Genomic DNA, 133,350 nt, shown 5'->3' with positions numbered 1-133,350 from the left:
TTTAAGGAATAGCAATATATTGACTAAAATTTCACTGATGCTAGGAATGAAGTTATGTGCTTTCTGCATTTGATTTCAGGTGTTCTGGTGATGAATTCTTGATGATACAGGACATCGATCTCTCACCCTGGGGGTTATGGAAGAATCACGTGGCTTTGGCTTCTCTGATGATTATTTTTCTCACAATTGCATACCTAAAATTTTTATTTCTTAAAACACCAATTTTAATTTCTGCTTCAATTTTCTATGAATTAGATCCACATTTAAAAAGGACCTTGATTTAAGTATCTAATGAGAATATCTTGTTATTTTCTGTTCATTTCCATTACACTATAAATCAGCAACAATTATTTATTTTTCTTTTTTTTATTGGTTGTTCAAAACATTACAAAGCTCTTGACATAAGCAACAATTATTTTTAATATAAAAATACAGGGCAACAAATTGAATTAAACATCAAATAACCCAAGCCAAAATCCAATAATATTACATATTGCATTTTAATTTATCTCATCAGACAGCAATCATTAGGAAAAAATGCTGGATAATTTATTGAACTAAGGGGGGGAAAAGGAGGATTTAACTCTAGAAGTTCTTGACAAGTTGCTAATATCTCTGGTATCAGTTTCCTCATGTTCAAAATGAGTAGGCCAGTAGCCCTCCAGTTGTAATAGTCTATATATCTTTGATCTGCCATTCTTCAATAAATAACAAATGTGTTAATGTTGTTTTGGAAGTAAAAAATTTCAAATACTTTCTCTGCTGATATTTCTTGAATAAAAAAGATCCATGCTGATAGAAAATTATAGCATGTCCTACCATAGCAATATCTGTAAAGTCTCCTGCAAGAACTTCCCAAGGCTAGATTTGGCCATTCCTTGATCCTTTTAGCTTTGAAAGCCTTAAATTTATTGGTCATTACCTGCTATATCTGTCCTTGCATAAGATATTTCACTACTTGGATGCTTCATTTATTTCCATATATTCTCTGCAGTGTTCATTTATCTGTAACAGGGAAGTATTTACCAGTACAACTGTTCAGTGAATTCTCATATTTTAGGATACGTGTGCACCCACTAACCTAGGTCAAGAAGTGGAACATTACCAGTGCACTGGAACTCTGCATTTCCCTCCCCATCACTATTCTTTCTCTCTCCATTGTTGTTTTGAATGGTCACTTGGGTATTCATCTCTGTTTTTGTTACCAAAACATCACTACATCTCAGGTTTTCACTCTTTGGTGCACAGGTACATGCTTAAGACCCACTTAAACTTTTTAAAATTTATTTATTTATTCTAATTTGTTATATATGACAGCAGAATGCATTTCAATTTATAGTACACATATAGAACACAATTTTTCATGTCTCTGGTTGTACACAAAGTAGAGTCACATCATTCGTGTCTTTATACATATACTGAGGGTAATGATGTCCATCTCATTCCAGGATATTTCCTACCTCCCAACCCCCTTTCTTCTCCTCCTTTCCCTTTGCCCTATCTAAAGTTTCTCTATCCCTCCCATGCTTCCCCGTCCCCCATCTCAATTATGGATCAGCATCCTCATATCAGAAAAAAACATTCGGCATTTGGGTTTTGGGAATTGGCTTACTTCACTTAGCATAATATTCTCCAACTCCATCTATTTACCTGAAAATGCCATGATTTTATTCTCTTTTAATGCTGAGTAATATTCCATTGTGTATATATACCACAGTTTCTTTATCCATTCATCTACTGAAGGGCATCTATGTTGGTTCCACAATTTAGCTACTGTGAATCGTGCTGCTATAAACATTGATGTGACTGTGTCCCTGTAGCATACTCTTTATAAGTTCTTTGGGTATAGACCAAGAAGAGGGATAGCTTAGGTCAAATGGTAGTTCCATTCCCAGTTTTCCAAAAAATCTCCATACTGCTTTCCATATTGGCTTAACCACTTTGCAGTTCCACCAGAAATGTATAAGTGTTCCTTTTTCCCCACATTCTCACCAACACTTATTGTTGTTTGTGTTCTTAATAGCTGCCATTCTGACTGGAGTGAGATGAAATCTTAGAGTGGTTTTGATTTGCATTTCTCTAATTGTTAGAGATATTGAACATTTTTTCATATGTTTGTTGATTGATTATATATCTTCTTCTGAGAAGTGTTTGTTCAGGTCCTTGGTCCATTTATTAATTGGTTTATTGGTGTTAAGATTTCTTAGTTCTTTACATATCCTAGAGATTGATGCTCTATCTGATGTGTGTGTGATAAAAATTCACTCCCATTCTGTATGCTTTTTATTCACCTCACTGATTGTTTCTTTTGCTGAGAAGAAGGTTTTCAGTTTGAATCCATCTCATTTATTGATTTTTGATTTTGTTTCTAGCACTATAGGAGTCTTATTAGGAAAGTTGGGGCCTAATCTGAAATGATAAAAATTTGGGTCTACTTTTTTTTCATTAGGTGCAGTGTCTCTGGTTTAATTCCCATGTCCTTGATCCACTTTGAGTTTTGTGCATGGTGATAGATAGGGACTTAATTTCATTTTGTTGCATCTGGATTTCCAGTTTTCCCAGCACCATTTGTTGAAGAGGCTATCCTTTCTCCAACTCATTGTTTTGGTATCTTTGTCTAATATGAGATAACTGTATTTGTGTGGGTTTGTCTCTGGGTCCTCTATTCTGTACCATTAGTCTACAAGTCTATTTTGGTGTCAATACCATGCTTCTTTCTTTATTATTGCTCTGTAGTATAGTTTAAGGTCTAATATCATGAGGTGAAGCCACCTGGTTCACTCTTCTTGCTAAGGATTTATTTAGCTATTATGGGTCTCTTATTTTTACAGATGAATTTCATGACTGGTTTTTCTATTTTTATGAGAAATGCCATTGGGGTTTTGAATTTCATTAAATCTTTATAATGCTTTTGGTAGTATAGTTATTTGGACAATATTAATTCTGCCTATCCAATAACAAGGGGGATCTTTTCATCTTCTAGGGTCTTATTTAATTTTTTCTTTAGCATTCTGTAAATTTCATTGTAGAGGTCTTTCACCTTTTTCATTAAGTTGATTCCCAAGTGTGTGTGTGTGTGTGTGTTGTATGTGTGCATATATATATATATATATATATATATATATATATATATATATTGAGGCCCTTATAAATGGGGTTGTTCTCCTAGTTTCTCTTTCAGAGAATTTGTCACTTATATATAGAAATGCCTCTTCAACATTTAATAGACTTTTAATTTTAAATAATTTTTAATAGAAAAGTTGCAAAGACAGTGTGGCAACTTTCCATGTGCCCTTTGCCCAGATTCCTTTTATGCTAATATTTAATGTACCAAGCTCCATCAGTCCACCTCAGATTCTACCACATTTTTACTAGTTCTTTTATTGTTCTGGGATCTGATTCAAGACTTCACATCACACCTAGATCCTCTTTTTATAAAAATATTTCCAGGAATTAAGGGGTAAGGGAGACCACCAGATACAGACCCCAGTGATGTGGTTATCTTGGAACTTCATTTAGCCACCAGTATATTTTGCAGTATATTGCCATATTGCTGCAATGTCAGCCTAAGGACATAGCTTTAGATTTTTATCTTTAAACTTTAAGTAACATTTATTTATTTTTACAACAATTCATTATGCATCATATCATAATATCTTCTTTATCTGTTATTATATAAATATAAATTTCAAAGAATATTTCTTATTTTTGGAAGAGTTACTGTCTTTTCTGTAACTATCCCTTACATTTCCCTACATGTACATTTCATTACATAAACAGAAATAAATGTCCAAACTTTTTGTACAACGTATACCTGAAAGACTTAAAAATAGCAAAAATTATCAATATATTCTTTTGAGGTTACACATAATTAAAATAAACCCTAGTTTATTTATCCTTTGGCATTATAATCACCTTTTGCATATTTTTGTGATAAAGAACACTTAATAAAACTTATCATCTTATCCACTTTTAAATTGTGGAATATTTAAAGTATGTTGGTTTTCCATAAGTTGGAAAAAAGTTTATAGAAATTTACTTAAAACATGTATGTACTCTCATGTAATTTGCTTTTATTTCCTTGGATGTCAGAACTATAATGGAGGAGACTGATTAATTGCATTTAAAATAAAGGGATGCACAGGAATAAATAAAGTGTCAGTTAATATTTATATTCCAGCTACTCTTCTTGGGGTGCCAACAAGACTGTAATAATAATGCTACTATATAAAAGTCCTTGATATGTTGTGGAGAATTGAAGAAAGGGAAGAAAAAGTAGATAATTTGGAGAGATGTTAAAGAGGAAATGTGTATACCACTATCCTTGCCTTTGAAGCCATCTTTATGTACCTTAGATATAAAGTTTATTAAGATCCATTGCATTTATATATCCTTAAAAGTAACAATACTGATTTATTAGCTGACTTTTGCCTATTCCAGTGCATGTTTAAAGGGCTTTAGAAGAGAACTAAGCAGAGAGTGATGGAGGCTGTCAATGGATCCTACAAGAGCTGGCCTGTTGGCCAGAAAGCAGCTTAGTATAGCTGAAGTAATGACCAAGAATGAGGAGGTTCTAGAAAGAATGATGGAAGAGAGAAGTAAAAAATTTGTGCATGTAGCCTGTGAGAAGCAGCAGCAATGGAGACCTGCTAGTTCCACTGACCTTCCCATATTGTGTTTTCTTGAGAGTACAACAGGCCTCTTCCTCAAGCTGCGCAGAATACAGTGAAGGTGATTATGAGTGGATCTGTATGGGTAGGATGAAGTGGGTGCTGTTGGTGCTGTACACCTCCTCTGTGCATGTCCACTTTGGATTGCAGCTGTGGTGGGCAGTTCCATGTGAGCTGAGCTCTTTCCAACAGCATCCCTCCTCCAGCCTGCACCACACCTCTCTCCACATAGGCCTGCTCTTAGACCTGTTTCCAAGTTGCAAGAAGCTCAGCTTGTGTGCAAGTGTCGTGGGAAAGACCAAGGTTAATATCCCATGAGAACCTGTTACAAACAGAGTTAGGGTCAAGGAGAAATGCTCTGCATTATGCTTTTCAGACAGGAAATTATGAGATGTGCTCCTTCATGCTGGAAGAGGTATCCAGCCTTTTGCCTACAGAGGCAACTTCATCAGCCTATATGTGTATTGGCCTTTCTCCCTTTTGCTGCACTTTCCTAATATCAACTCCCAAGTAAATTTACCTTTACCAAATCCTTGTCTTGGCTGTTTTTTTTCACATGAATGCAAACTAAAATATACTCCCATTAAGACCAGAAACAAATATGTCTACTGTGAGTGCTCCTCCCCCACATAGTACAGTCCTTATTTACAGATCAGATATTGTATAGATAACCTGAGGAATCAAGAGTGATTCAGAGCTAGTAAAGATGTTTGAATATGTGACTAGTGTCTGTGTAATATGAGAATATTAGTAAATTTCCTTTAGAATCGTAACATCCAACTAAAAATATAATGGAAGACAGTTCAATGTTCACCATAGCAATACAATCATAAAATAGAATTGAAATCATGTCTACAAAATCATTCATACTTAATGAGTGCATAATATCTTTAAGAAATGTTAAGAAACATTTTAAGGACATAAATTGATATCTAAATAAATGAAGACCATGTTTCTGATATTGTGGAGATATCAGTTTTCTCCAAACAATAAATTCATCACAACTAACAATTATATTTTATAAACTTTTATCCACAGAACCTCATTCACCATGTTCTAACATTTATATGGAAAAACAAAAGTTCACAAAAATAGATTAAACAGCAAATAAAAACAAAGAGGCATCACCTTATTCTGAATGAAGGTATACTATTCAAGCCACTGGAATATAAACTATGTGGGAAGAATCATAGAGGAAGGTAAAAACAAAGTTTGCATGCACACATTTATTCGAATCTGAATATATCAGTATATGTAAAAACAAAGTAAACATTGATGAAGTCATCAGATAGAAGAGAAAGGAAGCATCCATACTTAACCCATACAATAAACTTCTATAAATCAACAAATGGACCTTCACCCAATTGAAAAATAGGCTATGAACAAAAACATACTTTTTTCCATTATAATCAAAACACAATATTTTAAAGCTTTGAATAGGCACCTTATAAAGGGGATACTCAAGTGTTTTACAACTATATGAAGACATACCCAACCTTATCATGAATCAAAGAAAGGCAAAGCAAAATGAGGTCTCACTTTAAACTCATTCCAATAGGAAGCTGATAGGTACCAGTGCTAGTGAAGGGACAGGTAAAACTGGTGTCCTCATACCTATACTGGAACTATAAACTGGACAGTCATTCTGGAAGACAACCTAGCATTTCTGGGCAAATGTATTTATATAAGTGATTCTCAGCACTCCAACTTCTATTTCATACCTACAGAGAAATTAATGAAAAGTGATGAATGGGATTATGTATGTAAAAAATTTTAAATGGAGGTATTAGAGACAATCATTCACTATATGCCTGGATAAATAAAACATGGCAGCTGCATGCTACATGATCATCAGAACAACTTACTAGAGCCACATAGTACAAAATATACCACAATTACACAGTGTCAAGCAAGATAAAGTCCAAGTATATCATAAACACTTGTGCTTCAACATATAAAAGATGTATATATACATATATATATATATATATATATATATATATGTGTGTGTGTGTGTGTGTGTGTGTGTGTGTATTCAAAATTATCACAGTGGGCCCCTGTTGGACTGAGGATCATCCATAAGAAACAGATTCAGGATCCTGGCCAGTGGAAGGAGATTCAAGGCACAGTTGGGAGAATAGACATGCTTTATTCAGCAACATCAGCAGCCCCTAGCCATTCCCTGATTTTCACCTCCATGAGCCATTCTATAAGTCCTTTTTATATATGGGCCAGACAGAGAAAGCATATTGCCAACAGGTTACATAAGTGAACACATGCTCACAAGCAGTTATTTATGAACTTGAGTACATATGCTGAATCAGGATATGCAACGTACTAAAAACAGAGCCTTCCAAAAGCCTAGATATGAAAGCATAACTATAGCCATCTTGCGTCTGCCCTATAATCCACCCCTTTAGGATTCCTTGCTGTTCAATCTACACTGTTGAGGTCTTCCAAATGATGTCTTAGCAAGGAGGACAGAGTCCTGCTCCATAGGCCACAACAACAGTACAAGCTGAAGACCAGCCCCACCATCTAGGATTACTAAAAACCATTGTTCATTTCATCCCATATTGAGGTGTCAATAAAAGTCTTTCTCAGCCACATCCAGTTGTCCAGGGACTTAGTTTGGTGTCCAAGGTAGGTCAACAGCAAAGCTCAGAGGTTCCTTGGGGCATAACCAGCAGGCAGGGGTTGGGTATGTGCCTAGTTCACAGTGATGTTAGCAAGAACATACTTATGTCAATGGACAAAGCAGTCACAAACACTAGTACCAGTAACTCACATCCATCCAAGAGAATGCCTGTCAGCTTTGAGTCCCCAGGAAGCACAAGGGCTACCAGTGGTGGCTTCAACACCACAGGGCAACAACACCACACTCATACAGCTTGGTTCTGAACTTCAGCAGGCTTTGTGTGTTCAAGTACTGGGGAACTCATAATTAGTCAAAAGGGAAATCATAAAAGTTCCCTTTAAAATCTGTGTTCCATCAGCAGGAAACGGGCAAGGTACATGTCCCCAAGGGGAGAGAGGATTCAATAGTCACTCATGGTGTCTTAAGGAGATCATCCTCTAAAATTTTTCCCCATGGGGTCAAAAGAGCTACCCAGTGAAATTGTAGAGACTTTATTGTCCAGAGCCATGTTACTCCACAGTTTGCCCCCAATTCAATCCATTGAGAACACACACACAAAAATCCCTTGTTTCTCAAACCCAGGCTTAACTACAATATCCTCTGTTGTCACCTGGACCTGTACTGGGGGTGTTGTGCTGTGCAACAAAACCTCCACAGGATCTGGTCCCCCTCATTGAGGATGTTCATTCAGAGATCACACAACTGCCCACAGACAAATTGTTCAACCCTTCATAGAAGGTGGGCTGACTAGAGTTTTAAGTCCTTGCTTAATCAAGCCATTTATCTTTCTCTCATGTCCACAACCAATGGATGGTATGGGTTGTGCAGCTTCCATTAAATCTGTAACTGAGCTGCCCATTGCTGCACATCCTGACCTATGAAGTGGGTACCTTGGTTTCTCCCTAACGTGATGGATCTACCAAAAACACCCTCAATTCTGTCAGGGCATGATTTGTAGTATGCTGATTTAATTTACCACTGGGCCATGCAAACAACAAGCCTGTAGCAATATCAGCTGCTATCAAGGCAAATATGGCCCCCTTTGACCTCAGGAAAGAGTCAAAATAGTCATCCTGCCATTGTGTCAAGAGGATGCATCCATAAATTACCTGGTCATCTACAGCTCCAAGGCATTGAGGGCATGACTATTCCTGAGCACAAACCGCACATACTTGGAAGGCATCCATCAGGGCATTCCACATTAAAGGTAGATCCAATTGTTTGACTATATTCCACATGGTTTACACACCTTTGTGCTGTAGGTGGTGGCTCAATCAAGCTGCCGAGCTGCTGGGAGGTGCTTGCTCTAACAACAGCAACCTAGCCAAAATATTTGCTTCATTATTCTCTGAGCTATGCAGGGGTTCATGGCCAACTACATGCCCTATGGTCACCTATTCCTGGTAGCCTAGCTCCCAGAGATTTTGCCACAAAACGTGCCCCTGATACATAGCACAACTGTCATACATATCACTATGAGGGATACCTCGTTTCCTATCATCATCCAGATAGTATGTAGCTCAGCTCACTGGCTATTTTTTCCTGAACCAATATCAAACCAGGCAGTCTTGGGTTTTGTTTCCACAGCTATTGCTGACCACACAAGTGGTTGTCCACAGCTGGAGTCATCAGTGTAACAAGCACTAGACAGTATATGTGCCTTACCTTACCTCTAAGGTATGGGCTTGTTTCTGGTTCATCTTCATAGGGAATAGGTCTTAGCACCTCCTGAAGTCTCTGGGCTCCTACCAGCTCATAGCACACCTGGACTCTTTGTTGGCCCCTGTTGGATCCTAGCATACTGGGTCTTTGTTCGTGCCTTCTGGTTCCTAGAATACCTGGGCTCTCTCGAAACACCTCCATGGCATTGACTGTTTTGCAACCTCTGATGTAAGGAAGGTTTCTGACCTCTCCATTTTAGGGCATTACACATAATGATATTCATCCTTAAGTCCTACCGGCATAAAAACTAAGTGACCAGGGGTTCTCCTGGATTCTGTATAAATTGTTTTTCCAAGTCCACTAACTTCACTTGATGGGCAGAATGTGCTGAACTTGGCTACCTGGCTGTAATCATTGGCTGCTGTTGTTTCATTTTCTGCGTTACTGTTGATGGAGGTTCTGGTATTGACCCCGCTCTTCCTCCTCTTCTGATTCCACCAGCACTATGGAAAAGGCTGAGGACTTAAAGTCTGCCTTTAAGTTATAGAGATCCCTTTTTAGCAAACACACTCCAGTTTCCAAGGCCTCTTCTTTATCTTGTATAACTCCCTTGTTTTGGCAGTTTCTTGCAAAGTTGAACCAGGTTTTGCTCTCAGAGCTATAAGAAACAGTCATCCCATGGCCCCAGTTGCCGTGCATGTGATTCCTTAGGCTGTTTTTCCATCCCATCTGCACTGCTGCTGCCACCTTCCTCTTTGGCTGCAGGCTGGCTCCTGGACTCTGCCACTCAGTTCACAGTCTGTCCCACCAGGTGCATGTTCATCACAGGGCAATCAGAACAATTCATTCCACTTGCCTTTCATGCGACATCATCTCATAGGTGGGCACTAATTGCTTTTAAAGCCTTCTCCATGCTCAAAAGGAACCCCTCAATTATATCCCAACTTTCCACAGGAGTCCATGTCAATAGGATCATAGTGGCCAAGTGCCACAGGTTAGTTTGTAGCCACAGATTCCCTCCTCCACCATCTGCCAGAGTTGAAATATCTTTCACCTGCTTAAAAATCCCGCTGACTATACCAATTGTCTGGTTGAGGCTCACCCCTGGAAACAGATTCAGGATCTCAACAGGTGGAAGAAGAGGACACGTGCAGTTGGGATAGTGTTCATGTTTTATTTGGAAGTAGCAGCAGCTCCTACCCAGCCCCCAGCTTTCAGTTTCAGGCCCCTGAGTCATTCCATAGGACTTTTTTTATAGGTAGGCCAGACGAAGAAGATGTATTTCCAACAGATTACATCAATGAGTTTATACTCACAAGCAAGTGATTATGACCTTGAGTAATAGCTGTATCACAATGTTCATGACCTTGGCTACATACTAAAAACATAGCCCTCCAGAATCCCTGGTGAGGAAGCCTAAATATAACCATCTCCAGCCTGCCCAACAGCCCCTATGGGGAAAGGGCAAAAACAGGCATAATCCATTGATGGAGAAGGAAACATAAGACTGGTGGATAAGAAAAAAAATGCCTAAAACATTTATTGGGGTTCATAAGACAATCATATGATACAATACACTTCAAAAATATAAATTTCCAGGGCTAGTGTTGTGGTAGAGCACTTGCCTACCATGTGATAGATATTGGGTTCACTCTTCAGGACCACAGAAAAAATAAATAAATAAAATAAAGTAAAAACAAAAAACAGCAGATACTTTTTAAAATATATAAATAAATTGCTACATGTACAGAAGGTATTATATTAAGAAATTTTCATTGTAAAAAAGTCATTGACTAAGAAATGTATTGGCTTATATAAAGACTTTGGACACATTTTGCTTAGTCATATTCAAAGGAGAGAGATGAAGATAAAAATAGGGCAATTGTCATGGCCATGATAAAAACATTTGTATTTTGAACTCAAAGGATGACTTGGAGGATTGTTTTTCAAACCTTTTAAATATTATGCTTTGGTCTAATGAGAAACAAATGTGCTTTGTTCACTTGAACAGTCTGGAAGGCCAGTAGCAGTGGTACATACATACAAGAAGATCTCAAGGCAATTTGGTGAGATTCTGTCTCAAAATAAAAAATAAAAAGGGATGGGGACGTAGCTCAGTGAACATAATGGAATAAAACAAAGCATTAGAAAATTTCCTTTTATGCATTTCTAATTTTTTTATTTCAAATCTTGGACTCAGAGATAAAGTGACAAATCTAACAATATATATTTGCAACTGCACATTGAACTTCATGAATGCTCAGATTTGTTCGATAAATTAAGGAACTGATGAGGATAAATAACAAGATCTGTGTTAACAGCATTAACTCTATGGCCATTCAACATACCTTTTTAGAGTTCAAGTTCATGGGCATATGGGTATGAGGGAACACTGGCTGCCTCCAATGTCTAATGTATACTACATTTTCAAAGCCACTTTGTTTTCCAAGCTACATGATAGTTTTAAACTATTATTGATAAATAAAACATAGTTCATCTTTTAAACACAACTTTTACCACAATCCTTTTATTTTCTTGGGGGACTGGATATACCCAATATTTCCTCCATGTGACAGGTTCATAGTGAAGAGTGCTAAATATTTATTTTTCCCACCACACTTCTCCATTGCACCCTTTCAATGAGATGCCTTTGCCTTTTTATGCAGCCTTCATGTTGTCTAAAAGAGCCCATTTTAGTTAAATATTTGGTTTACTTTTTCCTCAATAGTAATAAATATTTCCAGTCAGTAGAAGAATTGGCAGTTAATAAGAGAAAAAGAATATAGATGGCTCATATAAAAAATCACAACTTTAAGAAATTGTAAAATCAATTCCATTTTGATTTATTCAATTGGCAAAAATTAGTACTTTTTTTAACGGAGAATTTTTTTTTCTTTTAGAGATCAGTGATGGGTGTGATTTCAAGTAAAAATGTTAGGCACATTTTACTCTCTTGAAACAAACTTACATCTGCTGAAAAATCTCTACCTCAAAGTTTTAAATGTTTCTTTCTTTCAAACTCTGGAAGAAGTCCTTCCTAGGACTTCTGTCTTTTGCAAAGCAACATCTGAGGTTCAAAATTTTTTTACATTTCATGCATAAATTTTTTTTCAATTCAACTAAAAATAAATGCTATATTTAAAACAACATTTCCTGTGTTAGGAGGTGGGAAGATTGGCTCATATTATTTTGGCATTTGTATTATTCGGCACAAACATTTTAAAGAATTGTCTGGAAATTTACATCAAGACTATGTTTTCATAATGATTGATCTAATTATTTTTTTCAGATATTTTTCATAAAGCATTCTAAAAGAAATATCTGGAAATTTGAAAAAAACTTGTTAGTCATAATATCATATATAATCATTAAAATGGAAAAATACAAATATTCATCAATAGCAGAGATGTGGTTAATGTTTTGCTTATTTTGTATAAATTATAAATTCATAACTTATTATTTTATATAGAGACACATGTAAAATTAATGTATATTAACATACTATGTTACCATTAACAAAATTAGAATTTCAGAGCATGTTTATGTCCTAATATGAGGTGTAAAGGCAGTAAAGTGTACAAATAGTCCTTTGTTCTTCACTATTTTTTATTATTGCATTATAGATTTTCATAAGGTAGGATTTGTTGTTACATATTCATACATGTATGCAATATAATAATATAATTTGACCAATATCATTCCCTAGTATTTCCCCTTTACACACTTTCTCTTTCACCCTGGTTCCTATCCTCTACAGATCTCCTTTTGATTTTCATGAGATTCTTCCAATCTTCCTTTTTCCTCTCTAGCTTCCACATATGAGAAAACATAAGACCTTTAAGCTCCTGAGTTAGGCTTATTTCACTTGACAAAATGGTCTCAACTTACACCCATTTTCCCACAAAGGACAATTCATTTTTCTTTATCTTTGAATAAAACTCCATTGTGTATATATACACCACATTTTCTTTATCTATTCATCTGTGGGTGAACACTTGGACTGGTTCCATAGTTTATATATTGTGAATTATGCTGCTACAAACATGGGTATACATGTATCATTATAATGTGATAATTTTAATTCTTTAGGATAAACATTGAAGATGGTAGATCTAGATCATAAGGCAGTTACATGCTTAGATTTCTAAGGAATCTCCATATTGATTTATTTAGTGGTTTTACTAATTTACAAACCTACCAATAGTGCAAAAGTGTTCCTTTTTCTCCACATCCTCTTCAGTACTTACCATGGTTTGTATCCTTGATGACTGCTATTCTCAATGTAATTTTGATTTTCATTTCCCTAATTGCTCATAATGTTGAATATTTTTTTCCATATATTTGTTGACCATTTGTATCTCTGCTTTTGAGAATTTTCTGTTTAGTTCATTTCTCCATTTAGTAATTGGGTTATTTGTTTTTCTGGTGGTGTTTTTTTAGTTCTTTATATATTCTAGATGTTAATCCTCTATCAGAAGAGTAGCTAGAAAAGAGTTTCTTCCTTTATCTAGCTTCTTCTCTTCTCTCTTCACATTGTGAAATGTTTCCTTCCTGTGCAGAGGTTTTTGTTGTTGTTGTTGTTTTTTAACTTGATCCCATTCTATTTATTAACTATTGACTTTATTTCCTAAGCTATACGAGTCCTATTGAGAAAGTCATTGCCTGTGCATATATTTTGGAGTGTTGACCCTACTTTTTTTTCTAGGAGTTGCATAGTTTTTTTTTTTTTTTTTTTTAAATCTAATTCTTAGGTTTTTGATCCATTTGGAGTTAATTTTGTTCAGGGTAAGAGATAAGGGTCTACTGTCATTCCTCTACATATGCATAATCAGTTTTCTTAGCCCCATTTATTTAAAAGGCTGTCTTTTCCAATGTATGTTTTTGGCAACTCTATCAAGGTTCAGATGACTGTATCTGAGTGGGTTTGTCTTTGTGAGTTGTTCTTCTATTCTGTTCCATATGTCTGCTTTTACGCTAGTACCATGAAATTGTTGTTACTATAGCTCTATAGTATAATTTGAAGTCAGGCATGTGATGCCTTCAGCATGACATTTTTTGGTTTAGAATTGCTTTGGCATAATCGAGAGCTTACTTAAATATCTCTTTATACTAAGAAAGGTTTGATTTCACAAAATTGGAAAAATAAGTGGTAACTCAAAAGTAGATATAAGTTAAAGAAACTTTTAAATTCTCTTCTGGGGCCAGGAACAGTGGCACACATCTGTAATCCCAACAGCTCTGGAAGCCAAGACAGGAGGTTTGCAAGTTCAAATCTATCCTCAGCAACAGTGAGGCACTAAGCAACTCAGTGAGACCCTGTCTCGAAAGAAAATACAAAAAAGGGCTGGGGATGCAGCTCAGTGGCACTCGCCCCTGAATTCAAGTTGCAATTAACATACATTAGAATAGGGCAGGAAATTTAGTGTTCTCCAAACTACCACAAGTATTACCATAACCAGACAATTCCAGAAACTACTGAAAAATTATACTTTGTGAATATAGATGTCCAATATCTCTTCCACCATACAGTAAAAGATAAAGAAGCAAAAGAATCTCACAGGCTTCCAGGAAGCAACCAAAAGTTGTGATGTATCAGATGAGCTTTACCAACTATAATTGCCAAGAGTGAATCACACCACTGGCTACCAGCAATTCAACCAGTAACCTGCACTGCAATAAGAACAATTAAAACAACAACAATACATACATGTAGCCAAAAAGAATACCAACCTTATCTTTCCCTACATTATAAGGCAATAAAACTACCCCCACAGCTTATTCCAAGTTAGCAGTAAATAGTATTTTTAAGAGCCAACACATTCATACTGGTAGAATCTTGTACTAAAAAAAGAACCAGACTTCTCAAGGTCTTCATTCCAAAGGATTCCTTCCTTTTCAGACTACCCTTCAATATTCTGGTATACTGAACAATTCTTAAAAATGAGAACCTAATCAACAAAAACTCATACTAAAATTTCTTTTAGATGCATATCATTTTACTAGGGAGAAGGAAGAATAAAGAGATACAAATCACACACTGCAAGCACACATCATCCAGTTGAGAATCAGGATATATATTTTGTAATACATAAAGATTGAGACCAAGGGCCTCATTCATTCAATTAGTAGGCAACTCCTAACTACCACTGAAGTTTGCCTCTGATATGCTTTTTCTCTACTGCCCAGAGCCTTCTGGTTCACAAGTTCTCAGCAAACATATATTGGCTGAAACAGAGATTTGCATGTTTTACACTGACACTGTTGACACTGATTTTTAGTACTTTCCTGAACCTGAAGTATTTTTCTTGCCAAATTCCCATTTCATAGGTGTCAAACTGAGAAAGTTAAATGATTCACTTAATGTTCAACCTTCATATCAACCCAGAAATAGAATTTCTAGCTCCATAATTTCAGATATTTAAAGCCCCTGGTCAGCAATCCCAACTTCAAAGAGTAAGAAATGAAGGCTCAAAAAGCCAACTAAATGATTAAGTTGATTACTTTCAATTAACATAAAATGAGAAAATACTTTGGATTAATACAGAGAACTTGAGAGGGTATTTGCCATTGACTTTGCTGTTATTCTTAAAAAGAAAACGATAAATTATTTTAAAATTTTGATTCCTATGTATGATGTAGTTATAAATAATATTGAATATAGCTATTTTACCCATCAATTAAAGATATATTTCCTGTATTTTCCTATTGCACTTACGATCCAATACTGAATTTTGATACTGGAACTCTCAGGATCTCTTCAGTTTTCATTGCTTCAGTAAAAAAGGACTACATTGTCTTGGTTGTTGAGCGCCACCTGCTGGACTTCCAGGGAAACCACACTTTCTAGTTTTGAAGGATAATTATTATTATTTTTTTTTTTTTTAAGAGAGAGAGAATTTTTTTATTATTTATTTTTTAGTTTTCGGCAGACACAACATCTTTGTTTGTATGTTGTGCTGAGGATCGAACCTGGGCGGCACGCATGCCAGAGAGAGCGCTACCGCTTGAGCCACATCTCCAGCCCAAGGATAATTATTTTTAACAAACTTCATCAAACATGAACCCAGTTCTTTTCCTGGGCAGGCCCTGGGCTATCCCAGATGTCCTTGAGTGACTTGGCCATGAATAAACAACACGATGAATCTATGTAATTGACAATTAAATGACACCTGGATTTGGAATCAAATTGTATGAACCAGATTTTCAATTTTGCATGGTACTAAATATGTACCTCTGGGATTCATGATTGTGGATATTCGTGTTTTGACTAGCTATTGACTCTCTTGAGCTTGAATTCTGTTTTCTAGAAAATTATGTAATAATATCTAGGACTTTTGAAAAGCCCAACTAAAGAAATGTGAATACATTTGCACACGGCAAAATGCGATGGAAACATGAAGGTTCCATCACTTCTCCTTTCAGTCCTTGATAGAAAATACCATGTGAAAGGTAAGGTGGCATCCACGCCCCCTAAATGAAAGGAATTGTGAAGGACACAGCTATCAGAAGAAACAGACAACCGGAAATGAGTGCTGGAAAGAAGAGAGTATTAGCATACAAAAGGTCAAGAACGTGGTATATCCATGTGTACATATTCTGCTATTTGGCTAATGTCTTAACCCTGAGTTTCCAATTTTCCATAAACTAAACCATAACAAAACATATTAAAACACAAGCAACCAAATCATCAGTAAGCTACCAAAAGCAGCCTATAAAACATAGTCTATCATTTCAAAAGAGTTAATAAGAATTTTTTAAAGAATCTTTTATTCTTAATATCATTGAGAAAATATGCAGACAAATATTAAAACAAATATAAGATATTGTAGAATCATATGTTGTAAAACATATACTCACTAGAATAAGATAAAAGACAAAAATATGTAAACTAAGGAAAGACAAAAAGGAAAATAAGAAGAGTGCGTGAAAATAGAGAGAAAAAATAAGATGATAGAAATTTGACAAAATCACAAAATATAAATGGATTAATCTCTTATTGATGGCCAAATTCCAATAAATGGTACAAAATGAAAAAAAATCAACTGCAGAAATTTATGACCACATTCAAAATAATGTTAAAAAATAAGTCATTGCCAAGATGTATTTTTAAAAGGGTATTAAGTAGTACTATACTCATTTGATAAATGAGGGTATAGGTGAATATTAGGCCTGATGAAAGATTATTGAATATTGAAATGGCACCGTACTCAATGATGTTAACTATCATGAATCATATGGATTCAGTAATAGAGCTTCAACACAGAAAATAATACCTACTACTAATATAAGGAGAATTAGCAAAATCACATTGCAATTGGAAACTTAACCCTACCTCTCTCAATTTTTGATAAAGAAAGTAGACAAAAATTACCTACGCATGAAGATTTGAATTGAATATGGGACTTAATATATGTATATCAAATTTTATTTGGGTTGAGCATTCCTAACCCAAAACTCTGATATCTGAAATTGCTTGAAAATCTGGAAATGTTTAAGTAGTCAAAATGGCACCACAACTGGAAAATTTCATACCATGAAACTTTTGTTTCACACAAAAAATTGCTAAAAATATTACATAAAATTATCTTCAGATTTTGTGTATAAGGTGCAAATATCCTAGGTGATCCCTAAGAAATTTCACTATATGTACATGTTTTGGTTTGGCTGTGAGGTGTAAACCCCAAAAGCTCATGTGTAAATCAATGCAAGAACATTCAGAGGTGAAAAGATTGTTTTGAGTCTTAACCCAATCAGTGAATTAATCCCGTGACAAGGATTAATGAGTATTAACTGGAGTTGGGGAGGGTATGACTGGGAGAGGTGTGTCATTTGGGCATGGCTTTGAGGTATATATTCGGTGAGCTAAGTTTAGCTCTCTCTGCTGCCTGATCATCATGTGAGCTGTTTCTGTTTTCCACACTCTTACATCATGATGCCCTGCCTCACCTCAAGCCCCAAGTAATGGAGCCATCTTGCCAGCTGCCCGCCCTGACGAGATGAGCTGGGTTCAAAAGAGCTGGCTGCAGCATTAAGCTAAGAAAACGGCAAAGAAATTACACAATACATGGACATGAGTTTCTCAGGTCCAGGGTGGGACTGCTCTGCGACCTCAAAGGTCCTCTTCCAGGCAAGACAGTGAGTGCCTAAGGCAGGGGACAATGTTTCAAAGGGTGTGTGGGGGGTGCCCAAGCCCATTGGGTAACACTCAAGTCCAGAGCTGAAGCACTTCCTTGCTGAGTGAAGGTAAAGGCCACTTGCTTCCACAGCACATGGAGTGTGATGCCAGTCCAATACATCCTTTCCTCAGGCCTTGGGGTGTGGTGGGGGGATGCTTTGCTCTTAGGCATGGTGCCCCACCCCCCAACAGAGCCAGCTGTCTATGGACTGAGGCCTCTGAAACTGTGAGTCCTCAAGTCAACTTTTCTGTCACAGAGTGGCCAGCACCTCACCAGGGAATTCTTGCCTGCTCAGAGGAATAAGCCTCCTGAGAAATTAAACTCTAGCATAATTAGCAAAAAACAAAAGACAGAAACAAAAGTCAGAAAGACGGTTTCAAAAAGGTAGATCCCCTGATAGGTCCAGTCCACACAGGAGCTGGAGCTAGACAATTAGAAAATGGCTCCAGTGGTTTATTTAAGGAGGTACATCAAAGGCAGGGGTAAGGTTTTAAGGGTGGATTCTTATTTCCTGATGCCTTGCAGTCAATGGGTTGATTGGCATCTTGGCAGCTCACAGCATCTCTGGTGCTGTGTGGGACATGGCAAAGCAGAACAGAAATCTACAATGTGTCTGGGCAGTCAACCAGAGGAAATTCCACTGGAACTTCCACTGGAAGTTCCCAGACACTATTCACTAGTTCTCCTATTCACTAGGCTATGATCCACAACAGAGTCCACACACAGCCCATGGATGGCTTGCGACACTTTTCCTCCTCTAAAGTTGGTTTTGTCAGGTCTTTTAGTCACAGCAGTGAAAAAGCTGATTAGAACCATGTGTGTTTGCGTGCGCACACGCATGTGTATCTATGTCTAGATAAATTTATGTATGTAGATGTAAATATATAGATATATGCCAATGCCTGAAAAAAATCCCAAAGCCATACATTCCTGGTTTCAAGTATTTTGGATAAGGGATACTCAACCTTCACTATGAAATTATTACCCAAAGTATTGCCCTGAAGAGGCAAGAATATAGAATCTACTGCTCATTGTGCTCCACAATTACTTGAAGTTAAATAGGCAGGGAAATAGGTTTTATTTAAAGCCAGTTTTGAAGAAAAATAAATCATTTTGTTTTGAATTTTTTTTTAATTTTTTACTTGTTTTAATTAGTAATATATGACAGTAGGATGCACTTATATAATTTGATGTATCATACATAGATAGGATATAATTTCTCATTTTCTGATTATACATATTGTAGAATCACATTGGTCATGAAGTCACATACATGCATAAAGTAATAATGTCTGTTTCATTCTACTGTCTTTCTTATCCCCACATCCCCAGCCTTCCCCTCCTTTCACTTCCCTCTACCTAATCTAAGGTAATGCTGTTTTTTTTTTTTTTTTTGCACTACAATTCTTAATGCATATATATACCACAATTTTTGTATCTTTGTTTGTATATAAAGTATGTTGACACCCAATTCAAGTCTTCATACATGTACTTCGTATAATGATGTCCATCACATTCCACTAGGTTGACTGTAAATAAACCAGGGACATGTGTGGGTATGGTGAAATCATTTGCCTAGGTTGCTTTCCAGGGATTTAATGCCCATTTTTGTTGAAGCCAATGACTTCACTTGGACCCATGCAGGTGTTGGATGGGTGATATTTTGACATCAGTGGGCCATCCTCATATCTGCCAACACCAGTAGTTTCTGAACACGCATCCTGAGACGAGCCATGACATTGAATTGCACATGCATAGACCACTGCTTACTTTACCTCTAGTCACCTTTCCTCCTGCCTTAAATCATTGTGCTTCTTTATCTCAGAAAAAATCATAAATCTTAGTCTCAGGAGGGTCTCTGGTTTCCCCATGCTTAGTCAACACACATACATTCTTTCTCATTTACAAAATTTGTCATTCCAGTGACTAGCATACTTCTTGGTGTGAAAAATGGGCCTGGTTTATTAACAACTTGGTGAGACAACTATGAAGAAAGTCCAGAAGAACCTTTGCCATTGCTTATCAGGCTCTTGCTGCTATGAAGACCTGTGGACAACTTAAAACAAGTGTCAAGGTCACTTGTCCCAGGGACCATCCCTGGAACTTTACCCTGCTTCAATACTGTGGACCTTCAGTGCTGCATAGTAGAAATGTTCCCTGAGTGTGAAGATGTCCTGTCTTGTGAGTTATTTTGGTACAAGTGATCAGATTCCTACTTCTCTTTTCCTCTAGTTTGACTTTCTTCTGAAAAATAAGGACAATATTTGACATCTCAAAGGAGCTCTGATTTGACCTTCGTTGGGGGGAATGTGGTTTTTAGTCAGAGAGGGATTAAAGATTCTCTTTCTACAAATGTTCTCTTTGCTTTCTCTGTGGTTTGATCTAGTTCTAGATGGGAATGGTCCATATTTGATTACAAAAGCCTGGTCTAGTCTGGTTTGGCTTGCCTTACATGGGTCCTCAGATCTGGTTCTACCTATAGCATAGTAATGAAAGTACATCATTTTGACCAATTTTGTCAAAATTCTGAAACAATGAGAAATATTAATTACATCTCCACATGCAGCCCATTTGTAGGCAGTCTCCAAAATTGGGTTATTTGCAACTATGAATCCATGAGAAGAAAAAATGGTTTTTTAAAATACTGCCTGATCTTCAGGAGAGTAATGGCCTCAGAATGGGCTCTGGAGACAGCATTGGAAGAATTTTACTTAAACCTATCAAGGTAAAGTGTCTCCTTAATTTTGAAGAATAGCTATAACTGGGGTTCCTAGGATCACTCTGCTCTTTTGGCAGGGGTTTCTCCTACACTTTTAAACATAATTGACTCATAGTAACATCTTGTGTTCTTTTCTGGTGAATTCTCTCTGGTTTCTGAATGCCTAATTTAATATTTTATCAACATGCCTAATTTAAAAATTTCTTGAGAGTATCTTTAAAATAAATCTTAAACTGCAACTATAGGATGAACATGTGAAAACTTTTAGCTCTTTATTCTTCTGAATATATTAAGAATAAATATTATTCATGGTTACTTGCTGGTTTATTACACAATCCTATGTAGAATGCAAACATTTAAGAGTCAACTCCCAAATCCTTTGATACTGAGAGGGAAAAAGAAAAAGGAGGAGGAAGAGGAAAAGAAGGTGGCAAGAGGAGGAGGAATAGAAAAAAAAATGTCAGAAATCTTTTTAAGGAATCAGGTTGTAATAAGATCTGCCTTACTTAAAAAAAAAAAAAAAGATCCACAACCCTCATAAATCTGCAAAGGGATATTTTAAAATTTAGATATGGATAGGTTACCTTAACTTCTTCCATTTTGTCATAAATATAATTTGGATTGAACTGTACTTTATCAAACTGGTCAATTCATATTGCTAGGTTGCTCCTGTGTGTCCTGCATATAAAGTACCACAATTAAACTTATCGGAGTATCTTTGACAAAGAAATAACTTGAAATACTTGTCTGGTATCTCAGTAGTGTAGATATAACTGTCAAAAATAGATTAGGTATATAAAAATGAGATAAGTGTTTATGAATGTACTCCTCATGTAACTTAAAGTCTTAAAGTTCTGTTATATTGAATATTGATAAAAACATCTGAGTCATTTCTAAATATATTTAGGAAATAGGAGAAGGCTGTTGCTTATTTCTCAAAACAACTGGATATAACCACTAAGAATGATAATATGCCTGAGTGTAGAAGCACTCATTGTGATTTGCCACAAGTAGCAGAGAAGTTAACCTCCAGCTAGTCTATCATTGTATATACTCCCCAATGTGTACTTTCCTTGCAAGAACAACAGGGGGATGTTGACTTACCTAGCCAGACGAGGTAAGTATCAAACTATATTACTAAGCAATCTGAATGTCACCCTGAATTCAGGATAGACTTAAACACAGCTACTCCATTTCCCACTAATGCTAAAGTACCCATTTATGATTATATCTATATTATTGAACAAGTTTATTCTTTCCATCCTGAGCTAATAAAGCTACCCGTGGAGAATTCAGAACTGGAGATGTCCACATACAGGAGCAATTTTGTGAACCAAGCTGTGTTAGCTTGTTGTCACTGTGATCAAATTACCTGATAAGGACACTTAGAGGAGAAAAAGTTCATGTTGTACTCACAATTTCAGATGCTTAGTTCATAGTTGACAAACTACCTTGCTTAGGGTCCAATATGAGGCAGGACATCATGGCAGAAGGGCAGAGTTGAGGAAAGTTACTCAGCTCTTGGAAGGCAGGAGCAGAGAGAAAGATAAGGAAGAAGGAGAAAGAAGGAAAAAGAAAAGGAGGAGAAGAAGGAGGAAGAGAAAGAAGAGAGGAAGTGAAGGCAGAGGAGAAGTAGAAGAAGAGAGAGCTAGGGCAAGATACAATCCCCAAGGGCATATATCCTATGACCTACTTTTTCCAGCTATAACTCACCTGCTTACTGTTACCTCCCAATAATACATTCAAATTATTAATTCTTCAAGTGGATTAGTCTCTAACTAGGTTATATGTACTGTAATCTAATATTTTCACCTCTGAACATCCCTGCATTAACCCATGAGCTTTTCCAGGGACACTAAAGATCCAAGTCAGAAAAAAAGGACAGCACAGAGCTGGGTATAGGGGGATAACCCAGAAAAAACAAAGGAAGCAGAAATCCTTTCACTCAGTACCTCTACCCATAAGGCAGGAGCTTGTGCCTCTCACAGTGGTCCTTCTGTTTCGTTAAGGAATAATTGGCATATCCAAAAAACAAACAAACAAACAAACAAAAAACAGCAAAAGAAAAAAGAAAAATCTCCAACTAAAGTATTTTATAAATTAGGTGAAAAATTCTTTGATTTTCTTATTTTGGCCCTGTTTTGGGTGAAGGTATGACTCTAAGAATTGTGTCTCTTTGTATATTAATTTTATCAATTCATTTTGCCTTAGAAAAGTGATTTTTTTCATTATAAAAGTTGTACATTTGCATTAAATCAAATATTTGAAAAAAATACACTAAAATACAGAAGGAAGAAAAAATGTATTCATCTCAATACCCACAACAAATATTTCATCATTTTCATCCAAATGTTTTCTACATAGAAGTTTTTGATATATATTTTGGTTTTATTTATTTACTTCTTAATGTGTGTGTAGGGGATAAATCCAGGCTGCAATCTCTCTATCATTGAGCCTTCACCCCCAGAACTCTGATTTATTTTATTTATATAATTCCAAAAGGCTATATTCAAACTATTGTCCTATTTTTGTTATTTGTGCTTTATTTCAATTTCACATTTGCTTTCTCCATTTTTATGAATAGATGCCTTCTTTGAACTGCTTTCAGAGACAGCTGATACCACAACAATCATTAAGAGCCAACTATAAAAAAATTATCCTAATTTTGGTTTAAAATGAAACACGTATAAAATGTATTTCTGAAAACATACATTGGAGAAAAGGTAGCCTCTTCAACAAATGGTGCTGGGAAAACTGGAAATCCATATTCAACAAAATGAAATTAAACCCCTATCTTTCACCATGTGCAAAACTCAGCTCAAAATGAATCAAGGACTTAGGAATACAACTAGAGACCCTGCATCTAATAGAAGAAAAAGTAGGCCCAAATCTCCATCATGTGGGATTAGGCCCCAACTTCCTTAATAAGACTCCTGTGGCTCAAGAATTAAAACCAAGAATCAATAAATGAGATGGACTCAAACTAAAAAGTTTCTTTTCAGCAAAAGAAATAATCTGTGAGGTGAATAGAGAGCCTACATCTTGGGAGCAAATTTTTAACCCTCAAACATCAGATAGAGCACTAATCTCTAGGGTATATAAAGAACTCAAAAAGCTAAACACCAAAATAACAACCCAATCAATAAATGGGACAAGGACATGAACAGACACTTCTCAGAAAAGGATATTCAGTCAATTAACAGATATATGAAAAAATGTTCATCATCTCTACAATTAGAGAAATGCAAATCAAACCTACTCTAAGCTACCATCTCACTCCAGTCAGAATGGCAGCTATTATGAAGACAAACAACACAAATAAGTGTTGGCAAGGATGTGGGAGAAAAGGCACACTCATACATTGCTGGTGGGACTGCAAATTGGTACAGCCAATATGGAAAGCAGTATGGAGATTCCTTGGAAATCTGGGATTGGAACCACCATTTGACTCAGCTATCCCTCTCCTGGGACCCAAAAGACTTAGAAACATCATACTACAGGGACACAGCCACATCAATGTTTATAGCAGCACAATTACCAATAACTAAACTGTGGAGCCAATTTAGATGCCCCTCAGTGGATGAATGGATTTAAAAAAATGTGGCACATATACACAATGGAATTATACTCAGCAATAAAAGAGAATAAAATCATGGCATTTGCAGGTAAATCGATGGCATTGGAGAAGATAATGCTAAGTTAGCCAATCCCACCCCCCCACCCCCACAAAAGAAAACAAATGCTGAACATTCTCTGATATAAGGAGGCTGACTCATAGTGGGGTAGGGAAGGGGAGCATGGGAGGAATAGATGAATTTTAGATAGGGAAGAGGGGTGGGAGGGAAAAGGAGGGGGCAGGGGATTAGCAAGAATGGTAGAATGTGATAGACATCATTGTCCAAAGTACATCTATGAAGACATGAATTGGTGTGAAAATACTTTATATACAGAGATATGAAAAATTGTTCTATATGTGTAATAAGAATTGTGATGCATTCCGCTGTCATGTGTTTAAAAAATAAAACCAATAAAAAATGTATTTCTATATGGGTCTTCAAGAGTTTTTAAACTGCCTGAATTAATCCAAAAGAATAACTTCGTGAAAATGTGTGAGTGTCTCATGGATATATACTTAATATTTTCAATATTCTTAAAAACTATGTACTGTGAATTCTATTATCTTCCCTTTGTAGCTGAATTTTCCTGAATGGGACAAAAATTAACAATAATTCTTTGGGTCAACACATGATATCATGGGTTTTATTGTAAACTACAAATAGAAGAGTTTCTCCATGCAGATGCTATTTTCTGAGGGTGGAAGCTGGTGATGAATTATGGGATGGTAGTACTCACTCACAGAGCCTGGTAACCAGCCCTTCTCCTGGGGTTTCCCCAGACTCAAAATACTGCAAAGAGTACTTACTACAGCAGTATGAAGACATTTAAACTGTCCACAGGAATATGGTCATTCAGACTCCTCCATCCCTTTAGATTCATTTCTGGATTTATTTGGCCCTGGGACACAACCATTTAATTTGTCCCAAACTCATTGACCAGAAATCGCCTGTTGTCCTTGGGATGGGTGAAGTGTGAGAGGAAAAGTCTAGGTGTCAGTCTCAAGTGCTCAGGAGCAAGGACAGCAGCAGCAGTGACAAACCCATCCAAGCCACATGTGGTATCATTAGCTTGGGAAGTACCCACTGATGCCAAAGCAAATTGCTTCTGTTCATTTGGAAAAGGCACCAGAGGCGGGGGATTTTGGTTTGTCCCTGTGTGGTCAGGAACAGTCTTCTCTGTGACACAGACATTGAGGGAGGGTGGAGGTCTCCTGCCTTGTATACCCAGGGCGCTTATCAAAGTCTGTCAGCCTTCGACACGCCTTTTGCCTTAGGCCCCCGCCCTAACCTTGGAAGCCCAACCTCTGGGGAGAGAAGGCCACTGGCTTAGGGACCAGGAGCCTGAGCATCGCACAGCAAAGACCCGAGCTCCTAATCGTCCAGCTCGCCTCCTGCAGCCCTGAGCTGCAGCCATCTGAACCTTCCTAGGGAGCTGCCCTTGGTAAGTGTCTGGTCTCAGGGCGCGGTGGTGTCGTCCCAGTTCACAGATAGGCTCTGCCAAAGCGCTGGAGGTGTGCTGGGTCCCCCCCCCCCCCCAGGGCACAGGAGGGAAGGGGAGGCACTCAGTCCTCCACTAGGGAGGGAGTGGCAGGAAGGAGCAGGAAGGGAAAAGAGCCAGGGGAGATGAGGTAAGTGCTTCAGGATTTCCAAAGCAGCACAAATGCTTGGTGTCACTGTGGAGTGGAAGCTGCTGTTTCTGGACACGTGTGAAAGATTAGGATGATTCCTTTCACCTCCATATCCATGCTTTACATACATGGGTTTTAATGCTCTGCCTCTGAGCACACACCTCCTAAGACTGGTGCCCTTGGTCACTTGAACTACTATTAAGTGAGCAAATTTGTGTGACAGGAAAGATGGGTGGGTAATGGATGCACATTTGGTTAGAAAAGAGCACACTTCTCAAATGACATGACTAAGTTTGTACCTTTGGCAGTTTGATTTGAGAGTTTAAAAAATAACACTGTCCAATCAGAATGTTTTTTTCAGAAAATAATGTGGCTGGGCAACTGATTCTGGGTCTGGTGCAGAGTCATCCACAGGTCAGTTAAGATAAACTCTTTCCTGTCCCCAAATGTGTGCAGATAAGGAGAGTTAGTATTGATAGGTGAAATGGGAGTTACTACTGGTTGAGGCAATATTTGTTAGCATTAATATTTTAAGGGAAATGGCCAAACTATTCTTTTGCTTTTTCCCAGGATATAAAATTTGCTCACAAGTTTGGGTAGTTTTACTACAGAATTATTGAGCTCTCTTTCATAATTGTTCTGTGAATATTTTTATTTAAATAATTAACTTTAAAAATTAATCAGCTATTTACAACACATTAAAAATAATCCTGAAAACATTCAAATAATGCAAAAATACAAACCAAAAAAGAATCCATCAGTTTAAAAAAATGTGTGCATAGCAAGGCAACATACGTTTATATATATATATATATATATATATATATATATATATATATATATATATATAATTTTCCAATATTGAAATTTAAATGCTCACTCCTTTTTCAGGAAAAAAATACATATACAGAGTAAGAAATGTTTATTGGGCATATTTGTTCCAGGCCATAGATGGAGACCATGATAGAAGGGGAATGATCCATCATTTCTTTTAATGCTTTGCCTGGCATTAACTTTTTAAAAAAATTTTAATATTTTTTCTATATTTTTGGTGCACTATTGTTCATAATGGCAGGATTAATTGTTACATATTCATACATGCATACAATATTACAATAAAAGTTAGCCAATATAATCCTCTAGAATTTCCTCTTTCCTTCCCTTCCAGCATCCCCTTGGTCTCTTTTCTCTATTCTACTGATCTCCCATCCATTTCATGACACCAACCCACATCCACCTTTCTTTTTCATTTTCTTCCCTAACTTCCACAGATGGGGAGAAACATGATCCTTAACTGTCTGAGTTTGGCTTATTTTTCTTAATCTAATGGTTTCAAGTTCCAATCATTTTCCTCCAAGTGGCATAATTTCATTTTTCTTTTTTGCTGGATAAAAATTCATTTTGTGTATATACTACATTTTCTTTATCCATTTATCTGTTGGAAATCTAGGCTGGTTCCATAGAGTGGCTATTGTGAACTGGGCTGCTATAAGCATGAGCATGCATGTGTTACTGTAGTAGATGACTTTCATTCTTTAGGATAAATACCAAGGACTGGTACAGCTTAGACACATTGGGGTTCCATTTCTAGCCTTTTGAGGAACCTCTGTGCTTATTTCCATAATGGTTGTAGTAATTTACAATCCCACTAATGGTGTAAAAGTATTACTTTTTGTCTACATTCTCTCAAACATTTATTAATCCTTGTATCATTGATAACTACCAATCTAACTGGAGTCAAGTGAAATTTCAGGGTAGTTTGAATTTGCATTTCCCTAATTACTAATGATGTTGAAAAGTTTTTTCATATATTTATTGCCCACTTGTATCTCTTCTTTTGAGAAGTGTCTGTTTAGTTTATTTGGCCATTTACTGGTTGAGTTACTTGGATTGGTTGGTTGTTTTGTTTTGGTTATATTTTTTTAAGTTCTTTATGTATAATGGATATTATTCTTCTGTCAGAAGCATAGCTAGCAAAGATATTCTCCCATTTTCTAAGTTCTATCTTCCCATACTTATTTCCTTTGCTGTGCAGAATCTTTTTAACTGATGCCATCCCATTTATTAACTGTTGGCATTATTTCCTGAGCTTTAAGAGTCCTATTGAGAAAGTCATTGTCTGTGTTTATATTGCTGTAGTGTTAACTCTACATTTTCTTCTACGATTTGCATTGGTTCAGGTCTAATTCCTAGATTTTTGATCCATGTTGAGTTGATTTTCATGCACGGTGAGAGATAAGGGTCTAGTTTCCTTCTTCTATATATGGGTAACATGTTTTCCTAGTATTATTTGTTAAAATGGCTGTCTTTTCTCCCATGTATGTTTTTGGCATCTTCATCAAAAATATCAGGTTACTATCTCTGAGTGGCTTTGTCTGTGTGTCTTCTGTCTGTACCATTGGTCTATGTGTCTGTTTTTATGGCAATTATATTTGAGGGAAATGTCTTGTGTGTGTGTGTGTGTGTGTGTGTGTGTGTGTGTGTGTCATGGGGATTGCAGAGGAGACTGAGGAATGGCAATGCTCATTGGTAGCCTCAGTGCTGTCCATATGCATGCAGTAGCACACGTTCTAAGTACACTTTCTGAGATAGTTTGTTGTAGTTATAACTGTCCTTACTCTGTGAGAGGGCACACTTGGACTCTAAGACCCTGTGGTCCATATGCTACTTTGATGGCTGGATCTTATTTGGAGATAAACCTAGATTTTATTGAGAAATAAGTGGACCTCCCCTTCCTTCCTTTCTTTCTTCCTTTTTTGGTTTCTTTTTTCCTTCCTTTTTGTTTTACTGTTACTTTACTTTTTAAGTAGGACTAGACTCTATAACAGTAAAAGCTATAGTATAGTAAACATGTAACCAGTAACATAATCATTTTCCATTGCTAATGAGTGTTATGTATACTACATAATTTACATGATATACTTTTATGACCAGCAGAACTGCAGATTTTTTTTATACCAGCATCACCCCCAAACATGTATGTAGTGCATTTGCCATGTCACTAGGCAACAGGGATTTTCTAGCTATGTTATAATCTTACAGGATCATCACAGATGCAGTCCATTGTTGATCAAATGTCTTTATGTTGCACATAACTGTGGTTTTTATATTCAATTGCACACAGTTGATTGATCCTGTTGGTGAGTTGATCTAGGTTGTTGCTGATTTTATGCCACTAGATCTGTCCATTTCTAACAGAGGAGTATCAAAGCCTCCCACTATGGTTACAGATTCATCTTTTTCTCCCTGCATTTGTATTACATTTTTGCCTCACATAATTTGATAATCTGTTTTTAGGTGTATGCATGTCAAGGGTTGTAGCATCTTCTTGAAGAACTAACCATTTGTCTTTATATAATATTATTTTTGTCCCTGATAACTTTACTTTGAAATCTTATCTGTGAATAAGAAACATAGCTATTCTTCCTTTGATATAATTTGTGCAGGCATGACATATTATTCTCTAGACATTTACTTTTAACCTCTGACTATAATTTTTTTTCTGGGTAATGGACCCAGGGTCACTTTGCCACTGTACTACACTTTCAGTCATATATATATTTAATTTTAAGATAAGGTCTCAAAGTTCTAGAAACTGCCTTTGGAATTGTGATTTTCCCACCTCAGCCTCCCATGTCACTGTGATTATAGGCATACACCACTACACCTGGCCATGTGCATCTTTATATTTAAAGTAAGTTTCATGTAAGCAGTCTATTATTTGCCTTGTTTTACCTGTCTGATCTTGTACATAGTTTATCTTAACATATTAATCAGACTTTTTAAATTCCCCATGTTAATTCTAACATCCTTGCCATTTTTGAAAACTACCCTGTCACTTCAAAATGTATTTTTGTCTAGAGTTCTTCTATTCCTCCCATGAACTCTAGATAGGCAGAAGCATGGGAAGGGAAGGGAGGGGGCAGGGGGTTAGCAAGGATGGTGGAATGTGATGGACATCATTATCCAAAGTAATATAATTTGGCCAATATATTTTGTCTAGCATTTCCCCTTTCCCTCCCCTCTTCACTCCCACTGTTCCCTTTCCTCTACTCTAACTGATCTCCTTTCTATTTTCATAAGACTATTCCACCCCTACCTTTCGTTTTCATTTTCCTGTCTACCTTCTGTAGATGAGAGAAAACATGTGACCCTTGACCTTCTGAGTTTGGCTTATTTTGCTTAACTTAATGGTTTCAAATTTCATCCATTTTCCTGCAAATGGCATGATTTCTCCATTGGATTTCTTTTAAATTTGCATGAGTTTTTCTCTAGTTTCCATGGGACATAAAGTCAACTGTTATTATGTATTGTACTTATTCTGTTTCCTAAAGTGATCATAGGGTGTGTGAGGCAGGGTACTGAGATATTTTTGGAACAAGTTAAGATTATAAAGGACCCTCACAAATCCTCTGTTTGGACCACAGCGCCCTTGCTGTGAGAATGAGGATCTTCTCCTCTTGAAGTTCTGTGCCTTCCCCACATGCACCCCCATTTTCTTGTGGGCCAGGAGAGAGTGCTACAGGTGGTGTGTTCTTGGTGTGTTGTGTCTGATAAACCTGGGGCTGTTTCTGTTCTTGGAGTTTCTAAGTGGTGTTGCACAGGGGCAGCACATACAGAGATAAAGAAGTCCTCCAAGTTCTCTCATAGGCAACAGAGGAGGGATTGAGAACAGTGTCCCCATGCTGGCTCTTTGGTTGTTAGAGTAGTCTTTTATATGATCTCCTTCCTCCATCCTTACCCTGATAAAAGTAAGAGTGGTCCTTTTAAATATAGTTAAATCATGGCATTCCTTCACTCAGAATTTTGTGATACCCTCAATCTCATTCCCAGTCCAAGCCAAATTCCTCATGGTGGTCAGTAATGATCTCTGCCTGAGCTCTCCTTCCTTTGACCTTATCACCTGTCTTCTTGCCCTCCTTCACTCTTCAGGCCCTTTGGCCTTTTTGCTGGTTCCTCACACTAGTGCTTAGAATAGCACTGTTCCTCCAGAAAACCACCCTCAGTGACTGCTCAATAGCATCACTGGAGAGTGCTTACCTGACGCCCTGTTCTATATCAGTCTCTTGTGTAGTTGGGATTTAGAGGTTTGCACCACCATATCTAGCTTGAATTCTTTATTTTAATCTTTTTTTTAAAGATGTGGTTATTAGGTGATAATCTATGTTTTCCTTAACATATTACTACTGTAATTAAAACTACGTTTTAATATCAATGTTTAATAACTCCAGTCTGGATTACCTGTGCGTCTTCTTTTATGTTCTTATTTTTGGAACTTTAGCTCCTATATCTGACATACTTGAAAATTTGAATGAGGATATCTTTTGTTTTTCTTTGTCTTGTTAATCTGGGGGCCCTTAACCAGTGAGCCACATCCACATGCCATTTTATTTTATTTTTTAATTTTGAGACCATCTTCTTGCTGTTCTACTTAGAGCCTCACTAAATTCCTAATCTGGCTTTGAACTTGAAATTCTCCTTCCTCAGCCTCTTAAGTTGCTAAAATCAAAAATATGTGCCACTCCATCTGGGTGATGATATCTTTTTAAGAGTGATGACCCAGATTGAGCAGAGAGTGGTCTTTCTTTGGTTTTCCTGTATTCTCAGGACATAATGTTTCTGAGATCTCGAAAGCTTGGATTTCTAGGAATCCTCACCTTCACTGGCTCACAATTCCAAATTTTGTCTCCCTGAATGAAAGACTGTTGTAATATTTGCTCAGATATACTAGGGGCTTCCTGGACAATGCCTCTAGCAGCTTATTTCTGCTTGGCTCCTGAGTGTTGCCCTGTGTGTAAAAGTTTGCATTTGCAAACCCTGGAGAGGAAAAGGCACAGGGTGCTGGGATTGCCCAGTGCTGTTCCTTGCTTGCTGGGATTTTCTGCATGGATTACTACATACCTGGCATACACCAAGGGTTTCTTTCCCTCGTGGTAGATATATGAGAAGCAGAACTCTTACCCCATAGGCACAGCCCTGGGTGTGAGGCCATGTGTTGCAATCCCCGTGCTTTCTCCATGGTCCACTCCTCAATTGGTCTCTGCAAGGACAGTTAGCAGAAATTGCATTGGTAGCTGCCTGTAATCTGCTTAGCTACTGCCTGAGTATATATACATGGTAACTGCGCAATAAAATCAGATCGGTTTCCTGCTTGGTCTCCGGAGGTCTTGATTAGGAACTCCACAGCCACACTCTCCTCTACCCTGTTCTGTGGACCTACTCGCTGGATGAGAGAGAGCCCACACAATTTTGGTTCCTCCAGTTCCATTGACTTTCTTGCTCTCATCAGAGAACTCTTCACACACTCCTTCTCATGTTCTCTCTGCTTCTATGGTTGTTCTTGGGAGGATGATTATTTTGGAGCAGCTAGTCCACCATAGGCAGAGAGAAAGTTCTTCATGAATGTCTTTGGCTTTTAAAAATGAAAGCTAGGATTATTGCAGTTAGCACTTCAAACCAATTTAACAAGCTTAGTTCAGCCACAGGTCTAATTCTGATTAAATACTTTAAGAGAACTTTTGTAACTTCTGTAACGAAATATTTTTAACTTCACTCATTAACTTAATGTTCACTTTTGCTCTAAAGCTTTGAACTGCTTAACTATTGGTTTGATTTAGTTCATAATTTTCATATGTTTGTGCATGAAGGAAATAATAATGTCATTGCAAAAGAATGTTGGCATTTACCTACTTTGCTGATTGAAGGTGCACAACAACCAAAGTTGTACAACTATAAATTCAGAGAAATCTCTCCTGCCCCAGAATGCTAGGATAAGTTCCTTTTGGTAGTAAAAATATTATAAACACTAACATTAAACAAATACAAGCACTGAATCATGCTCCTCTAGGCTCTTCCTGAATTAAGGTTGTATCATATTTTGATTTTCAAGCCAGACAAAACTAATAATTATCTGCATTTTTCTTCCTTCCTGGGTTTTGAATAATTTTCATATTTTGAATAATTTCATAAGGACACCTTAATTTTGGAATGTGTCATCTAATCGGAGTGCAGGTATTCTAGTTTGGATCTGCCTCCCATTATAGGTTCTAAGTTTCTTTTTATCACAGTGGTGTGGGGTCTTCTTTAGAAAGAAACCTACTCACTACAGCACAGTTTAAAGGAGCCTCATTTAAATGTGTTCATATGTTGTTATCTAGTGTTTAAAACATGGACTATCAACTTACAAATGCTTTTCTCTCTACAGAAAGACAGAACTATCCAGATGTCTTCCAGTAATGACCTGTGTTCAATTTCCATGTCCCAAAGAAACTCTGATGAACTCCCTGAGACAACTTCCAGTGATAAGAAAGGGCCTGTGTTGAGTTTTCACAATGTCTCTTATCATGTAAAAGAGAAGAAAGGCTTTCCATTTGATCAGAAAACAACTGAGGAAAAGGGACTATGGAATATCAAGTATGTGCATGGACTTTTTAAAAGACCACTATATTGACCAACAATGAATACAGGTCTTGGCTACTGTGTTCAAGACTGTGTACAGACATATTAAGATATGTTTTCACTTCTTTTGGCTAAACTAGGACTGAAATAATTGAATCATCTTTAAGTGTATGTTTAGTTTGAAAGGAACTGAACTGACACACCATTTCTAAAAATGATTGTAAAACGTATATCAATATTTATTTAGGAAACTGAACAATTAATAGGTCTTTAGTTTTTCATGGGTAAGCCTTATGTTTGGGTGGAAGAATGCCTGTATCATTGGTTTTTAATTGTGGGTATATAATTATAACTCTGAACTTTCCAAACTATGAAATATAATGTGCTTTCTGAAACAGATGCATTTTAGGTACCTGTGCATTTTATATCCTTTATAGTCTAGAAGTAAGAAGGTTAAAATGTTAGTATATTGTGAAAGTACTTTTCAAACAGACCTGGGTTAAATGAATGGTTGCTTTAAAATTGTCTCTTTATAATAGTTATAATTGTTCTATAATAATTTGCTTATCACTTATTCTAATAAAGACAGGTAGAACATATTTAAATATGTCTGTAAGTTAATTGAAGTTATACAGTTAAAGTACAAAGTAATAAGAATTTATAATCTTAAATCAACTATGTTTCATTTGTTCTAATTAGTTTTACGTGACAGTAGAATTTTGCATTTTGACACATCATATGAAAATAGAGTATATCCTATCATTCTTCTGGTTGTATATGATGTGGAATCATACCAGTCATGGAATCATAAATGCACATAGGGCAGGGTAATAATGTCCAATTCATTTTACTAACCTTCCGACCCCTGTATCTTCTCCCTTCCTTTCACTCCCCTCTGCCTAGTCCACTCTATTTTTCCCTAGCCCCCACTGCCTTATTGTAAATTAGCATTTACATACCTAAGAAAACATTCAGCCTTTGGCTTTTCTGGGATTGGCTTATTTTGTTTAACATGATATTCTCTAGCTCCATCCATTTACCAGCAAATGCCACAATTTCATTCTTCTTTAAGGCTGAGCAATATACCATTGTGTATATATACCACATTTTTTTTATCCATTCATCTGTTGAAGGGCACCTAGGTTGGTTCCATAGTTTAGCTATTGTGAATTGGGCTGCTATAAATGTTGATGTGGTTGTGTCACTGTAGTATGATGATTTTAAGTCATTTGGGAATAAATAATTATATTTTTAAAGTACATGGCAATTATGATTTTTATTCTTTTCATCTCCCAACAAATTCAGAACTCAAAGTGCAATGTTGAAATGGGATCTAGAGTAGGAGGGCAATGAGTATTTCTATGTAACCTATCACTACCACAAGTACCTCTGTGAGTTCATAGATACTGACCGTTATGGGTGTCAATGTTTTTCTGATATTTGTGAGTCTCTGATTCCCATATATGATGTTAGGATGTGAATTTGGCTTTGCATAGATACCATCACTATAAGTTCTGTTTGTGTCATAAGGAAAAAATTCTTCCTAACCAAAGCAAAAACTTTTTCCTGGCTCCCCAAGGCTGGAGAGTGGTTATAAAAGAGTACTTTGACTCAATGTGGCTGCAGATCTATATGGAATTAGACATTCATTCTGTTTTCTAGATATTTTTTATGTGACTTTATACTTCTTTGTCAATGCCAGCAACTCCCTTCAGATCAAGGAAGATAAGATAGCATAGAAAATGTTGAGGCATGGGTGGAAAGGAAATGGTGAGGATCTGAGGGCTGATTGGGCTGAGGCCTTGACTGCTATTAGGATGGGATCTCTGTCCATGCAGCAACACCTGCTATCTTGCCTACTTCTTGTCTCTCTAGGTTTAGGAAATCCTGACTAGGAGAATAAGGAGAGAAATGGTGGATAACAGGCTTTGATCTTTTACTACATTAGATAGACTTGACTTATGAAAAGCTAACAAGCCTTTATGAAATACAGTAATTAAAATATGTTTGTCCCTACAGATGTTGTGATGAAAGAAGTGAATGTACCATGCTTTGAATATGTGCAGGTTGACTAGATATAAAATACACTCTGTGTGAGGGTTCATTTACCTTCCTCAATGGATATGGAATTAGCTACCGCTCCACATTGGAACTATGGCATTTGGGAATCTATACTACTTCCATTTTCTGCAACACTGGGTTTAGTGTCAAAGAAAACCAAACAGTGGTACCTGTGAAATACTTTGCCTTTACATATTTACATTTGGTTTTGGTTGAATCATTCAGGATGGCTTGATCTTTCCTTCAGTACATATCTTAAAAACCTGGGAAGTTTTCCAGGAACTGAATGAAGACTTAGGGAATAAGAAGGCTTTTCCTACTCATTTTAGAAGCAGTTTCTAGGTAGATATTAATAAAGAAGATCATTAGGAACTGTATACACATGCACTTTGAGACTGTACCCAAGCATTTTTAATTTGGGAGTTTGCTAATGATTGAACTCAAGACTTTATGCATGCTAAACACCCATGCTAGCACTGATCTTTACCCCCAGATGTACCCAGTCATTTGTGTGTCCTTACACTGGGGGAGGAAGGTTACCAAAAGAGTAAGAATTTTCTGTGTCACATCTTGTTCCTGGTTTATCACACTCTCATTATATTAGTTCAGTCATTGAGTGAGTTGTTCCTAGTTAAAAAGCAAAGTGAAAGGTACATTTCACCTCAGCCCCCAGCTGCCCTAGTATCATTGTGAGACAAATTAGGTGGCACCGGCCATGAATGCCAAAGTCCTAGTGGTGTGAGTGCTGTGGGGCACTGTAGAACACATTTTGAGGTACCTAACAGTTCTAAAGAGAGACTGGCATAGACACCAGTGTTCTGAATGGGCTAAGTCAAACTGCTCTTTGATCACTCCTGTGCACCTGCAATGTCCCTGTCCTTAGTTCTCCTTCCTCCATTTAATTTTCTTAGTAGTTTCACCTCTTATATTTAGGACAAAATTCAGCCTATTTGACTTCATCTTGGGTCTTAGCACAGTCAACACTGCCATCATCACCCCCTTCTTCTCTATCTGAATACTCACTACCCTCACATACACACTTAATTAGATTGAAGCACAATTGTATCTGTTTTGTGCCTGCACATCCCCAAAGGACATCCATGCTAGAGGGATGTCTCCTAATTCTACACAGATCATTTTCCAGTCCATTTATCAGATCCTGAACAAAGCAGTAAATCATCTATCCTAGGGCATGTTTTGCTGTTTGAATTGGTAAGGTGTTTTTCTCAAATGTGAAGAACAGGTGATAGTTTCTTATACTCTAGAGTGCTTTATTCCAGTCTTTTATTTCTATTTAAGATGTATTGATTTTTTTGTTCTGATTAGATTTTAAAAGTGAGAACACTACTCCTAATAGTCTACAAATCATTGATTTATTAATTGTGTGTTACTTGACTGGGAAGCATGCCAGGGGATTTGAAGAGGCTGATCATCAAACATTATTCAGAAGCTGCTGAAGAAGAGTAAGAGGAATGGAGATTATTTACAAGAAATTCACAGACTGTTGATACAGAATGTGTCATTTCCACTTAGGGATTAGTGGCTTCATGAATAAATGAAAGGGATTTTCAAGGATCTGAGGCTTTTCTCTCATAGGTCTTGACTAGTGATTCATATCCTATGTATACTAGACTATTTTTAACCAATGATTTTTTTTCCCTTGAAATTTGGTTCTTGTTATATGTCTGTGATTTCATTAGCCTTCAATAATATATTCAGTGTAGCCCCTAAACCTATAGAACTCTTTAAAAAATGAAATAATAAATCAGTATGTTTTTGTGTTTACAGTGGGATCATGAAACCTGGCCTTAATGCCATCGTGGGACCCCAAGGTGGAGGCAAATCATTGTGAGTATAACAGAAAGCACAAATAAGTCTTTTGGTGCTGTTTCTGTGTGCTTTTACATGTCACATGCATTTTCTTTTCATGTCTTGTCTGGGCCTTTGTCCTGTGGATAATGTGCATTTGGACTATCTTATGGTTTTAATCCTAGGACCAGGAATTCTTATTAAATTCAGCATTACAAACACAGCATGATAAAGTAATTAGCACAAAGCAGTTGACCTTGTTATGAGATAATGAGAAAGGAAAATAAGGGAATAATATTAAAAGTGTAGATAAGGAGCTGAAGGTCTCAGTGGGACAGACCTCAGAGGTAAAGGCTCCTATTGCTTGGGTTGGATCCATAAAGGTGAGGGTCACTTGGAAGATCTGTATTGGATAAGCCAATGATATCTTGCTTTAATGTTTTTTGGCTTTCTTATACCACAAGATAAAGGAAAGTAAGAATTTGTGTGTCTGCATGCATGTACACACATATGTTAAACCACAGAATATTTTGGCTAGTTCACTTTCTAACCTGAACAGAATTTGGATTCAGAATAGGTGAGAGATGTGACCTTTGTAGTAAGGAAAAAATCTCACAACATGTGTGTCCTTTTATAGGTTATTAGATATCTTAGCTGCAAGGAAAGAACCAAGAGTATTATATGAAAATGTTTGGGTACATGAAGTACCTCACCCTGACAATTTCCAGTGTAATTCAGGATATGGGTACAGGTAAGTATGGGTGGGTTTTCCTTTTAGGTTCCCCTGTTTCTATATGGGCAAGAGCCGTGGCTTGTAGTATACCATGCTTCCAGTTGAACATGCTCAAGGAACCAATCTTATTTACCCCGAATTTACATCATCTCCCTTAAGACTGACAAAGAGGTTAAAAGGAGAGGAAGAAAGGATGTGGAATATGGACCTGTAGGCAATGGTAACAATTCTAACTTTGAATCATTTCCAAAGGGTCTACTGTTGCCCTTTTGCCCTTCCTTCACTTCTCTTTTTCTCCTAAAAGATGCCCCTGTCAAATCCTCATATACAGCATTCTGGCAGTGCTTAGAAGTCACCGTAATCACCTGTGCTCCATCTGGGTGTGAAGATAGGGAAGGAAAATTATTCCCTGGGCTCTGAAGCTCTGTGGAGTCACTGAAATGTTTAGAGTTGAAAGTTCACCATTACCTAGAAGTTTTCCATGAGTTTGTTATTTTTGTGAATAAACTTAAACATTCACTGGAGTGATGGTCTTAGAAAAGACTCAGTATGACTCATTGAAAGCACATTTCCCTTCAGGATGATGTCGTGATGAGCACCCTGACAGTGAGAGAAAACATGTGGTTCTCGGCTTCTCTTCGACTTCCAACAACTATGTCAAAGGAGGGAAAAAATGAGCGAATCAAAAAGGTCATTGAAAAGTTAGGTCTCTGTGAAGTGGCAGATTCCAAGGTAATGTGAAACTTCCTGACAGAGTCATAACCAGGAAAGAGGACTTCCCTGTGTGGGCAATATGACCTTAATCAGAAGTTTCCTAAGATGTGTGTGGTCAAAACTGGCTGCTTTCTGTAGTGATAAAAAGAAGTGTCCAGATTCCTACTTTAAAGGGGTAAATTAAGTGAAGAAATAATCTTAACCGTGATCTAATCCTGGGGTGGAGTTGGTCTATGTGGAGAGAGCCCCGAACAGCCCACCCTCATTGCTCAAGACACAGATCATTGGATGTCTTTGCACTTTTCTTGTTGTTTATTTCTTTCCTTTTTTACTTTTCTTCCCCTTTCTTCTTCTGGGGGACATTGTTGCATTGTTTTCTGAAATCACTTCTGTGTTTCATAAATGACAAGAATTCAAGGATTTTTTTAAATGGGTTCTTTTTAGTTGCACATAACACTATGATTCATTTTGACATAATTAGAAAAGCATGGAATATAGTTTGTTCTGGTTCAGTCCCCAATGCTTTTGCTTCCCCTTCTAACCTCCCTGCCCTGTATCCTTCCCTCTACTCTACTGAAACTTCAGCTATTTACTTATAGTTTTTTTTTTAATTAATGTCTTTTGGATTTACATGATGGGAAGATTCCCTGTTGTTTATTCATATAGGCACATAGGAAAGTTTGGTCAGACTCATCCCACTGTCCCTCCTTATCTCACCCCTCCTTCTCCTCTTCATCCTCTTTTTTCTATCTCACTGAACTTTCTTCTAGTTTTCTTATTTTGGATTAGCTTCCACATATCAGAGAAAACATTTGAACCTAAGCTTTGTGGAACAGGTTACTTTCATTTAGCGTGATAGACTTCTGTTCCATCCATTTACTGGCAAATGGCATAATGTCATTCTTTATGGTTTAGTAAAACTCCATTTCATATTTTTACCACTTTATTTTTTCTGCCCATTTATCTCTTGATGGGCACCTAGTTTGATTCCATAACTTGGCTATTGTGAATTGTGCTGCTTTAAACACTGATGTGACTTTATCACTATAGTATATGATTTTAAATGTTTTGGATATATCAAGGAGTGGGCTAACTGGGTGAAAGGATGCTTTCATTTCTAGTATTTAAAGGGATCTCCACACTGCTTTCCAGAGTGGTTGCACTAATTTTTAGTCCCACCAACAATGTATGAATGTACCTTTTTTCACATCCTAATCAACATTTATGGTTACTTGTATTCTTGATAATTGCCACTCTAACTAGATCAAGAAGAAATCTCAATGTAGTTTTAATTTTCATTTCCTTGATTAGTAGATATTAAACACTTTTCATGTATTTATTGAGAGTTTGTATTTCTCCTTTGCCCACTTACTGATTTGTTCATTTATTTATTTGGGGTTAATTTTTTTTAAAAAAAATTCTTTGTATATTCTGGATATCAATGCCCTGAGAAGCAGATGGAAAACATTTTCTCCCATTCTGTAAGTTTTCTCTTAATGCTCTTAATTCTTTCCTCTGACATTCATAAACTTTAACTTGATGCCATCCACTTATTGAATTTATTTTATTTCTTGCACTTTAGGAGTCTTATTTAAATAGTCAGTTCCTTTGCTGATTTGTTGGAGTGTTGGGCCTACATTTCCTTTTAGCAGGTGCAAGGTTTCTTGTCTAATTCCTAGGTCTCCAATTCAATTTGAGTTGACATTTTTGCAGGGTAAGAGGTTGGAGTTAAATTCTCTTCCATATAGATTTCCAGTTTTCTCAGGACCATTGGTTAAAAAGGCTATCTTTTCTCCAGCATATGTTTTTGGCACCTTTGTCTAGTATAAGATAATTGTATTATGTGGGTTTGTCTCTGTGTCTTCTGTTCTATTCTGTGGTCTTCATACCTGTTTGGTGCTAGCTGTTTTTGTTACAGTAGCTCTGTACTATAATTTGAAATCTGGTATTGTGATGTCTCCTGCTCTGCTTTTCTCGCCTAGGATTGCTTTGGCTATTCTGGGTCTTTTATTTTTCCAAATAAATATTATAAGTGCTTTTTATAGTTCTGTGAAGATTGTCATTGGAATTCTGATGGGATTTGCATTGAATATGTACATGCTTCTGGTAGAATGCCATTTTGATAATATTAATTCTACCTATATAAGAATATGAGAGATTTTTCCATCTTCTAAGGTCTTCCTCAATTATTTTCTTTATTCCAGTCCTATTTTGTATTTTATTTAAAGACAGGGTTTTACTGAGTTGCTTACTGTCTCACTTTTGCTGAGACTGGCTTTGAATTCACAATCCTCCTGCCTCAGCCTCCTGAACCACCGGGATTACAGGCATGCACCACTGAACCCAGCTATTTTCTTAAGAGTTCGATGTTTTTTATTGTAGAGATCCTTCACCACTTTTGTTAGATTTATTCCCAAGTATTTTTTGAGACTATTGTGAATAGAATAGTCTTTCTAATTTATTTTTTAGTTGATTCATCATTAGGGTATAGGAATATGATTGATTTATGAGTGTTGATATTGTATCCTGTTACATTACTGAATTCACTTATGAGTTCTCAAAGTCTCCTGCTGGAGTTATTTGAATCTTCTAAATATAGTAGTATCATATCATCAGCATACAGAGATAATTTGAATTCTTCTTTTCACATTTGCATTTCTACAGATTCCTTCTCTTGCCTGAGTGCTCCGGCTAGAATTTCAAGAACTATTTTGAAAAGGACTTGTGAAAGTGGGCATACTTGCCTTGTTTCTGTTTTTAGAGGAAGTGATTTCAGTTTTACTCCATTCAGTATAATGTTGGCATTGGGTTTGTCATATATAGCATTTTAATGTTCAGTTAAATTTTTTCTGTCTGTAGTTTTTCAAAATGAATGGGTGTTGTACTTTGTCAAATGGTTTATCTGCAACTATTGATATTATCATGTGATTCTTGTCCTTAAGTCTATATATATGGCAAATTACACTTATCAATTTCTGTATGTTGAGCCAAACTTGCATCTCTGGGATAATACCCACTTGATCTTGATGCACTACCTTTTTAATATGTTTTTGTCAACATCGTCAAGATTTTCTAGCTTATTGGGATATACATTTTCAAAAAAGATTCTGTGGTGATATTTACTTTTCATCCTGAATTTGTTTTTTAGCCTTCTTTCTTTTTGTTAGTGTTTATCAATCTTGTTTATCCTTTCAAAAAACCAATTCTTTCTTATGTTGATCTCTTCAATCTTTTTTTCTTTTATTATTCTCAATTTCATTGATTTCTCCTCTGGTTTTAATTATTTCCTATCTTCTACTGATTTTGGTGTTGGTGTATTTGTTTTTGTTTTTCTATGGCCTTGAGATGTAATGTTAGATTATTTATTTGTCATCTTTCTATGATGACAAATAAAATAGAAAGAGCTCAATGCTATGAACTTAGAGATTTTGATGTGTTGTATTACTATTCTCATTTACTTCTAATTTTTTGTATTTCTCCTCTGATTTATTCTACTATGCATTCATCATTCAAATGTGTAGTATTTAATCTCCTGGTGTTAAAGTGGTTTTTTTAATATTATAATTGATTTCTAACTTTATTCCTTTATGATCTGATAGGATGCAAGGTATTTTTCTCTATTTTGCAAAGATTTGCTTTATGACCTAAAACATGGTCTATTTTAGAAAAATTTCCACGTGCTGCTGAGAAGAAGAAAGTGAAACAAGTCATTGATTGATGAAATATTTCATGGATGACTATTAGTTCCACTTATTAATTTTATTGTTTAATTCTGTAAAATCCTTGTTTAGTTTATGTTTGAAGGATCTATACAGTGGTAATAAAGGTTTGTTAAAATCACCCAGTATTGGTGTTTTGTTGATTTATAATATTGATTTAATTTTTTAAATTAAAAATTTTGTTTGTTGGATGTATGTAGATGCTCTTTTGTTTGAGGAACTAAGATTTACAATCATTATATTTTTGATATGCTCCCTTAGGCAGCATGAAGTGACCTTCTTTTTTTCTGATTTATTATGTCTTAATGTCCACATTATCTGATATGAGAAGAGCTGCCCGTGATTGTTCATGAGTAAAATTTGAATGGTATGTCTTTTTCATCCTTTCACCTTCAGTCTGTGGATGTTTTTGCCTGTAAGGTGAGTCTCTTGGAGACAGCATAATTTTGGGTCCTGTTTTTTAATCCAATCTGCCAACCTGTGTCTTTTGATTAAAGATTTCAGACCATTTACTTTCAAATTTGTTATTTAGAGATGATTTTTATTCTCTGACATTTTGTTTTATTTCTAATGTTTAAAGTGGACTTGATTCTCCTTTGACTATTCTAGTAGTGCACTTCATTCCTATGCTGCTTATCATTTTTATTCTTCATTTCCTTTTCATAAAATTTTCCCATGAGTGTATCTTCTAGGTCAGGCTTTCTAGTTATAAATTCTATTGGTTCTGTTTATCATGGAAGATTTTTATTTCAACTTCAATTCTGAAGCTTATTTTGCTGGCTATGGAATTATTGGTTGGCATCAATTTTATTTCAGAGGTTGGTATATATTATTCCAAGTCCTCCTGACTTTCAGGGTCTGGGTTGAGAAATGAGTTGAAATTTGGATTGGTTTAGCTCTAAATGTGACCAATCATTTTTCTCTTGCAGCTTTTATAATTCTCTCCTTATTTTGTATGTTAGGCATTTTCATTATAATGTGTCTTAGAGTGGATCTATTGTGATTTTTCTATAATTGGAATTCTTATGCCTCTTTTATTTGAATTTCTATCTCATTCTTAAGGTTTGGAAATTTTTCTAGTATTATTTTATTCAAAAGACTGTGCATCCCTTTAGCTCAAATTTCAGAGCCTTAATGTATCCCAATGAATCTTAAATTTGGTCATTTAGTGTTATCACATTTTTAAAAATATTTTATTTATGGTCTCTTAACCTCTTTTCTTTATTGTCAGCTTTATTTTCAAGATTATGTACTTTGTCTTTGAGGTCTGAAAAATCTCTCTTTGAAGTAGTTTAATCTATTGGTGATGCTTTCATTTAAGTTTTTAATTTGGTTTCTTGAGTCTTCCATTTCTAACATTTCCATTTGATGTCTTTTCAGAATTTTTTTTATCTTTATTGAAATAATCTTTACTTCCTGTATTTTCTTTCAATTTCACTTCTTACATCTTCCTTTAGGTCATAGAACATTTTAACCATGAACTTTCTAAATTCTTTCTCTGACATTTCCTCTACTATAATGTTGATGAAGTCAGTTGAAGCATTGTGGGAAATTTGGGATAGTTCATTCTCTTGCCTTTTCATACTGTTTGTATGTCTACCCTTGTATGGGTATAGTTCTCACTTCTTCTTTTAAGGAAGGGACTACCTTTTAAGGGAGGGACTGCTACTTTCAGAGTAGTGCTGATATTGGGATAATATTGGGATATTTATTTTTTTATTATAATTGTTTCTGTGCCAAGCCTCATGCTGTTCAACCTTATGAGAAACTAAAACTTCTTGCTATTTGTTTTTTATGGTTCCTCAAATCTAGTGTAAACTTGGAATAAACTTCTGTAACAGGCCAAAAAAATGGATATTTAATTTAGTAAAATTACTATACTTAAATGAGGGCTAAATGGGGAAAAGGAGAAAGATTGGGCAAACGGAGAGGGAAAAGAGATACTGAAAATAAGAAAGAGAGAGTAAAGTTATAAAAGGGTAATTCAGACCCAGATATAGAGGAGAAATAGATAGATGTTATATATTTGAAATAGTAGAAGATAAGGCAGGAAGATGAATTAGGGATAAGAGGAACATTTATCAGCTAGAGCTAGAAAAGCAAAGATAGGAACATTGCTTCCAATTAATGCTTTAAACCATTGGATGAAATACTTTCAAATGGGTTGAGGGTACAATGTTAGTTATTGGGTAACAACTAGCATTCAAGTTAAAGAGTTATATATATTATCAAAGTTGATATTAGAATTGATTATAGTAAACCATGCCAAGGCAAAGAAAAATCTTGTTGAATTTTGATTTAGATTTCAGTGGGGTTTGGACATTTAGGAAATTACCATCATTCTTTGGCTGTGGATCTGTCCATATTACAGGGGCATAGGAGCCAATTCGCAAGTTGTTGTGAACCTCCACCAGGCAGTTCTGGTTTGTCAGCTCAGGGGCTTGAAACTGCCTGCTTGGAGGGTGCAGTGTTGTATGTTGATTGTTTTTATTGTGCGTAGGAGTTCAGATGCAGAATCTGGAGTGTCCCTATGAGTGCTGTGGGTCACTGTGTACCTCTTACCCTCTATCAGATTCTTTTAGTGGTAGTGAGGATCCTGGTGACTGACTGAGTGCAGCAACTCTATGAGCACAGGAACTCTGTGTTCTTTGATGCAGCTGTCTGGGTATGGGGAATGGTCATGGTGATTTAAGGGATAACTTTAAGGGGTGGAAGGACTGTGGACTCCAGTTCAGTTTTCTTTTCAGATTTGGTTTTAAGCTATTTGTTCTAAGAACCCTGCTGTTCCTGTCACACTTTAAATTTTGTCTGCCTTTCTTCTTGTTTTTAAGTGGGTGAGCTTAAGAGTTTTTCTGCTCCCTCCTTTCTCTCTTTGTTGCCCTGTCCCACTTTACCTACCTGGTTCAGTTTTAGGGTTAGGGGACTCTGTGCTCTTTTTCTACTCTGGTAACCTATCATCAAGTCTCTCCAGGTCTTAAACTTTGTAATGTTGCATCTTAAAGCATTTGTTTTGTCACCCAAATCTTAATTCTGCTTTCCTTCACTACCTCCTTCTGTGTGAGCTGACTGGGACTCGCTAATTCTTGTGCTGTGATTCACTTTGTTGTAATTGGGCTTCCAAATGATATTTGTTTACCTCGGGAGTTACTTCTAATTTGTGGAGTGATAAAGTTATTTTGTAAAGCCTTTCTTCTTTCTTTCACAGTTTTCTTTTCTCATTCTCTCCAGTCTTTTTTGTTGTTGTTTTTATTTCCAGACTCTTACATCATTCTCTTTGATTTCTCATTTGTTTACCTCTTCTCACATAATTGCAAAAGGAAATAAGTACATTTACTTACCTTATCAACACATTATCAATCAACAAAATGTCTCTAAAAAATGTCTCTGTATAATCAGCTGTTTTAAGTCCATATTTTTTGTCACAATCATGGTATACAATATACAATTGCTTTAGACTCGTGATTGATGAAGATTTAATACAAATCATTTTTTTTAAGTTCCCAATTTTTAAGATTTTCTTAATCTTAAAAATTCTTTTTGTTTTGTTTTGTTTTACAGGTCAGTAGATCAACATGGATATAAAGGGAGGATGAAAAAATAGGACAGACATTTGACATTCAGTATCTTGTTGACTTTTTTCCTTTGTAAATTATTCATTGTATTCCCCCACTTCAATACTGATTAGCTTGTCAAAGGTTGAATTCCATAAGATTCCACAACATTGGTCGTAATTTGTTACTTAAAGTAGAGAAAAAATTTAAGAAAAATCTCCTGTAGGGAAAGGTTTCCTAAAACTCCAAGCAATTACATTTTTAGTATACTTTTCTTTTGAAGGTTTTTATCTATTTAGGGAGATATATAAAATTAACTAGAGTGATAGTAGTGGTAATATCATGTATTTGTGTAGCACTTTTAATATTAAGCATCAACTCTATATTTATATTCAAGTGTTTTTATTAGTTTATAATAATTATACAGAATAATAGATTCCATTGTGGTATATTTGTACAAGCATAAGACATTTTGATAAAGGTACCCAAATGTCTTTTATGGTTCATTTGTTAATAATACCCAATCAAGGGCCATGAGTAGCATTTGGATATCATCTGTTTGGAGACTCCAAATTCCAGATGTGTTTTCTACTTCCTACCTCCCCAAAACCTTCTTTCTCCCCTGCATATATATTTAGTCATGGCAAAGACTGGGCCAGTTGCCCTGTGGAATATTCACTTTTCTGGATTTTTCTGAAAAGATGAATCAGGAATTCCAAGGTAAGTTAAGGTATAGAAAACAACATTTTGGAGAAAAAATTATGAAATTGGAAAGATGCTAAAATGGTATGGTAAAAAGTGTACATTCCTGGCTCCAACTTGACTCTCTTTATCAATCCCCTTGGGATTGTTTTGTGAGGCAGTGTGTCAGTGGGAGGCGATTAGAAAACACTGAAAGATCGATATAGATAGTTTCCTCTCCTATCTTAGTAGGGATTTTTTTTTTTTTTATGTCAGAGTCATATTTTTTTTAGTGTTGTAACTTACTCTCTTAAAACTAAATACTTGACTTGGTGAGGAACATACAGAACTATTAGAGCCTGAGCTTTAATAATACATGATATTACCACTAATATCACTCTAGTTAATTTTATATTGTATCAGGTGCAGTCACTTGATAACTTTGCTCTGGGCCTCACCTTATGCATATGATAAGAGAAACCTCTCCTTCTCCCAGGTGTCATTTACTTAAAATACAGAATAATCAACATAATGAGATAACATGTCTCTATGAAGAATGGTACAGGTTAATTCATCAAATGACAGTGACTACATTCATTCATGTGGATGATGATAATAATTTGTGTTTTAGGTGAAATCTAAAGGAGAAAAAAAATGGTTAGTATAGGAATGGAGCTCATCCTTGATCCTTTCATCTTGTTCCTGGATGAGCCCACAACTGGTTTAGACTGGAACACAGCATATAAGATCATTAAACTCCTAAAAAGGTAAATGCTATGGCAACGTTGTTTTTTAATTTATTTACTATCTGTTCACCTGGTATTCTTAGTGCAGAGGATTCAGAATCTTAAAAAGTGCTCCTCTTGGTTAGTGGAATACAGTCAATAAACAAGAAGTGGTTCAAGAAAGATGAAACGAGAGCATAGGGAAGGAAGATCATGTAAAGTTGGGAAGCTTTTAAAATAGCAGAAAGGTCAGGTAAGACCACAAGCATGTGACACATGAGCTGAGAGAGAGAGAGAGAGAGATACTGTAAATTCAGAAGAGAGTTCTGGTTGTAAGAAGCAGTGGCCCTGAGGCAGGTCATATCCGGTATGTGGACATCAAAGAAGCCTGAGGGACAGACCCATGGACTAAAGGTAGTAGAGGTTGGCTGGGGGCATAACAAAAAAATTTAATTTTCTTATGGCTCTGGGAGTAGAAATTTGAGATCAGTGCATCCTCAGGGTTGTTTCTTCCTTAGCCTCTCTCCTTGGCTTGTAGATGGCCATCAACTTCATTGTGTGTCTTTGTCCTAATTTGCTCCTAATTGGAAAGGCAGATGAGGGACTTTCAAAGACCACATTTAACTTTAATAACATCTTCAAAGATGCTGTGTACAATATGGCCACATTTTGTGGCACTAGGGGATATGGCTTCAACACCTGAGTTTGGGGAGGATCCAGTTCAGACCATCACAGGTGGATTAGGATGAGGTGGAGTTGGACTCTTGGCAGATTGCATAGATCTCATAGGCCATATCAGATGTGTGCTTTTCCTGTCACTAGGGGACATGGGGATGGTTTGAGAGTTTTAGAGCAGAGCAATGGCTGTGGAGAATACTGTGCAGTTGGGCAAGGGTGAGGGAGGACCCCATGAAGGAGTTGCTGAGGGAGGATGGAACTTTGACTATGATAATCATGGTGAGAATTGGGCAGTTTCTGGGTCTGTTTTCAAGGGACTCAACAGGATCAGCTCAGGATTAGACTTGGGATGGGAGGATGGAGACAAACTGCTGAGATTTGGGGCTTGAAGATGTGGAAGAATGAAATGAAAGAAATGACTTTCCTTTTACAAGAAAGAAAAATATGAGGGATCACTTATAAGAAAATTTTCAATAGCTGAGACTTAGACATCATCTTTAAAAAGATAGAAAAATATTTCATACTGACAGAAAAGGTGCAAATATAATACAGATGAAATCCTACTCTTCTCACCTGGATTCCTCACTGTCATACTTCACTGCGTCTATAGCCCCTCCTGCTCTCTCTGGTGCTCCCTAGATAGTTTTTTTTTCTGCCATCATGCCCTTCCACTCCAAATACTACCTACTCCAGACTCCAATGAGGGAGGCCACACCACTGCCTGCACTCCCCAGTCAATAAGCATGGCTTGCCAGGATTCAATCCAGGGTTATTCAGATTTCACCGTTTCTCCATACCGTCTATTTACACTCAACACTCATTGAATGACATGGCTCCCAGGCAATTCCATTTCCATCTTCCAGACATTTCCCAACTCATTATGGCCTTTAAAGTTCCAGTTTCTAAGTGAAGGGTTCATCATGAGTTTGTTTTGCTCCTCACTTTAGTTATCTTTTTCACCCAACACAACACCAAGACAAGCACACACATAAGCACTGCTTATTGTGTGACACAGAACTGCTTCTGGTACTTTCAGAATAGACCTGTTCACTTTACTCTTTGTTCACCTTGTTTTTTAACCGTGAGTATCTCTTTTCTTAACTGACTCCTGTTAGTGCTTTCAATATTCTACTTATATTATTTTAAGACTTGGTTGTAACCCTCTGTCTGTTTACAAGGAACCATTAGCTACTTCTAATCATCATTGAAATTACAGGTTCCTATCTTGTGTTTCTCATTGAATCAGAACATTCTTGGATACATTGCTAGATGCACAAGGTGCTTATCAAATTTTTAAATTAAAATGATTCTTCTCTTAAAATAATTTAAATAACTGTTTTGAATAGTGACTGTGGCCTTTGTTTCTTCTACTCATAAGTAATAACTTCTATAAAAGATAGTTTAGCAGTGTTCCTAGCTTAGCATTAGTTCAGAGCTCAGATCCCAAACTTGTCCCTTAGTAACTGTGAGTCCCTTTTCAGTTGCTTGACCTTTAAGCCTTATCTGTAAAATGGAGGGAAATGATAATATTAGAACTGCCTTATAACAACATTTTGTAAATGGAAATGAGTTTAACTTCTAAAGCATTTAGTGAAGATATTCTGAGTGCTTAGTAATAATATATCATGAGAATAGAAGTGAAAACCAATTCCTAATGAGCCAGAATAGTTAAATGATCAATGAGAATTAGTCATATGATATTCTTTTAATCATTGGTCTATAACTACTCCCTAAAATGAGTGTACTTAGAGATTATCTGTGATGCTTATTAATAATACAGATTCCCTATACATAAATCCAGATATTGTAATTCACTGGGAAGACTATATAGGAACCTGCATTTTCACTAAAATTCTAGCCAATTCTAGACTGTTGATACATCACATTTTAAGAATCTTTATCTTCTTTAAAAAAGCATTAAATTTAGGTTCCCCGGTTTCCAAGTATGAGACATGGAATATGACAAACCCTAAAATAGTATGGCTTGGACAGAGGATGTAAAAAGAAAATTAGCACATTAACGACATTGATCCTTTCCCAGTTCATTCTTCCCAATGACAGAACAATCCCTAGAAAGGAAGCCAAAGCATTAATCCTTCCCCACATAAACCCTTTCCCAGTGGTAGTACAGTGGGACCCTGAAGGGAGAGACAAGCACTGTAGGCTGACCCCAGACCCTCCATTCTTCCCCAAGTAAAAATATTTCCCAGTAAAAACAAATTTTCAAATTCTCACAAACATATTTCCTGAGTGCCCATACTGAACACTGACCCTAGATCTCTCCCATTTCACCCAGTATGTCATACCCCAAATTCCTAAGTGCCCCAAACTAATCAGATCATTAATTAAGTCACCTCTCAGTATAGCTTATATAAGCCCAGAAGCCTCCTTTGTCCAGGGGCTCAAATTCCACTAGAAGAGTGGGTCCATTCCTGTGAATGTAATCCCCTTCTGGAATAAAAGGCTGAAATGATCCATGAAGTTTGCACCCAGCCCTGTCCTTTTGTGCTAACACCAAGTATATAATATGAATTGAAATGAGAAGTTTGTGGGACGAGATCAAGTTGAACTGAGAGAAAATGCTCTACTGACAGGAATAAAGTATTTTACCAAGAAGTGCAAGGTTTTGAAGTTTCATAATTCATTATTTTCCCTTTTTCACTTAGCCTTTCAGAGCAGGGACGAACAATCATCTTCTCTATTTATCAGCCTCAGTATTCCATCGTCCAGCTATTTGACAGCCTCACCATATTGGCCTCAGGAAAACTAACGTACCATGGTCCTGCCAAGATGGCTCTGGAGTACTTCAAATCAGCAGGTGTAGTTGACCTTTTCATGCATGATCCTTCATTCATAGACTCCTGGGGAGAGCAGAGCGGGTAGCAACAGTGCTGTTTGATCTTTGCATAGACCTAACTGGATTTTCACCACCCTAAAACATTTTTGATCAGTTTGGTGCCAGAGTGTTCCCTCATTTTGCAGCACTTGCTTATTGTTCAGGGCTCTCTCTTTCTCTTCTCCTATGTGAGTATGCATAGTGTGTGTGTCGGGGGGCGGGGGAATACACGTGTATTTCTCATGGGCAAGTTTTTGGGTATTATTATAGATGTTTCTCCGTGACCCTAAATCAAATATTATCTTCCTCAATTTGTTTTTATTAAATCTTTGTTGTTTAAAAATAATCAAACATATGTGAATCTGGGGAATCCATGGAAGATGAACTGAAAAGTCAGAGCTTAGGCCAAGTTTAGATGATTGTGCCACAGGAAGTTGAGGTGAGAGCTCAGATGTACTGTGCTGGTCACATTCTGTTATAGTGCTTCTTATGAGAATTTCTTGTCTATCTGGGATTATGGCAGCTTGAGAGGTGTTTTTTTTGGATCTCTGGATTTAGTAGGTAGCCAAGCAGTCCTTGCTGATATGCATATTGATGTTTCAGCATTCTTTACATGAACTGAAAGTTAACAAGAAGCTTAATATTTTTTCTTGGATCTATATTTAGATTTTTGAAGAAGTACTAATAAGCACCAAAACATATTGAAAGCTACTTGGGGTTCAAAGATTTATGAGAAGTAAGGATTAATATAAGATGGTCTATAGATTTCAAAAATGTTTTGGAATATTTCTTTTTAACTTGGGGACAGAGTGTATGAAATATTGTAGGACTAAATGTATAAGAGGAAAGGATAAAATAGTGAGACGAAAAGAGAGCAAGGAGAAAGAAGTTATTGAGTCAGTCTTCCCTAGCCCTACCTCCATCAGACTTACTGAGTCTGCTCTATTTTCCAAGACCTATGTGGAGTTCTTGCTGGTATCTTTTCTAGGTTACAGCTGTGAGCACTATGTCAATCCTGCTGAAGTCTTCTTTGATGTCATTAATGGTATAATAAAGCAAAAGTCAGAAGGTATGTGAATCTCTAACATTTCCATATTTTTGCCAAATTATGTTGGTTAAGGTTTAGCAATGCAGTAGCTCATTAAAACACAGCCTAGTGAATTTACATATTAATCTGGTGACCAAATAAATTTAGTTGTCAGTGAATACTGTGAGTATTTTTATCTAATTTACAAGTGATTATGTTGGTTTTTTTGTACTCAAGTTTCAGAATTTAGGAGTTATACAAATAAGAGTTCACAGAAAACCTGGTAAAACTGGTAGTAATCGGTTACTAATGAGGTAGTAATCTGAGGCCTGTTATCCACTTTTATTCCAGCCAACAACACTGAAATGCCTTCAATGAATGAAAAGTCAGTCATAGAAGCATTAGCTGATTTTTATGAAAAATCCCCCATCTGTGGAGAAACAAAATTTGAACTAGAACGACTCTCAAAGGATCAGAACAAGAGGCGCTTATTCAGGGAGGAGATCACCTATGTTACCTCTTTTGGTCATCAGCTCATAGGCATCACCTGGCGTTCATTCCAAAACTTGGTGGGTCGTCCCCAGTCCTGGATAGCACAGGTAACTGACAGATTCTTCTAATTATGCTGTGAAATAATCATGTGAGAGCTATTTGTTCTGATATGGACTGCTCCAGGATTATTTTATCTTCTACCCATCCTCCCATTTATTTGTCATTCCTATTCTATTTGAGATATAGAAAGAGTCAATTGAACCAGTGTAATAGTTTGGAAATGATGCAAGTCTTCCCCCAAAGACTCATGTGCTGAAGGCATAGTCCCCATAGAGCAATATTCAGAGGTGAGGCTCTTGGAAAGTGGTTGGATCATCTGACCTCATCAAAGGATGGAGGGATTCATAGTTTGGTGGCAGTACTGGGAGGTTGGGAAAGTAGGAGGTGAGGCCTAATTGGAATAAGTGGTCTCTGGGGTGGTGGGAGGTTGCCCTGGAAGGGATTATCTTGTCTGTGGTTCCTCCTTTGCTCTCTCTGCTTCCTGGCTGCCGTGAGGTAAGCAGCATTTCTTCATCATGCCCTCCTGCCATGATGTTCTGCCTCACCTCAGGCCCAAAACAATTTAGCTAATAGACCATGGACTGAAACCTCTGAAACTGTGAACCAAAATAAATCTTATCTCCTGTCAGTGTCCTTTTTTCTGTGATCAAAATAGCAGAAAACAACTTGAGTCTCATGGTTTCAGAAAGTCTCAGTTCACAGAGGACTGACTCCATTGTTCTGGGCCCAAGGGGAGGTAGCACTTATACAAATAAGTGTAAATGCTTAGAAGCAGAGAGTGAGAGTGAGAAGGGGCCTCAGGAAGAACAATACTTTCTGGGCATGGTCCCCAGTGACCCACCTCCTCCTACCACACCCCATGTGTCTGCAGTTACTACTCAGACATTCCATAGTAATGGATGGACGGGTCAGATTACAGCTGTCACAATTCAACCATTCCACCTCTGAATATTGCTGCATTATCAAATAAGTTTTCAGGGGACACCTCATATGAAAGTTATAATATCTCCTTTAAGTTGATTTTCTTAGGTATTTTTTCACAATGATAAAAAGCTGAATAACACATCAGGTAAGACACAATTACATTTCTACTTTTGCAATGCTTTTTAAAGTGTTTTCCTGGACTATATAACTCAAAATTTTGATGATGTAGACAAATTTTAATAGAAAATCTTCAGCAAAATTGTATTTTTAAAAAGTGTCAAGTAAAGAAAATATCAACTAAATACAGTATTTTCTAGTAGCTGTCCACTATCATTTATTAATTCATTCGAAAAGTTCAACTCAAGAGTTATGTGTTCCATTTTGATACTCTACTATACTGGTGAATGAAATGAGTAAAAATTAAAACCTCTACTGGCATAGATTTTATTTTCTTATGAGGGCAGAGACATAATATCTGAAAACAGAAAATTCATAGCGTGCCATATGGTAGAAGGGACTATGAAGAGGTTTTAAAGAGAAAGAAAATACAAAAGGGGAAGGGAGAGGGAAGAAGATAGATGGACTATGGTTGGTTTGCTCTTGATATCAGATGTTGAAGGGACCTAGTCTTATTGACTATTCCTGATGGTAGTTTGTTCTGTGCACTTTCTGAGGGAAGAGACTGTAGGCAGAATGCTATTCCTTATAATTGACCCTCCTCGTTAAGAGATTCTAATCCTGGTAAAGCCATAGATGTCTCAAAGAATGTGCAGTTTATGCACAGGAAATAACCAGACTAAGCAAGGCTATTCACGTCTGCTTAACTCCTTTATATAAGACATGATGGTGTTCTTTTTTTCCTTTTACTGGCTCTGTAGTAGTTGTTGACGATCACTTCTAAGGTTTTTTTTTTTTCCCCCCCCACCGCAGTGCTAGGACTGAATTTAGAGCCTCAAAAATACTAAACAATTGCTGTATCCCTGAGCTACAAAGCCAGCCCATTTTTTGATTTATCCATGGCCCTATGTCACACAAAAAAACTAGTTCTCTCTCAGGTAGTTTATAAGAAAATCAATTTAGTTTGTTTTGGTGAGGTATTATTTTTATTATCAATCATTGAGTTTCTGTGGAATATTTAGATGTGGCTTGGTTTTGGCTCCAAATAACTGACTTCCCTGCACAAGCACCATACTTTTCACTTTTAAGTATTATTGATTTGCAAGTGTGCCTGAGAGCCAGCATCTCCTTCTCAATCATGCTTTCCATCCTACAAACATTTTTGATCCTTGTGCTTTGGCATTTCTTTCTGAACACAGGCATTTTAGTGTGTTATCAACCAAAAGTTACATTTTATTCTTCATAATAGATGTTATTTCATTTGGAAAATTGTCAGGTGAGTTACATCATGGAACCTTAGTTGCCCATTGTTCAGTAGTGAGATGATGTAGTGATTTGATTCTTTAGAGTAATTTATGCATTAGGTTTTTCTTTTTTGCCTCTATAACTGGTATGTCTTGTCCAATACATATATGGTAGTTATGGGCAGGCATTATTAGAACACACCTATCTATAAAATACCAGGATTGTGCATGTTTGGGGTCTAGGCTTCTTTAAGGTGCAGAAAACAGGCCCAAAGCCTCCAGGTTGCACATTCAGCCTACTTGCCTCATCAGCAAACTCAGTTCCACAGAAGGAATTCCAACAGTGTCCAGAAAAGATGCAGTCTTTAAAATAAGGGTAGAACCTTGTAGCTCCCTGAGTTTAGCAGGACAACTATTGTTCCAGTTTGTAAATGCTGGAATATTAGCTCAGGAGCAGGCAAATACTCTTTGATAAAGGCCCAGATGGTAAATATTTTGGACTTTGAGAGCTATAGATGGCCTTTGTTTGGAGTAGTCAACCCTGCCACTTCAGCATCAAAGTAGCCACAGCTAATACATATGCTATTCATGGACACTGAATTTTGAATTCTTTAGATGTTCCATATTGCAGGAAATATTATTCTTGATTTGTTTCTCCCAATTAATGGGAAAAAAATATCTAACCATTTTTAGCTTATATGCTTAAGAAAAATAGGAGGCTAGCTGTAGTTTATTGACCCTTGCATAGGGTTCTTATTCTCACATTATTTTTATTTCTCTAAGTTTGTAAAAATGGAGTTGTTAAAAAGTTTTATGACTCCTGCTGATAATCCAGTATTTATTGTCTTATTGTTGTACTTTGTTCTGGACTAGTTATTTTTTGACATGATTCAGACTTGACATCTAACCAGATAAAATACTGAGAAGATCTAGGAATGAATAAATTATTGGAGAAAGATGATTTAATGTTCTTTTAATGTGCAAAGTTTTCTGAACAAATCAACTTGGACAACATTATCACTAATCACCTGGAAGTTCATTGTTTATATTCACATAAAAAACAAACATTTGACTATGGATCCTCCTCCTCCTCCTTCTACTTCTGTTTTAAGAGAAAGCTACAAATATCACTCAAAACAAACCTTGAGAAATGAAATGTTGTTTAAATACATCTGAACAAAGGCAGAGTAAGATGGTTGGAAAATTTCTTTTTTTTACCTCTTTTGAAAGAGACTAGTGGACAGATGCACAAAGCTCGTAGATAGTGTCATTTGCTCTGTTGTGAGAGTTTCAGTTTGCTCAAAGGCTTTCTTTTTCTTTATGGAAGAAGAAATACCACATATAAACCTTGTGAAAGCATGGTATGATCCAGGATTCATCATTTTGTCAATATGTTTGAAAACTGAAAATATATAGGAAACATCCTAATGGTAATATTCAGTCAGTGTAAGATGTCAAGTTTGGATGCAAAAGAAATAAAGAATGCAGAGCATCTATTTTGAAGTCTTAATATCTTAAAAGTCATACTGTGTAAAAATATAGATTCTTGTATACATGTGTGTGCTGCATAGAACCATACTGCATTTGTTTTGAAAGTTTGAGCTGTTGAAATGAAATAGAGCATATCTGAAGGTATTTGAAAAATGTCAGGGCAAAGGATTTTCCTTCCTAAATTTATCTTATTAGGAAATGAATTTTAAGAACATCTCATAGGCGAAACATTTGAATAATATTGTTTCCAGCATCTGGTCTTTACAAACTAGTGTTTACAGACTATGATTCTGTTTTTGCCTTTTGTTTAACTTCTTGCCATAAGTGTCCTTTACAAATTAGCTCATGGCTTGATATTACGATAATGTTGAGGTTTCTTTTTATTTTGATGTTTCCAAGATATATGGTAGCATATTTTGTTTTCTTTGCATTAAAATTTTCTATATTATTATATTTAAAGCAAGAATAATTATAAGAGGAATTCCTTACATAGAATATATCACAATGTAACCCTTAACTTTTTGACAATTAAATCACTCTTAAGCCACTTTTTATTCTACAAACAAATGTTGGTCCATTCTCTATGGGAGCCATTCATACAGACTGTGTAACTAAAGATGAGTGAGAATGGCAAAGAAAGAATTTGAGGCTCAGGTGTGCCAAGTAAATGTAGACCTCACTGGCTGGGATTGGAAGATAAGCAATGTCATTGGAGATGGTCATGGAACCTTTGGGTGTCCTCAACTGGCTGAGTGCTTTGGTGACAGTGACATTGTACTTTCTAGTGCAGGTGGGGATATCCCACAAGTTGGAAAGGTGTCTATTAGTACTGCATTATCATTCAAAATTCCATTGTTAGAATTTGTATGAGTGTGTGTGTATATATGTTATTATATTTTTGTTTATCTCTTTATTTGGAAGTGGTGAGGATCAAAACCTAGGATGTAGCATATGCTATGACAGCATTCTATTGGTAAGCTACCTCCTCAGCCTTGAAATTTCATTTATTTCCAATGATCAGAGTAAAGACATCCTGTTTTTACTTGATCTTCTTGAAATATAAAGCTGCATGTTCACTGGCATGATAATTGAGAGTTCAGTTCCAGTTAATGACTGATTTAGAAAGCAGTGGGACTCTGGTCAAGTCATTTAAAGTGTATATTTTAGTGGAGAAATTTGATTAGGTAGTATTATATAAATAAAATGTAGTATATACATATGATATCCTATCATATGTATATACTACATTTTATTTGTCCACTCATCCATTGCTAAAATATATATATATATATATATATATATATATATATATATATATATATATAATAAAAATTTTACATGCAATTGAAACTCTTTTCTTTCTATTTTCATTTTTTCTTTTTGAAAAAATAATTGCCACATTCATTCTGGGAATTGCTGTAGATGCTACTTTCCTTTGGCTAAGAAATGATTGTACTGAAATACAAAATAGGTAAGTGAAATTAGCTCTTGATTTTGAGAAAATTCTGTCACTTTGTTCAAGCTCAGGGGCATCTATTAAGAATTTGAACTTATTGTATCAAAATAGATTCTACTGCCATGTATAAAAATTAAAAAATAATTTGAATTTATGACAATAGAGGGTAAACATTGGTGTTTTATTATGAGGTAGGGACAGTAAATGTATTGAAAACTGAATAGAAGAGTTAATTTTTTTCACACATATGTATACTTGTGTGGTGGTAAGTTACACAAATCTCATACACATCTTAACCATTTCTAAGTGCACAGTTCCGGGACATCAAATATATTCACGTTGTCAACTATCACCACCATCCAACTGCAGAGTGTTTCTTCATCTTCCCAGGGGGAATCTTCAACCCACTTAAGAGAAACCACCCACAGCCACCTCTGCCACCTTTGCAACCATCTGCAGTTTTCTGTTTCTGCATGTGGCTATTCTAGGAAGCTCATGAATGTGCAGGCATACTATACTCATCTTTTTATGACTGCCTTATTTACCTTAGCATAATGTCCTCAAGGTTCTTCTAAATTAAGGTATCCTAATTTTTTTCTGTTTTAAGGTTGAAAAATATTCTATCATATGTATATACTACATTTTATTTGTCCACTCATCTATTGCTAAAAAGAGGGATTGCTTACACATCTTGGTTATTTGTGTGATGCTGCTACGGGTATACACATAGCTATTTGAATTCTGTTTTCAATAGGGCTTTGGAGAAGATACCAGAAGTAGAACTTCTGTATCATTTGGAAATTCTGTTCATTTTTTTTAACTAATGCCATACTCTCTTCTACTTCATTTTACCTTGTTAGTAGCAGAACATAGAGTTCCAATCTCTCCACATTCTCATCAAAATTGATTATTTTTTCTTTTTTGAAATAACAGAGTTCCATTAGATCTTTGAAGATATGTCTGTTTTAAGTCCTTTGCGAGTTTTAAAATAGGATTTTTTTTGCTCTTAGCAGGATTTTTTGTTATTGTTGCTGCTAATGTACAGTCCTTTATATTTATGAGTTATTAATCCCTCTTCAGATACATGATTTATGCATATTTTATCCTATTCTGTGGATTTATTTCTCTCTGTTGATAGTACCATTTTTGCACAGATTTTTTAATTTTGATATAGTCCTATTGATCATTTTTCTATGGAGGTTTGTGAGCCAATTTTCCTAATGCTTTTCATTTGGGAGTATAGGACACGTGGATGGAATGGCATTTATCCTCTCATTTGGAAAGCACTTGTCAGTGTTATGATCCTTTCTAGTTTTCAGTCAAAATGTATCCCAAAAACTTGCATACCAGGATGTTATTTTAAACAGTTGCATCATAGTCTGAACCTAGATTCTCAACATCAGAGTCCACAGGGCTCTCATCATAATTCATATAAGGAGAACCACTCCTTGCTAGGCATTGAGCTCCGTTATTGACAGCTGTGGCTCATGTTACCTACCAATGGCCAGAGAAGTGGACGGTCTCATCCCCATTTTAATATTGATAACCTTCGAGGAATTTGATGTTGAATCTATTTTGATGTCTAGAAAAGGCTTGATTCCAAAAGATCAGTCCTTGTCTCATGTGCAAATCATGAGAACAGGGTTTTGCAAAACACGCAAAAATAAATTTTATTGATTTCCTCTAGTATACAAAAAAGAAAGAGCAGACTAACATTTCCAGAGTTATTGTCCTCTCTACAAGGGGAACAAAGTGTTATTAAAGGGAAATTCCAGAACTGGACTCCAAGTATACTTTTTAAAAGGTATATATAATGTCCACATGGTGCCCTGAAGAAGCCATTGGTCAGATCTGTTGGTACCAGTTTCTATGTTTGCACATCTTACTAATACCAATTTCCTTATTCTTGTTAATGATCTGAACATGTTAACAACCTGGATATGATAGCCCAGACTAGGACACAAAAAAAATGTGAATCTTACTTCCACACACACAGGAGGGGAAGAAGGAAAATGGGAAAGAAAGAGAATAAAACACATCAGTTTTAAAATAAGCCTCCTATGTTTGAGCAGGAAAGTTCATACTAAATGCCTAAAATGGATCCCTGTTACAGGCTGGTTGCTTTGAATGGAAGAATAACCATAAAAGTTAATTCTTTATTCAAGTACAGTGAATTTTCCTCTTTATTGAATCAGGTTGTGTTTCCCTATGAAGAGACAATTATTACAGCTGTTTTCCAGAGTTAAGTCTCCTTTTTAGCTTCTAAAGGCAGAGATCTCTGGAATTTTTTACAACTCTGCCAATACTTGGTTTATGCCCTGTGTAGATACTATTTCTTTTCTTTTCTTTTTTTTTTTTTGGAGTTTTATCATTTTAATTGTAAGAGAAAATTACTGTTAGAAATGTCTGTGTGTTTTGGCCTAGTGAAAGGTATCAAACTACTAAAAAAAGCTTTCCAGGTTTTATTAATCAATAAGACTGCCTCCTTAATTTTACTCAGATTTCATTGTTAATAGTAAAAGTAAAAAAATACAGTTAAAAAGCTAAACACATAGATATAATAGACTGCTGGCCCCCCAGTCCAGCTTCCAAGCTTTGTTGCTTATTTAGACATGTAGATACTATTTCTTAACCAAGCTCAGCATAATCACAGGTTCTCAAAGTTGTGTGCCGTTTATATCATGTAGCAGGAAGTATTTGGAAAAATATTAAGGAATCTGTCATCAGCTGCAATTTTATAGTAGTGAAATACTAACTATTAAATGTTTTAATAGAAAAAGCCAAAGAAATAAAGAGGAACTTTAGCAGTTTCTTCAGATGTTTTCTGGAAAAAAATGAACACTAACCTCATTTTAATTTGTATTTTTTACTTACAATTGCTACAACTTTTATAAGTTTGGGCATTGTAAAAGTGGCCAGTGTGTGTGGCTCATCAAATCCATCTTCATGTAATTGATTCTTCTGTTTATGAAAAAAAATTCAGCCTTATCTCTGAAACCAGATTGTTAAACCTTTCTTCAGGGCTTAGTATCAGTGCCTCATCATTTGAAAAGGCCAACAGTTTAGTTCTTTGGGGGGACCAAGCAATGTCTTTGCACTCTCTCTTACCCTGTGTAACCAAGGAATTGGATTAGAATCCTGTATAGAGTGTGAGCTTATTTGAATAGCCTTAAGAGTTGTGATGATTACTAAACAAATTTGAAAAAAAAGGTGTTTAAAAAATATTTGGATCCAGTAACCCCACTTCTGTGTATTTATACAAAATATTTGAAGTCAGTTTGTTAAGAGGGATCTCACTCCCATGTTCATTGCAGCACTGTGCACAATAGTCGATTCAGAAATCAGTCTAAGTGTCCATCAGCTGATGAATGGATAAGGAAAGTGTATGTATACACAAGGGAACACTGTTCAGCCTCAGGAAAAGAAATCTTGCCATTTGTGACAACATTGATAGAATTGGAGGACATTATGCTAAGTAAAATAATCCAGACAGAGAAAGACAAAAGTCACATGTTCTCATATGTAAATTCTGACACTATTGGACTCTAAAAAACAGAGAGTAGAATGGGGGTTGCTAAAGGCTAACATATAGGAAAATGAGGTGATGAAGGTTGAAAGTACAAATCTCAGTAAGGCAGGAAGTATAGGTTTTTTCTCTTGAACAACTTCTCCTCCTCCTCCTCCTCCTCCTCCTCCTCCTCCTTCTCTTTTGAGATACACTGCACAGGATGGTGAATCCATAAAAGAATAATGTACAATTCATAATTTCTAGGAATAAATTTCAAATATTCTCATCATAAAAAATGATGAATACTTGAATTGATGGGTACCACCATAATTATATTCATTTTGTTATTCTTTCACACATTATATTCTTGAAGCATAACATTACTTTTTGCCCCAGAAATATACTATTACAATTTGTCAATTTGTGAATAAAAATAAATCAGATCTATATGAAGGTTACCCCTTGAAAAGCATTAAATATTTTAACATTAAAATTTTTAATAATAAAACTGTTTAATGTAAAATAAATCATCTTATGTATTAGAAGGAATTATGCTGTTTTTTCTTAGAATCATGAATATTTTAATAGAAAAAGCCAAAGAAATAAAGAAGAACTTTAGCAGTTTCTTCAGATGTTTTCTGGAAAAAATGAACACTAACCTCATTTTAATTTGTATTTTTGACTTATATTATTAAATGTATTTGTATTATTAAATGTGAGACAACAAATTAAAGTGAATTTTTGCCCTGTCCCATGTTTCTAAAATTGCCTTTCAACTTGATATTATGTTTATTCCAATAACAAAAGTTATATAGTAGTTTTTTTCTTGGGCCTGGATATTTTCCATTCACTTTGATTATTATGTGAACTTTCATACTAAAAACAGCTTGTACCTCTTAGTTCTTCATTCTTTAGGTGAAAAAAAAACTTGCCTATGAGCTCTTCTTTTTCTTTTTTTTTTCTAAGTAGTTGGAATTATTTACTTGGGTTTACATGCATAAAAATGTTCTCTTCTTTTTAAGTCATTTAAATGATACACACATCATCTCACTTTCTGGTTTTCACTGTCAGTTCAGTTGTTTGGTTTGGAAGAGAAGCTTTTCTTTGTTTCAGGGATGGTGGCATGCTTTCATGAAATCCTTATTTCTATTGGAGTATAAATTAACTGAACACTTTTCTTTCTAAACCTCAATTATTTTAACCAAGAAATAAGTATTAAAGCTTCATACACATGATCAAATTACTTTTTATATTATAAATAAGCATCAGATTGATTTTTGTTTTGAGCATCCTAGAAAATCCTGTAGGAAAGTGGCTGTCCCACATCAAGGATAACTGTCAAGGCTATTGATGGCACTGTCCTGGGTGACTACAGCAAAGAGCTGAGCAGGGGTTTCCTCCCCTATTTCATTTCTTTCCACATGTCTTACTTTCTTATTATTTCACTTTAAAACCAAAGTGGATAATTAAATATTTTAACCCTTGAGAGATTTATTTAGGTTTATTTAGGTTAATGTTTCTCTTTTCGTACATTAGGAATGACATACAGCATTTTTGTGAGTTAATTTGAAGATGAAGGAGTATTTTTATGTTAGCTCAAGCTGTCATAGGAAAATCCCATGTACTTGGTGGCTGAAACAAGAGAATGTTATTTTCTCTCAATAATGGAGTCTGGAAGTCTGGGGTTAGAATTCCCTTCCAGCAGGTCAGGGTTCTATGAGGGTCCCTCCCTGGCTTGTAGATGGGGCCTTCACTGGACATCCTCTCATGGCAGAGAACAATTCACTAATCCCATCATGGGGCTCCACTCTCATGACCTCATGTAAACCTTTTTACTTCCTTAAGCCTACCTCCTGGTACTATCACTTTGGGGGTTACTCTTCAACAGGTGAATTTTAGGGAATACAAGTCAGTGCACAGCAACCCAAAACAAGAATTTCAATTTTGTGTAGTGTGAAGTGACAGGGGTACCAATGAGGAGACACAGAGTTGGGAGAGCCACTAGAAGGGGCCAGGCTTTCCTACCTGTTTAAACTTAAAGAGCTCTACTTTTCTTTTTAAGATGTATTTGATATTACATTATTTCTGGAAGGAGTTTTATGGGAAGAAACCAACCTAAGAGTGCCGAGTTACCTGAGGTGCTTTTGTTCCCATTCTGTCCTGACAGAGCAGTAGTGCTGTTCTTCCTGATGGCTCACCAGTGTTTCAGCAGCGTGTCAGCCGTGAAACTCTTTGTGGTCCAGAAGCAGCTATTTCTGTGAGTTGGTTTCTATTCTGGGAAGGGACATTGCTGGCTGGGGGAAAATTGTTAAATGCAGAATTAGACCAAAAATATGATTCTGGGGATTACTGATATTTCTTTTTTTTTCTTTTCCCTTGTGTTCTTTATGTTTTCAAATTGACATTTAAATTATACATATTTACCATGTAAAACACAAAGTATATATACTCACTTACCAATATTGAGTGAGAAAAAGCAGTCTCAATTGGGATAGAAAGTCAAGAGTGTGTGGGGCCTGCTACAAAGAAAAAAGATGACTAGGGTCTAGTCATCAAATCCCAATTCTGCCGATAAAGCAAGGAATAAAGGGGTTAAGAAGTATCTTTAGTTTTTAGAAAAAAAATAGGTCATAATGACCCTCCCAAGGAAATTTTTAGAGGCTTTGGTAGAGATTAAGTGGAAGTATAAGCAGCAAATTAGAAATGAGTTATGAAGTTGACAAAGTATGTGGCCAAGCATAGCTCTGAGTGGATCAAAGAAAAAGTGAAGAGACCCAGAGGGCAGCCTTACAGGAAAGAGCAAGATGGGTTTTCCCTTGTATTTTTCAAGGATGGAGGAAATTTACCCAGGCCTTCATGCCTAGGACAGGAATCACCCACCAGAGAGGAAAGGAATGAAGACACTGGTGAAAGAGTTTGGAACTTAGGGAAGAAAGGTGTCAGGAAGAGGGGAGATGAGGATTTGATTGCTGACAGTGCTGCGCTTGGAGGCAGGATTACTGGAGGAAGAAGTCTTTTTCTTTTTTTTAACAAGAGAGAAGTAAACAAATTTAGTGATCTGAATCTGCTTGAGGGCCTTGGAAATTAACCATGTTACTTTCACACTCAGAAATGGAGAGAAGAAAAGCCTCCATTACCACTGAAGTTAGCCCTGAAGTGCTGCTCATCAGGCAGAGCCAGCCTGACAGCAGAAGCAGAGGCTCTGAGGAGAGTGAGGAGATGCAGACTGTCCCTGGAGGGGTGATATGGGCCAGAGTGGGTGGCAGCAGGTGCTGTCATGAGAGGTTCACAGCAAGAGCCTCATGGGGCTGATGCCCCAGGGAGGCTGCATCTGAGATGGAGAAGGATTGGGGGAGGGTCAGCCTGGAACTTGTGGGCAGCTGCAGTGTCAGACCTGGTGGCAGCAGGAGTCTGCACAGCAGAATCTCATCTGGTCTGTGCCTTCTTGGACTAATCTGAGGTGTGTGGTGTGTGTTTTTGTTCTGTAGACACGAGCACATCAGTGGATACTACAGGGTGTCGTCTTATTTCTTTGGAAATATTTTATCTGACTTACTAGCCAGGAGGTTCTTGCCAAGTTTTATATTTACTTTTATAGTAGACTTCATGGTGGGTAAGTAACAAGACAAAGGGGATGTGTCTCTAGCCTTGAATATGTTGAGATGTTAACTTCTCATTGCAAACACGCTTTTGGTTCCCAAAACTATAAAACAAGCTATAAGGAATCATGTATTGATGGTATATTCTCTAAATTAGTTGGTTAATGTGGACACTTTTTCTTGACTTTTTCCCAACTGAACTTTAAAATGTATTTACAGAACTATAGTTTTCTGAAGGATGCCATGTGTCATACTCAAACACGGAAAGCATTTGTCTAATTATTTGAGACTGTGCTAGAGAAGCTGGGATATTTATTGCCTATCTGTATTTTTTTCTCTATATCTTACTACATGTATCTCTATGTAGAGAAAAAATATACACAGGCAGGTAATATCTCTGATATACTGAGATATGTAGAAAGAGATTGACAAAAAACAATGTGTGCATATCTTTTCTCCTTGTCTTCTCCTCTAACGAGAGGAAGACGGTGACTTTGGGATTTATTGATTTAATAAAATTACTTGTTTGATGATGTAGAACAGAATCAGTTGTGCATTATGCTCTGTCTTCACACCAGGCTCACTGAATTATCATTTCTATAAGTTTCTCTGATATGTGTGTGTGCACACACACACACATACACACGAATTTTCTTTGACAACTCACCATAGGATTATAACCACTAATAGAGCTGGAAACTTCAATTTTATAAATAAGAAGTGTGCTCTGAGAATTAGGAATGGAATCTTAGAGCTGTAGACTTCTTATCAGTGTTCTTACAGATGATCCAAAATCTTCAGACCATTCTAATACAGAGCATTAGCTCATGATAATTATAAAGTAATTTAAGAAGCTTGGCAGCCCTATTCCCAATCACAGAGCCACGTGGTGATTATACTAAGGGGATTTACGTTATGAAGATGGCTACCCTTCATTCGCATGAAGAGAAACAATGAAATTAGTGACACAGGGTAGTTGCATGTGGGTGATGTTTTTTGTTGTTCTGATCTTACTTTCTCAGGATATTGTAGTGTTATTGGCACTATAAACTGTTCCAGATACACAGGGAGCTACACAGCTAAACTGATCCCTTGTTTTCTTTAAGGAACAAAACCAGCAGTGGAGGCTTTCTTCATCATGATCTTTACCCTCATGATGGTGGCTTTTTCATCCATTTCCATGTCACTGGCCATAGGAATAAGTCATAGTGATGTAACTATAACAGGACGGGTCATGAACATCTATTTTACGTTTATGTTGGTGAGTGTGAATTGCGCTTCTCTGGGGACAGAATTTTTCCCCCTGTTTCTCTGACACCTTCCTGCATGAAAAAGTCTGTTTTGAGGATTCTGGATGTGGGAATCTGATGGTTTCAGGAAGCCATAGACTGAACTATAGTTTATATTAAAGAATGTACCACTTTCTTCCTTGCTCCTATATAGGCTTTTCTGCTAGTGTTCTCATGTAGTTACTTATCTTAGCTACGTCCTTATTAATGAGCTTTTAAAAAAGACTTTTTGGTGATTATAAACGTTTATAAATTAGGACTTCAAAAACAAGAATAATGTTTGATTCCCTCGCAGAAACCACAGGCTGCCTTTCATGCTGGTGTTAGAGAACTACCAGTTGTGTAAGCATCAGAGCTGGTTTGGTTGGATTCATTATTCACCAAGGTGAAAGTGAAGCTCCATGAGAAGTGTAACAGGGGGTCTAGCTTGGATGCCTCTTGCATTTTGAAAATGTTTTAAAATTACTGGAAATTTCTAAAGTCCATAGTATTAGGTCACCTGTTGTCTAGCTTCCTGAGAATCGCTAATATCAATATGTTTTTGTTTCATCTTTTTAGAAAATGATTACAAAGTCATAATCTTTCATGGTCCTAAAATTTGCACTCACACAGATGAATCAACAGATAAACAGAGCCTATTACCACATACCCTACACAATATCGGCTAAACATCATCCTTTCTGGTACAATAGAAAGAGATACCCTTGAATGGCACATATACAACACTTAAAAAGTTCTTTTTATTAATGTGGTATAGTTATCTATAATTTGGGGTTCATTTTGAGGCAACCATAAAAGCATGGCTTACACATACTCTTGTCAAAGTTTAGTTCAGTTTCTGAATTTGTCAACTGCCAATATATACCATCAACAATGCGATGTCTAATTTGTATTTCATCTACTAAAAAAAAAGTCCTTCAGTAAATAAAGATGTTTTGTTTGATTTATTTGATACATTGATTGTGATTTGGAAGTTTTCATGTAGAATTTTAAAAGCCAGTCGTAAATTTTATTTCACTCAGAGATGTCATGTTATACACCAGGCACTTCTGGTAGGTCAAGTCTGATATACACAGGCACACCATGGCACTGCCACCATTGTGCAAATCCCAGCTCAACTCACCCCAGTTGGGGCCAGTGTTATATGGGCCTCTCGTTCATCTCCAGCGCTCCTTCCTGAATCTGCATTGCAATATTACTTTTTCATAGCTTTAAACAGAGGGATTGTCCATGTTTTCTGCTGTACTACACCACCACGCTATACAGTTTATAAGTTCTAGGCATTGGGAAACCTGAAGCCTACAATTCTGAACCCCAAATTATTATTAATGTCATGGATGCAAAAATAAAATCCTTGTAAATAACAAATCTTATAGTTGTGTGGAAATAGAGAGGTGTATGTGAAGCTCAAGAACATTCTTGTATATGTTCCTAGATTTTCAGGATCATTAGGGGCAACACATGTTGGTGTTATAATTAGGATAGTCAGTAGTCAGCACTTTGTGTCAGTGAGTTCTGCATTAGAAAATTCAAACAACCACAGATGGAAAACATACAGAACAAGAGTTAGGTATGTACTGAATATGTGCATTTTTTAAATTAGTATTTCCTAAAGTATATAGTTTATATGGTTATATGTATATAGTATAAGCTACATATACAACATTTATATTATAGTAGGTATAAGAAATATGGAGATGATTTAAAATATAAAGGATATATTATATATATATATGTGTGTGTGTATATATATAAATATAAAGGATGATATATATACATCATGTAATCTCAAGCAAATCATATATATATACATATATATATATGATTTGCTTGAGATTACATGCAAATACTATGCTCATTTAAAATAATGGAATTTGAGATCTGCAGATTTGAGTATCTATGTAAGGGGGTACTGGAGCTGGTATCCCTTGGATACCAAGAGATGAATGTACTTCTTAATCTTCCATTGTTTATAAGTACAGAAAAACTTGAAAATATAGTATTAACAATTAAGGCTCTTCCAAATAAATGAAATCTATGATATAGATTAGAGTATATTTTCCTTAATTAAAACCCTAAACAATCTTAGCCATGTGAGGTTTATACATGCAAAGGAAGATTAGTATTTAGAGCAAGGTAAAAGAATTTCAAGAGTTGTTCCTACCAGAAATGTTTAGAAGGTTATAGCATTCTTGAAGATGCGCTTCTCTAGAATTCCTCATGAAATTCCTGGACCAGTTCTAATTCATGATTTTTGCTTTTTGTAGATATTTTTGGGTCTGTCATTGTATCTTAGAAGAATGGCTCCTCAGATCTTGTGGCTTCAGTACTTCAGCATTCCTTATTATGCCTTTACAGTAAGTTGTCCTTGACTATCATTGTGAATAGGTGCCCAAGGTGGGAACAGTAACGTCTCACTTCCCCTGCCATGACCTGTGGACACCTCCCCGCCAGAAATTTCCTTCCAGGAGCAATGGAGGAGTACTTCCTATTATCCCTTAGCACAAGGTCAGGGAGTCATCTGGGGTTTTCCTCAGTCACCCTGTTGTTTCAGATGAGGAAAGGTGAGGAGAATAAATTTTTTAGTAAAGTGGAAAGAATGACAGATGTAAAACATTGTGTTTCCATTCAATAAGGAAATAAATGAGAGGATGGGAGACTGCTATGCTTAGCTTTATGGTTAAAGGGAAATTATGAGAGACAAAGAGGCTAAATAACACTCCTAGCCCTATGGCTCTAGCAAAGGAATCAACTCCAAAGAAAACTGTGTCTTAATACAGTGTAACCAAGATTTTAACTCCTACAAGTGATTTTGATGAAAACAAGAAATGATCATTACCATAGTCAACAATATTCATTGAGCAATACTACATCATTTTAGTTATAAAGATTATAGGGTTATACAGTTAAAGAGAGAAGAAAGAAGGGACTATGGGATCATCTACCAAGAAATCTCCCTTCTTGGCCAATTGGAAGCAATATCCCAACCTTAGGTCTCTTAATTTCCAGGGAAATTAGTTAATTTGTGATATACTGTGAATATGCAACTTGGTATATATTTGGAAATGACGATAAAGATTAAACTTGAAGATTTAATTGTTATGATTCTTTGGAAATGTTTTGAAATTTAAAACCACCTTGCATTGTTCTTTGCAGCATAATGAATTTTTGGGACGATACTTATGTCCAGCCCTTGATATAACACATGGCAATAACTGTCCAAACTACGTAATGTAAGTTTGTGTCCAATGTCTTAAGAGGCTTCCTTATTACTGTGATGAGATATAGAGAGTCCCCTGGGCTTAGAGCTGAAACAAGATCTTTTAGGGTCAACAAACCTTTCTGAGCCTACATTTTCTCACTCATAAAGTGAGACACTGTGCACTAATGCATGTGAACATGTTGTACTTCTATTATCCTACAGTCCAAATTGTTTTTATATAGAAATGTTCACTGGAGGCCTGTTGAAAGATTAATGTTTGAGTTTTTGAGTGATTTTGAGTTTTCAGTTTTCAGAGCATTTGAGTTTGAAACAGTCTGTTTGATAGTTTAGCAAAGCATATAGTCTCTGGATGTATGGATTATGTGCTGTCAGCGCAGCCCATGGACCACAGTAGGCACTAACAGGGCTGCAGTAACATAAAGGGGGTAACACTAAGATCTGGATCTAGTCCTTTCCTCTGCTCACATTGTGTGTGTGTGTGTGTGTGTGTGTGTGTGTGTGTTTGAGAGAGAGAGAGAGAGAGAGAGAGAGAGAGAGAGAGAGACTGACTTGGAATTCTCCATATCAGTGGTTATGTCCTTTAGTGAATAAACACATATTTCAACAAGTCAAGAAGGAATTCTCATTTTTGCATCAAGTTCTTAAAATAGAAATGCTGGTTTTAGTGAAATGAGAAGATCTTGTTTTGTACTTTTTATATTTTACTTTTTTATTATTGTTTTTAATCATTTGATATTAATACAAAAATTAATGAAAGAAAAGAGAATATTTGGTATCTTAAATCCCTTTTGGATGTTCAAATAACATAGAAATAATTCTTAGTAATAAGACGATTTTGTATTTTGAATTACTGATGGGAAAAATCTTTAGGAAAAGAGATTTTCTATTTTTGCCCGCTCTCCTTAGTTCGATTTGGGTGTGGCGTCTTTGTAACAGAGAGTCACCACCAGGCTTCGAGGGAGGATGCAGTGGTTGGAAATGTGGGACCAGATAAGGAGGAGCCACCACAGGCTTCACACTTACATAGGGCTCATCTTCACAAGAGGAAGGAAGAAGCTCCTCTTAGCAGAGGGAGGTCATGGCTATTTTAGGAAATTCTAAATGCCAAGATGCACAAGAATGGCAACAGGCCATAACTGAGGCTGCACATTTGATACTGTCTTAGTATCAGGTGCTTTTCTATCTGTGGCAGGAATGCTCCATTCTGCTCTGTTCCAGCTGGTACTTCAGGTCTGAGTCTGTTTTCTGGGCCTGTAGGTAACATCCTGTACCCTAGCATCTGTGATGCTCATCATAACATTGGAGTGATAACTGACAAACATAACTCTGGCTGGAAGCCCTTGCTCTTCTCTGGTCCTGGTTTTAGAATTCTTAGCCTATGTTTTTAGGAAGGTTGTCTTGAGGATAAGCAGAACTGCAAACAACTTTGATCATCTTAGGAAGGGGCATAGGTGTCATAACTTAGGCCACAGTTTTCCCCATCAGGAGTAAATGAAAGGTCACTTGATAATCATTTCAGCCCTTTGAAGAGAGCAGCATTAGAGACTTAAAAACATATGCATTTGATCAAGCTAGAAATTTGGTTCTTAATGTGACTATAAACTTGGCCAAGTTCATTAAGCCTACTTCCCTTCCTCTTTTAAATATATAGGATATGTATACCCCTTTGATTTATTTAATGATTCATAGGTATTATATATGAAGGGATAATTATTGAAGATTTTGTGTGCATAGAGATGTCTTTAAGGAACAGCAACTGTATTGACTAAAATTTCATAGATTCTAGGAATGAAGTTACATTCTTTCTGTGTTTAATTTCAGATGTTCTGGTGAAGAATTCTTGGAACTGCAGAACATTGATCTCTCACCTTGGGGTTTGTGGAAGAATCATGTGACTTGGCTATTTTGATGATTATCTTACTCATAATTGCCTACCTAAGAATATTATTTCTTCACAAACATTCTTAAATTCTGCTTTAATTTTCTATGAATTACCCTCACATTAAAAAATATCTAATGAAAATTATTTGTTGTCTTCTGTTAAGTTTCATTACACCATAGGTAAGCAATAATTATTTTTAATAAAAAATTACAGAAATAACTGAATTATTCATCAAATAATCCACATCAAAACCTAATTCTACTTCATATTGCATGTTAACTTTTCTCATTGGACAGTCAGAATTAGGAAGAAATGCCAGCTAATTTCTTGATATAACAAAGGAGAATTTAACTATAGAAACTCTTGACAAGTTGCTAATATTTGTGCTATCAGATTTCTCATGTTCAAAATGAGTAAGCAGATTAGTAGCTGAACAGTTTTAACAGCCTTTGTATCCTTGATCTGCCAGCCATTCTTCAATAAATAACAAGTGTGCAAATGTTCTACTAGAAGTAATAAACCTAAAATATATTGAAAACATAGTGCCATTTCTACAGTAAAAAAATAAACATTCAGATAGAAATTCATGTCTTTGATAAGCTAATTGAAGTTGGTGGAACTTACTGATAGTTCTTTAAAGGAATTGTAATATCTCAAGATTCTTGGCTGGGAGCTTTGAGCTATAGGTAGAGTTGAGGACCTGGGTTCTAGGAATGAAGGTCTTGTGTCATATCTGGGACATTCTGGCTCTGCAAAGTAACTTCACTTCCTCAGATGCCTCAGTAGTATATAATCTGGTTGCAACAGATTCTCCTGAGAGCTTTGCTAAGACATAGTTGTCTACCCCTCCTGTCCCACCACAGCAGTACCTATAGAGCCACCTCCACGAAGAAATTTGCCAGGGCTGGATTTCATCATTTCTAAGGTCCTTTCAGCTCTAAAAATTTTAGACTTATGGTCTAATAGCTGTTCTATCTTTCCCCTCACAGGATGCCCCATCATTTGTATACCTCATTTAATTTTTATATACTCTCTTTATTCTAACTTTACCTCTAATAGGGAAGTATTTACCAGTACTGGTAAATACTGTGCCTTGTTAGGGGGGTTCTTTTTCCTGCTCAGGAAGGCTTAAGCCACCTATGAAATTAAAGTCTACAATAATTAGTGAAGAACAAAAGACAAAGTCAGAAAGATATTTTCAAAATATGGAGCCCCTGATAGGTCTAGTCAACACAGGAGCTGGAACTAGAGAATTATAAAATAACTCTTGTGGTTTATTTAAGGGGGTACATCAAAGGCAGGGATAAGGTTTGAGGGGCGGAGTCTTTCTTCCTGATATCTTGCAGTCAGCAGGTTGATTCATGTCTTGGCAGGTCACACCCATCTCAGGGGGGCTGTGCAGCTACAGCAGGTCACCCTAACTCCAGTACTGTGTGGGACCTTTGGCAGATGTTGAATAGGGCTCACAGTGTGTATGGGAAGTCTGCCAGAGGAAATGTCTACTGGAAGTTCCCAGACACCAGATTCTTCTATTCACTGGGCTGTGATGTATGATATAGTCTACACACAGCCCAGAGATGGCTTTCAACAATCCACTTTTGAGGAATATTTTTAAAAAGTAAGTTGGAAAATTTTTGTTTGCAGAAATTTATTTAAGAACATGTGTGTACTCTCATGTAATTTGTTGTTATTTCGTTGGATGTCAGAACTAATCTATAACAGAGGGGACTGGTTGATTTGGTTTAAAATAAAAGAAAGCAAAGAGCAAATGAAGCATCATCTGATAATTATAGTCCAGTTGCTCTTCTTAGGATGGCAAAAACTTCAAGAATGCTGCTACAGAAGGCTGATATGTTGGGGATGGAATAAGAAAGGGGAGAAAAAGCAGGTAATTTGGAGAGAAAGATTAAAGAGGAAGTGTACATATCTCTTGTCTGTCTTTGAAGCCATCTTCTTGAACCTTAGATTTGAATTTCATTAACATCTACTGCACGTATACATATTTGAACAGTAACAATACTGACTTGTAAGATGTCTTTTTCCTACTCCAGTGCATATCCAATGGGCTTTAGAAAAGAATTGTCAAGGGAACAGAGATGGAGGCTGTCAATGGATCTCATAAGAGCTGGGCTGTCACCTGGCAAGCAGCTTAGTACAGCTGAAGTAATGACCAAGAATAAGGAAGTTCTAGAAAGGACGCTAGAAGAGAGAAATAAAAAATGGTGCTTGTGGCCTGTGGGAAATATCAGCAATGGGGACCAGCTAGTTCCATTGACCCTCCAGTATTGTGTTTTCTAGATATTGCTACTAGCCTCTCCCTCAAGCTGTCCAGAGTGAACTTGAGATGTTTACGAGTGGATCTGTATGGTGGGAGGGGTGGGCTGAATTGGGTACTGTTGGTGCTGTCACATCTCCTCTGTGCACCTCCACTTTTGGTTGCTGCTGTGGTGGACGATTCCATGTGAGCTGAGCTCACTCCAACAGCATCCCTCCTCCAGCCTGCACCACACCTCTCTCCTCTTAGGACTGCTCTTAGGCTTGTTTCTAAGTTACAAGAAGGTCAGATTGTGTGCAAATATGATGGGGAAGACCAAGGTTAATATCCCATGAGCACTTGTAACAAACAGGGACAGAGCCAAAGAGAAATGTCCCAGCATGATGCTTTTCAGACAGGAAATTTTGGGATGCATTCCTTTGTGCTATTAGAGGAGGAATCCATCCTTTTGCCCACAGAGGCAACTTTAACAGCATAATTGTGTATTGGCCTTTCCCCCTTTCCTGTCTCCTCTTCTACTGCCATTTATTTATTTATTTTGAGTTCAAAGTCTGGACTCACAGATAAATTGACAACCTAAGAATTTCTCTATATTTGCAACTACACATTGGATTTCATGATATGCTCAGATTTGTTTGATAAACTAAGAGATTGATCTGGATAAATAATAAAATTTGTGTTAACAGCATTTATTTCATAATCATTCAATAACCTTTTCAGAGGTAAAGTTCATATGCATTTGGATTTGGGGGAACACTGGCTGCCTCCAGTGTTTAATATATATTGCATTTTTCAAAGCCATTTTGTTTTCCAGGCTACTTGATAGTTTTTAACCTTCACTGGTAAATAAAGCAGTTCATTTTTTCAACACAGCTTTTTCCATGATCCTTCTATTTTCTTGGGAGATTGTATATACCCAATATTTCTTCCATTTGACAGGTTCATATTGAAATATGCTGGATATTCAATTTCTCCACCCCTCTTCTTCATCCCACCCTTTCAAAGAGATGCCTTTGCCTTTGTAATGCAGCCTGAAGTTTGTCCAATAGGAAGAGCCCATTAACCATTTTAATTATGTCTTGGGCATACCCTTTCCTCCACAGTAGTAAATATTTCCTGTAGCCAATAAAAGAATCAGTAGTTCATACAATAAAAACATAAATGATTAAAATGAAAACATCAAACCTTAAGAAATTGTGAAATTGATGCCATTTTGACTTATTCAATTAGCAAAAATTAATATTTTTTTCAATCAAAGGTTTTTTGTTTTTTTTACTTTTCAAGATCAGTGATGGCTTGTGATTTCAATTAAAAATCTTGGGTGTGTTTTACCCTCTTGAAACAAACCTACACCTGCTGAGAAATCTCTATCTTAAAGTTTTGAATGTGTTTCTTTTAAACTCTGGAGGAAGTTTTAGGAAATCCTGTCTTTTGGAGGCAAACTTTGAGGTTCAATAATTTATTCCATTTCATGAATAAATTTTTGTTTCAATTCAACTAAAAAGAAATAATTTGTTAAAAAATTGTGTTTGCAATTAGGGCAAATGGGCTCATATTATTTTGGCTTTTGTATAAATTGGTACAAACATCTTAAAGAATTGCTTGGAAAATTGTATCAAGACTACGTTTTCATAATTTTTGTGAAAATTCTATAAAGAAATAATAAAAAAGAGGTTATATTAGTTATAGTCTCATAGAAAATCATTAAAAATGGAAAAATATAAATGTTCATCAATAGCAGGAATAAGGTTAATATGTTTTGGTTATTTGGTATAAATTATAAATTCATAACATTACTTTATATAGAGATATACATATATATATATATCCATGCAATATGTAAAATAATTTATAGTAACATACTCTGTCACTATTAACAAAATCAGGATTTCAGGACATGTTTATGTTATAATATGAGGTGAAAGGCAGTAAAGTGTAGAAATAGTAATTTTTCCATCACTATTTTTATGTACATTTTAAATGTACATAGGGTGGGATCTGTTGTTACATATTTGTGCATGCATGTATAACAATACAGCTTGATTAATATCATTCCCCAGTATGTCCCCTTTTTACCCCTTCCCTCTCCCCCTAGTCACTTTCCTCTACAGATCTCCCTTTTATTTTCTTGAGATTCTCCCCACCTTACTTTTCCTTTTCCCTTTCTAGCTTCCACAGGTGAGAGAAAATATATGACCCTCGATCTTCTGAGTTTGGCTTATTTCACTAGACATAATGGTCTCAAGTTCCATCCATTTTCCTGCAAATTCATTTTTTCTTTATGGCTGAATAAAACTCCATTGTGTATATATGTCACATTTTCTTTATCTATTCATCTGTGGATAGACACCTAGGCTTGTTCCTCAGTCTGGCTATTGTGAATTGTGCTGCCATAAACATGGGTATGCAGGTGTCACTATAATATGATGACTTTAATCCTTTAGGATAAATATTAAGGGCGTGGTACAGCTGGCTTAGATGGCAGTTCCACGCTTACATTTTTGAGGAACCTCCACACTGATTTCCACAGTGGTTGTACTAGTTGACAATCCTACAAGCAGTGTAAAAGTGTTCCTTTTCTCCACATTCTCCTAAACAGTTGCAATGGTTTGTAATTTTGATGATTGACATTCTAACTGCAGATGACATCTCAGTATAACTTTTTTAATTTTCATTTCTCTAATTGCTAATGATGCTGAACATATTTTCCCATATATTTGATTAACATTTTTATTTCTTCTTTTGAGATCTATTCAGTTCATTACTCCATTTATTAATTGGTTATTTGTTTTTCTGGTGTTGATTTTGAGTGCTTTAACTATCATGGACATTAACACTCTATCAGAAGAGCAGCTAGCAAAGATTTTTCTTCCTTTCTCTAGCATCTCTCTTCACATTCTTGTTTCTTTTGCTGTGCAGATGCTTTAAATTCTATCTCATCCTTATTTATTAACTCTTGGCATTATTTCCTGAGCTTTAAGAGTCAGGCATTTGCAGGTAAATGGATGACATTGAAGAAGATAATGCTAATTAAAGTTAGCCAATTCCCCCAAAAAACAAATGCCAAATGTTTTCTCTGATATAAGGAGGCTGACTCATAGTGTGGTAGGAAGGGAGAACATGGGAGGAATAGATGAATTCTAGATAGGGAAGAGGGGTGGGAGGGAAAGGGAGGGGGCAGGGAATTAGCAAGGATGGTGGAATGTGTTGGATATCATTATCCAAAGTACATGTATGAAGATTCAAATTGGGTGTCAACATACTTTATATACAGAGATATGAAAAATTGTTGTATATATGTATAATAAGAATTGTAATGCAAAAAGTACATGTATAAAGACATAAATTGGCATGAATATACTTTATATACAAAGATATGAAAAATTGTGCTTTATAAGTATAACGAGAATTATAATGCATTCCGCTGCCATGTATTTAAAAAATAAAAGCAATTAAAAAAAAGGGTACTATCGAGAAAGTCATTTCTTGTGCATATATTTTGAAATGATGACCTTACGTTTTCTTCTAGAAGTTGCATAGTGTTTAGTCTAATTTCTAGGTATTTGATCCATTTTGAGTTCTTTTTTATTCAGGGTGAGGATTATAGAGTCTAGTATCATTCTTCTATATATGGATAAGAAGTTTTCCAACACCATGTAAATTAAAAAGGCTATCTTTTCTTTAAAGTTTGTTTGGCACCTGTCAGAAGTCAAATATGACTACATCTAAGTGGATTTGTCTCTATGTCTTCTATTCTGTACCTTTGGTCTATGTGTCTGTTTTTGTGCTGGTACAATGAAGTTATTACTGCAGCTCTGTTGTGTAATTTGAAGTCAGATATCGTGAAGCTTCCAGCATGGCTTTTTTGACTTAGAATTGCTTTGGCTATTCTCAATCTTTTATTCTCTCAAATGAATGTTAGGACTGTTTCTTCCAGTTCTTTAAACAATGTCATTGGTATTTTGATGGGGATTGTATTGAATCTGTAATTACTTTTAATAGTATGGCAATTTTATCCATGTTAATTCTGCTTATCCATGAACATGAGAGGTCTTTCCATCTTCTATCTTTTTCAATATTCAATTTTTTTTCATTGTAGAGGTCTTTCAACTCCTTGGTTAGATTTATTCCTAGGGTTTTCTTTTCCTTCTTTCTGTTTTCTCCCTATGTTATGTGAATGACATGGTTTTCATGATTTCTTTATTGGTATACAGGAAAGCTATTAAATTTTGTAATTGACAAATAGTTTTAAATATATTTACAGTGAAAGCTTCTTGAAGACTTTTAAGAGTTTCCAGTTATCATTTGTCACCATCAGTCACTCTATTTTAGATTTCCAATTTTAAATTTTTGAGAAATGCTTTCACTTTTGCTGATTCCACCAATCATTATTTGTTGAACAAGTCCCTGTGCTAGGTACCACACAGCCTCTTTTCATTTCAAAGGGAAATTTCAACTTTAATGTGCTTTTGTACTTACACATCCTTATTTCTCCACTGTAAGAGAATATTCTAAGGGACACAAGATAGGCATTCAATTTCTTAATTTATAAATGAGAAATTGGAAATCTTCAGAAAAGTAGACTCAGCCACTAGGAGTCCTCGTGGGGTCACATGTCTAGTATTTATACAGTGAGGACCGGAATCTTAACCTAGTGCTATATTTACAGCTTCTCCCTGTGTCATGGGTGGTCTACAAAGAAAGCTTGGGACATATCTCCACAGGGTTTTATCTACCTGTGTCATAAGTGAATGGAATTCCTTGGAGTTGAATTTTGGGTGAATCCACCTAGTGGGTACTGCAGGCACCTTGCCCACGTCTTTTGTGTCACAGCACTTCAGTGTGTGCCTACCCATTCCCAGTTACCTGTGCCTGCAGGTTTTTCCTGACTCAGAAGCCAGTAAGGGCTGCTGTGTCTACAGGAAGCACTAAAGAATTACTCATTCTCCTGGAATAGCTTTTCATCCAAAGTCCTACATCTCAAGATTAGATGAGTCTAAATTGTTTGTATCTTACTATTACCCAGAGCTGGGGCTTCAGTAGCCTATGGTGTGGGTCAGCGTGATAGCCTGCCCTTTCCTAACATCTTCCCTCTCCTGTTCTCCCCCCTCTATCACTTCCGTTTCCCAAATAAAGCCACCTGCCTGACCTCCTGGAATCCTTGTCTTGGGCTATAATCCTCAGGGAACTAAAAATTAGACACCATGCATGACAGCCCTGTATATAAAGTTTTAATGGTTACCAGAAATGTTTATGTGGTGTAATAAGTAAGAAAATGTATTAAATATCTTGTTTTTGAACATGGAAAAAGTGGCTTTTTTGAAATCTAAGCCCTTATTAACTATCTCTTGATAAAAGGCAAATTACCCAACTGTTTTCTACATAGGAAACACACAGTTCTTACATCTGATATTTTATCAAGTCTTTATTAGGAAGTAAAGTGCTCAGTATTACACAATTATAAAATTCTTGATTGTTGATACTGGCATATGTAACATCATAATTATTCCTGTCATACAGAGGTGGGAAGGTGATAAGGAAAGGGCTGGGACTGAATGCTCCATGACTAAAGAATAAAAATGTATGGAACTTATGGATAATGAGAAAAGAATTTCACCATGTTTTACAAGTGAAATGAAAAACAGTACAATGATAAGTACCATAAAAAGAGTTTCTAGTGACCATAATCAACCTATGGCACCGGGTCAATATACATGGATACCACATAATAGTTGCACTTCAAATTGAAGTTTGTTTACATGTAACAACAAGGTACACAAACATAAATATGTACACTCCATTCCCCTGGAATGCAAACTTCAGTACCTAGGAATAAAGAATTGGTGTAGCATGTTAAAATAAAGACAGATAGAGATAAATCCATGGGGAATGACTGTTAAAGACACTCAGTATGTTTTATTTTTATAGACACTAAGGCAGAAAGGCCTGTCTTCTCTTTTCATTAGAGATGACTGACATACTCCACCAATGGAATGAACTACTTAAGATGCAGCATTAAAAAGCAGGACTTCCTTCTGTTATCCAACTGAGAGATGCTCACCAATATTACATTGCCCTTGCTGGTCCTATTAGCTATCAAAAGGCCACATTTCCCAATACTTTTGAAAAATAATTTGGTTTTTTTTTTTTTTTTTGAGAAATAGGTTTTTCTCCCATAAATTTTGTAAGACCCTTTTCTATTGAAAACAACTGCTGCTAACTCAAAATGTGGCTGGTACTTTCTGACAAAGGATGAACTTTGAATACCAATGCCTCCTTTTTACTAAATTGAGCATCATTTACATTATTAATATTGGATCAGGAATATTTGAGAACTAAATTCTTGAGAGAGTATTAAACTGAAACTTTAGTTTTGTTGGTGGTTTAATGAATTTCAAAACTAAAGTTTGAAATTACCATTTCCTCTTCAAATTGGTCTTTGGTGGTTTTCTTGGCTATTTCAAATTCAAAGCTAATATAATATAAAAATGAAATTATAGTCTCACAGATTTTAGATATAAACAAACAATAAAAGCACAGTATTTAACATTTATCTTAACCACTCATACAAATTCTAGCATAGTGACTACATACCCATTCTGTGGTCTGGAGTTCTTTTCTACCTAGTCTTTTAGAAAAGTTCACTCCAGTAAGGTAGTTGGAAAAAAAAAAAAAAAAAAAGAATCCTTTTTAAAAAGAAAGCCATGCATTGAGCTCATGAGTTACTCCCCAAGTGGAGAGGAATGTCCTACTTGCTTTCATACACTGGACAAAAGTGGCAATACTGATTTTTGTGAATGGAAGTAAACTCAGAAGACCTTTGACTGTTCTCTTCTAGCTATAAAGGCTACTTCACTGTCAATTGGAAAGATGCAGGCATGGTGGCAACTGACCATACACTCCACATACTTTTCAAAGATTTTCCCTGAACTCAATATTTACATCTAGATTTCTCATATGAGGGGGAAAAAAACCCTCAAAAACCAAAAAACCAAACCAAAACAAACAAACAAACAAACAAAAAACACTTGGATCCACGGGTAACATTTATATAAAATAAGTTAAAGTGCAGAAGATTAACAATCAGTCACATAGGCCAGCATCATATGGTAATCAGGGCATATAAATAGTATACTTGTTATGGCGATTGGGACAGAGCCTTCTCGCCTATCAGGAACATACACACCAACACTCCTCACACGTGCATATTGGCACTCCCATTTCCACCTCCACCTTCTGCGCCCTCTGTGGACTGGGAGGAGGAAGGCCGGGATCCTCTGGGGCGAGGCTGACCATTGAGTCCCACAGGTGTGCCTAGCCGGTGACTTATCTGGGAAGCTGCATCATCAGATTCCCAGCGCTCCAGCTCTTCCCGCACTAACTGCTCCATCTGTTCCCTGTGGATTTCACTGTCACGACCCAGTCTTTCATCCTAACAAGAGAAAAGAAACCAAGGTGTTACTGGTGAGGTGATGCATGTTCTTGTACATGGAAATGAATCCTTTGTTCATCATTCTCCAGCCCATAACCTCTTACCTCGGCCACCCCATCCAGCAGCCTCCCCAGCACCTCCCGTCTCTTCACTTTGGTCCGCTCCATGGTCTCTAACTTGACGATCACAGCATCGATCTTGGACACAATGCTGCCGATGGAGTGCTCCATGCGGTCCACGCGCCTCACCAGGCTGCAGGTAACCACAGTTAAGAGGGCAAAGCTGCATTATCTTTTCAGCTCCATTGGTTTTTCAGACAGAAATGCTAAGATTTTTTAAAACAATCATAACCTGAAATACTTTCTATTTTTAAATTATTTTGGCAAGGCTGGGGATGGAACCCAGGTCCTTAGGCAGGTGTTCTATCACTGAGCCACATCTCCAGCCCTGAACCCTTTTCTAGTGGTCTCAAGCCTAGGGACAAACTTTCATAGGCTGCTGGTGGGATTCCTAGATGGCTCACATCTCCAGAGAGTTGCGATTGTATTTTAAATCTTAGAAGGATGCCTAATCCTTCTTTTGGATGTTCTAGTTTTAGAACTTTTTCTAAAGAAATGTTTTATGTTATAATTTTTTTACTGCAATGCTGCTTCTTATTAGAAAACATTGAAATAGCTACATTAGCCAATCAATTGGAAATTGTTTAAATACATCATTGTCTATCTATACAATGGAACTCTTAGGTGACACCAGAAGTTATACTGTGACAAAATATTTAATTAAATAACGTTCACAGTATACTGAGTAAATAAACCAGTGGAGAAAACCGTATGCTCACTCATCATCCCTGGGGTCTCAATTTTAAAATATTATGGAAATGTCTTAAAATAGGGTAACTTGAGACAACTTCTAGAATGATGGCACATGAGAGTTCTGTAGATTTTCTCCCCAGTGAAATGACTATAAATGTTGAAAATTGTTTTTAAAAACTCCAACATTCAAATGCATGAGAAATTTTCTTAAGGTCATACAACAAACGAAAAGACATTTATTCAAAGAAATCTGCTATTTTTCTATAAGAATAAGAGTCTGCAGCATTTTAAAAAATATTTGAAGAAATAATGCTTGAATGCCTCCCAAATATTTTGAAAAACATTACCTATCAAGGAAGCACACACACACACACAAAAAAAAAAAAAAAACTCCAAGTTTTTTGGAATAGTCTTGGATAGTCTTGGAGACACACACATACTAAGTACAAATATTTAGAGACATGTAGCAGGGAACTTTTAGTAAGATTAACATCTGTCTTATCAGAAACATTGGAGGCCAGAAAAAATGAGGACAAAACAAAACATACTCAGATAAACAAGAGCAGAGAGTTTTTGCTAGAAGATCTGCTTTACAATAAATACTAACAGAAATTCTTTTTTTTTTTACTTTTGATAAGATTTTATTGCAAAGTCTTAGAACATTTAATTCCCAATATTTCTTTTTTAATTTTTTAAAATTATTTGCTTTTTTATTTATCCATTATAGTAGAATGAATTTTGACATATTATACATACATGGACTATAACTTCTCATTCATGTGGTTGTACATGATGTGAAGTTACACTGTTCGTGTATTCATATAGGAACATAGGAAAGTTATGTCTAATTTTCAGAAATTCTTCAGGTTGAAATAAAATCACAGCAATTATAAACCTCATGAAAAAACAGTACATTGGTAGAAGTCATTATGTAAATATAAAATACAGTAGAAATGCACATTTCCTCCTATTTTTCTTAACTAATTTAAAATCAACTGTGTGAGATCTGTACATAATTGGATTATTGGTCCTATAAACATATATAAATACAATACACTTAACAATGACCAGGTGACACCAGAAGTTATACTGTGACAGAATATTTAATTAAATAATGTTTACAGTATAGGTAGGAGCAAAGTTTTATTGGAGCAAGAAAATAACATCAGATGGCACCATGAATATAGAGAACAGAAGAGAATCAGATGTGGTAAGGTTAATAAGATGAGAAGGTTAATTTAGCAAATCCTATAAATATATACTTCTAATTCTTCTTTCAGCTTTGTTAAGAGACATAAAATTATATATTGGGATGACTACTTCAATGTAATATTGAGTTTGTACACTGTATGTAGATCAGTATCATGAGATAATACACACATACATACACACACACACACACACACACACACAGATACACGTATACACACACATAGAGTGGCCATAGAAAGTGGAAAGAAGAAAAAGAGCTATTTAGAAATAACATTTCCTTAGCTTGCTGGACTAATTTAATTTAAAACCTAAGTAGTTTCTCACTAACTGATTTATATATGTTACATCCTAAAGCAACCACACACAAAAAAGTCCTAAAAATAGTGAAAAAATTAGTAAAAAAACCAAATTATTACACTATAAAATATTCACTTAGTGGAAAAGAAAAAAAATATGGAAGGAATGGAGGAACAAAAGAGACATTAGAAAATACAATGTAAAATGTCAGAAATAAATCCAACTATGTCAATGATAACCTTAAATGTAAATGGCTCAAACAATCCAAACAAAAGGCAGAGATTGACAAATAATAAAAAAAGGCAAGATCTAAACGTATGCTGTCTACATGAGACACATTTTAGATTCAAAGATGCAAAAATATGTCATGCAAAGAGCAACCATAAGAAAGCTGGAGTGGCTACAGTTATTTCAGTCAAAAAAAAAAAAAACATTTTACTAAGATGGAGTGAGACATCTTATAATTAAAGCAGGGTCATCAATTAGGAACATATACTAATTACAAATGTGCACCTAACAACACTGCCTCAAAATAAACAAAACAAAATCTTACAGAATTAAAGTGATAAATAGACAATTGAATAAAACAGTTGGAGAATTTAATAGCACACTTTCACAATTAGAACAACTACACAGAAGAACAATAAAGAAAAAAGAGACTCAAATAACACCATAAAGCCACTAGACATATCAGACCTCTGGAAATCACTCCACTCAAAATGGCATAATAAATAAACCAGACTGTTAAAAACAAAGGCTGAAGTTTTCTTCCTTCATATGAGGAAGCTATAGCAAAATAAAGGGAAATAAATGGGGTTAGAGGGGACTCATTAAGATATAGGGAAGATCAGCAGAGTAGAGGGAGGAAGAGATAGGGAGGGAGGAGGGATGGGAAAGGGGAGAAAATGCAAAATGAATTTAACAAAATCACACTGTGTGCATGTATAAATATACCACAGTGAATTCCACTTTTACATACATGTATAAAACACCAATCAAAAATAAATAAATAATTGAAAGGAAGATGAGCAGAGAAAGGGGACTGTGGAGAGAGAAGGGAAATGGGGAGGCACTGGGGACTGAAATGGGAGTAAATAAAATTCCATACATGTATGAATTTGTCAAAATGAGCCCAACTCTTATGTATGACTCTAGTTAAAAAAAAAAGTAGCATAATATACATTCTTTTTAATTGCACCCGGAAACCTCCACAATAAAGTATATGTTAGTCTAAGAAAATTTGTAAAAATATTGTTAAATGCATGTAAATGGAACCTCAGACAATAAAATATTAATAGAAATTTTCATTGCTAGAAATATAGGAGATATAAATGTTTTCTTTCTTTTTTCTATATTATCCATTTTTCCTATAATAAACACTTTACCTTTCTAAAGACAAAATGCATGAATAAAAGTCACAAAAAAGAATTGATGGTTAACAATGGAGAAGAATGGATTAAGAAATGCAGGGAATTTTTGATGGAAATTGCATTGAATCTATAGAGCACTTTTGGTAGTACGGCCATTTAGAAATGTTAGTTCTGCCTAAGAATATAGGAGGTCTTTCCATATTCTAAGGACTTCTTCAATTCCTTTCTTTAGTGTTCAGTCATTTTTGTTACAGAGGTCTTTCACCTCTTTCGTTAGATTGATTCCCAAGTATTTTATTTACCAGGGACAGCGGGGCAGTTTTTAGATGTTGATTCTTGGTACTTTGCTGAATTCATTTGTGAGTTCTAGAAGTCTTTATGGAGCTTTTAGGTCAGCAAACAGAGATAATTTGAGCTCTTCATTTCCTATTTGTATCCATTTAATATCTTTTGCTTGCCTATATTGTTCTGGCTAGAATTTCTAACAATATATTAAATAGGAGTGGTGAAAATAGATATCCTTTTCTTGTCCCAGATTTTAAAGGAAATCCTTTCAGTTTTTCTCTATTCAGAATAATGTTGGCCTTGGGTTTTTGTATATAGCATTCACAGAAATAGAAAAAGCTGGAAGAATAGCCAAAGCACTCCTCAGTGAAAAAAAAAAAAACACACACACACAAAGCAAAAGGCATCACAGTATCAGAACTCAAATTATACCACAGAGCAGTAACAAAAACAGCAAAATACTGGCACCACAACAGGTACAAAAAACAACATAATACAACAGAAGACACAGAGACAAACCCACATAAATATAGTTATATCATACTAGACAAGGGTGCCAAAAATACATTGGAGAAAAGATAGCCTCTTCAACAAATGGTGCTGGGAAAACTGGAAATCCAAATGAAGTAGAATGAAATTTAACCCCTATCTCCCTGTATAAAACTCAACTCAAAGTGTATCAAAGACCTAGGAATTAGACAGAAACCCTGCACCTGCTACACAAAAATGAGGGCCCAGCATTCTAACATGCAGGCTCAGAAACTGACTTCCTTAACAAGACTCCTAAAGTGCAAGAATTAAAATAAAAGATCAATAAATGGGATGGCATCAAATTTAAAAAGCTTCTTCATAGCAAAGGAAACAATCAAGAACATGAAGAGAGAGCACAGAGAATGGGAGACAATCTTTGATACCTGCTCCTCAGGGCATTAATAAACAGGATATTCAAAGAACTCAGAAAACTTAACACCAAAAGGCAAATAACCCAATCAATAAATGGGCAAAGGAACTAAAAAGACACTACTCAAAAGAAGAAATATGAATGATCAACAAATACATGAAAAAAATGTTCAATATCTCCAGCAATAAGATAAATGCAAATTAAAACTACAATGAGATTTCATCTCACTCCAGTCAGAGTGGCAATTATTAAGAATACAAGTTAACAATAAATGTTGGAAAGGATGCGGGGAAAAGGGTACACGCATTCATTGTTGGTGGGACTGCAAATTGGTGCAACTATTCCAGAAAGCAGTATAACAGTTCCCCAAAAATTTAGAAATGGAAGCATCATTTGACCCTGTTATCCCACTCCTTGGAATATATCCAAAGGATTTAAAATTAGCATAGTATAGTGACACAGTCACATCAATGTTTATGGCAGCACAATTCACAATAGCTAAGCTGTGGAGCCTACCTAGGTGCCCTTTAACTGATGAATGGATAAAGAAAATATGGTATGTATACACATGGAGGAGCCATTAAGAAGAATAACTTTATGGCATGTGCCAGTAAATGGATGAGTCTGGAGACTGTCATGCTAAGTGAAATAAGCCCATCGCTAAAAGCCAAAGGTTGAATGGTTTCTCTGATATGCAAAAACTATCAAAAATAAGGGGCGAAGTTAAAAAAGAGAGAGAAAGAGAGAGAGAGAGAGAATAGAAGAAAGATTAGTGGAGTAGACAAAGGCAAGTGAAGGAAAAGGAGGAGGGATGGGAACAAGAAAGACAGTGGAATTAATTCTATATAACATTTCTATATACATATATGAATACACCACAGTGAATCTCACTACTATGTACATCAACAGGACATTAATTTTTAAAAAAATAATAATTCTAAGTGAACAGCAGAAAAACCAGTAGAGGGATGAGAACAGGGGAAAGGATTTGGAAAGGATGCAGGGAAAAGGGTACACGCATTCATTGTTGGTGGGACTTCAAATTGGTGCAACTATTCCAGAAAGGAGAGGGGAGGGGAAGTACCAGGGACTCAATTAGAACAAATCATATTTCATGCTTTTGTAATTATGTCAAAATAAATACTGTTACCATATGTAACTAAAAAGAAACAATAAAAAAATAAAGTACATGGTAAAGTTTTAAAAAATAAAGGTTCAGTATCTTTACTAATTACAAAAACAAAAAAAAGAAAGAAAAAACAGGAAACAGCCATATCTCGTTTAGACTCTGATGCACCAAAATTCAGCCAATTCCTTTATACTCACACTTGAAACTCTTCATAAGAAACCCCACTGGAGATGCTTCCCCTCCTTCTGGAGCTGTGTCCACTGTCTTCGTCGTCATCCTCCTCAGAGTCATCCAGGCTTCTTGGGAAACTGCGGCTGCTCATGGGACGCGGCAAAGAGCTATGGTCCAAGTCCAGGTCCTCCTGCAAGACAAGGGGTCGCCCAGTGAAGAGAGGCACCAAGACCTCACACAGAATTTAGCAAGGTCTTGGGCAAGTAGGAAATGGGTGTCAGCCAGACCAGGATGGCCACATTTTTCCATATTGTGGAATGCACAAATTTTCAGACAGATTTTAACTATTAATGAGGAGATGCTAAGCTTTTGTTTGGACAAGAAAGAACATTAAAAACATAAGAAAGAAAAAAAGTAAATAAAAGAATACCCTTATCACCTTTTTTCCATAAAAGAACAAATTCAATAACTCTAAAGCAGGAAGGATATAATCTCAGAATTTTGACTAAATAGTGACGCAAAAATTTCATTTACTGTCTTTGTGCTTACATTTCACAATGAATGTTGAAGTTTGTCACCTTTGGATAAACTTGTCTGTAGCACTGTTTAGTAACAATCATTCTAGACTTTTCCTTGGAGGAAAGTGGCTTTGTATGTTAACATTCATCTGTGTTCTCTATACCTCAATTTCTTTTTTGTTATTATTGTTGTTTAAACATTTATATTTGAAAGTTAATGGAAAAACTGTTAATTATTCTTAGTTACATAAGCTCATTTACAAGTTTATTTAATTATTATTTATTACTTGTTACTTGAGATGGGTTCTATGTTGCCCAGGCTGGTCTCCAACACTTGGGTGGAAGTACCCTCAACATCGGTCTCCTGAGAGGCTGAGACTATGTTGGCACCACCATGCCCAACAGTTAATTTTACTGTCTATTACTCTGTAGTAAATATTCAACTAAAAGGCACATGATAATTTTATTTTACTATAAAAGTTAATAATTTAAAGAGCAACTAATTAACCAGGTTTTTATCTTCTGGTAACTTTTTTTTTTTCCTCACTCTCTTGGACATTAAGAACTATTCAAGTAATCAAGATCTTCTTTCAAGTTGACTGCCAGAAAGCCTAGGGCCCAAAAGGCCAAGACCATTGCCCAATGTGTATAAGCATATGCCTAGTTATACAATATAGTTTTATTAGCTTTATCCATAATGTATTTTTGTACCCTTGTTTCTAGTTTTCTTGCACTCATCTATTTTATTGCACCTTATATATTACTGTTTATATACTCCTTTTGGGATAAAAAGAGCACTAATACATATGTTGAGAGAGAGAAAGAGAGATTCCTAGTCACCCACCACTTAGTGCAGTGTTTGACAGGTGGTGGGTGCTGAAACAGATCACGGTCTTTTAACCTAGACCCACCCTCTCTTTTTCCAGGTCATCTCTCATCTGCTGATGTTCATGTTCAGTGAGCTCCTGGTCTCCATCTTGGTCATACTTGGTGAATATTGCCTCAATCTCTGCATCAGTATGGCCCTTCCTGAAATTGAGAGGATACAGATGAATTCATTCTTGTATATGGTCCAAACCCAAGAGAGAGAAGTTAAAATGCAGGAGAAAGAGAAATCACTGAATGGGGGCCTAGCCTCCTCTCAGAGCATATTCCAGAAATGCTTCTCTATGAGTATCTGGGCCATAAACACTCTCACCAAGAATTGATTTTTAGCAGCGGAAACTTCCTAGTGACCCAGGATGTGTCACTCTTACCCTTTGAGATCTTGTCGAAGTTCATCAAAGTTTAACTTGCCTCCCCCTTGCCGCAGACTCTCTGAAATGTCATCCACAGTATTTTTTTTCAGTTTTAGTTTGACCAAAGCTTTATGGTAGCCCTATTGAGGAAACAAAGCAGAACATCTGTTTAGTTTTTTCTGCTTTTGCATTTGCCTTACCTCTCCTTCGTAGCATCAACAAACATAAACCCATTGCCTGGTGGAACTGAAGTGTGTGCTGAATGAATGAATAATAAATGAATAATATGAAAGTCCTGAGAAAGACATACGGAAAAGGTAAGAAGTTTTCAATAAACCAAGAACTGAGGTCCTTTCCTTCATATGTGTTTTTGAATTGGTTGGCAAATAAAAATCACTACATATTACATAGCTATCAGCTCCCAAATATATAGGAATATGCAACAGTTCTTAAAGAAAAAATCTGTGAGGTAAACAGAGAGCCTACATCTTTGGAGCAAACCTTTACCCCTCACACATCAGATAGAGCACTAATCTCTAGGGTATATAAAGAACTCAAAAAGCTAAACACCAAAAACCCAAATAACCTAATCAATAAATGGGCCAAGGACCTGAACAGACACTTCTCAGAAGAGAATATACAATCAATCAACAAATATATGAAAATATATATAAAAAAGTTGATCATTTCTAGCAATTAGAGAAATGCAAATCAAAACCACTCTAAGATTTCATCTCACTCCAGGGAGAATAAAGGTTATACTCATACACTGCTGGTGGGCCTGCAAATTGGTGCAGTCAATATGGAAAGCAGTATGGAGATTTCTTGGAAAATTGGGAATGGAACCACTGTTTGACCCAGCTATCCCTCTCCTTGGTCTATACCCAAAGGACTTCAAAACAGCATACTACAGCCATATTAATGTTTATAACAGCACAATTCACAATAGCTAAACTGTGGAACCAACCTAGATGCCCTTCAGTAGATGAACGGGTAAAAAAAATGTGGCATATATACACAATGGAATATTACTCAGCAATAAAAGAGAATAAAGTCATGGCATTTGCAGGTAAATGGATGGAGTTAGAGAAGATAATGCTAAGTGAAGTTAGCCAATCCCCCCCGCCAAAAAATAAATACCAAAAGTTTTCTCTGATATAAGAAGGCTGATTCATAGTGGGGTAGGGAGAGGGAGCATGGGAGGAATAGATGAACTCTAGATAGGGCAGAGGGGTTGGAGGGGAACAGAGGGAGTTAGGGTTAGGGTTAGGATTATGTATGAAGACACGAATTGGTGTGAGTATACTTTGTATAAACCATATATATGAAAAATTGTGCTCTATATGTGTAATAAGAATTGTAATGCATTCTGCTATCATATATAAATTAAAAAATTAATTTTAAAAAATAATACCAAGAAATCTGAGTCATGGATTAATTATCTTTTCCTTGTCTCACAATAAATAATTTCTTTATATATGTTAGATATGCCACACAAAAAAATCCCAGTGAAATATGGATGAGGATTTTTCACTAACAAACTATAGAGTTCGGGTTAGGGTGTAGTGAATGGTAGCGTGCTGGCCTAGCATGTGTGAGGCCCCAGGCTGATCCCCAGCACCACAAACAAACAAACCAACAATAAATTATAGGCAGAGGTTGCTTTCGCTTCGCATGGTAATACAGGTCTGTAAAAATGACCTTGAAGACTGAAATTGTGAAAAGTGAGCCAAATAATTAACAGCAGAAATTTTAATTGTTCCCAGAACTTTAAAACATTTTGATGAAACATTAATACTCCCTTAGTGGCAGTTATAAATTCATAAATAAATAGAATATTAGTGCATTGAAATTTAAAACACTAGAAATATTGAAAAGTAAATTGTTATAATTCTTTGTACAAAAAAGGATTCAGGGCAGTTTAAATTGTGCTTGTCATCACCTTCTCATGTATTTCGTCATATTATCCCCTACAATGTGAATGGAATATGTTTTCTGTACATCGATGGATTGTCATATTGCTTTCTAATTACGGATTACGTTCTGACAATGTTCTTTTGCACTTTCACTGTTATGAAATATCTCTACAAACTCTTCTTTTTACTTGAAGATTTCTGCTGGTGTCCCCTCCTCCAAGACAGCTTCATTCTTTTCTTATTGATGTTGAAAAACTGTTCTTCTGGGTGTCCACCTGGATCTCTCCAGTGTTGGCAGTGTCAACATTCCCGTGCTCAGCTACTTCTTGGAAAACCATGGCATTTGTTTTGATTTCACTTTCAGGTTTGTGTGTTTCCTTTCTTTCCTGCATTTCATCTTTCTGGCCTATTCACTTTTTTCTATTATCATGTCTGTAAATGTCGCATAGGTTCATCACCGAGGACAAGAAAGCAACACTACACACTTTGTCATTGCATGAACTGAACAGCAGATGTCCAGTGACAATCAGCAGCAGACAGGAAGCAGTGTCACCAAAAGTCCCCAAGCGTGAGGAACATCTGCTACTTAGGAATTAATGTGGGGATTAAAGAGCCAGCAGTGGAGTTCATACTTTGTGCTCTTACTCACTGTTAATGAGTGGTGATAATGCAAACTTGAACCAGGTTTTTGAGGATTTGGTGGTATGTAACAAAAGTGTGGTACCTGAACATTGTGTGTTATCAAAACTGTGCACAATGTGGAGAGTTTCAGTACATGATGGAGGTATGCTAAAATGTAGGCAACTGTGATGCTAAATTTAAGATAACAGGGATTTTAGGTCTCATGCAAGAAACTTGTAAGAAGCTGGAATTTACCCTTACATCATGATCCACAGATAATATGGTCCCAGGACTTGACTCAACAGAAAACAGGGTCAAGGAGCCCTTTTATTTACCAACATGATATTGGACAACACGCTTTGTACTACAAAAGTCTTTGTTATTGTGAAAATTTTATTTTCTACCAAATAAAGAAGTCACATGGAGAAGAACGAAGCTGCCCCACTCCTTGTCCTGCCCTCTCTTCAACATCTAGCCCTGCCTGAGAAGCTAAGGAAGTGGAAGTCCTCAGGCACCAGGCTGTGGCCTGTATCCAAGGACCTTTTCTTCTGACCATTTTACAATTGTGCTTAGAAGGTCAAGGGTAAAGGAAATGGCACTAAATACTGGCATCTAAAATCTTTTCTTTTTTAATATGGTAATTGATATAGAAAAGCTGGAAATGGGTTTATATACTCTTGCCTTCCAGTTTATTCTGAGCTCAGGATCTGGAAGTGACAGTGGATTAGAGGGAATGTCCAAACATACAAAGGAGCTCAGAACCTAAGAGTCAACAAGGTTATTAAGAGTTGAATTTAGGACATAAAAAGACTCCCCAATTTTCAAGCCAGCAGCACAGCTTTCAAGCCTCCAAGATAGAGAATATTTAAATTAGTCCTAAGATATAGTAATATACTCCTTATTTAAAATAATTTCAATGTATTATTATTAATTAGGAAAATTTGAAACAATTATTATTTTAAGTAGGAAATTTTAAAATTCAGAGAATTTGGGATTATCTTACCTTTCTGATGAGGTCTGAAAGCTCCATTTCAGCTTTCTGCTGGGCAAAATCAGATTTCACTTCAGAGTAGGTATCATTGATGATGGCCAGAAACATGTTCTGTTTGTAAATCAAAAAAAGGTAGAGGTTAAGAGACGAAGCCTAAACATATTTTGTAAACATTAATTCAATATGACTCATGCTTTTTTGTTTATACTTTTCCCCTCAATTAGAAGGCTTTATGAAATCATAAGTAGTTTTGCTACTATCTTCTTCAAAAAAAAATTTCCCCATTAAGTCATGCCAAAGGAAAATATACCCTATATTATTACTTATAAAACCATGTATTTTGATATGTTTTACAAAACGAGACGAGAAAATGCCTGAAAATATTAATATCTTTACTAGGAAGAGTGGATTATTTTAAATTGCTTGTTTTGTTCCATAAATGTAAAAAAGTCACATAAACTATTATGGGTGTGGACCGGTAAAAAGCTCTTCAAATATCAAAAGTCAATACGAACAAGTAGAATTCTATGCTTATATCAAATTTTTTATATTATCATATTTGAGATTTATACAATATATTTTAAAGAGTTAAAAATATCATGGCAAATAATAGGCCAAATTCTATTATTATATTATGTGCATGTATAAACATGTAACAACAAATTCCAACATTATGTACAACAATAATGCACCAATAAAAATATGGAAAAAAATCTCTGCAAATAGGAATATGAAAGACTCAGTAGACAAAGAGTTAAAAAAGATAAAGAAGAAAACTTTGCAGAAAGATATAGACTTTGTAGTCGAGTAAAATTGGTTTTCAGTTTTGCAACTGCTAAAACTATGTGGTTCAACTTTTTTAAGTCTCATTTTTAGGATATGTTTTGCATTCCATTATGTAATGGAAAGTTACAGTTTTTCCCTTTACAGATTAGTAGTATGGGACAATGCAACACTATGCAAAATGCTCAGGATGTGTCATACTGCAAGGCAAGGGCTAAATTATTTGCATCTATTATTATTATTCAGTGGCTGGCTGCTACTTTGTTCACTCTCCTGAGTTTCCCCTCCCCAATGGTAATGCTTTCTAGTCACAGTATCTGATTACAATTAACTATCTCCAAGCACTGCAAACCATAAGTCTTTTATATGTCCTTCCTCTTTGTACCTAACTTCGGTTTGCAAGGATAGAATGGTATGTGTAATTTTTTCTGTTTCCCCACATAAAAGTCCATGAACTCTTCATCAGGGCAGAATCAGGCTCTGCTTGCCTTACCATGACATCCTCGGTATCACCCATATACCTCCTACTGTGCAATGTACATTTATACATACTATACGCTATATGTAATATTATAGGGATAAAGTGATGGAGTTGATATTTATTGACTCATTGGTACATGAACAAAACAGGGCTCTCATTTTAGAAGGCTACTGATTCTCCATCACAAATAATACTAGTGTTCTGAAGCTGTGAGAACAGAATATAGAATACAAATCAATTCCTTGCTAAAGGCTCCATTTGGAGGGTAATTTCAGTCAGAATGTCCTCCACCTTTCTTCTTTCCAACCCAGGAGTCTACCATTGTATTCTGGCTTTCCGGTGGCTACATGATGCTTGCAAATGTCTTATTTGAAATGGATTCAAGGGGGGGGGGGTCCTCCGAAGACATTTTGAAAAGTATAGTGGCAGAGTAAGGCTCCTGAAGGGGTGGGAGAGGAGGTTCACTTTCTTCCAGTCTCACCAGGGTCACCTAGCTGTCAGATGGGCCTCTGTACTAGGAGATCATTCCCTGTGTGTAGGGAGATGTGGGAGAGTGATTCTGGTCCTGACTCAAATAAGCCTCTTCACACCAACGTGGGTTATTTTTAAACAGAGGCAATGAATTAATACCAGGCAGTCAGCTTTCAAAGAGAGCCATGCTACAGTCAGCTTGTTATTTGCTTAACAGACAAGTTTGTATTGAAAGTAGCCTCTTGTCTATTACCTACCCATTTACCCACCTATGTATGTCTATGAGATGCAGGGAAAATGCAGCACTGAAAAGGTTATATTTTAATACAAATACAAAAACTAAAAGCTTGTTTTCCTGCTCTGCAGATTGATCCAATAAAATGACTAAATGATCTCAAGGTGCTGCCTTTTGAAGTACAATATTGAAACGAGTCCTCATCTGAACAGTTCATATCATCATAGTTTTGTCCCTCATCTGGCAGACTGATCACTGAGAACATTAGGTGGCCTGAGGTCAACCAAAGGATCTACTGCAGGACTCTCAATTCCTGGTCCGTTATTGGAGGAGACATTCAGGTGCCCCAGAATCCAAAGCACCACCAATGTGAGAGGGTGACAAAGGCTTAAGCTTCAGATAATTTATTTATAACAGAAAGAAGACACTTAGGAGGATTCAGTTCACAACCTAGCCAGGATGCCTGCACACAGCAAGATACAAATGGACTTGCTTGAAACTGCTGCACCTTCAGGGCCTGTTCAAGAGCATCATGACTCCATCAATGAATGCCATCTCCTAACCAGAAATACCTGGGCCCACCTTCAGAATGCTACCCTCAATTACTATAAATGTCATCATTCAACTTTTTACAAAGTATCTTTATAAAATTTACTGAAAATGGAAATGACTTCTTTTCTTAAGATGACTCTTAAGGCAATCATTAAATCTGAGTGTTATATGAAAAATACCCAGTGCCTAAGTTAAACTGAGTTACTTTAATACTTTTCAGTAGACTAAGTGAATATAAAAATGTTAAGACAAAACACACAAAAAAAACTTTAAAACTACCTTATTAACTTAGATTGAAAGTAGTAAAATTTGTTTTGTGACAAATAAAAAGAATAAAAAAAAGTGACCTAAAAATAATTTTAAAGCAATTTACACTCATTGTTGGATTGAGTTTTACAGGTAATATTCCTCATATTAGTCACTAGGTGTCTATAAAGTGTTAAATATGAATAAGTTGAAACAGAAAATCTTAATCTTGGAATGCAATAATTCACTCAAATACTACTCTTGATATCCTCGATCTAGCTTTCTTTGTCCCTTCCTTTTATTTTACTTTTTTTAAAGAAGAGTAAAATGAAAAGTAATGCTAGCAAGTGACTATGAAGTGTTGACATTTGTGTTAAAAAAAAAAAGTGTGAGTCAGCATATTCTACTTTTGAGGCAAAGTACTGTCTTAAGTAATATAATAAATTTGCACTTAAGTTTTAACTTTTTTTTTCTTTGAATAGAAACACATATGAATAAATGAAAGGCAATGAAAAGAAATATTTTGTTAAGACTTAAAACTTTGAATGAATGAAATGTAAAATAAATTTTCCAAAATCAACATTTTGTTCTACTTCCTGGTCTCTATTTAAAATAATGAAGAATAGAGCGTGAAAAAAAAAGAGAAGATGGTAATTCTTGAACATTAAATCTAAATCCCCTCACTTTAAACAAAAGTGTACATACCAAAAGAATGAAGAACATAAAGAACACAAAGGTAGTGAAATACAGTGGTCCCAAAACTCGATTAGCTTCCTCAATCTCTGCAAAGTTGATATCACCCAAAATGATACGGAATTGAGTGACGCTATAAAAAACAAAACAAAACAAAACACAACACCACAATACAGAAACAAAGAATGTCCGGCAACTGATGCAACATTTATTAAAGATGATTTCACATTTTAGGATTGTTGTGGAAGTGTGGATAGCTCCCAAATAATTAAAAATTCAAGTCCTTTAGAAAAATCTTGCTGCTTATGTCAGCAATGGAAGTGTTCTGGAATAATAATATGCTTTCATGCTACATATTATTTCCATCTGGTTAATATTAAATGTAATTATTATTAGGTAACTTGTATAGCGACTGGCTTTAACAATCTAAATTATAATCTGGCTAAAATATGGCCTTTCTATATCTCCACAATGGTCACTCTGGACCTGAAGACAATATCTCTTAAGAGAAAAAAAGAAGATTTTTTAAAGGATGGCTAGATTACATGTGTTCAAAGATTCAACAATCTCACATTAATTTAAAATGAAGGGAAAGTGACTGGACATTTTGAGTGCTGGGTTTTAGTAAAATCATTTCCTTCACTGACTTTGATCAAACAGCCAGGTGAATTAGGACTCCCCATGCACAAAGCCCTATCAACTTCAACGTCATGTTATTTCTCTCCTTTCCTAACTACTAATCCCTTTGTAAATGACACAGGAATCTGATACTGACTCTTTTGTTGATTTTGTTTTTCCTGTATCTGGGAACTCTGGAAAAAGACTGAAAATTTCTGTACTCTGAAGTTTCTCCTAGGATATTAGAAATATCCATTATTTTACTTATAAAATAACTGGAAGTTCAAAATGTATGGCAACCTATTTACCAAAAATGAAAATATACAAAAAAAAATGGCCTTTTAAAAGACTCCCATGTACTTTGGGAGCCAGGAAGACCTTGGTCTTGGAATAGTGGTTTTCTGTGGCTATTCCACTTTATCTCAGTACCTGAGAGCAGCTATCTTAAGCATCAGCATTTCAGAAGGTATTAAAAACTTTGCATCGGTAGGTAAATGTTTCTGGAAAAGGTGACTCATTTTTATTTTGAATAAACATCTTTAACTCTTCCATAGTGCTCAAATAGCAACTGTGAAGATTTCTTAATCCTTGAGAAGGCAGTGACATCTCTGATTATATTTTTCTTCTTAATTTCATATATACTTACATACATTCTTGGAAAGAACTGAAGTCATCAACCTGAGCACCAAAGACGAGGTACGCCAACTGAGCATATGCTAAGAATATAATGAAGAACATAATGGCAAAGCCAAAGAGGTCTTTGGCACACCGAGACATGGTTGTAGATAGTTGGCTCATCGTCCTGTTAAAATTGATGAATTTGAAGAGCTGTAAAAGAGGAAAGATAGTGACAGATGAATGGATAAACACAATGTGGCACATACATACAATAGAATATTATTCTTCCACAAAAAGGAATGGGATTTGGGTACATATTACCAGGAAGACCTTGAGAACATTATTCCCAGGGAAACTGTGTGTCATGAAAGGTTGAAACTGTACCACTGCACATATATGAGGCACTTAGATTGGTAAAATTCATAAATAGAAACCAGAAAGTATGTTACCAGGGGCTGAGGTGAGGGGGAGATGGGAAGTTAGTGCTGATGTGCACCTTAGGATGATGATAAGGCTCTGGTAGGGCACAGTGGTGATGGTGGCCCCACACTGTGCATGTCCTTCATGCCACAGCACTCCACATTTTAAAATGTGACAATGGCAAGTTTTGTGTTATGTGTTTTAACCACAGTAAGACCAAAAGAGAAAGGACAGAAAGGACGTGGGTTTATTGTTTTCCAAAACCAGCTCTTCTATCTTTTATTCAAAAAGGGTCTGCTGAGTCCCTAACCCATGACAGGCTCTGTTCTTGGAGTTGGAAGCAGGGAACAGAACACAGCTACAGCCTCATGTGGTCACATTTTCCAGGATGATTAACATATCATGGAAAAGGGCTTCCTCACAGTTTCAATGATTGGTGATATTTTTCCTCGAAAAAAAGGATTAAAATGTAAAAGAAAAATCTCTAACAAACACCACAAAACATTTCAGGAAATACTATTTGTGTATCAGTAATTATCTTTTATTTGGGCATCAATTATGTGGCAATGGTTTTCTCATACAGCTGAGTAAGCAGCCTGAGAAACACAAGGTGAGGTCTATGCCCTCTGATAAACCTCAGTGCTTCCAGGGATAAGCATCAATTCAGGAAAACACACAGCTCTTGGTAGGCACCTTCCTCAACAGCTGTTCAAGAGAACCTTCTGTGATGGTAGAAATGTTCTTAGTAGAACATTTAGTTCCATTTCCTAAAACAGTATACACTATTAACACAGAGACATTAAGCATTTAAAATGTAGTTAGTGGGACTGAGGAACTGAAATTTTTATTACATGTAACCTTAATTAATTGAAAACAAAATGTAAACAGCCACCTGTAGCCAGCAGTTATTGTCTGTACAGCACAATCAGAACTTGAGCTGGTCACGCAGGTTGGTGGTTGCTTCAAAATTAATGAAATTTCCTGCATCGCCAAAAATGAGGCTCACTGTACATAAAAATGTCCTATCCTAAACTTTTACACACCTGAAAATACACATTACGTTTTGTAAAAAGAGGGAAATGAGTAAATTAAGTCCTCCTTGGAGGAAAGGTCTGTCCCAGCTGACGTTCTGGGTAAAGCTTCCCTCTGGCCTCCTGGAACAGAGCAGATTGTTCTAACAAGCATTTCCAGGTGCAGCATCTCTCCATTTCCTGCAAATGATCCCCTCTCAGTTCCTTTTCCTCTCCTGGTCACATTACATAATTTAAAACTCAGATGTGCCACAGTGTTAGGGTAACCTGGTCCTCCAGGCCCAACTAACACTGAAAAGACCTCTTTTGTTTGTGTTAAATGACATCTACAGGATCTGATCTTGAAAGAATTCTGGCAGCAGAAGTAGCATCATCCATAATGAGAGGAACCATCCCATGAGTCCCACTAGTTTTTCTTGATATAAATTATGGAGCAGCTTTGGCTGGCCACAGAATTTGCCCAAAAAAGGCAAGTTCAAGTCCTTTAAAATTTTGTGTGACTCATGTTAATTAAAGGAAGAAAAAATAGTACTAAAAACCCAGAACATGTTCTGAATCAATTACCTTAATCCACACAAAAAATACTGTGACAGCAGCTATATTGTTGAATTGTATTTGCCAATATGCCAGATGCTCAAAGTTGGGGAAAGTATTCTGGTCTTCCAGAAAGTGGAGTAGACCCTCCACATTTGATGTTCGATATAAGCTAATTCCTATAGCCATCACCGAGAGCTGGAAAACAAAAGGCTTATATTTCATTATACTGCTTTCAAAGAAGCTTACCTTATAATGAGTAGTTTATTTTTCTTCACCATATATAGATGCCACATCTGGCCAATACGCACACCCAATGGCATTCATAAAAGTCACACACTCAAATGGCAATGCTTGGCACTGCCATAAAAGACATACACAATATATATTGCTTGCATTTCCTTACTTAGGAACAGAAATCCAATAAGTGCATGTGTCCATGGGCCTGTGCATACAACAAGTACCCACAGATATACCCGAGATGTCACTATAACAAACCCAAACTCAAGAAGGAAGGCCTTCTGATCATTTTGCCACCCACATATAAATCATTTTCTACCCCTCTCCTATCTTTTCCTGATTTTTCTGGTTTTAAGTTTAGTTTTTAAAATTTTCTTGAGTGCCTCTTCATTTTCCAGTTTCCAGCCATCCATTCTTTCTCTTCAGATGTGCACGTACACAACCGTGTCTGGGCCAGGAAGAACATATGGAAGTGAACTTGGGGTAAGCTCCACTCCCCAAAAACTCACACTCTTAATTCGAGACAAGAAAAACCACACAAAGCTAAATAATACAAAAAGCTCCTAAAGAGTTGGCATCACACAACATGAGGTGAAGCCGAAACCAGACTCACTGAAAAGGAGTGCACAAAAGAGGACAGAATGTGCTTGGTCTTAGAATATGGTGGGAATGAAGGTCAGAGAGGCTAAAGGAAACTTGCAGTGAAGTATATGAACAAAGGGTTCCTTCTTAATCATGGCTATCTCTGCATTTATAACATACAACTTTTCACATGTTTCTTGGGTCTGAGCTATACAAGATCAGAGGGAACAATGGCCCCTTCTTGCCACTCACTACCACTGGATTAATGTACATTATGTGAACAGTTCACTGTAGTATCTGTGCCTTTTTGTGGGATCTGAGTCTGTCCTACGTGGGCTGTGACTCTGAGTAGTGCCATGACACAGTTGAGACTGTACTTCATATAGAACAGGGAAGGACAATCGCAATTCACCTTCTTATTGAAATTTTTTTCACCAACTAGAAGTAAGGAAAGCAGGAAAAAGTTTTGAAAAAATACTTGCAAAATGCTGTGACTGCTAAAATACAGAAATAATCTTTGACCCACATCTCCCCATCTATTTTCTCAGGGGTGTCCATAGTAGGTACAAGGCAACTCACTGGGGTGTGGCATAAAAACTTGTAGGTATGTAAGAAAAAAAGTGCTCAGGGCTGGGGATGTGGCTCGAGTGGTAGCGCGCTCGCCTGGCATGCGTGCGGCCCAGGTTCGATCCTCAGCACCACATACAAACAAAGATGTTGTGTCCGCCGAAAGAACTAAAAAATAAAATATTAAAATTCTCTCTCTCTCCCCTATCTTTAAAAAAAAAAAAAAAAGTGCTCAAATTCTCTTTGTATTAATTTTTATATTACTCTTCTAAATTCTCTCAATACACACATGCGCGCGCACACACACACACACATATATGATATACTATAGTATTCAGTCAAAGTTTTCACTGATAAAAATACAAGTTAAAAAACAATGAATCCTACTAACTAGTCTTTTGTCAATACTGAAGTCATCTGGTTAAAAGAAACCTGTTATGTTAGTATAACATCACACCTTTTTGCCATTATTCTCAATAACAAATTTATATAAGTCCAAAAAGAGAGCTTCCATCCTTAAGGGTTACAAACAATAACTGTGTTCCAAAATAATTCTTACTGTATAGGGTCTGTACTCTGTCCTCCCTTATATTTTGAAAAATTATTTCCAGAATTGTTGCTTCTCCTACTTCCTTAAGTACTGAAATTCTTTTATAACTCTGCTCATTATTAATACATTGGAAATGTGGGGGACAACTCCTGTTATCTTGATTTGTGTGGGCTGTGTGATGTTACACAGCCATCATGAAAGAAAGAGGCGGTTTTGACTGCACTAGGTTCCAGACTGTAGCTATTCTGTAGGAATTTTTTTCTAAGTATGACCTTTTTCTGTAGCACAAATATACATGGCTCCAGAAGCAGGTTCAGAGTGGTTAAGAGGATTAGTGGAAAAGTTAACTAAGCTTTTGTAAATAAAAAGCACTTGGAAATGCACATAACACAGTAGCTTCTAACGAGCAGACTGTTGTTATTATTATGATTGGTACTAATATTGTTCATTACCATGAAACACATGCCTGGGCAGTTTTACTTATGGCTAAAGTGTCCGTTCACTGAGTGACATGTCTTCTTAACTAATACTAATAAGAAATGATTTAATACTGACTTGATGTAAATGCTTCACAAAAGCCAAATAAATTTTTGAGAGGAGCAAGGGAAAGAATAACTATCACCAGGAAGGCTAAGACAAGAGTGAGTGCCAACAGGATAATGAATCATTTCCTGAGATTTCTGAGGTTCATTTCTATGCTAGGCAGTGGGCATAGTACAATATATAAAAGAAAAATATGACATCACTATGCTATTCAAAATTTTAAGCACGTAATAATTAGGTGCATTGCTACATAGCTAAATGTGTAACAAAACTTAGGCAAAGGTTGACTATTATTGCTGAAGGAAGACTCAAGTTTGACAATTGGTTTTTACACTGAGGCCTCTGGAAGGAAGTGATTAATTAATTGACTCCAACGAAGGGAAAACAAATTGAACAACTGTTAGAAGTTAAAATACAGTCAAGGGCAGGCACAACATCTAAAAGTTGTTTTAGTCTTGACTATGTAACTGTGATTCATGATTTCTTGTACCTTATACAGAGAACTTTGATGGGCATAACTTAAATTTTGTTCTCTGTGGACTTCGCAGGAAATTCTTAACCTAAGAATGTTTACTCTGTCACTCAAAATATTTTCAGGATGTTCCTTCTTGCCATAACTTGACACATATGCAGAAAAATGTAAATAAATTTTTTTAATAGAAGTTGAACCCCAAATATCTCCTATATCTCATATGGCTGGCCACAGTCAAATAGTAATTGCTGAGTTATTCTCATGATTAGTGTGGTTATTTGAGAGCTCACTGTAAATGCCCCTCTACACCATGGTTAGTAAGGTCTCACATGCAAAATAATTTGTAAAGGAGAAGTGGATGTAATAGAGAGAGGAAATTTAGATTTTCTTCTGGAAATATCAAGATCCACAGTTCTGAGGAGATCAAAGACTGTAATTAATATGCTTTTTGGATAAGGTAGGGAAATTGGTATTGCTTTTCAACTTACCACAATGATCACAACATCCAGACAATTCCAGAAACTCCTGAAATATTGTAGTTTGTGAATGCGAATTTCCAATATCTCTTCCACAACATAATAAAGGATAAAGAAACAAAAGATAATCTCACAGGCTGCCAGGAAGAAATCAAAAGTGGTGACGTAGCGAATCAGCTTTACAGGTTGAAATTGCCAAGAGGGAACCACACCACCTGTTGCTGGGAATTCAACCAATAACCTGCATTGCAATAAGAACAATTAAAACAACTACAGCACAGGGTTATAGCCAGAAGGGTGTTTCTTCCTTCTCTGAATTACAAGGTAATAAATCTGCTACCATAGCTTACCCAAGCTAGTGGCAAATCATTTTTATGATGGCCAATACCAACACACTTGTAGAATCTTGTACTAAAAAAGGAACTAGAATTCCCAAGACCTGCATCCAAAGGATTCCTTTCTCTTCAGGCTTCCCTTTATTTTTTCTGGCATTTGTACTGTTTAAAATACTGTGTTATTTTTTAAAATGGATAGTTAATCAACAAAGAAGTCTTTCTAATGTTATTGTTAGATGCAAGTCATTTTATTAGGTAGCATGAAAAAACCCAAATACAAAATATGCACTAAAACATATGATTGGGTTGAGAAGTAGGATGTATATTTTGCAGTCTATGAAGATAGGCCTGAGCATCACATTCATTCATTCACTTACTAGGTAATGCCTAATTACCACCAGATACTTTCCTCCAGGGCACTTTCTTTCCCCTCCCCAGTGCTTTGGGGTTCACAGGCCCTCAATCAGGGCCTATTGTCTGAAGAAGTAACATGTTTCCATTCATACTGATGGCACTGATCATCAGTGCTTTCCTATGATTGAACTAAAATTCCCATTTTACAGTTCTCACATTAAGTAAGTTAAATGATTCACTTAATGGTACCATTTTCCTATCAAATTAGAAACAGAATATTTAACTCCATGATTTCAGATATTTAAAAGCCCTTGGGAAGCTACTAGGCATCGCTATCTCCTCTGGTACAGGTAGGACTAGAGAGTAGCCATGAGAACCACAATTTCGAGAGAGCAATACGGAGAGCAGAGCCTGGTGACAGCCTGCGTCAACTGTAAGGGGAAGGAAGTGGCTCTGTGTCAAGTCATCTCTCTCTGACCCATTCTGGCCCTATACTTGGCAACCCCTTCCAGAAAATTAGAAAACCATATAGGAAAACGGAGTAACTGGCCTTGATGGTCATCACCCTTAAAGTCTGGGAAGGACATACTAAAACTAAGTGAGTGATAAAGCTAGAATTATTATAGATAGACATTGATTTAAATGTCAGCTGCTTGCCTAACATTTTTAATCCTCTTCTAATTCTCTTGGAATCATTAGGGAAAGTTCACCTCAGGTGCCTTTGGTGAGTCTTAAGCAGGAGCAGGAATCTATAACTTGCTGACACTGTCTATGTCCTAATAGCTTGGGCATCATCTGAGAGTGGGAAGGTCAGGGAAGGGAGTCTATGTTTGACAGCCTTGGAACATGTAATGGAGCATGTAGCTCTGATCATCCTCATAATCTCTGATGATAGGTGTTAGAAAATCAAATGCTTTTTCTGAAAAGGGTCTGAACTGGGATGAACTTGGACTAGATTTAGGGTTCTTTCCAAATCATAATATTCTAGGATCATAAATCCCTTCCTGAAATCTCCCTGTCCCACTAAGACTTCAGTTTTCACCCCTGCCTTGTTATTGGCCTGGATTCTCATTTATAAGGCTGCAGGCAAGAGTTGTTTGGCCTATCTCCAGAATAGGATATACAGGCACTACCAAAATTGGGAGCAGTGAGTGCCCTCAGTACACACCTGACCACACAGAACAGGTTAATGTTGGCATTGTACACTGAGAAGTCAATAAAAGTTGCCCTGGTTCCTCGGTCCAACCAGACATTTTTCCTGAGGCTATTAATCTGGGAAGCTGTTTCCTCTCTTGTTCTTGACAAATCCAGGTAATAGCCAGCTCCACTGTAAGATGCGATTATTCCCCAGTGGCTACTCCCATTCAAGTCTTTTTCACTTGTGTAGATCCAACTAATTTAAAAAACAAAAACAAACAGGTAAAATCAGTGAAATACCAATGGCAATTACAAGGTTCCTGGTAAGATAAGGATAGGAAAGATGGTGGAATGAGATGGACATCATTACCCTAGGTACATGTATGATTGCATGAATGGTGCGTCTCTACACTGTGCACAACCACAGAATTGAAATATTGCACTCCATTTGTGTACAATTAATTGGAAATGCATTCTGTTGTCATGTACAACTAGGTAGAGCAAATAAAAATTTAAAAAAAAAGAAATAAGTCTTATCCTACTGGTTATATAGTTGATGTGGTTACTTCATTAGTGTTTTCTTATTGAATTGTCATACAGTTTTTATCCCCAGTGTAGCATTGAGGGTCCTAAGGATTACTGAGGTCAATTTAGTCCCAAAGTTTTTGATGGTAGAGTTGAGAATACACACGGGGCTGTCTGTCTGCAGAGTCTCTGCCATCAATCCCGAGTTCCCATTGCTACTTTCCCCGATGACTGTATATACTCAAGGACTACATGACTCCAAGCCCCTAGTGAAAATCACAGATAAAAAGGGACAAGTCCATCCTGTGTCTTGCTACGTGGTCTCCATTTTTCCATATAAAATACACATGATGTCTATATTAGAGATGTATATATTTTGTGAGAGATAAAATAATGCATCTGTAAAAAGAATCTCACACAGAGTAGTGGCTAGAAAAATTTCTTATTAATGATGTGAGATAAAGTAAAATATTTGAAAAGGTACCACTGATTAAATGTATGCTTATTTTGCAGGACCTAGAAAAAGGAGGATTAGTAAGTATAATCACTTTCATAACCTGGAAAAAAATCTTTTCAGATTATTTAGTACCTTTGGTCTAATCTCCTGATTTCTACTAAATTTGTGACTTTTGAGCCTTGGTACTAAATACAGTGTACACTGAATTGTAGATAAATTATCTTGTCATTGAAAAAGGTATTTGTCCCATTAAACATAACAAATGTGGATTCTGGGTGACTCAGTTCTCAAGAAAATGATGCAGATGACCCGACAGTAGTTGTTCAGCATTGCTTAGAAGGTGGCTCTGCCATAGTGACTTACCCTGGGGCAGCCACCTCAGGAGGCCCACCCTGAGACAGCCTGAGAGCTTTGCCCATTTCTCTGGCATAACAACAATAATTCTAAATCTAGGAAGTTTATAATGCAGAAATGTTTGAAGCATGGGTACTTAAGTATACTAAAACTCCTGCAAAGGTGCACATGTACAAATGTATACTTAGGATTATAAACATACATTTTAAACCAGGGGCTTTAAGTCAGACAAAAAGAAAGAGAGAAAGAAAGAAAATCCTGCCTCACCAGCTCACACTTTAAAAAACTACTCTTTTCATGGAGATTCCCTGAAAAACTAAAAGTAGAAGTAGCATATAAGCCAGCAATCTCACTAGTGGGTATTTATCCACAGGAAATTAAATCAGTATTTCAAAGGGACCTCTGCATCCCCATGTTTATTGTGGTACTATTCACTTTAGCTAAGATACAGAATCAAAAGAAGAGTCTATCAACTGAAGAATGGATTAAAAAATCACACACATGGAGGAATATTGTTCGGAGGGAGGGAGGGAGGGAGGGAGGGGAGGAAGGAAGGAAGGAAGGAAGGTAGGAAGGAAGGAAGGAAGGAAGGAAGGAAGGAAGGAAGGAAGAACATTTGTATAAAAGTGAATGGACCTGGAGGAAATAATGTGATGTAGGTGAAAGAAGACAGGAACAAGGCAAATATTACATGTTCATGTCCAAATGTGAAAATTGTAAAATCAGTCTCATAAAAATACAAGCACAGAATAGTGGTCACTAGAGTTTAGGAGAGAGCATGGAGTGGGGACAAAAGAAGCCAGATCCAGGATGCAAAAACCCGGTCAGATAGGAAGAAATGCTTCTGAAATTCCACACCACAGGGGTAACTAGGGTCTGTAATGACTCATGCTATATCTTCAAATAACAAGAAGAAACCAAAGTTTCCCAACACAGAATAATGATTGAGGAGATGGAAATATTAATTACTCTGATTCGATCATTACTTATTGTAAACCTGTGTCAAATTATTGTACTGCACCATAAATATGTACAACTTTCATGTGCCCCAAAATAACTACACTTCAAATAATTGCATTCTAAACAAAAAGCTATTTATAAGAAATATATAAAAAAAGTATTTCTACATCAGAAAAGTTCCTACTGAACAACCTAGAAGACGATGTATATATGTATATACATATATAAAACCAACAGACCTAGAAAGTCAAGGTCAAATGTTTTCTCTCATATGCAACAGTTAGACCAAAATAAGGTGGAAAGTGAGGAGCTGAGGGAGAATCCCATGAAAACAGAGAAGAAATCAGTAAAGGAGAGAAAATGGACTAAGCGGGAAGAAGGAGGGCTGGGAAAAGGGAGAAACAGTGGAATGGAACTAACCAAACTATGCTATGTACATATATGAATATGCCAAGTGAATTCACCTTTATATATGTCTATTACACAGTAATTAAAAAAAAACTATAAGTAAACAGAAGAAAGGCCAGTAGGGTCAAAGAAAGGGAAAAGGGAGGAAGGAGTAGGAAGGTAAAGGGGGAAGTACTGGGTACTGAATTAAATTATATTCCATGCTTGTATAATTTTATCAAAATAAACCCCAATATTGTGTATAACTATAAGGCACTGATTTAAAAAAGGATCAAAGCATCTTAAATGAAACTTTAAAGACTCAGGTAATTTGTTTTTTGTGGGTCATAAAATCAACAATTTAGCCTTTTAGAAATATGCATAGAGAAACTAGAAGGGGATTGAAAAGTAGAGAAAACTTGAGACACCAGATGTCAGTTTGGCCCAGGCTTTAAAACAAGCTTTGAGGACTCACTGAAGGCATCTTCTAATTGCTAAAACCATCAGAGAATAAATGATGGAATGTCAGTGGGAGGTCAGAGAATGAGTCAATGAGTCAATGTCACTCAGGGGCCACAGTCCCAGATACTTACGCAGTTCCATTTCGTGGCCCAAATGGAGCCCTGTCTTCGCTACTGACAGAGTAAACATCATAGCACTCTTTAATTTCCTCTCTCAGGTCCTGGGGGATGGAACAGGATCCATTTCTGACTTTGACTTGTCGTATGCGTGGAACCCCTAACAGCAGGTTCTCGTAGAAAATGAAACTTCGGTTGTCAGCTTCTGTTTGGTTGCTGGGCTGCACCTTCCAGTACAGCCCATCCAGTAAGGGGCCTTCTGCAAACTAAAAGCAAAGATGAATTTTTTTTCTTCTTTTGCCTTTTTTCATTATTACTTATTTATTTATTTATTTATTTATTTTTATAATTATTTGGTGCTGGATCACACCCAGAACTTCACAAATGCCAGCCAAGCACACTTCCACTGAGCCAAATCCCCGGCCCAAAGGCATGTTTTTTAAAAACCTCCAAGTCACTCTCTTGCCTCTGCCTGGAATATTTGCATTACCAGGGCTTTGGCTACTCTGAACAAGGTAGAGCAGTAAGAGGGGGTTCTGTTGTCAGTACACTTGGCACAGGATGTGTGCTTAATAAGTGGCCACTCTGATTTCTGTTCTGGGCCTAAAGGCAGTCAGGTGAGAGTGTTGTGTGAGTCCACAGCCAGAATCAATTCTACTCTTCCTTATGAAAACAGCATTCCACATAATCATGGCTCTGAGCTAAAAAGTAAGAGTGTCAATTGTCAGCCTATCATCTGGTGGATTTTTTTTTTTTTTTAATGTCTGGACTCCTGCTATATGGGAGCCTTCCAACATATCTCCTCCTCTTTAGAGCTTGGAATTTATTATCACAGAATTGTATATGTGTGAGACATCTCTTGTTAGTTTGTACAAAAGGCTACACCCTAAGGGAAGAAAGATCTAGCCACTTCTCAGCGTGTAATCTATATCAGATGATCAGCAGAGATAGCGACCAGTTCCACTGAGGGGGCAAATGTTAATATTATACAAATGTACTTTTGATGCCAAGTACTGTTATATATTAATAGATTCCCATGACTCAGGTTTTTTTTTTTTTTTGTATGCTTAAAATCAACAGTTTTTACCCAGAGGTTAGTCAGAATTTTACAAAGTATCTCACAAAATGATGGCGAATCAATCATTTTTTTTTTTTAATATTTCCATCAGATTTTCTTAGACACTGAGCACCATATTGCCCAGATTGGCTTAAACTTTGTTCTATATAACTTTTTGCTTATGCTCTGCTACTATGGTTGAATTTGTGACACTGGGAAAGGTGCTGGGTTGAATTTTACATTGGCAAACCTTTGAAAGAATATGCTTCCCTTGAATTAAGCATCATCCCAAGAGCTGGGGATACATGTCATCACCAACAAAGATAAAACACAAAAGCCAAGTAACACAGAGCAACCAAAATGCTCTTCTGATTCTCAATGTTTAATGAACCATGAATGGCTGAATGAATAATAAACGGGTACAGAAAAGTGGCTGTCATACTAGGAACAAGTCTCTTATTCCCCAGCCAAGTGACCTTGCACATTTAAACACCTGAATCTCATTTGCAAACTGGGGACAGCAGCAGTATTGACCTAGTCAGTTACCATGGGGATTAAATGGGGAAGGTATGAAATACCCAGTGTGGCATAAGGCATCTGCAAAGATCTCAATAAATCTTAACTTTATCCTTCTTTGAAGGTAGCAGCAGTAGTTTTGAAGAACTCACCATGACTTACAACATCTCACAAAGTAGTAAACACTCAGCAGGCCCTGATGATACACATGCAGTGAAATTCTGAGGCCAAATAAACAAAGTTAAGGCAAAAATATGTACTTTCAAAGTTATTTGCAAATACCTTCCAGAAGTCCTCCATTGAAGAAAGAGTTTTAAAGTTCGTTTTCTCTGTTTTAGACAATGGGGTGTCTAGGAAGAGCTGAGACATTATCCGGGTGTAGTAGTACACATTGGAGCTCATCATGCCATAGGTCACTGGAACACAGAAAGAGCCAAATGAGCCCCACAAGGCAACCTGCACACACATTTGCACAGCTTACAGCTTCCACAGGTAGACTACGTCTGGTTGATGGACATTTTGAATGGACAAACATTCATGTTAGGTCTTTTTTTTATACTTGCCTTCCTTTTTACATCATTCTTCTAGGACATGTCTACATCTTTGGCTTATCAGACATATTTAACATTAATATTGACCACTGTGAAACAAAATTGGTTCACCATTGAGCATCAAGTTAAGATCAGATCATTTTACTGGATGCCTGGGGTTTCCAATGTGCCAGTTTGTCATCTCCCTTAGCTTCCTGCGTCAGACCACAGGCTGGTGAGTCTGATGTGCACAAGTTCAAAAGGAGCAGTGCCAAGCTCCTTAAGCTATGGCTGTGTCTGTGCTACAGGGATAACATGGACAGGCCCTTCTCTGGCTTTCTCAGATGAACTTTCCATTTCTCTTTCTCTGCTCAGTTCCTGAGGGTGAGCTCTGTGAACTGGATCACCTGTGAGCCTTTGCATCGGGTAGGTCAGAGGAGACAGAGGTCTGGGTTTTTCTCCTCTACTCTTACGCTCCATTCTGACCATCTGATACAATTTAGCAAAGGATCCTGTAACTTGGCCACAGCTTCTGCTGGTATCTTCTCCCACAGATACACTGTTTTTTTGCCAGGCCATTCGCTCCCAGAGTCTCTTCCATCCTGGAGGTGGTAACCTTCCCCAAAGTGCCTCATCTCCAGTGCTAATTCCCTTACTGCTGCCACAACTCTTCAAAGAGCCTCTTCATTCAACTTGAATTATCACCTTGTTTCACCATCTCTCTCCCTGGAGGCCCACTGTTACAGACCTATCCTAACCCAAACTGGGCCTGCCATGAACACTCACTGATCACACTGAATGGTCTAGAAAAGGTGGGAAAGTAATTAATAAACTTGTGAGATCAATGTAAATCAGGGTTTGACTCTTGGCTATGCTCCTTACTACCCACGCTGAGCAGGTGGCTTAAACTTCATGAGCTTCAGTTTTCTCTTCTGTATGATGGGATAATTAGCTATTCCATGAGAGTTTCTGATAGTTACACAAAAATAAGATTTATCTAGCACTACATGCCTGACACTTAACAAATGTCCAATCATGGTGATTCTTCCTCCCTGTCTGGGTTGCTACAATCTATCTATTGCAAATTTTAGCAATTTAAGAAGTATTGTCTCACACTGGGTTCTATTTATTATAAGTGCAATATGGTACACTTCCCATAATTTGCTCACAAAAAGCCTCAAGGGGACAAAATATGTGTTATATTTCTTTTGAACACAGCTCTGAACACCCAGCAGATGATTAACACTTACCTGACTTTATAATAATCTTCAGGCTTCACAAAATGTATATTAAACTTACATTATGTTGGGATTCAATGTTATTTAGTCAACCTCTCCTATAGCCCTCTTCACCTTTTCAGCATATAAAAATGCAGATTATTAAACAAGAGGAATTGATAATAGTGATTCAGTACAATCGAGCTCATCTCAAGCAATCAGCAAGAAATATACACATGGACAATTAAATAATACATCAAAGAAGTATGAATAATTTCCTGACCCTTGGTCAGGCTCCCTCACCTGTTATCCTATGACCTGAAGTACTAAGGATAAGAACAGTCTTCTCCGAGTGTTATTTGAGTTGCTACCTTTCAAAATGTATTGGATCCTAGTTAAAGGTTAATAATTCTAACCTATTAACATTGACAGAACAGGTACTAAACATGAAGACAAACAGGTGATCTCTTCCTCCAGGAGAGGAGTTTATAGAATTTCAGGGGGTGTGCTATCTGCCCAGATACCACCAAGAGGTGGACACAGGTACAATACACTCTGCAGAGGCCTTCTATGGATCCAGAGCCAATTAATGGGACAAAGATAACATGAAAGAGTAAGTAATGAAGGCTCCAAAAGCCAACTAAATGATTAACTTGATTGTTTTTACTTAAAATGAAATTATAATTCCTTTGGATAAGTGAATAAAGAATATTGTGAAAGGGTTTTTTTTGTTTGTTTGTTTTTTGCTTATGAGTTTGTCGTTGCTTTTAAAAATTAATTTTGATAGCTTAAACCTTCTGAATTCTAAATATGATCCAGTTTTATGTGTAAATTTAAGTATTTTAGCCAGTGATTTTAAATATGCATATCTTTCATTTTCCTTGTTTGTGTAAGACCCAATATTGAGTTTTGCCTTTGAAATTCTCAGGATTTATATTGGCATCCACACTTTCACTCAAAGGGAAGCAAGCTTCCCCTGCTTGTGTAGCACCAACTGCTGGACAGCCAAGAAAACAACACATTCTCACTTTGAAGGATGATTATTTTAACAGACTTTTCATCAGGTCAGCCCCTATTTTGCACCAGGCCCTAGAATGAACTGCTACATATTCCTTTTTTTTTTTTTTTTTTTAAACTCCCTGTCCTGGGGATTGGAGCTAGGGTTGCTCTACCACTGAACTACACCCACAGCTCTCTTTCCTTTTTGATACAGGGTATTTCTATATTGCTGAGCCCAATCTCTAACTTGCAATGCTCCTGCCTCAGCCTCCTGAGTAGCTGGGATTGCAGGCATTCACCACCACACCCAGCTGTCATGTGATGTCTTTGAGTGGCAATTTTACACACTCCAGGAGTGAGCCACAGCCTGAGTCCATGTTGGTGGCTGTTCAACAACCCCTGAATTTGGAGTCAGATGATTTGGGTCAGGGTTTTAGCTATGTTCCATTCTGAATATCTGGCTCTAGGGATCATGACTATGGGTCTTGGTGTCTTAGAATCTTGGACACCTAATAATTTTGAAATAGGTTAAACCTCTACTAGACAACAAGGTTTTAAATAATTGGTTAAAAAAGGAAAAAAAGGTATATATAGAATTTTTATAAGAAACATTCAATATAGAGTTGAAAAGAAAAAAGGGACAAAATATTATTAAAGTTATTAAGTGGATTAAGAATATGACAAAGAAGATTATAAGGAGAACACTGAGTCATATAAAGTTATTGTATATTGAAAATGATACCATACACAATAATTTAAGTATCATGAATTCATGTGTATTGAATAACAAATCATCAAGAAATACAAACTGATACTTGCAAATAGTGTAAGAATTAGCAAAAATCATAGAAACTTAACCCTACATCTTTCAATCTTTGACAGAGAAAGTAGATGAAAATTATCTAGGCATATGGAGTGTTTGAACTGAACACATGACTCACAATACAAATATAAAATTTTATACAGTAACCCTAACTCAAAAATCTGAAATCTAAATTTGCTCCAAAATCTGTAAGTTTTTGAGGGCTTGATATGATGCTACAAATGGAAAATTCCATTCTATGAACCTTTATTTCATGAACAGAATTATTACAAATATTATATAAAATTACCTTCAGGGTATGTGTATAAGGTACATATAAACATGGGTCCCATCCTCAAGATGACTCATTACATACAAGCAAATATACCAACATCTACTCCCAAATCCCAAACACTTCTAGTCCTAAGTATTTTGGATAAGGGTTACCCAAGTATAATTAAAAGAGATCACTCACATTGTTCCTCAAGTATTTGTGGGACATTTACAAACTTGGTAATATGCTAGGCCACAAAAAGAACATCAGTAAATCTCCCAAATTAAAAATCAACTGGGCATGCTTCTGAAGACACTGACGTGTGTAGACAGAGAGAAAGGGAGAATACCACATGGAGATGGAGGGTTGGAGCAATGCAGCTATACCTAGGAGGCCAAGAGCTACAGCAACCACAAAGACTACAGGAGATAAGCAAAGACCCCCACAGTTAGAGGGAGCCCTGTCCACACTTTGATTCCAGACTTTTTGCTTCAGAACTCTTGAGGCAATAACTTTCTGTAGTTTTAAGGAAAAACACAAGACAAATGAGCTCCTCAGAACAAACAGAAAAACATAATAAGCCAACATTTTTTTAAACTATAAATTCTGAAAATGAACAAAGGATGCATAAAGCATGAACATATAATATTATGTCACGAAACAATTTAAAAAGTTTCTTTCCATTAATTAGTTATAGGCCAAAGAGAAAATCAAAATACCATAAAAATGTAACTGTCCCAGATATAAAGATGCTAGAACTAAGACATATTGGTCCTGGATTCCAGGCCACGTGCCACAAAGTGAAGTGGCCACTTTGCACAGGAAGCTTAACTTTTTCGCAAACTTCATATTGTACCATCTTCTTATAGGGATATGTTTAAGATATAATAAAAACATATATTTGAAGGCACTCTAGAAACTAAACCCATCATAAAGAAATGCCAAGCACTGTATATAAATCAAAGAATTATTAGGCTTGAACTGATTTAGTAGGGAATATTCTGTGCATTAGTGAATGAGAAGCACTAGTGAACAAAAGGGGGAATGGAAATGGGAAAGCTGTCAACAGTAAGTGAGAAGCCTTCATGCCAGCACTGCAGTGGGCTTCTTCCCTCCCTGTGAGGGTGAGGGACCATGAGCCAATCTGACAATCCATTTGAGGATGCATGACAGAGGGGGCCCAGGGCTTCTCTCTTGATCTGGCTCCTGAGCTGATCTTGAAGAGTAAGGACTGACAAAGACTTTTTGCTTGGTCAAACTACAGTCAAGATCCTGAACCTTCTCTTAGGCTCATCTATGTACTTCCTTGTTAAGTCCAGCTTCAGCAAAGAAATTTGCTAAATTTGTTTAGCAAGACTTTCATCCTCCGTATCTGATCAGGTTCCTCATCCTACAGCTCCCCCAGTTGGTCACTCTGGCCCATCATTTGCCAGAATCCTCCTTACGCTGCTATTTCCTCTTAGGAACTTTTTATTCCTTCACTCCCCATCCTGCTCCTTGGCTATAAATTCCACGTGCCCACGCTGCATTTAGAGCATCCTTTCCTACACCCACCACGATGGTCCTGTCTACCTTACCATGTCTTGATAAATACTGCATCGTTTTTCTTTAACAGCAGCAATTAGATTGACAGGAAGGGAATTTTACACCTGGATACCCTTTTGAGAGTCAAAATTTGACTCTCAAATCTTTTTTTTTTTTAATGAACAGTTTTCATAGATTTTATTTTTAAGAGCAGTTTTAGAATCATATCAAAGCATAGACACATGAAGTACAAATGTATCCTATGTATCCCCTGTCCTCCCCCAACCTTACACACTTTATTTTCCTATCAGTATCTCTCATGTTAGAATCTATGGACCTACACTGAAATATCATTATTAGTTAAACCCCATAGTTTATCATAGAACTGTTAGTGTTGTTCATTTTCTGAGTTTTGGCAAAATTGTGATAACATGCATCTAACATTACAGTACCACATAAACAGGTTCAGTGAACTAAAAGTTTCCTGAATGTCACCTATTCAATTCTCTTTGGCCCAATTTCTGTCAATCATAGATATTTTTACTGTTTTCATAGTTCTGCCTTTTCCATAAACACATAGTTGGAATCAGAATGTAACATTTTAAGACTGGCTTCTTTCAGTTTCTTATAGACATTTAAATTTCCCTGTGTCTTTTCATAGCTTGATAGATCATTTCTTTTCAGTGCCGAATAATATTTGCTTTTCTGAATGACTCAGTTTATTTATTAACTCACCTACTGAAAGACATTTTAGTAGTTTCCATATTTTTGTAATAATGAGCAAAATCATTGTAAACATCTATATGCAGGTTTTGTGTGAGCATGTTTTCAACTTCTAAGGAGCATAATTGAAGGATATTATGATACGGAAGTGCCATTATTTATAGGAAATGGAAGTTCTAAAAAAGTAAGCAAAGACCATAGAGTAAAATGCTGGTACATTATCTAAATATTTAAAATTTTATCTTAAAGATGAGATAATTACACCTTGTCCCTTGGGAAATCCAACTGCATTAATCTGTTTTAGAAGCACTAATGCCTGGAGGCAGGGCCTGGTAATCCTAAAAGTCAAGACAGAGGGAGAGTGGTATGCATTCAAACTGTCTTCCACTTGGCATCCAGTCATCTTCTTAAAAACTTAAAGGAACTGTATAACTCTTTTAAAGTCCTGGCTTCAAACTGTTAGCCCCTAATGAAAGCCCACAAAATTTATAGAGTCTGGGCCATGATCACTTTTCCATCTCCATTAGATGGCATTGACCAGTGACTGGCTTTATTCAACTTCATGAATGCTCTGAGTCTTTTCTTGCTTCACAACCTTCATGAAGTTCTCTCTTGATCGGCGTGGCTCACATTCTTGCTTCAATCTTCAGAAAGGCCTTCCCTATAGGAGAACCCTCTTTCCCAGTTGTAAACTTTCATATCACTAACTTAAGTATCAGAGAGACTATGGTCAGATCTAGTCCACATGGGTTCTGGAACTAGAAAAAAGGAAAATGGCTCCGGTGGTTTATTTAAGCTGTACATGAAAGGCAGGCATATGTTTAAAGGGTGGAGTCTTGCTTCCAGATGTCTTGCAGTCAGCAGGTTGACTGACATGTTGGCAGGCCACACCTATCTCTGGTGCTGTGTGGGTCATGGCAGAGCAGGAAAGAGATTCACATTTTCCCTGGGCAATTGACCAGATAAAGTGCATTTAGAGCATCATTTCCAGATACCAGATGTCTCTATCCATGAGGATGGCTCCATGCACAGTGATACACTTCCAAACAATGGATGACTCCCAACATTTAAGGGCAGAACCTAAATCTGTTTGTAATTTAGTAAATAGTCATATGAATGAAAAATGAATAATTCAGGAGAGAGGGTTAAAAGAGGAACAAGATTGATGTTTAAAAGAAGACAGATTTGAGAGATACTAAAGAGGTAAGGGCAGGTGTCTCAGATGCCTCTTGAGCTTTGGCTAAGGTGTTCACAGATGATAGTAATGTTCACCTGGGTAGACAACATGACTAAAACATGCCTGAAAGGGAGGTGTGATGAGACAGGTTTAGGACTATTAGGGATAAGATGCCTGTGAGAAATCCCACTGGGATGTCTAGTAGAATATGGCACAAGATGAGTAGTTCTTGAGAGAGATCTGGAACTGGATAAAAGAAGGACTTTGGAGTCACCATATAACAGTACTAGTTGAAGCTTTGCTTTGGGAAAATTCATCTAAGAGAAAACTAATCACAGAGAATACTCTGCCTACACGTTTCAGAACAAAGAAAACTAAGAAAGTAAATAAGACAAGGAGGAGTACTGGAAGAGAGGAAGTTATAGAAGTCAAAGAGGGAAGGAAGATTCCAGAATGCTAAATGTCAAGGGACCAAATCCCAGAAAGGCTGAAAAGATCCCATAGAATATGGCAATAAATAAATCCCCAGTGACCTTGGCGCAGGGCTTTTAAGAGGTGGAAGAGAGACTGCGGAATCAACAAGAGAGTTCATGAAATAAAGTTATTCAAATTCCCATGTTTAATCCAGTTTGGGCTAAAATTCCAAAGAAAATGGTAAATAACAAGTTCTAATGGAAATATTTAAGGGATAGAAGATGTTGACACAGAAGCTTTTGAGAACATCAGTGCTAGACTAGCATTTTGCTTGTTCTATTTCAAAACAAGACGAAAATTTACAATGTGCATCACCAGAAAGATGAAAAGGTATGCCAAGTGGAAAAAACTTCATGATTAAAGTCATTTCTATACATCTTTGCTTTCTTGCCATTGTAAAGTTGAATTTTTGTCTAGTCATTTACCAGAAAGGACAAGAAGTCTTCCAGCCACCATCAAAGGCTTTAACAGTTACTTCCCAGGGACTGTGGCCTGTGATGTTCAGATTGTGACCTGTGATGTTTCCATTTTGGAAAACTACATGGAAAGCTATTAGAATGTTTGTCACCAGAAATGGAAGCAGTGTCTCACTGGTTTGGCCATAAACCACTGACCTTGACTTCAATGAACATAGTATCAGCAATTCAATCTGTGTGGACTTGCTGCTAATCAGGCAAACTATCTATAGCATCCTTGCAGTCCTTTACAAGTAAAATGAAATATTCCTTTCTTTTTTTAGAACACAAAAGAAAGTCACCTTCTAATATAAAAAAATAGAGGACATATTTCTTCTTAAAAGAGCTCCTCCTTTCCTAGGACATATCAGATTTTACTGTGACTTTTGTTGCTCATTCTTTCATTTTTATTACTTCTTTGCACACCAGTGGGTTTAAAGTCAAAGACTTCCCACATAAATGGATTACATATTCCACTCTGTGAAAAAAGTTATGTTTTTTTTTTCCTGCAAATGTTTGCAGAAGTCTACTGTTTTTCCCAGTGGTTTCTGACTTTAAAATTTATTAAAATATTAATAGTTTGTTATATTCCTTGTACATAGTCTTTGCAATTTTTCTGCATTTTAATTTCTTTGACTTACAGAAATACTGTATTTCTATGGTACTGATTCAACTAGATTTTTAATTTTCATTATTATATCCACAGTTAAGAGGTTGAACAACTTTGTAGATGAGTAAAGAGAATAGAAAAAGGAAAAGACAAATGTATTTTTATCATAGAGGCTGAAAAGAAAAAAGATTTTTGCAAAAATCTGTGGAAATACTCCTTATTCCTTCCTATAATTTCAGCCAGCATCTAACGCACATAAGTGAGATACCATTATTATTTAAAATAGTAACCCATATATATTGATAAGTAATTTGATCATGAATTCATATCAACCTCAGGTTTAAACTAAGAATAAAACCTAAGATAGAAAACAGGAGTACTTAATTTACTTGTTATTTCTATCCTCTTGGCAAACAAAGTAGACTGCTTGTTTAAAACAGGAAACAGAACTAACATGTTAAAGTGAAAAATAAGCTCTTAATGGGCATTTAGCTACTCCAAAGGAATTGGGAATCTTGGCTCAAATAATTACAACTTATAGTTCTTAGAACCCACTAATTCGATCATTCTGATGTTTTTAATGATTTAGAGATTTACTTCTCATTGCTGTTGTATGAGAGATAGTATCCTGGTAACTTTTCATGTATTATTTCTAATCTTCAAAACAAGTATTTTACAGATGAAGAAATAAATGTTCAGAAAGATTAAATAATTCACTCAAGTTTACCTAGCATCTCAGTGGTAGAACTGGAACTCAAATCTTTATGAAGCAAAAGAGCTTTGAACATGCAAATATGCAGACATACATAGGGTTAAGCATATGATCTCATTTGCATACACAGTAATAATTTTGAAAATTCACAATCTTTTGATATTAATGGCAAAATGTTAGATTAGTGATTTAAAAGATGGTTTCTGAAGAATCCCATCATTAGAAGACAGTAAGGCTTTATTAGGGCTGAATCATGCCTGGTAATCCTCATTTTTCAATTTAGTCAATAGCTGATAGAAAGAAAAAATAGCTGATAGATCAGAGGAATGGCAGAGTTATTCAGATAGGCATTAAGAAGTCATAAACCATTAACCTGTCTATGAATACTGAGCTAGATGATAATGCGATGAGTGAACTTCATCTAAAGGGTATTGATTAATGGACTGATGTTCATAGGTCAATCTTTTTTGACTTATCAATCTACAAGTATAAGAACATGAAGGATAACTCGGCTGTTACTGTGAAGCTGAAATAAAGCTGATATGTGAGATGAATAAATATAAATAATTTCAAAAAACTGGAATGATGAGCAGAACCTAATGAGATTTTAAAAAAAAAAAAAAAAACAAGCTGAAAGGGAAATCCTCAAATACTAAACAGAAGACATAGAGCTTTACGATTTTGGGTGAAGAGACTAGAGAATCATTGATAAATGCTGAGAGCCATAGCCAAGTAGGAATAAAGCATGGCATTTTTAGTTGATAGGTGACGCCAGCAAGCCATTGAGATGATAATGATTATGTTAAGATGTGCATTCAATTGGAGATTAGACCCCTGCTGTCCATCAGCCTTGGCCTGCTACTTTGGAGCTCTGGGACTCCCATTGGTTGAGGAAGTGCGGTAGGAGGGAATTCCGGAGGAGGGATTTCCTATTGGTGTAGTGTGTCCCGGGAGAAGGCTGTGTGCGTGGCATTCGCGGGAGTTTTGGAAATAAAGTTTGTTCCTGCTTGAGTGGCTCCTGATTTTGTGCCCAGCCAGACTGCGGCAGATAAATGAAGCAACCTTCTAAACAGGATGATAGGGTGCATGAAGGCAATGCAGATTTTGGAGGAAGAGGTAAAGGGAGGGACTCTAAAGAACAGAATACATGCTACTAGGAGTTACCATGGTGTGAGTTCCTCAAAAGCATGTATAGTTGAACAAACCAGAAAGCTTAATCCTGGAGAAGACTTCAGAGAGATTGGATGTCTGCCTGCAGACATCCAAAGGGCTGGATTGGAAGAGACATAGAAAAGGTATTTGGCATCAGTGCGTTTGGAGGGTGGAACTAGGAGAAAGAGTCACAGAGGTAAGTCTTTGGCTTGATAGAAGGAAGAACTCCATAACTTAGCCACAGAAAAATAAACTAGTTCCAAAATATCGGTCTTTTAACCTGGTCTCTTCCTCAGTCAGAGGCAGGATGATGGCCATTCAGAAGGGATGGTGCAGGGGAAATTTTAACATTCAATGGAAGTTTGACCATATGGCTAAAAGATCTGATCTTAACCAGAGATGATAAAATATTCTAAAAATAAAACTATGTTTATTAAAATATGTAGATTCTGAACAAAGGAAAAGTATAATTAGGGTAAAAAAGAACAAACTAAGAACATAAAAATTCTAAAATAAGTAAGAAACACTAATTTGTTATGTGACTACAGACAGGTTTTCTAAACTCTTCCGTTTATTTATCTGACCTATTTCCCAAACTTACCGATGCATCTGAAAACTCATATCTTAGAAGGTGGGTTAGTGGATCTTGGTCAACTGTAATTTCTTTCTTTCTTTTTTTAAATTTTCTTGGAAGTTCTAATGTTTAGGCAGTTTCTATAATTCTAGCTTTACTTACAGGGAAGGCCTATTTTGCTTAAGAAATATGTGTGCATAGGTAATGCTTGAAAAAGTTTAATAATTCTAATCAACCTGTTAATATTTTAGGCCACTGCAGTTTAGTATTTAAACATCATTCCATGCAGGAAACAAATTCAACCTCAGTACTCTAAGCTCTACTGGCTTAGAACACAAGAGTTTAAAATATGTCTTCTCTTATTTTGCAATGTTTAATGTAATATAGATTATTCTAGCATCTTAGTGTTTCTTTCTTAGATAACATGTTTTATAAAATAATATCATATCACTTACATGAGGAATCTATCATGGCCAAATTCATGCAACAGAATTAAGGGGGTAGAGTAATGAGTCAAAGACATAAAAACCAAACAAGTCCTTTCAAAACCCCCTCAAAAAAATTAAGAAATAAAGTCAGTAGAATGCTGCGAACCAAAAGCTAAGTAATAGTTAGCAGAAGCATTTGAAGGATAAAGGGGCTTTCTGCCAAATGCAACCAACAGAGGGAAGTTTGGGGGATATTTTTGAGATGATGGAAATGTTCTAAAATTGAATTTGAGGGTTGCACAACTCTGTACATTTATAAAAATTGATATTTAAGTGGATGAGTTAAATTATACTTCAATAAAGCTTTGTAAATTATACTTCAATAAAGCTTTTTTCTTAAAAAAATAAAGAATCATGAGTTTCTTTAAAAACAAAAAAAGGACTAAAATCATTTTTAAAAGCATGAGACATTTCTTCCTAAACAAATATTTTAAAACTAACCTTCAGAAACTTAGTGTGAAAAAACCAAGAAGATGATGTTTTTTCATACATACAGAGGTTTTAGCTTAAAAAAACTTCATTTCTTTCTTAAATTTCCACTTGGGTAGGCAAAGTCTTAGGAAATATAAAAAGAAGACATTCCCTGATAAAACTTGTTAGAAGCTTACTAGTTCTAGTAAAAAACAGCTTAGAACATAAAAGTTTCTAGCAGCTTGTGACATAAAAGTTTAAAATATCATCTCTTGCTTTGTAATTTTTAATGTAATATATAGATTATTCGAGTTTTTAGCTTTTATTTCTAGGATGTTTTCTACAACAATCTCATATTTCTTACATGAGAAATCTAACATAGCTGAAATCATGGAAACAGAATTATAGAAGTGGGGAGAGTGGGAGGGGCCTGCACAAGTTCCTTGAGCTAAAGTGGAGCAATTATTGAAGACTTGGAAAAAATTAAGAATTGGTATGAAACACTGACACAGCATATCCAAATCCAAAAGAAGGGACTTTTAAATGTACATCAAAATAATACCAGGTAACATTATTTGTGTTTCCTGAAAGTTAAAATTGGAAAGTCATTCTTCTGAAACAGAAGACTTCATATTCACTGATCTCATAATAGTGATGATACTGTATTCACTGCTATGAAATCTAATGTTAAACCCATTTAACTTGGGTTCTTCAGGTTTGGCAAGTGACTCCATGCTTCTCATTAAAAAAACAAATAAACAAACAAAAGACCACAACCGACAATGAACTGGCCAGTCAGATATGCTGATTTTTAATCTGTGCTTTCTAGAGGATAGAAAAGAGTTTACCCAATTCTAAATCAGTATTGAAAACAAAGCAAATGAGAACTCTTGGCTAGAGCCAACATGCTTCCAGTGCCTACATACTTTTTTTTAATTAATTTTGACAGGTCAAACATTTTAAAAACTTTTCCATTAGTGGAAGTTAAGAGACTACTTACAGATGCACAAGACTATGAGAAAAAGGAGGTATGTGACCAGTTCCCGTAATACGCTTTTAAGGTATTTCTCTCGGTTAGTGTTGCTTTCCTCCATGAGTCTTGTTCCCCAGAGACCTTTAAAATAATAATGGAAAAAAAGAAGATGTCATTTTATTTAAGAAATGTTATAAATGACAAAAGGGAAAAACATGAAATAAACAGTATAATCTGTATGGGGAGTTCTTATTTATAAATATGAATACTTTAGCAATCTCTGAATGTGATTAGGAAGCTGGTTTAAAAGGAGTAGCTTTATTTCAGATGCTTTGCTGTTCCCCTGAATGTGCAAAACATGAGGCAACAATTCAATCATCTTCTCAACTCCCAAGACCATTAGCAAATATTTTAGCAAAAATTTAAGACAGGAAACGAGGGCAATTTCAAAGAGGAGATTAAGCAATTGTGCACAACTCACAGCTCTTTCTATTTGAGAAAAAAATACAACCTGGTATCTGACTACTAAACCCAGCTAAGTAGATAAAGGACTACATTGCTAATGACTTTTAAGGTCACCCCAGTGAAAAGAATTTCTGGTTGGTACATCAATTCAAGTTGGAAACAGCCATCAAGCATCTAACGCGCTGGCCGAAAAGCTACTCTTTGCTCATCTTTGTCCTTTAAGAAACTGATGTCTGATTAGCTTAGCAGATTTTTAAAATGCCAATTAACATATGCTTTTTAAATTAAAAGCAACAGTTCATCCCCTACCCGCCCCACTGAAGAAAAAGTAAAATCAGCAATTATGTTCTACATTTTAGCAGATGGAAAAAGTGTTGGGCTGGCTACGTAAAGATGACATAACCCTCAGTGAGCTTGCTGGAGAGAGTTACCACAGTTTTGGATTCTGCCAGCAGACAGACATGGTGGCCATCCAAACCCCTGTTAATGAACAGTGTGGTCAAGTCACGTTACTAGTTTCTTGGAAGAACCTTAATGTTTTCCAGAAAAGACAAACATCTCAATCCTTTCTGATGAATTAGGTTGGTTGTTAATAATCCTTATATGTCCCCTCATGCTTTTATTCTACAGACCTTACCTCCTTCAATAATTGAAATTCACATGGCACTTAAACTACAATCAAGCCATTCAGAACAGAGGGAAATTTTGTACAGAATCTTTCACTGTGAAGAAATGACTTCATCATTAGTATTATCTTAGGATAATACATTAGTTGTACTCTTAAATTTGAGTATATGCTTTCCTTTCCTTTCCTTTCTTTCTCCCCAATTTCCTTTAGGAAAATCAGCATCTGAATTGAAAGACACTGTGTTACACATCACAGGTTTTACCACTCTGAAAATGGAACATAACTTATGACCAGGTTTGCTTCTGCCAAGATCTAGTAATCGTCAGAAATTACTCACTCAAAAGAAATGCAGCAAGCAGAATGTTTGTTCATTGAAACTCTATCATATTAAAGAATTATTACAAATTTAAATGACATGGAAAATTACAACTTGGAATAACAGAAGCAGCCAAGGATTAAGCTCAGTAGTCCCGGATACAACCACACCATTTCTTTTGGTAGACTTCTTTTGGAGCCCCAGTCTAAAATAGTCCTGTGAGTAAAGACTGTAGTCTCCTTGGCATCAGGAAGGGCTGTTACCTTGCCCTACTTGGTCAGGGATTTCATTCTTTCCCATGGTTGACAGATAACCACATGTAAACAATAGGAATCATTCTTAATATTCACAGATGGTGTTGTTGGCCTTTAAATGAAAAAAAAAAAACAGATTGCTATCAAATTTTATTCAAGCTAAATCTGCAATAACCTATGGCAATTTAATTCTGGCCCTTAAATGAGGCATTTCTAAGAAAGAAACAAGTCCCCTTACTTATATTTTTATATGATCAATTATTAAGTGTTTTTTACTTTTTCTAAACTATTCTACCTACCTCCTCAAATATTTATGGGTTTTAACATTTTCATTCCATTTTCCACTCAGTATGTGTGTGTGTGTGTGTGTGTGTGTGTGTGTGTACATACATATAGGATCTACCTTGAGAGACAAGGACTTCTTTACATTCTGATGAGTGAGAAGTGACTACATTCATAAATAGGTAAAATAATTGTCCTGCAGTCAACTATTTCTCTTGTTTAATATCACTGATAAAGTAAGAACAGTTAAGTATGTAACTCTAATTCAAAATAGGGGCACTTGAATTGTACATTCCATAGGTGGCTCAGACTTCTATGGCCCAAAAGATTTTTCTTTTCTTTCTCCAGAAACCTAGTTTTCCTGTCTAGGTTAATTGCATCAAGTCAGAAATAGGCCCTCCTCTTAGCCCTCACATGGAACTGGTTCCACAGTCCTGACAACCTCTTTCTTCCATCGTCATGTGTCTGGCTGTGGCCTTGGTCACCCGTCCTCATCAGCCTGCTCCTGACCTGGGGTTCAGAACCATCCACCTCACCCCATCCTCTCTGTCTTCCAAATGCCTACTGGGAAAAGTTCCAATTCCATAATGTTAGCTGCAGGTTTGCTTGGTCCTGCTCCCTCGGTGGTTCCCTCCCTGAATTTCCACCTCATACTTTCAAAATGTAGCTCAAATTTGACCCACTCTGGAAGTCTCTGACCTCCTCAGGCAGAACTAGCCCCCTCTTCTTTGGGTTCCTTCTATCCCTGGGACCTACTATCACCTCTACTACCCCTACTCAACTCTGACCTTTTAAAAAGTTGGGTCCTGGTATTATTTTTTCTGTATCCCCAAGACCTACCATAAAAGGGATTCTCAAAATATGACCATTGATTGCATGAATTCTGTTACTAGCATAACCTTAACAATCTCCAAAGGGGAGCAAACTTCCCTCAAAAGAATCCCCCCAGGTAATGAAAATACAAACCCTCATTTGTTCAAAATCATGGTGCAAACAAAAAAGGAAAAGGAAGTGATAAAGTTTGGGTTAAAAATAAGGGAAAGCAACAGCAGCCAAAGGGTGGGGGATGGAGGAGAACCATGTTTACTAACTAAGGAAAGGATAAACAAAACATGGTATAGACATACAATGGGACACAATTCATTCATAACAAGGAATGAAGTACCACTACATGGATGAACCTTGAGAACATTATGCTAGGTGAAATAAGCCAATGCAAAAAGACAAATATTGTTTGATTTCACTTATTATATTAGATAGATATGGATTGAGAATTTCATAGAAGCAGAAAATAGAATAGAGGCTATCAGAATTTGGGGTAAGCAGGAATAGGGAGTCAGTGTTAAATGAATACAAGGATTCTGTGGGATGATGACAAAGTTCTGGAAATAATAAAAGTAAAATACATTCATTATGATATGAATTTACTTAAATGCCACAGAATTATGCATTCAAAAATGGTTAAAACAGCAGCTGGAGTTGTGACTCAGTGGCAAAGGGCTTGCCTAGCATGTGTGAGGTACTGGGTTCGATTCTCAGCACCGCATATGAATAAAAAATAAAGATCCATTAGCAACTACAAATACAAAAATAAAATGCCTTAAAAATGGTTAAAACAATATTTTTCTGTTATATATGCCATTTTTTTAAATGGCTCTCTTATTCTCTAGATCAAGAATTTGGATATGCAAATTTATCTGGAATATTCTAATGAATTCATATTTGTAAGGAGAATGGCTGGCTGAAGTTATGTTCAGGCATTCCAAGGATATACTATAGTAGATAATAACACTTTGGGATCCAATGCTTGGAATTAAATCCTGATTCAAGCATTTAATAGTTGTGACACTGGGCAAGTGGTCTAACCTCATCTGTAAAATGGTGGTGATGATAGTGCTTGCCTCACAGGGTTGTCCTGAGGATAAAATCAAAGTATGTACATAATAAAGAGTTCAACACAGTACCTGGAACACAGTGAAGAATAGATTATTATTATTCAATTTATCAACTTTCAGCAAGGCTCCTTAACCTCTACGCTCTTGACATTTGGGGCAGAAGATAATGCACTGTGGTAGGAGCGGGGGACCATACGTGCATTGTAGAATGTTTAGTAGGATCTTTGCCCTCTACCCAAAGATACCAGGAGTACCCCTCACAAACACACATCTCACACCCTGATTTAAAAAAAACAAAAATTGTACTGGGAACCTGCCAAAGACCCTTGAAAGGACAAAACTGCCCTTGAACCCACGCTGAAGGTTGAAGCTTCCAATTTAGAACAATGCACTGCTGTTGATGAAATAAGACTGAATTCTGAAAACTTAAGAAAATTAGATGAATTCTCATGAAATGCAACAAAGAATGGTGGGTTCCACGTTTATTGTTCTGGTTTAGTACCATCAACTACAGCCAAGTTCAGATCTTTTTAAAGTCTTAATCACTGTGAATATTCTCCCCTAAAGATATCAAAAGGAAAGGCAGGGAAAATGCAAGTGTACAGCACAGTATTCATAAGAGTCCAGCAAAGTCACTTATCAAATACAAATAGCAGACCAATTTCAATATCAGGGTCTGATTCCTTTAGAAGAGTACACCTAATATTTCACTAGCACCAATATAGCAGAGACTGCTAGCTGTCTAACCAAATCCATTTCTTCCCTCTAGACACGTGGCTATTATCATACTTCCCAACCTCTCTTGCTGGTATCCTTTGCTATGTGATTATGAACTTTGCCAATGGAGCGTAAGTGGAGGTTATGGGGACCATTTCCAGGATAAAGCCTTTAAGTCAACAGCAGTGACAAGCCATCTTTATGCTCTTGTCACAAGAACCTGGATATCCAGCTTTGGTCATGGATATCATGAGAGGGCCCTGGCAAAGCCACACGAAAGAAGGAGCCTACGTCCCTGAATAACCCCATGGAGGAGAGCTGCCACTAACCTGGACACCCTCCTTAGAATGTAATGAGGATAAGAAATCAACTTTAGTTCTTCAGGCCACCAAATGGGAAGAAAGGTGTTTATTCCTTATAGTAACTTAGCTCACCCTGACCAATGTGACTAGTTGAACATTCCCAATGCAAAAATTTGAAATTCAAAATGTTCCAAAATCTGAAACCCTTTGAGCACCACCTTGATCCCTCAAATGGAAAACTCTACTCCTAAATTCATTTGATATATCATAGTTAAAATGCAAGTGCATTAACATATTGTATAAAATTACTTACAGTCTATGCGTATAAGGTATATATGGAACATATATGTCATCTTTAGTCTTGGGTTCCTGCCCCAAGATATCTCATTGTATATGTAAATATTTCAAAATCTGAAAAAAAAATCCAGAATCTGAAATACTTCTTGGCCCAAGTATTTCAGATAAGAAATATTTAACATATATTTTGTAATTTCTTAGGAACCAAAATAGCCCAAGAATACATATTTAAAATAACAAGAAAAAACTGACTTTAGCAAGTTGATACAATCATAAATCATTCGACTTTAGAAATTCAGACTATATGATAACTATTGAGTGCAACATTTCACCTTTATGCTAAGAAAAGTGTTTAAATATATAAATAAAGAGTAAAGAAGATTGTTGGGAATCTCTCTTAGACTGGGGCACTGCCTGTATCTTCCAGCCATCCTTTGCTGCCCCAGGTCTACACTTTCAGCACCTTCACCCTGGCTACTTCCTACTCAGTCTCCTGGCTTGGTATCTCTCTTTTCAAGTTCTCCTGAAATACAAGTTCTCCTGCTCTCCAAGCTGCTAACTCCTAGCTCCTATCAGCATGTTCTGCTCCTACTCAGAAATCTTCAGTTGCTTCTTAATATTTAGGAAGACATTCTCAATTCCTTGTTTAGATACAATGTATCCCACAACCAGCTCTCAGCACTTCTTTGCTCACCATCTTCTGCTAGAAAGACAGATCTATCTACTGTTCAAGGAGCAGGAAGGACCATTTGCTGTCCATCTCAGATTCATGTCATTAAACAACAACCAAGTGTGCTGAAGCTTGTTTAAAGTCACAAAGGCGGGAGAACTCCAGGCAATCTCCTGACCACTCCAAGCTCCAGTAATTTCTCCTACCTTTAAAAATCAAAAAGTTACTTTCTTCTGATCCTGGAGCACTGCTTACATAATACATACAAGATTTCCATCATCCTTATCCTGAGAGGGGAAAATAATGGAATCCATTTATGGTTGTTAATTTTACATTTCTTGGTTCTCTCCATAAGAAAATGGTGATGTACCACTCTGGTTTATTTCCTTTCATAGCTGCTAGCACATGATTAACTACATAATAGGTGATCTTTATCGAGTTGTTTATCTAGTAAGCAACAAGAATGCCAACTATATCTCTTCCTAACAGAAATAAAACAAAATTTAAAACATTTTCTATAATTAATAATTATGCTTGAGTTTCCTCTCCTATAAGTTAGACCACTGATGTATTTTTTCCTTCCTATATTTATCAGTTAATTATAACTTATATTACCAAGGAAACAGATGAACGAATTCACAGGGCCTAGCACTGAGAAGGGGTGCACAGCCTCCATGTCCTTTCTGGAAATACCACACTCTAGAAGTCCCATGAGTTCAGCTATGTGGAAGTTCCCACTGATATGGTTTGACTAGTATTTACTGTAATAGCCCTCAAATTTTTCTTCAAAAGAAATAAATGTGTATATATCCTCAAATAAAAATACATATTTAATTTTATTATATTCCATTACTGAGTTTAGTGAAAGGTTGTTTTATTAAATAATCTGAGTTTTAAAAGATCACATGACTTACTAGTATTTATTAATTTAAAAGAAACTTCTCTCTCACTTCACTGACTTTTTAAAATAACATTTTACATAGTATAAAATAATATCTAATTAATTTTGATGTAATTTTGATCCTTAAAAACTATTAGTGCTTTATTAACATGCAGGTTTAGGTTGTCAAAAAAGTATCTTTTATTCTCCATCATGTCCTTAACCAAATACCCTCAATCAAATATCCTGAATCAAATAAACTAGGACAAGCACACATGTAAAAGAAACACAATTTATAATATTTACAAAGCACTCACAATATGGCAAAGGCTTCCTACCCATTTTGGATATCTCATTTAATTCTTCCAACAAATCAAGAAGTACTATGATTATCTCTTTTCTTTTTTAACAGATGCAAAATTTAAGAGTCAAAGAGGTCAACTTGTTCAAGGTCATATAGCCAACAAGTAGCAGAACTGGGACTCCAATGTAGGCCTGACCTGTCTTAATTACACTGCTACAACAATATCTGTAGAGTTTTTGTGAACCATTTCCAAAATTGACAGGGAAACATAGGAAGGGTTTCAAAAAAACTGAGAATGGAAACTTGTAAAGATGGATATTAAAATAATTTGGTAGTAAGAGACAATGCAACACTTTTCCAAGGATGTGTCTTACAAAAATTTATAAAACAGGATCTCATTTGCTACTATAAAAATCTGTGTCCTCTTAGTAGGCACCAGCTAATTTGAAAACTCCTCTCCTGCCTTTTGAGTGCACCCAAGTCAAACACATTTATCAAGTGGTATTTGAAGATTTCATCATTTTGTTGGAATCCCAAGGAACATTGTTATTTAAAAACACTTTTTTTTAAAGCAATGTAATCTGTTCTTTGCAACTGTTTTAGAAAAATGACTAGAATTAGAAATAGCCCAAACATCTACTATCATAGACATTATTTTTATTCTATTTATGGTGTTCTCAACAACTCCTCCCCAAATTGTGATACACACATCATCAAAACAACATCGATGACAACCTAATGACACCCCTCCCATAATTTGGATAACACTGTGTTGTTTTCTTTCCAGAACGGAATGGGGGGATAATGGAACATCAAGGCCGGAGGAACAGCAGGCATGGGAGTAGTTTATTTTGTTCTGGATTTTGTGACATTAAGAAAACATGAAATTGCAACCATCATCAGTTATACTGGAATCTTCATCCCGCCCCCCCCCCCCACGAAAACCCAATTTGTCTTTCACTTGTTCTCACTTGCTTAGGATATGTCTCATGCGGACATATCCTAAAGAGGGAGGAACCCAATAAATTCCGACCAACACCGGCTCAGTGGAATTGCAGGAAGGGTACCGGAAATAGAGCAGAATTAGCAGAGGTGGGGAAGGCGCTTCCAAAGGAGGCGGGGACCTAGAGGGGAACGCGAGGTGGAGGCCTGGACAGCTATCCGCCAAGGGCGAGAGCTCCGGACGCTAGTGGCAACTCTGGCTGTGCATCAGTCCCTGCGGGTAGTGGTCTTACCTCGCAGCCCTCGAAACAGCCTCTCAGCCCAGGCCACGCGGGGCGGCTGCCCGTCCAGGGGGAGGTGGCGATGCAGTGGGTCCCCGCCGCCGACCGGGCTAGGGCACGGCGGACCCTGGTCCTCTCGTCGGCGCCGCCTCCCGTTCGGGTGGCCAGATCCGTGGTAGCTACTCAGCCCCCGGCCGCGGGCGCCCACAGAGCTCACAGTGGAGGAGACTGCTGACCTCCGGCTGCCCGGGCGCCACTCCACGTCCATCTCCACCACCATCCCCCCTTCTTCCCCTTCCACCTCCTCTTCGTCGTCGTCTTCCTCAGCCTCGAAGCCCGGGTTATCGCGGCTCCACGCCTGCCTGGAGCAGGACGAGAGCGGAGGAGATGGGGAGGCCGAGGCTCCCGCTGGAGGGTCCCGCGCGGCAGCCTGCCGGATGCGCTCCATCTCGATCTCCAGGCCCCGCTGCTCCCGGAGGCCGCCCGGGGCTGCGAGGCCCGCGCCGCCCGCCATCAGCCGGCCCGGGCCGGGAGCTCGGGGCGGGGGCTGCCGCTTCGCGTCCCCGGGCTGCTGCGGCTGGACGCGGCTGGAGTTCACCATCCTGGTCACTGGCGCCCGGCGCGCAGATGCGCTGCGCCGCCCTCGGTGCTGCCCGCCGCAGGAGCCATGTTCTTTTCTTCCCGGGGCCGCCGCCGCCCGCTCCCCGCCCCCGACCGCCCCGCAGTCCCGCGTCCCTCGCCCGCCCCCTCGGCCCGCCTCCCCTAGCCTCGCCTCGCCTTGCCCAGAAGCCGTGGCGCGCTGCTTGGGGAGGCGCGAAGAGATTTCCCCCACGGCCGGCGCGCGCCCTGCTGAGCCCCGGCCTGAGCCCCGGCTGGCGCCCACGTTCCATTCGGGTAGAGGCTCACCAAGGGAGGGAGTAGCTGATCCGCCCGACTGCGGGGAGACCTCCAAATAATGGTGCTGTGTACTGCTAGCCACTATTGCCTTGATTTATTGAAGCGTTTAACACGAACACACAGAGAGAGAAATATTGAAACTCTTTGGTAGAATGGCGTGAATTAGTAAAATCCAGCCAAAGCTGAAGTCTCAGCAGGAGCAAAGAAGACTTTCCCTCTTTTAGAGACCACCAGCAAACTACTAAGACTGACTTGCTTTGCATTCTGCCACCTTCCTCTCCCTGATTTTGCTGTTTGGTGGTTTCTTCAGTCCTTAGTTGGCTTCTCCACACAATGTGGGGATCCCAAGGATTGGGGCTTGGATCTCAGATCACTAGTGCTTCCAAGGTGATTTTATTTCTCCCCTTAGACAGCATTAGCCTCTGAGTAACAGAATCCTACATTAGGCCCAAAGTCTAGAACTGTATTTCTGTTCAGCTCACACAGTCGACTGGACGTTCAAACTCAATCTATCCCAAATTTAACTTTTAATCCTTTCTCCACTTCTAAAACTGCTTCGCCCACACCCTCAGTTGAGGGTCTATTCATCAGCACTGCCTTCCTGACTTCCCAAGCTACTTTTCTACATGATACTCTTATCTGTCTGCTCTTCACCTCCTGCACCTCTTGTTCTCTGAATCTTGTTATTTCTGCCCCCAAATGTCTCTCTGATGAAATTTCTGCTTTTCATTCCCACTAGCCTTGATTTACATCTTGTTATTCTACACTGGGGCAAATGACCTCCCTTCAATTCCACTTCTTTTCTCCTTGTCAGTGTCCCACTGTTTGCAAATTATATTACAGAATTAAAGCTGCTGATTTATCATATTGATGCTTAGACATCTCTGTGGATTTCCAGCAGTTTAAATAACATTTAATTTCTGTAGTTTGCTTTAGTAAATTTTCATGGTCTACTCCTGTATTACTTTGCTAACACAGAGCTACCATAACAAACTACCAAGGTCAGGGTGGAACAATGGAAATTTATTTTCTTTCAAGATGTTGGCGTGAAAATGGCTCATCTTTTCTCTGTGTCCTTACGTGGTCTTCTCTCTAATCTTTTTTTCCTACAAAGACACCAGTCATATTGGATTAGGGACTTTCCTAGTAAGTTCACTTAAAGCCTATCTCCAAGTGTACCCATATTCTGAAATACTAGAGTTAGACCTTCAATGTATGGATTTATGGGAGGACACAATTCAGCCGGTTACAGCCTCTAAGGTACTTTTCTAGTATGGTTTCCCATTCTGTACATCTGTCTATTCAGTATTATTTGTTGGTTCCTATGCACTCATAATGCTGATCATATTTAGATAGTTATGGCTACTCATCACCTGATCTAGGTGTCTGTGCCCTTCTCCTGATTGTAAGCTTCTCAAAGGCAGGGCTGGTGATTGGTCCAGAGCACAAGCCTGGCTCCTGCTATTCATCAGTTCCTTCTGTAGATAAGACATTTCCCGTGTTCCAAGTAAGGATATAAGCACATTAAACAGAGTGTGATACAGTTCTTGGCTTGCAGAAGAGACACATCAACCAAGACTAAAAACAGAGATTTCCATCCTGAACAGATTTTATGAATCCTGTCATTCAAGAGGCTTCTAAAGATGGAGTGCCCTGAGCAGCAGCACCTGTACTGCATTGTTTGTTTTTTTTTTTTTTGAATATAAAATGTGAAAACATTCAATAACTATAAAGAGATACTTATGGATACATTTGGAATTTTTTAAAAAATTAAACATTTTAAATTCTAAAGGGAGGCAAAAATACAAATATTTGTAAATATAATTTGGCTGAAATATTTACATGTTTCACTATGAAA

General features: G+C 36.6%; 2 protein-coding genes across 3 annotated transcripts; one reads left to right on the top strand and one right to left on the bottom strand.

The window, feature by feature from the left end:
- The first annotated feature begins 33,332 nt into the window (after positions 1 to 33,332).
- LOC143405696 (broad substrate specificity ATP-binding cassette transporter ABCG2-like) lies at positions 33,333 to 73,792 on the top strand. Its single transcript, XM_076864049.1, is given in 18 exon segments — positions 33,333 to 33,523; positions 37,358 to 37,417; positions 38,016 to 38,133; positions 38,676 to 38,843; positions 42,941 to 42,964; positions 44,916 to 45,016; positions 47,421 to 47,543; positions 50,846 to 50,997; positions 52,004 to 52,084; positions 52,394 to 52,639; positions 57,757 to 57,841; positions 63,502 to 63,591; positions 64,823 to 64,947; positions 66,040 to 66,194; positions 68,490 to 68,579; positions 69,379 to 69,455; positions 71,267 to 71,319; positions 73,626 to 73,792. Coding segments are annotated over 18 exon segments (2,106 nt in total).
- Positions 73,793 to 79,735: 5,943 nt separating this feature from the next.
- Positions 79,736 to 131,264, bottom strand: Pkd2 (polycystin 2, transient receptor potential cation channel). Of its 2 annotated transcripts, XM_076864235.2 has the most exons (15): positions 130,608 to 131,264; positions 122,390 to 122,503; positions 109,550 to 109,683; positions 107,710 to 107,960; positions 104,465 to 104,689; positions 102,620 to 102,848; positions 99,208 to 99,375; positions 97,221 to 97,402; positions 95,969 to 96,089; positions 92,508 to 92,606; positions 88,986 to 89,107; positions 88,641 to 88,758; positions 87,238 to 87,401; positions 81,139 to 81,286; positions 79,736 to 81,034 (listed from the first exon to the last, which is right to left on the bottom strand). In XM_076864235.2, the coding sequence occupies exons 1-15, from the start codon at positions 131,194 to 131,196 to the stop codon at positions 80,798 to 80,800; spliced, it is 2,901 nt and encodes a 966-aa protein (XP_076720350.1). In that variant the 5' UTR covers positions 131,197 to 131,264; the 3' UTR covers positions 79,736 to 80,797. The 2 variants fall into 2 exon arrangements, 1 of the variants encoding a protein (XP_076720350.1); XR_013092127.2 differs by lacking the exons at positions 79,736 to 81,034; positions 81,139 to 81,286 and having other exon boundaries at positions 87,331 to 87,401; positions 88,574 to 88,758.
- Between the last annotated feature and the right edge of the window lie 2,086 nt (positions 131,265 to 133,350).

The sequence above is a fragment of the Callospermophilus lateralis genome, chromosome 8 (assembly GCF_048772815.1).
Source record: "Callospermophilus lateralis isolate mCalLat2 chromosome 8, mCalLat2.hap1, whole genome shotgun sequence".
Taxonomy (NCBI): Eukaryota; Metazoa; Chordata; class Mammalia; order Rodentia; family Sciuridae; genus Callospermophilus; species Callospermophilus lateralis.
Note: the sequence above shows the minus strand (reverse complement) of the source record. Positions and strands in the feature narration are given on the sequence as shown.

Coding starts and splice junctions, on each gene's coding strand:
- Pkd2 (XM_076864235.2), bottom strand. CDS start 131,196: ATGGTGAACTCCAGCCGCGTCCAGCCGCAGCAGCCCGGGGACGCGAAG. Junction 122,504..130,607: donor GCTGTTTCGAGGGCTGCGAG/GTAAGACCACTA, acceptor ATTATTTTAAAG/GTCTCTGGGGAACAAGACTC. Junction 107,961..109,549: donor CAATGGAGGACTTCTGGAAG/GTATTTGCAAAT, acceptor CTTTGCTTTTAG/TTTGCAGAAGGCCCCTTACT.